Source organism: Callorhinchus milii, unplaced genomic scaffold (assembly GCF_018977255.1).
Source record: "Callorhinchus milii isolate IMCB2004 unplaced genomic scaffold, IMCB_Cmil_1.0 Scaffold4, whole genome shotgun sequence".
Taxonomy (NCBI): domain Eukaryota; kingdom Metazoa; phylum Chordata; class Chondrichthyes; order Chimaeriformes; family Callorhinchidae; genus Callorhinchus; species Callorhinchus milii.
In genome coordinates, this window is record NW_024704745.1 from 72753926 (window position 1) to 72898104 (window position 144179).

The following is a 144179-nucleotide window of genomic DNA, read 5'->3' on the forward strand; positions in this document are numbered from 1 at the left end:
TAGTACAAGTAAAAGTGAAGATTCCAATAATTAGAAATGTGAAACACATATTCACCGAATTTATTTCTGAGAACCATATAAATCACCAAACTATCGTGTTTGAAAGTGCTAATTAGTTATATTGCTTTAATGGACCAAACAGTTTTTTTTCAATAAATCAGTGTAATTACTGTGCCTTCGTACTACCCAAAAGTGATGTATTTTCCATATAGCCATTAATTCCAAGTAAGTGCCACACAATATGGGCATTGTTTATATGGTTAAAATATACTTTGCAGCCAAGAATATCCACTCTACAAATCTTCCAATCTCAGCCAGGTCACAGGTAGAGGTCAGAAACTTTCTCACAGGAACTAAGATAAAGTTGGAGAAATCAAAGGCAAGAATAGGAAACATTAAAGCAATACTAAACCTACTAAAGGGAATACACTACATTCATTTGTAGAACTGACCTTTTCCAATATGTCGTCTGGTGTTTTCAATGGTGGAGTTTCGGTTTATATTGGACAAAAGCCCAAGACAGAACCTATTGTTATTAGAGGGATCAGTAAATCCATCAATTAGTATGCTTGTCAATGATGCATGAAATGCTTCTCCAATTCTATTGTTTAATTCATAATAGACAATAGAGCACCAATGATCTGGTTCTTCATAGCAGACAGGCTGGAGATCTAGAAAGCAATCAGATGCAGGACAGGTGTCAAGATTTTAAATTCTCAGTTAAAATAGTCTCAAAAATAGTTGCAGCATTAAAGAAGTATAACTAAAATGTTTTTGTCCAAATCCAACGTATTTCTTTTTTTTAATGTCAAATCACTCATTTACTACAAACGATATTTGTCACCATTCCCAGAAAAACACAAAATTCGCTGCCCTTCCCTGTCCAAATAACGGATCAGACTCTTGACCTTCATTTTGAAAGTGTTCACTGAGAATCACAAGAGAGGTTTGAGTAAAGATGCCCTTTGGCCAATTGGTCTCATTCTAAAATGCCTATACAACAATTTTCATATTACACATCAAATGATCAGTTAAATGTCAGGCATTTATGATGCATTCCAGTAATTTGTCTATAACTGATGTTATAAACCTCATAGGCTTATAGTTATTTGATTTGCTCCTTGAACAATGACATCTCATTCATGTCAACCTTCTGCTATAATTCCTGAATCCAGAGAGCTTTGAAACATAACAACTAAATCACTTACATGTGGCGTTCAATGTGGCTTCAACAGCAGAATTACTGAGTAAATAATGCCACGATGTGTACCAGTGTTCAAATAGCTTCCGCATCTTTATTGACCACGGCTGTGTTGAGCTCACCTCTGCTGTCAGTCATTTCTGGAATTAATGAGCAGTCACCTGGAAGTTTCCATTGCGTGAACATGCCTATTCACGTGTTGCTCTGTAGGTGCGAATGCAGGAGGTGGTGCGTTGGCTGCAAACAGACAAGGCTGACATTAGGTGTGGAGAAGTTGTCACTCAAGTTATTCGCTAGATAATGTGAGTGTAATACACCAAAGTATGTAAAAAATATTTTTTATAGGTGAAAATAAGATACAGAAAGTCCAGCTGAACACAATTACAAAATCCTGCAAAGTATATTTTAATTAATAAAAGCTAACATCAGTAGCCAGAACTAATTTAATATATAGAGAAATTGGTTGAGGGGGAAAAAGAAAAATGCAAATAAAGGCAAAATTTTTATACAACAACAACTTGCATTTATATAGCACCCTTCACACAGGTAGAGTGTTGGAGCACTTAATATCTTCAAAAGAGTCAGTTATGGGGGGAGGCCAAGTAAATTAAATTGAGACGATTGCTCTCAAAGGAGCCGGCACAGACACAATGGGCCGAATGGCTTTCTTCTGTCCTTTAAATTTCTATGGTTTCTACTGCTGACTGGGCACCAAGCTGGCACAGTGTCTCCTGAATAAGCCTGGAGAGATTGTTTTCTATGCTTGTAAACAGCAATAGAAGCTTCGCTCAATTCTTCTGCCTCCATTCTCAATAAAGGGAGTTCTCCTGAGGGACCATTTTGTTGTCAAAGTTAATATCAGGTAGAATTGTGAAAAAATTAGAAAATCAGCCTTAATTTGGATATTGGTTTTCAACAGTTCTTAAAAAGAATTGGCTTCCAAATCGAAACTAAATAGATGCCTAGACAGTCATTGTTGAAATGTTTAGCACCATAGAGGTTGTGTGTGTTCAGTATTTTTCCCAAACTCATACTCAGTCACTACATAGAGTCATCACAGCGCATTCATGTACACAGTGCTGCTGAGAAATGTCTGTCTGCAATGCTTGAGAGATTGGAGCAAGTCAAATTTTTCTCCAAAGATTCATTTTAATTTTAAAGTGACATCATTTAAACTTTCTTTCTTCCCCTCCTTTGTTACAGAGAAAAGGGAGTATAGGGGGGAAAAAAACTTGGACTTGATGGGCCACAGGTTACAATGTAGGCATGCAGCAATTAAATATTTTCTTCACCAAATATTGGTGTGGTTCAGCAACAACAACAACAAGATTCCATTTATAGAGCGCCTTTCACGTCGGGAGGACGTCCCAAGGCGCTGGACAGTTGGGACAGGACCCGAGCAGGGGGGAAATGGTGAGGGTGAGGGGAGGGAAGGGAGGGAGCGAGGAAGGGGGAAATGGTCAGGGTAAGGGGAAGGAAGGGAGGGAGCGAGGAGGGGGAAGAGAGTCGAGAGGGGAGCTGAAGGCTCGGTCAAAGAGAAAGGTCTTGAGACCGGCCTTGAAGGAGGAAAGGGAGGAAGCGGCGAAGGCACTGGGGGATAGAGTTCCAGAGCCTCGGGGCTGAGAGGCTGAAGGCCCGGCCACTGATAGTAGGGGATGTGGAGCAGACCGGAGCCAGAGGAACGGAGGGTACGGGCAGGTAGGTAGGGGGATAGTAGGTCGGAAAGGTAGGAGGGAGCAAGGCCGTGAATGGCCTTGTAGGTGAGGATGAGGAAGCAGATATGAAAATAATCATTGCATTTTATCTGGCTCCTTTTACATCAGGGGGATGCCTCAAAGTTCTTCACTGTAGAAATCCACTGTAAAAGGGTAGTGACTGTGTAAGTACTTAAATAATAATAAGAATTTTTGCGTTTGATATAGCGCCTTATCACGTATTTTATATGTCTTAAAGCGCGTCACAGAATATACTGTAAAGTGAATTGACTATATTTTGTGGCAAAATAAGTAGGAAAACATGTGGTGCTGATTCAGGAGGAAGTATTCAATCAGTCCATCTTGCCTATCCAGCCAACTTTCAACAAGATTCTTTGGATTTATCTAATCAATATTTATTTTTACTTTAAGGGATTATTACCCACGAAAAGCGATCTGCCAATCGACTAACAACTGGGTTCCTACATACTATTAGGTAAGCAGAAGTGTGGAGAAAGGAAACTTGTCTAAGGTTTCGTCCTGCCCTGGAATCAAACCAGGGTCCTCTCGCTTGTGAGGTTAGTGCTCTAACTAATAAACTACATGACTCCTAGTTGTCCTTTGTATTGAAGATCTGACCCCTATTCTTGATTTCATACACCCCAGAATCCAAATTTTCTGAACCATTTATAATCTCTTATCAGATATCTAATGATGACTGTCCTTCTAGGAGTGGGGAGGTAAGGGAGGTCTTGTTAGAGCTGGGCTGGGTCCAAGGTAATGTTCCTGTCAATAGAATATGAGAATCGTCGGTCCTGGTTGTCTGACTTCTGAGCCAGTGGGTCTGCAGTGTAGGTACTCTGTTTAAGATAGAACAGTCATCGGCAGGACATAAAGGATCAGGGGCAGGGATAATTACTTTATTGCTCAATGCCTTACCAGAACATCTTATTTGAGAAACAAATACATTGAGTCCATGTTGTTGTTGAGTCAATTCTCTGAGAGAGTGGAAAGTGAAAGCATCCATACAATTTCATACAATGTGTTCAGTGATTTGCATGTTTCCCCAATGCAGAAAATACTTAAGAACATACAAATTGCTGGATGAGTGAAGATCAAGGTCCATCCAATTTACCTTCCACCATCCTGGCTGTTGCATACACATGTCATGTCCCAAACTAACTGTATCCCAAGATATTATTTCCTAAAATAAATCTATCTAATTTTCTTTTGAAATAATCAACACTTTCTGCCTCCACCATCTCCCGAAGGAGCCTGTTTACATACATTTACAGGCATACAGCTTGAATACAAATACAATTTGGATTCAATCCAATTTTAGTTGCTACTTACCAATAATAAGGTGCCTTTGAGATTAGATTAACTTCAAATTCACTTAGATCAGGGATTTATAGCTTTTTTTCAACACATCTTAACAGACAATAAATGACAAGGCATTAAACTGATTACAGTGACCTGTTGATGTCTTAACGCTGTTGTGGTCTTACTCCAAATAATAATAATAATAATAATAATCCTTGCATTTGATATAGCGCTTTTCACGTCGGAAGGACATCCCAAAGCGCTTCACAGAACACACTGTAAAGTGAATTGACTGTATATTTGTGGGCGAACGCGGCAGCCAATTGCGCACAGCAATGTCCCACAAACAGTCGTAGATTGAAAATGACCAATTTATTATTGTTTTTGGTTTTGGAGGGATTATTATTAGGCTCTGTGTGGAGTAAGGAAACTTGCCCAAGGTTTCGCCCTCTGCCTGGAATTGAACTCAGGTCTCTCGCTTGCAAAGTGAGTGCTCTAACCACTGAGCTACAGGACTCCATAGAATTGTAATTGTATTGTTTATACATTGTCATGGCAGAGACAATAAATACTGCGTTCTCCATTTGGGAGTAATCCACGAGGTATTTGATATATTTTCATGCATGATATAGCAGCTGTTGCAGTAGATAACGGAGTGTTATAGCGAGGGTTAGATTGTATTGATTGATGGACACCTTGCAGTTGCAATGCTGTAGTCCATTCAATGCATTCAGATTAAGTCATCCAATAATGCAGTTAGCTCCCTATCTGTCCTAACAGATATCCACTTGGAATAACTATTTGCTGTGTAACTTTTAGCATCTGACCAATTAGAGTATCATATGATATTATACACTGTACAGTTACCAGTAAAAATAATAATCCTTGTATTTGATATAGCACTGCATCAAATTGTTCAGATGTTTCAAAATGCTTCACAGAATTTTACTGTGAAGGCATAATGGCTGGAGGTAGACAAATGTGGTCGCTAATTTGTGCACAGCAATGCTCGACAAACAGCGAAGGAGACACTATTTTTTATTTTGGGGGATTGTTGACAAGGACACCGGGAGAAGCAAATTAGATAGATTTCTTTTAGGAAATAATATCTTGGGATACAATATATAGGTTGGTATGTGCATATGACTTCCAGGATGGTGGAAGGTGAATTGGATGGACCTTTGGTCTTTCATCCAGCAATACCTTCTTTTTTCATGTAGTGTCATGGGATCTTTAACATCCATGTGAACAGGCAGACGGGACCTTGGTTTAACTCTCATTCGAAGGATGGCACCTCTGACAATACATAACAGTACTGCACTGAAATGTTAGCCTGGACCATGAATTCAGTCATGATTTGGGGCTTGAACCTATAACCTTGTACCTCAAAGGACCGACAGAGTGTTTACCAACTGAGCCAAGCTGACAACAATATTCTGCAATAATTAATAGTATAAGCAGTCTAATATGTAGCAATTTCAAACACGATACCTTAATAAGGAAATAAGTACATAATAAGTACATGGCAACAACCCGTGAGATCTACCTTGGGTGTAGAGTGCTGAGCGGTAAGTGTGTTGTACCTCTAGGTAGCGACGGAAGTCCCCAGTCGGATTCAGCAAACTCTCCAGCAAGGACCTCCGGATATCAGTCAGTAGTTAGGAACTCTGACTGATATCTGCCTCCTGAACCCAGATGTGGTGCCCTCAATTCCAGTATCCCAAACGTGCTCTGGGTGAGATCAGCTACATCCACACACATGGGGATCCACACAGACTGCATCAATGTATAATGCCTTAATAATAATAATAATAATAATCCTTGCATTTGATATAGCGCTTTTCAAGTCTTCTAGACATCTCAAAGAGCTTCACAGAATATACTGTAAAGTGAATTGACTGTATATTTGTGGGTGAAATGTGGCAACAGGCAGTGATTGCCTTTCCTCTTTGGGAGGCATTATGTAAACAATTCTCAGCTCAATAAATTCACAGCTGAGTTGGTATTATTTATTCAACTCCCTTTATAAAAGCTGGGACACATGGACTTTGTACAATAAGCCACAGCTGTGGTTTTGCCTCTTTTAGAGCCAAATCCATGCTAGTGACTTTGCTCAATTAAACACATGAAATTTCGGTGGTAGAGCATTTCTGGCAGGACCAGATCTGGACAGATTAACTTACTTCTTTTCAACACAGCTTTTAGTTTGACTGATCTGTTTTTTTTTGATCACAGTATTTGCTGGCACATGTTGCCGATTATTGTTTTTTTATTGCGCTTTTATGAAGGGTTCCAATGTAATTGTCTCCCACATCCCTCTTAAGCAACAGAACACACGAGAGCTGTTGTCCTGCCTATCACATCACAACCACTTTTTAACCCAATGTAAGATGCCGAAGCCAAATAAAACCTCCTCAAAACTTCACCAACCCCTCCTTTGTTTCAGGTCAAGACACCTACCTACAAGGTTCCTGAAAATTATTATATGAATGCAGGTTGCTGTTGTTGTTGCCTGGATTGCAAGCGATTTCATAGAATCATAAAATATTTCTGCACAGAGGAGGCCATTCGACCCATCGTGCCTGTGCCGGCTCTTGGGAAGAGCTACCCAATCAGTCCCACTCCCCTGCTCTTTCTCAATATCCTTGCAATTTTTTCCTCTTCAAGTACCTATCGAATTCCCTTTTGAAAGTTGTTATTCAATCTGTTTCCACCAGCATTTCAGGCAGTGCATTCCAGACCGTAATTACTCTCTGTGTAAAAAGATTTCTCCTCATCTCCCCTCTGGTTCTTTGCCAATTATTTTGAACCAATGTCTTGTGGTTACCGACCCACCCACCAGAGGAAACAATTTCTCCCTATCTACTCTATCAAACCCCTAATAATTTTGAACTCCTCTATTAAATCTCCCCTTAACCTTATACGCCACATGTTAAGGGTATAAATCTGCCAAGCATATAACTCAAAGATGCATGGCAATGCAAATGCACTGCAGAATTGTATAACATCAATCAACCAGTTCAAAAATAATCCAGTATGTACCAAAATGTGATGACATAATCCCATCTATCACATCAGACACTTCCTTTATTCACTACTGATTACTACGAGAATTATATTTTGCTATCCACGTACATTCTTCCTCAGGGAAAAAGCATAAAGCTTAAAAACAATGAAGTAACAAGTTAGAGAGGAAGGGAATGTGGAATGTGCTGAAACTTGATGAAATTGAGCCTGTTCTCTCTTGATTCTGCTTTTGCTGCAGATTGTATTGAATTAGAATGTGTGTGTATGTGTGTGTGTGGTGGGGGGGGAAACGGACAGACACTCTGCTCTCTCTGTTCACGGTGAAGCTACAGCTGGATGTCATCAGCTGTAGTGGAGACTGAAAGTCTTCAGTGTCACAATCTGGAGAGGTTGACACACTGCAACCTTGGTGCAAATTTATACCATAATAAATCACCGGTAATTGGCTTAAACTTTAACAGCACAACTTCCACTCAGACAGAAAGAGGAAGATACAGCTGTGGGTTTGACATTTACAAGACAGAAAGTGATGGGACTAAATACAGTTTCAGGACCTAATCCCATGATCATCAAATTTCTATTGCAAAATACTGTATTGAACAAGTGATAAAGCCACTTCTTTTCCCAAAACAATGGTTGGAGTTTTGGTAGATCGCTGCTGCAGAAAATTAGAAATAGGGATTTTCTCCAGGGTGATATTTAGACACATATGCAGACTATAATAATAAACCTTGCATTTGATGGAGCGCCTTATCACTTCTTCGAGACATCTCAAAGCGCTACACAGAAGACAGTACTGTCAAGAGCTCCGGGACGCTACCCCACATGAAGGGGGTGAAACAGCAGCCAATTGCGCACAGCAGTGTCTCACATACAATCATGGATTGACTGACCAAGTTATTATTTTTTTTGAGGGATTATTACCCTTGGAAAAGTGATCCACCGATCGATTGACAACCGGGTTCCTACTTACTGCTAACAGAGGCGTGTGGAGTAATGAAACTTGTCCAGTGTTTCGCCCTGCCTGGGATTTGACTAATCCAGTATTGTATGCACATATGATATGAAAATGAGATAAGGTTTTTGCTGCACTATATAACTATCAGACTGTCACTCAGCGATGCCAAGAGAAGTGGAAGTCGATAAGATCTGCAATGAATGCGAGACCATTATTCACATACCTGTACAGTATTTGCACATTCATCATTCCTACTGCAATTTCAGCCCAATTTGTCCCATGGCTTTCTCATTACTGTACTCATTTCAGTTCCATCAGATTTATTCAAGACCCTTTACCATGCTGTCTTTAAATATCTCTATAATACGAAGGTTGTAAAACAAATAAAATGAGTCAGTTTCTTAAATATCAAATTTATTAAGCTTATACAGTATGTCTTTACCTCCTGGAGAATCAGGTACCAAGACGTGAAATTTATGAATCTATATCCAGTTTTGTAGAAAATCAAAGATAGGATTTCGAATACATCTGCAATTTGGTTTTCTTTTCTGATAGGTCCCTTTTCTTTTNAAAAAAAACACAAATAATCTCCACTTTACTAAACTGATATGAATTAAAACAATGTGGACTATTGGGCATTATGTAGTAGCCCGTAAAATTTGGCTTTCAAGTACCGTACAGTTGATCTAATTATTGGAAATCCACAATAGCTGCAAAATTAATGTAAGATCAACCCAAGAGGAGTCCTTGTGCTACATGGAAATTAAAAGCAAAATGAACATGATAAACCAATACCATTTATTTTGCCTCGCCCATTACAGTAAAGGTACAGCATTTTCCCTCAAAGTTTGGCATCCTCTTTGTAAGAAATGTTTGACATGTTTCCATAACAATGCACCGTGAATATGTGCAAGACTTTTGAAATATAATACTGCGTATATTTAGAATAAGGCCAACGGAAATCTTTGTCTATGATATAATACAATAAAACAAAAATCTCACAATAACTATTAATTGCTCCCTTTGGTCATTCATGGCATTTTGTGTTTTGATGCAGTCAAGGACAACAACAACAAGATTTCATTTATAGAGTGCCTTTCACGTTGGGAGGACGTCCCAAGGCACTGGACAGTTGGGTCAGGACCCGAGCAGGGGGGAAATGGTGAGGGGAGGGAAGGGAGGGAGGGAGCGAGGAGGGGGTAGAGAGTCGAGAGGGGAGCTGAAGGCACGGTCAAAGAGAAAGGTCTTGAGACCGGCCTTGAAGGAGGAGAGGAAGCAAGGCAAAGGCACTGGGGGATGGAGTTCCAGAGCCTCGGGGCTGAGAGGCAGAAGGCCCGGCCACCGATGTTAGGGTGGTTGGGGCGGGGGATGTGGAGCAGACCGGAGCCAGAGGTAGGTAGGGGGATAGTAGGTCAGAGAGGTAGGAGGGAGCAAGGCCGTGAATGGCCTTGTAGGTGAGGATGAGGATCTTGAATTCGACACAAGGACACAAACATATAATTTCCATTTTATTCATCATTACACAATCTATAAAACAGAAATAAGGGACTGTTGTGAATGCAGTGCAAAAAAGTTGCATCATCATTTACAGTAAACAACCCTCTCCATCACCAAGTTTATTGATTATATTTTAATGATCAATTTATCCAATGTATAGACACACTTTTGCAGGTCCTCAAACAGTTACAGTACAATGACTCAGGCAATTTTTTTAGGCATTTCAAGGCTCCAGGCACCAGTTAGGTAACGTAATCGGATAATGAGTAGATCTCTACCCATTTGCAGCCAACTCCAGAAGGGAACCAGCTTTGATCCTATGAAAGACAATGTAAAATTAAAGGAAGCACATTGGGCAGAGTATTTAGTGTTCACAAAGGCGCTTCTAGTTTGCCAAAATTCATTATGATCAGAATCCTGCTAACTCTACCAATTACAAAAGGCTGATTAGAATTAGAAGGCTGATAGTACAGTATCAAGCTTTTACTTGCAATAGATTAAACTTAATCCATTCGAAGTGTAAGAAATAGAATCTTACCATTTGGCCCATCGCGTCTGTGCCGGCTCTTTGAAAGAGCTACCTATCTAGTCCCATTCCCTGCTCTTTCCCCATAGCCCTGCAAACATTTCCTTTTCAAGTACCTATCCAATTCCATTTTCAAAGATATTATTGAATCTGCTTCCATCACCCTTTCAGGCAGATTGTAAAAATTCTCTGAGTAAAACAATATCTCCTCATCTTCCCTCTGGTTCTTTTGCCAATTCTCTTAAATCTGTGTCCTCTGGTTACCGATCTCTTGACAACTTTCTAAATTTTGATTTTGGTTTAATTTCTGTGGATTGAGGATAACTTAGATTTAAATGTCTTAGGAAAACACATGGGTTTTCTCTTGGTTATTGCTTCACTAATATAATGGATTAATTACCGTAGAAACTATTCACTACAATGGCCCGTCAATGTGACACCTTCACATAGTTATGAGGTCAACTTAAAAATAGCGGAGTCACTTTGACACTGGCATGACTGAAAGGTTTATGAGAGACTTTTCCATACAAGAATGATGAATCAAATGCTTATTGCAAAACTAATCCACTGCACATTGCAATGAATGGTAATCCAGGCCTCTAGCCTCCTGTGGACATGCTAGCGATGGTCACCTACTCCTTAATGGCGTACTTAGGGAGATAATCACTGGTACGTCAAAAAGGAGAACTATTTCTTTATTACCTTCAAAGAAATTACAGAAAAGGTCAGGACTATTTCGAAACATAAATTAGTTTCTTGTTAAACTGCTATTTCTTGAATGTTATGCAAGTAACCATGTTAGAGACAGTGGAGGTTCAATTTTCTCCTGCTATAAATACCAAGCCTCTTAGTACCAATTAGTATAAACTTGAAGCTTATCCCAAGTGAGATATAGTGGGGCTTGTTCATAAGTTGGTTGCTGGTGGGAAAGGGTTGTCCATAAAATTCCCAAACCATCTTAAATGAGGTTTATCTGCATACAAGCAGCCGGCCGCTAGAGATCCATGCGCGGCCAGACCAGTACGTGCTAAGAAAAGGTCAACTTCCAGGTTATCCAGTTGCACTGATATCACTTTCTATGTGCGGCATATGTACATCAATCAGGAAGTGATGTCAGCGGCAACATAACCTGGACGTCGGACATCATTAGTGTGGGAACTGGCTAGTGCGCAGGAACCAGGCTCAGTGAATGGGATTCAAAAGGTATTCACGTTTTAACAACTAAAGAAGTGCATTATAACAGGGCTGCACTGTAATTATGTCTTGTTCAAGTAAATCAACTTACCCTCGATCTCTGTCCATTTCACTGCAACTTCTGCAATTGGAATCTTTAAACACTGGGCAATGTAAAGAAGTTCCACATCAAAAGCCCTAAAATACAAGAAAAACGGCTTGTAAGATTTTACACAATTTCAAACAGGTGCTCTTTTTGTTAAGAACACAAGAGTCCACATAGCTCACTGTTGAATGGCGTTCAATACACTTTCTAACATATATCATCTCATTTATAATGAGGGCAAAGAAATACTTTTTGCCTCCTCTCTAGAAATACAGGTCTTTAAAGAGTAGCCAGTGAGCACACCAACAGATTACACTATGTAAATGTAAATACGTAGCTACAAAGGAATTACAAAGTGCGTAAATTAGACTTTGAGCCACTCCACCATAGACCATTCTATGGTGATACCAATTATCACCACTCCCATCCCCTCCCCATCCCTTTTCTAATTTCTTACTATATATTCCTTTAATATTTCTTCTCCCCAACTTGCTCGCTCTTCCTTTCTTGAATCTCTCAATTGAATTCTCCTCTATGGGGTATTGCATTCCAAAATGCTGTGCTTTGAAAGATATAAAGTGAAACACAGCCCCTTCATAATATGATTTATGAAGATGATACAAATTCTTAGCGTCCACCAAAGCAAGATAAATTAGGTGCATTTACTTACCGAGAATAGTAATATTAACTGGGGATGAGTGCAATGCATCAGTACAAAGCATTTCTAAGTTTCAAAATTCTAGTCCAGCTAGAATTGCCATAGTATTGCAGGAGATGTCCACATCTCCAAGTCACATTGATGAGTCAGACAGACTGGTCAACCATCAACAATGCCCAGGATTACTGCAGAGCTGCCTCTGTGCTTTCACATCCCCAGGGAAAATGTCACAAAGTCTCTGCCCAACTGCTTTTAATTTTAAAATACCTGATGGGAGAATATTTTAAAGCTATCTGAAAGGCAGAACTATGAAGAGGATATATTTAAAATAACAGTCCCAGTCGTTATCTTACAGGGACATGAGACATAGTGAGAGAAATGAAAGGCAGATCACCAATTTTTAAAATAAAGATGGTTTGGAATTTCTAACTCATTAGAAATTCCTGAGTGCAAAAATGTTTAACCCTAAGTATTCGAAAAGAGACAAAATCCTGTTATATCCAAGCGGATATGAATAACCGTGCAGACATTCACTTTCTCCAGATCCTTTGAGCCATGAAACATGCCAGTCAAAGCTGGAGTATTGCAGCTCTTAGCTAAGTTACAGCGAGAGATTTCCTTCCTTGGTGAATGCTGATCAGCTGAATGTTACTGCTTGACCTTCAGCTAAGCTGCTTCAGCTAAGGATGCAGAACAGGACTGCTTGGGTAAACTCTTAAGTAGCAGAAAGAAGATTTTCTTACAAATAACGTTCCCAAAAAAGGGAGGGGAGGTGTGGCATTCCATACTGTGACTTAGCCGAGTTGTAATGCTCTTATATAATGTGGCTTGACTTTCTGTATGGTGACATTTGAACATCTGATTTGGAACCTCATTTCTACACCTCGAGACTTTCACGAGATTGAAATTCATTCTTCAAAATGCGTGATGGGTTTGCAAAACTATTTGCTTAGGACACGATGCAGCACAGCGCAGTTGAACTTAGATGAACTTCTGGCAATCATTAAATATAATAATAATAATATGGAGAAAGCTTGGGATTTCCAAGCTCACGGACACATGTTTTCAACTGCACCTAGTTGTCTCCTTCATCTAAGGAGTGCAGTTGTGTCACTTGCACAAGCTGCAGGCAGCCTAATCAACACTGTACATCAAAATTAAGGTCAGCTTCAGTTTACACCGCAAGGTTGAGGGTGCCTCTTTGACCTTGACAAGAAAGAATAATAATCCTTACATTTGATATAGCACTTTTCTTATCAGGAGGACACCAAAAAGCGCTTCACAGGACATTCTGTAAAGTATAGCGACTGCATGTTTTGTGGGTGAACATCTCAGCCAATTGCGTACAGCAATGTCCCACAACCAACCATAGAATGAATGACTATTTTTATTTGGGGGATTGTTGGTCAGGCCACTGGGAGAAACTTCCTTCTCTTTTTCAACAGGACCATGGGATCTTTAATGTCCACCTGAACAGGTAGATAGGATCTCGGTTTAACATCTCATCCAAAGGACAGCACCTCCAGAGCTCCTCCATCATCATTTCCTGTCTGGTGCGTCTTTTGTCAGCTGGGGAGCTGTGTAGTGCACATGAAGACAGCTGGTGAGCTGCGTGTGTACCCAGTGAATGAGAAAGCAAAGTGATTGCTCCACATTCACGTTACAAGAAGCCAGCACTGTAACAAAGCACGTTATAACCGGGGCAGCACTATATTTATGCTGTTGTAGACATCATCAAAGGAAAATAACCTACCAGCGCTCCACGTGCAAGGTTGAAAAGGTCCGTAGTGCTGCCTGACGTGTTAGAAGCTTGAACCCACACTGCGTATCCCTTATTCCTCTCACACACAGGAACCACACCAGGAAGTGAAAGCCATACATGAGTATATTTCGAAAATAGGAACGCTAAGTAGAAGAGTGAAATACAAAAATCAATACCCAGCAACATTAAAATCAAGCGACTACAGTCATAGTTTTCTTACATCTCATTCCCTGCCCTTAAACTTCTCTCAGTTCCTGCTCTCCTGAAGGCATTTTGATTCGTTCTCTCCTTCTACTCAGTGGTAATACAGTCCTCACCCAAGTGCCTGTTTTTCTTTCATGTGTGAGCTTTTGCAGTGAGCGCAGCAGGTGGTTTTGACCACAGGGACAGAGCTCAGCATAGGACAAGGATCACTGGTGTAAACTTCAACTTTAGTTCAGGCGACACTGGCCTAACTCAATCAAACTTTAAGCCGTGTTCTGTCAATAAGCCCCATAAGGCAGTTTTCCCTCCCAAGCAGTGATGGAGAACCTTGCTGAAAGCTTACAATTATTTAAATACAATAACTTTACTCAATGCTTTCATATCTGCTAAGAGTAAATTACACAAGGTATCCAACTATACCTACTTGAGCTATAGCTTCCTTCTCCAAATGAGCTCGGGAGCCGCATGCAATGGTCATGTTGCCCTGTGGGGGGTGTGAGGAGGGGGAGAAAAAAATTGTTCCAAAATTAGTATTAAATTTCATTAACAGGTCAGGACTAAAAAGCAGCAATTATCTGTTGCTTTGTAGTTCTGAATCCATCTATAAACTTCAAGCCATATTATGATTGAGACAGTTTAGAGTCAGCACTCTCAGTCTCACAGTGACCGCCTGACACAAGAGAGAATCAAATTCTTATACAAGTTTTTTCAAAGTGGTTGGTGGTTAAGCACCTTTCTTGCTGAATCAATTTCGGCAGAAGTGCAGCAACAAAATAAATAAAGTCTTCTGTCTGACATAGCTCTGATAATGCCAAAATATCTCAAAGCAGTGACTGTGCTTTTGTAGAAAGACATGCACCCAATTTTCACGCAGCTATTTCTCACGAACAGCTATGAATAAATGACCAAATTTATTTGGAGGATTGCGGCCAAGACATTGTGTGAAATTCCCATCTCCTTTCGGACAGTGCCATGGAATCTTTAATATTCATCTGAACAGGCAGATGGGTTCTTGGTTTCTTGTCTCATCTGAAGAACATCGCAGACAATACAAGCTCTTCAACAGTGCTGAACTGGGGTGCACACTTAACTCTGAACTCAAAATCCCAATTTGGGGTTTGAACCCATAACCTTCTGCCTCAGAAGAAAACTGAGATGGATTTTAAAGGGCTACAAACAGCTTATCTCATTCTAATGGGTTGTCAAAAGCATTTGTTGCAGCTATATGATGTTTCTGGTTCTCTTTTTAGCTCCCATGTAAAAGCCAATTGGTCTCCGAAATTGTTAAATAAAGCAAAGCAGTTCATTTTCATGTAGCGCATTATCATGCTAAAATGTATCACGCAAGTTATTTTTAAAGTATAGTGACTTTTGCAGAAAAAGAGTGCACTCAAGCAACAACAACAAATTGCACTTGTACAGTGCCCTTCATGTCAGAAAGACATCCCAGGGCGTGAGTACGCTATTCTGCGTGAGGGGCGCTATATAATAGATTGTGTTGTTGAAAAATGCAGCATCAACAAACCAAATGCCTCAATGACCAACTGTCTTAGAGACAAAATTAGTTCAGTAGTTTACTTGGGATATGTTACTAGACCTCAACAGTTTATGCAAAATAATCCACTGCAAATTAATGCAGGAACCATCTATTACAAGACAATCTGTACATAGAGACAAAGAGGAAAAAAAATAGAAAATGCAGGTCGCACAACTGAAGTTATTCTCCCCCAGCTCTGGGTGGAGGACACAGTGAAGGGACTTCCTCATTACTGTTGGGAGGAATCACTTTTAATACACAGCACTCTGCTATTTTTTAAGCCTCCCACGTAAAATGGCTTAAAACTCTTTGCTGTACTCTTGTGTAGTCTCAACACGTCAGATCAGGAAGCTTGCAGATTACTACTTTGCTCGTGTTAGTCATGGAATTCAGTGGTGCGGGGGTGAGGATGATTGTTTGGCATTCCTTTTGTTACTGAATAATAATCCCAATCAATCACTATCCATTTCACTGTCAGATGAGCAGACAGAAGTTGAGAGAGAAGGTGATGCTATTTGGTAGTGGATTATGATATTGAAGTTAATAAACAAATGTCAGCCTCGCTCAGTTTGCAGCAATCAGGTCAGAAGGTTGTGGGTTCAGGCGCCATGTCCAGGCTGACATTCCAGTGCAGTGCTGGGGAGCAATGCAATGTCAAAGGTCCTTCAGCGATTTTGAACTGAGGTTCTGTCTGGAACTCCATTCACTCTCTGGAACTTCAACCCAGTGTCCCTTTGACTCACCACTTTCACCTGGCTCCTTCAAGCTCGTCCTCAAGACCTTCCTCTTTGACTGGACTTTCAGCAATCTTTCCCGCCTTAAATCCACCACCCTCCCTGGCCCCCTCTCCCAGCTCAGGTACAAACCTTTGATTGTCCAGTAGCTGGTGAAATGGTCTTTAAGTGATATAAACATATATATTTAAAAGCGCTACATAAATTGTAAAGTTGTTTTGTATTATCTGCCTGTTCAGGTGGATGTTAAAGATAGCATGGATGCTCTTCAAAAATAGTTTTTCGCCCTTAGTCTCCTGGCTTAGTCTCATAAGCACTCTGAGACTCTACCCTGCGTGGGGGCGTTATATAAGTGCAAATTGTTATTGTTGTTGCTGGCCAACAATCCCCTAGTTAAAATTGTTCATTCACTCCCTGGCTGTTTCTGGGACATTGCCGAGTGCAAATTGGCTGCTGTTTGCCTCCAAACACGGTCACTATACTTGACTGTAAATCCTGTGAAGTACTTTGAAACATCTTCCCAACGTTGATAAGATGTTATATCAAATGCAAAGATTATTATTAACGTGAAAAGCATTATATCAAACACAACGATTATCAATATTTCAGAAATGTAATTGATTCCATGTAACTGGTTCTCAATTTGCCCCCTTTACTAATGTCACTAATCAGTGTAAAGCAATGTTTAGTAAATAGCTTAGTTTACAGACACTTGGGACATTACACAATACTCACTGCCTGTGGTTCGAGACTTTTCAAGCCTGCATCCAACTTCTCAACATCAGAAAACTTAGTGGCTCCATCAGCATCAGCCATTAGAATGTACCGTCCTCGGGAGCTCAACACACCCTGAAAAGAAATAACATGTGTTGAAGTTGGCATTAGAAAATATACGGAGAGAGATCTGGAAATTAGGATTGTAAAAATGGGCACTTTAGTAATACAAGTAGCAGTGGAATGGACATAATGGGCTGAATGGCTGCTTCCCGTGCAGAAAATATCTTTTACTAATGAGTTACCTGAAGTACTCTAAATTACTAGGAATATTGATTGGTCTTTGCATAAATAATTTTCGTGGTTTTTTGAAGCTTTTTAGTAGTACTTAAGCTAAAGTTGGCTTCAGTATCCCTTGGCTAGGGAGTGTGGGCAAACCAAAATAGCCAAAGTTTCCACTCATCGTGACTAACAGTGGAAAGTGTAAGCACAAATATTGCGTAAGAACAGAATTGGGCTCGTCTATGATGACCCTCACAGTCAATACTAAGAATCAAGTATTCCTTAAACAAGAAAATTGGTAACTTGTCCCAAAATATTACATTAACTAACAAAGCGAACATAGTTTTGTGGAATAAAAAGACCTGGTTTCAAAACAATATCAAAAAGGGGTCCATCAGCAGAGTAGTTTAATACTCCAATAACAACAACAACTTGCGTTTATATAGTGCCCCTCACGCAGGGTAGTATTTCAGAGCGCTTAATAAGCTGTGCTGAAGGGTGACTGGGTATACAATGGAGCTCACAATACTGCACGACTGAGGAACACCAGGAGGAAAAGACAGAGACGAAGGATAGATGCCTCTATGAGGGCGAGGACCTGTGAGATTTAATTTTGGCACAACATTCAAAGTGTGACTCAAAGCATTATACATAAACATATCAGTGTGACCACAAACAGGTAATTGAATGTGAACGTTTGTTTTTGTGGAACTCAGTCTGGTTTGAACACTCTTAAGCACATCGATGGGTAAGCATACCCCACCCTCCATCCCACAGTCCCTCCGCCTTGCCCCCTCCCTTACCTTCTTCAAGACCCATCTCAAGCCCCTCCTCTGCGACCTTGCTTTGGATCACCCTTTCGATCACACTGCTTGCATGTTAGCCTCCTCAACTCCTCCCCCCATAGGCTGCAGATCATCCAGAACTCTGCAGCCCATGTCCTCTCCTGCACCAGGTTCTGGGACCCTAACATTCCCATCCTCGCTCGACTCCACTGGCTTCCCATCACACAGAGGATACAGTTGAAGATCCTGATCCGCACCTTCAAAGCCCTCTGTGGCCTTGCTTCCTCCCTACCTCTGCGACCTCCTAAACCCTTACCATCCTGCCTGCTTCCTCGGCTCAGCTGGCTCCGACCTGCTTTACATCCCCTGCCTCGCCCCCACCCTCCCAATCATTGGTGGGCGGGCCTTCTGCCACTCTCCCTCACCCTCTGTAACTCCATCCCCCAGTCCCTCCACCTCACCCCTTCCTTGCCTCCTTCAAGACTTTCCTCTTCGTCCGTGCTTTCAATCACCCTGCTTTCCCCCTTGCCCTCCACCCTCCTCAATCCCGACCTCCAGCTCAGGTCCGAAACACTGACTATCCACTGCCTTGGGACGTCCTCCTGATGTAAAAGGCGCTTTACAAATGTAATTTTTTTGTTGTAGTTTCTGCAGGTCAGACATCTGACCGACCACAAAGAAAATTAGTGGAAGGCAATAAGTGGATACTTACCATTCTGACAGCTCCACCTTTCCCACGATTTCTCACTAGTGTTAGCACTCGCACTTTATCAGTCCCATACTCCTTGGAATACTTCAGTGAAACCTGTGACGAATGGATTTAAACACTAAGATTTTTTGTGTATGGAGTGGAGGGGGGGGGGGTGGAGCAAGAAATTTAATATAAGATTTTAAATTATCTTTTAAAAACAGGCATGAGGTAATCATCAAAACCACCCAGGTAAATCTCAATCAGCCTTTTCCACAGTAGAATCAAATACGTGCAGCAAGTGTCTGCCTGGCTCAGTTGTTAGCACTCTGGCCCCTGAATCTGAAGGTTCTGGGTTCAAACTTAAAAATGTTGTAAATTCTCTGGTAGATTTATTTGTGAAATTCTTACCGCTGTTGTTTTATCACTGCTCCCATCATCTACCACAATCACTTCATAGGTAAACTCTGGGTCTTGCATCTATAAAAGGTTAGTTCAGTTGTTAGTTCTTACATTTGAATATGAAAATTGCTTCTTGATTCATTTTTGCGTGAAGAGACCATACCATTTTCAGTATAGGTTAAACCTCACATAAGTCTGATCTGTAGAAATCGTACAATCGCCCAAGACTACATCTGCCCAACTCCCATTCAAGAGTTTATATTCTATGTCTGTTTGATATAACTCATAATTTGTATCAATCATTAATTGTATGGTCCCAAATGATACGACTTATGTGAAATTTACTATGGTCTATTCATCCTCCATATACAATTTGGCATTCATTCTGGGGAACATCCAAGGAAGTATTTCCTTACAAAACAAATCACTACACGTTACAGTAAATCCTGTGAAGCGTTTTGAGTTGTCTTTCCAATGCGTAGGGTGCTAAATCAAATGCAAGGATTATTATTATGTACTCACAAAGAATGAGGTTTGACCTTACTGAAAGATCTTATTTATTTAACTGCTAAAGATAAATGAACACAGAAAATGCAGGTGCTAAACACATAAATCATATTTTGAGTTCCGATTAGAGAACAAAGCACCAAAAGCCAACAATTGCTAAGGTCACATTAAAATGAAAGCAGCAATGGAAGCAAGTTGATTACTACATGTGCAAATCAACAGCAAGTTGAGTACTCAATTTCCTCTTTGGATGATGTTTTGCTTTACTGTTGTGCCACCTTCTGGCCATAGCTTGCACATACCCTACATTATAGGATGGAAAATGGTGTGTTGTGAATGTGTAATAAAAAGATTACATTTGTATAGTGCCTTTCACGTCGGGAGGACGTCTCTTGCACGTGTTTTAAACCCGTATCAGACGTTAATCTGAGATTCCATCTGCCTGTGCAAGTGGATGTTAAACACCGCATTGCACTATTTGAAAAGAAGGGAATTGTCCTGGCCAACAATTCCCACAAATAGGTCACTCACCCCATAATTGTTTGTGAGACACTGCTGTGTGCAAATTGACTGTCACTTTCGTCCATAAAATACAATCACACCATCCCTCACTTTGAGATGTCTCAATGATGTGATAAGGTGCTATACCAATTGCAAGGATTATTATAGTATCGATTTTCAGCTTTTACCGTGCTTGATTTCTTATCTCTGTTGTTGCATCATTTATTAATAAAAGGAAGTGGACTGCAGATTTAAAAAATAAGACTAGTTTCGGGACATCCCTGTAGTCCTCATTTTCTGTCATGAATTGAAATTCCTGGAGCTACAGCTACATTTTACGGCCTTACAATAAACTTACACATTCACATATCACACCACTTCCCAGGCTCACACTTCAATGCAGTGATGGGGGGGGAGGGGGGGAGTGCCTCATTGTCGGAGGTGCCATCCTTTAAACTGAGGTACCATTTTAGGTGTTCTGGTGGACGTTAAAGATCCCATGGCAATATTCAAAAAGGGAAGGGTGTTTCTCCAAGTCTTCTGGTCAACCACCCTTTGGAGAATTGGTGATTCATTTCAAGCCTATTTGTGGGATGCTGATGTGTGCAAATTGTCTCTCATCTACAAGAGACAGTCACTACACTTTGCAGAAAATTCTGTGAAGCGATTTGAGACCGTTCTCCCATTGTGAAAGGCACTATATCAAATGTCAGGGTTATTATTTATCAACATGAAACTAGTGAATAACAAGCAACAATAATGTATGGGGGAGGGGAGAGGCGGTGGCAATCAATACCTGTTTATTTTCCAAATACTGCAAAGCCTCATCCATCATCAGTGGTACTGAAATTAGAAGGGAAAAAAATCATCAAAAACTAAACTCTCAAATCTTCTTGCAAATTGTCTATGTAAGATAACGGTCCATTAGATTTTAGTCTAATACATGTTGAAAACAATATAATAAAAAAAAGCACCTCATTTCAATATAAGACAAAATATGAACATTACGATTATCTAGAGGCAGCCTAGATTATGAGCTATTTTTGTGACTACAGTGTTAACAGAGTCAAGCTACCAATTTTGTGAGAGAGAAATGTGATGACATCACGGTGAATCTTTATGAGCGGAGACACAATAATGCAACAATGACTATGCAATTTTAAGAGACAGGAAGAATTAGCATAGAGGAGTGCTGCAATTTCATTTTTGAAAGTGGTTTCTGTAATGTCCACCCCTGAACAGTCATACACTGACCAACAATCCTCCAGATTAATTGGTTATTCACTCATGGCTGTTTGTGGGGCTTTAGTGCGTGCAAAATAGAGTCCTGTAGCTTAGTGGTTAGAGCAATCGCCTCGCAAGCGAGAGAACCTGGGTTTGATGCCTAAGCAGGTCGAAACATTGGGTAAGTTTCCATACTCCACATGCCTCTGTTTACCTAGCAGTAAATAGGAACCTGGTTGTTAGTCGATTGGTGGATCACTATTCTGGGGGTAATAATCCCTTCAAAATAATAATAATTTGGTCCCTCAATCCACATCTGTTTGTGGGTCATGGTTGTGCACAATTTGCTTCCGTGTTTCGCCCACAAAATACAGTCAATTCACTTTACAGTATATTCTGTGAAGCGCTTTGAGACGTCTTGAAGATGTGATAAGGAGCTACATCAAATGCAAGGACTATTGTTATAAAATGGCTGGTGTGTTTGTCTGCAAAAATAGTCACCAGTCTTGACAATAATTACTGAAGTGCTTTGAGATGTTGCAACATTATAATTGCTCCTGACGTGAAAGGCACTATTCAAATGTAATTTGTTGTTATTTGCTTCAAAATTACAACCTTTTGCTTTTAGGACCTGGATTCAAGCCTTGTCTATATTCCAGGACAACAATCCTTCTTTGCCACCTGTAATAACCGCACCAGGATCTCAATCCAGTTCCTGTATCTCAAGACTGACACATAACAATAATAATCATTTCATTTGACAGAGCACCTTTCATATCAGAAGGACGTCTCAAAATGTTTCACAGGATTCACTGTTAATACACTGGCTGCTGTGTATTTTGTAGGTGAACCAGCAGCCAACTTGCCCCCATTATCGTCCTACAAACAGCCATGAATTGAACCATCAATTTAATTTGAGAGATCGTTGGCCAGGACACCCTTTCTTACATACAAATCATAGAATCACTGAAATCACAGCACCGAGGCAAGCTATTTGTACCATTGTGCCTAAACTGGTGCTCGCTCGTTCAATGAAACCAGTTGCGCTAATCCCAGTTTCCACGTTCTTTCCTCATACCCTTTCATAGGCTGTCTTAAAACATTGATCCAATTCCCCTTTAAATGGTGTTATGCTCTCAGCCTCAACAGGAACTTGTAGCAATGTAATCCATGTTCTCAAAGCCCTCTGCTGGAAAAGGTCTCTTGACGTCTCTCCCGCTCAACTCTTTTAGTGGCTTACTTCCTCTAGTCAGTGTCGCTTCCACAAATCCTGCTCAAAGATGCATGACTGCTCTACGAAATCGAAGCATTTCGGCGATGGAGAAGGGGATGTATTTCTGAGTCTGGGGCTCTGTCACCATGGCAGCCACACCTTCTGGCACACAAGACCTTGTTTCTTTATAAAAGGAAGCATCAGTGATGTAATTAAAAACCAAAGCAATAAAAACGTACGTCTTTGCTCTTCATTGTAAGACGGGACCACAACAGACAGTTCTTTAGAGGAAGGGTCATGGATACTAGGGAAGAATTCCTTCTCTCCAGAAATTGGATTCAAGAAGAATTTCTCTTTGTCAAAACGGTTGAGGATTGGCATTTTTGTGGCCGTCAGGTGCGCAATAATCAGGAGCTGTAAAAAAGAGACAAGAAAATCTGGGTCAAGTTATACAATGTATCGTGGGTCCTATAACCATTAAGGTCTCTGATTTGAGGCATTTCCACTCTTTTGGTGAAAGAAAAGAAATGCACCATCAAAGAAACTGGTTCCATTAAAGATTGAGATAATAATCCTTGCATTTGATATAGGCCTTGTCACGTCGTTGAGATGTCTCAAAGCTCGTCACAGAATATACTGTAAAGTGAATTGATTGTATATTTTGCGGGCAAAACGTGGCTGCCAATTGCACACGACAGTGTCCCACAAACAGTCGTGGATTGAGTGACCTAATTATTATTAATTTTTTAAAAAGGGATTATTACCTCCGGAAAGCAATTCGCCAAATAACTATCAACCAGGTTCCTACTTACTTCTAGATAAAAAGAGACATACGGTGTAAGGAATCTTGCCTAAGGTTTAGCCCTGGCTGAGAATCAAACCCAAGTCCTCTGATGACAATGACCCTCTCGGAGGGTTTGAAACTTGTGCATTAACATTGGACGCAGTTAAGGAATACTGTGTGTTAAGGGCAATCTTAACCAAAAATCCCCTCCAGATACAAATTGGTCATTCAGTTCATGGCTGTTTGTGGGACATTGCTTCTATCACACAACTTGTTAGTCTCTGCCTAATGGGCACTAACAGATTTTTGTGTTGGGATCCTTCAGTTTCACCTTTAGAGGTTGTTGCACATGTGGAACCCATTCCAGTAGTTAATTTATAACATTAACATAATGAATAATTCATATGGTTCCATTTAAGACAGATATTATCACTGTACTGGGCCATTTCCAAGCAGGGGTTGGGTCCGGGAAGAAAATGATCTGAATGCTCTGCTCAAATCCTAACACTGCCAATTCAAATCCTGTACAAAGAGCTACATTATGTTAATGTCACTGTATGCATGGTCGGTGACAGTAGGAGGTGAACGATGACATAAACCTTTGCATCAAAGCCTGGCAAAGTATTCAGGACACAATTCTTTTTTCATGAAGTGCATCAGTATGTGTTAGTTAAGTGCTAAAGGTTCAGAGAACTGTGGGAATGCACTGATAAAAAATTGCATTTATATAGCTCTTTTCACAATGAGAGGCCATCCCAAGGTTTGGGAAGGGTTTGCACACGAGCTGGGAGTTGCAATCAAGTGGGATGGAAGGCAAGGGGAGTGGGAGGACCAGCACGGTCAAAGAGGAAAGTCTCGAGTCGGGCTTTGAAGGTGAGATCGGAGGGGCTCCAGGTTGAATTTCTAGAGTGTGGGAATAATTCAGAAGAGAGGATGTCAAGTCGGTAGCTTTGTTTGTGGAGCCATGGCCACAGAGGAGGGCAACATCAATCATTAAATAACTTGGTGAGGGGCTAGGATTCACTTGAAATACACTAAGACAGGATCACAAAGAAACTCCTCACAGACGGTTACAGTCCAATTGGTATTATGCAATCACCAGAAAGAATCCTAGAGTAAATATATCACATTTAAATCTCCATCTGCAAGCTATGCAAAATACTGCAGATGCTGGAAATATGAAACAAAAACAGAAGTTTATTATAATGCTGTATATTTGCCTACAAAATATACAAGTCAATTCACTTTACATATTCTGTGAAGCGTTTTGAGGTGTCTCGAAAACGTGATTAAGACGCTATGCTAAATGCAACGATTATTATTATTTATATGTTGAAAGTGCTGTTTGGAGGGTAAACTGGGACCAAACATTTTTCCAACCGCTCCTTTTATGTAAAGGAAGATATAACAGGTTAAGGAGAAAGAACAGGTACATATAATTGAATAAATTATATATAATATGTAAGAATTGAATAGATTGTTCCAATGGGCTGTTCACATAGCAAGTATGCTGAATTCCAATCTGAAATTTCTACGGTATCACACATTATAGAGCTCCTTTCCAGCGACATTTTGAATGGAGACAAAACCCATTTATTGACTGGGTACGATGGGCAAGTCCATTTCAATGATGTGTTCAATGGATGCGGGGGCTACTCTTAAACAAGAATGAGAACAATTTGTGTGCGCGCGCGTTGGGGGGGGGGGAGGGTTGGGTTGTAATTCCCAGTGGGCAGATGCGCTCTCCAAACAGGCAAGTAGGCACTTCACATTCGTAGAAAGGGAATGTGTAATTTCTATAGTCACTAATGTACTAACACTGACATCCCAGATTTGGTGACTGGGCACTTTCTCTCGTCTATCCCCACACTTTCCCCGCCTACAGCTAAGAGGAGTAGTTGACCCAAAGGCTCTCAGATTTTCCACCTTATCCGGGGAGAAGCCCATTGCCTCTACTCCGCCGCACCTCTTAACATTACAGTACAAAAATACAGGATACAGCAAAATCATGTCACCGAGAAGCCCAAAGCGCTTCACAGACGGGGGTGTACGGTGAAGTGGTGCGACGGCCGGCATTTTTGGAGGCGGACACGGCAGCTCTCAGCAAGACCGGGAGCCCGGAGGCGCGAACTCACGGCCCGGCTCGGCCCGGCTCGGCCCATCCAAGGCACCGCCGCACGTTTCCGGGGGACCGGTCGCTGGGGCCGGGCGGCGGAAGTGGACCCGCGCCGCCTGCGCTCGGCTCGTCCCGGGTCCGCTCGGGGCCGGGGCCGCAGCCCGGGCCTGTGAACCCGGGGCCGCAAGGCACCAGCAACAATAATAATAATAATAATAATAATAATAATAATAATCCTTGTATCGGGTGAGAGCGGTGGAGGGGGGGGTTGGGCCCGAATGGCCTCCTTCTGAGCTCTCCCTGAGAGCGGTACGGGGCGGGGCCTTGTCACGTGGCCGGGACGTCTCGAAGCGCTTCCCGGGATCCGCCGTCAGGTGTAGTGACTGTGCGACGGCGAAAATTCTGAAGGAAGAGGAGGACAGCGGTGGGGTGTTTCTCTCTCTCTCTCTGTGTCCACTCGCCGCACAGCGCGGGAAAGGCGACACTCACCAGCAGTAGGACTGCGGGCACCAGCGCGGCCACGACCACCACCAGCGGCGGCGCTCCCGCTCCCGCCCTCTCCTCCATCCTCCGCGCCTCGGCCGCTGACAGCGCCACGGTGACGGGGAACCGAGGAGGCAGCGGCAGGAGGGGCGTCGTCGGGGGGCGAGGCGGGCGAGCGAGCGGCTGCAGCGCCACCCGCGGCGCGGAGGGGTGACTGCAGCACCGCCCCGTTTGGTAAGGGGATGCACAGAGCAAGTGGAGCCCATCGTGGCCAAAGGCTCTGGGGGTTGAAGGGTCTGCACCCCAACTGGGGGACTGGCATCGAGAAGGGCTGGAGGGGGTTGGGGAGGGGGTTGGGGCTGGTGGGGGGGGGGGGGGGAAGGTGACTAAAGGCTCGGTTGAAGACGAAGGTCTCAAAACAGGCTCTGAAGGAGGCGAAGGAGGGGGCGCGGGGATCGGACTGTGGGGGGTGAGGTTACAGAGTGGGGGTGGGGGGGGGGGGGGGGGCAGGCAGCCTGACCGATGATGATGGAGCGGGCAAGGGCGGGGGGACGTGGCTTAGATGTCGGGAGGGGCAAGACCGGAGTGGAGGGCTTCAGAAGTGAGTTGGAGGATCTTGAACGCGATCCTCTGAGGGGGAGCCAGCGCGGCCGGGCAAGGACGGGGGGGGGGGGGGGGATCGGGCGGGACACCGGGCACCGGCTGCAAAATTCTGAATGATCTGGAGCCTGTGGAGGGAAGAATTGGGAAACCCGGCAAGCAGGGAGTTAAGCAATAGTCGAGGCTTGTGGTTTGCCTTTTGGTCGGTCCGGTACCTGTCACGATCTCCTGCCCGTTAGGGACACCGAAACAACCGTCACGTGCTTCCGTTTGTCTCCCCGGAGGGTCCAACGCCGCTCATCTATTGCTGCAAAGAATTAGGTGCAGGTTGGCGAGAGCTGAGGCTCGGAGGGGCCAGAGTGAGTCGGGGGCTTTGCAGGAGTTTAGTGACGACGGCTTGTCGTTGCCAACGCTGCCTTGACGAGCTTCCTGCTCATCGACCGGCTAACGTCACCCTGGCTTTGGCTCGCAAGGTTAGCAGGAGCCGCGTTGGCTTACAAATGGCTCACAGTCACTACGCTTCATAGTAAAATCCTGTGAAGCTATCTTTCCGATGTGATAAGGCGCTCTATCAAATGCCAGTGTCACTATGTTTTTATCGTACTGGAGGAATACAAGAAAACATCCTTGTGTTCTTCCAATATTCCTCCTCTTCCAACGCTTATTCAGTTCCCTTTTAAATGTTTGATCGTGGGCTCAATCGCCATTTCTGCCAAAGCATTTAATATTCTAATTTAAAAAGTCCTCACATTTGATGTCGGGAAAACATCTCAAAAGGGCTTCACGTGATCCTTAATGGCTATTTGTGGCCGAATGAGCTTTAAACCTACAATCGCCCAAAGCTGTTTTTTCGTGCACAGAACAGCAAAATTACACCGAATCACTAAAAATATTATGACATACAACAACAACAACCTTTGCATTTGAACATTTGATGCAGCGCCTTACCGCGCCGTTGTCGTCGAGAGGCGCCTCAAAGCGCTTCGCGGAAAATACATTGTAAGGTGTAGATTTTGGGGGCGAAATGTATAATAATTAAGTGTCATATTTTTATCATTATTAATAATATTAATTCTTTAAAAAAAAATGGCCGGTGTAAGTTAGAGCCTCTCCCCCTCCCCCTCCCCTCCCCTCTCTCCCCCCTCCCCCTCTCTCCCCTCCCCCTCTCTCCCCCCCCCTCTCCCCCTCTCTCCCTTCCCCCTCTCTCTCCCCCCCTCTCTCTCCCCTCCCTCTCTCTCCCCCCTCCCTCCCCCTCTCTCCCCCCTCCCCTCTCTCTCTCCCCTCCCCCTCTCTCCCCCCTCTCTCTCACTCCCCTCCTCTCTCTCTCCCCTCCCCCCTCCCCCTCTCTCCCCTCCCCCTCTCCCCTCCCCCCCCTCTCCCCCCCCCCTCTCTCCCCTCCCCCTCTCCCCTCTCTCTCCCCCCTCCCTCTCCCCCCTCTCTCCCCCCTCCCCTCCTCTCCCCTCCCCCTCTCTCCCCTCCCCCTCCCCTCTCTCCCCCCTCCCTCTCTCCCCCCCCTCTCTCCCCTCCCCCTCTCCCCCCCTCTCTCCCTCCCCCCCTCTCTCCCCCCTCCCCTCCTCCTCCTCCCCCCTCTCCCCCTCCTCCCCCCTCTCCCCCTCCCCCTCCTCCCCTCCCCCCCTCCCCCTCCCCTCCCCCCCTCCCCTCCTCTCTCTCCCCCCTCCCCCCCTCCCCCCCCCCCCCTCCCCCCTCTCCCCTCTCTCTCCCCTCCCCCCTCCCCCTCTCCCCTCCCCCTCTCTCTCTCCCCTCCCCTCTCCCCCCCCTCCCCCTCTCTCCCCTCTCTCTCCCCTCCCCCTCCCCCCCTCTCCCCCTCCCCCCTCTCCCCCTCCCCCCTCCCCCCCCCTCTCTCCCCTCCCCTCTCCCCCCCTCCCCCTCTCTCTTTCCCCTCCCCCTCTCTCCCCCCTCCCCCCTCTCTCTCTCTGTGCTGCAGCGCGTTTCCTGCCGGAGACAGACTGAGAGGCCGCGGGGATGGCGACGGGGTTCAAGTAAGTTTGAGCGGCCCAGAGAGAGGGGGAGGGAGAGAGGGAGATGGGGGGAAGGAGGGAGAGAGGGGGAGGGAGAGAGGGAGATGGGGGGAAGGAGGGAGAGAGGGGGAGGGAGAGAGGGGGAAGGAGAGAGGGAGATGGGGGGAAGGAGGGAGAGAGGGAGAGAGATAGGGATGGAGACAGTATCTGGAGGGAGAGGTTTGCTCAGGTTCAGCTTTACATGTGGCTCTTCCACAACCAACTGCTGACTGACTGCACGTGTGTGTGGCTGCACTGCAGCCCTGTGTGTGTCTGTGTGTGTGTGTCTGTATGTGTGTGTGTGTCTGTGTGTGTGTCTGTATGTGTGTGTGTGTGTGTGTGTGTGTCTGTGTGTGTGTGTCTGTATGTATGTGTGTGTTTGTGTGTATGTGTGTGTGTATGTTTGTGTGTGTGTGTATGTGTGTGTCTGTATGTATGTGTGTGTCTGTGTGTATGTTTGTATGTGTGTGTGTGTATGTGTGTGTCTGTGTGTGTATGTTTGTGTGTGTGTGTGTGTATGTGTGTGTGTATGTTTGCAAGTGAGAGACCTGAGTTCAATTCCAGGCAGAGGGCGAAACCTTGGGCAAGTTTCCTTACTCCACACAGAGCCTAATAATAATCCCTCCAAAACCACAAACAATAATAAATTGATCATTTTCAATCTACGACTGTTTGTGGGACATTGCTGTGCGCAATTGGCTGCCGCGTTCGCCCACAAATATACAGTCAATTCACTTTACAGTGTGTTCTGTGAAGCGCTTTGGGACGTCCTCCCGACGTGAAAAGCGCTATATCAAATGCAAGGATTATTATTATTATTATGTTTGTGTGTGTCTGTATGTCTGTATGTATGTGTGTGTGTCTGTATGTGTGTGTATGTATGTGTGTGTCTGTGTGTGTATGTGTGTGTGTCTGTATGTCTGTGTGTGTCTGTGTGTGTATGTTTGTGTGTATGTGTGTGTGTATGTTTGTGTGTGTATGTGTGTATGTCTGTATGTCTGTGTGTATGTATGTGTGTCTATGTATGTGTGTGTCTGTATGTCTGTGTGTGTATGTTTGTGTGTGTGTGTATGTGTGTGTCTGTATGTCTGTGTGTATGTATGTGTGTGTGTCTGTATGTCTGTGTGTGTATGTATGTGTGTGTGTCTGTATGTCTGTGTGTGTATGTATGTGTCTGTGTGTGTGTGTGTGTGTGTATTTCCTGCAGTACTGTAGAGTTTAAGGTTATCTGGATCGCTATTAGTCAGTGCTGCAAATAATCAATAGGTAAATCTGGAGAAATCTGAATTGCAAACAGGAAACGCACAGCATCTGCTCAGTCAGAGCCTGGAAGAGAAACAAACATTGGTTGAGGTTTTGCGTTGGCCCCAATGTTTTTTCTTGGGTCTGACACAAGCCATCGCCACTGTGCGTAAGAGCATTCCTGTTAAACTTGCAAGCTGAAGGCCCCAGTAAATAGGGTGTGTAGTGTGAAGCTTGCCAGGCACAGCCACACCAACGGATTATAATAATAATAATAATCCTTGCATTTGATATAGCGCTTTTCACGTCTTCTAGACTTCCCAAAGCGCTTCACAGAATATACTGTAAAGTGAATTGACTGTACATTTGTGAGCGAACGCGGCAGCCAATTTGCGCACAGCAAACAGTCATGGATTGAAAATGACCAATTTTATTATTGTTTTGTTTTGGAGGGATTATTATTAGGCTCTGTGTGGAGTAAGGAAACTTGCCCGAGGTTTCGCCCTCTGCCGGGAATTGAACTCAGGTCTCTCGCTTGCAAAGCGAGTGCTCTAACCACTGAGCTACAGGACTCCACAAGGACTCCACAGGATTACATTTGTTTAGCGCCTTTCACCTCGGGAGGATGTTCCTAAGGCGCTGGGCAGTCAAGGATTTGGACCCGACCTGGGGGTTGGGATTAGGAGGAGTGGAGGGCAGGGTGGTAGGGGTAGGAGAATGACCAAAGACACGGTCGAGAGGAGGGTCTTTTCAACGGCCTTGAAGGAGGCCAGAGAGAGACCGAGGTGAAGCGACTGTGGGATGGATTTCCAAAGGGTGGGGGCAGTTAGGCTGAAGGCCTGACCACCTGGTGGGGTGGGACATGGAGCAGGCCGGAGCCCACTGAGCGGAGGGAGCGTCCAGGTCCATAAGAGGTTAGCAAGTCACAGATGTAGGAAGGAGCAAAGCTGTGGAGGGCTTTGAAGGGAATCAGGAGATGCTCAGTCAGAGACTGGAAGAGAAACAAACATAGTTTGAGGTTTTGTGTTGGCCCCAAAAGTGTTTTGGTCTTGGAACACCGTTATCACTGTGCTTAAGTGTATCCTGTTAACCTGCAAGCTAAAGCAATGGGTAGGGTTGTCCATTGCTGGAGAAGCAGCCTGAAGCTCTCCTGGCAGCGCTCTCAATTGCAAACTATGTGGGTCTAGCAGGTTAAACTCCAGCAGTATCCAACACACGCTCTGCTCTTGCTCTTGTCAACCTGCACCTAATACTTTCTGGAATGAAGTAAGCGGGATGCTTACATTTCCCTTTAGGGAAAGAGTGCGCATTTCCATTCCAACAATCTATCTGAAATTTCCATGCGTGGGTGGGATGCATGGAATTGTCAGTTTGGTTTGGATACTCTTAAGCATAGTGATGGGTTTCCGCATAGTGTCAGACACCCGGCTGACCCCCCAAAAATCTTCTCTGTTCAAGAGGGAAAAGGCCCAGAAAATGTTTGTCTCTAATCAAATGTAAGGATTATTTTTATTGCACGTGCTATAATTATTAAATTATTACGAGGCAATTTCAGGTACTGGAAAACTTGGTTTGCTGTGGCTTTTCCTCTCTTGTTAAAAGGGTTTCCTTTAACCTTCTATTGCGGCTCTGACAAATGAGCCACGAATAAACATTAAACCATCTTCCCTTTTCAGGCACTGCCTGACCTGTTGCTTGTGTGTTGCATTTTATGTTCTTATTTAAACTTTAAGAAAGGGTACAAGTTAAAGATCGCGCTGTTTTCTTTTGCAGAATTTCTTTGCTGGTAGAAATATTATTAATTGCGTCTGTCTTCTATTTGACAGAACGGTGGAGCCCTTGGAATATTACAGAAAGTTTCTGGTAGGTTGTGTCTTGTTTTTTTTTAAAAAAAACTCTCGTCTCAAAGTGTGACATTTGTAGAAATCTTTGCAGGCTGAGTGCTTGGAATTGGGCAGACTGCAGTTGATGTGTCGTGTCCAGTTTTGAACACTCCACTTTAGAAATCCAAGATTGTAGAAAGCCAAGAAAACTCATGGCTGGCACTGAATTAAGGAACCACAGCTCACAGAGAGGATAAAGCAAAGATTCACAGATGGGGATGCCTAGGATAAAAGATTACATTCTAGTTCTGCCGAGAGACTTTAAACAGCCAATTTGCACGCAGGGTTATCCCACAAACAGCCATGAAACAAATGCCCAATTTTGTCTGGAGAACACCAGGGGAAACTCCTTTCTCTCTTCAAATACAACGATAGGATCTTTAATGTCCATCTGAACAGGCAGACGAGACATCAGTTTAACTCTCAAATCCGAGGGACAGAACCTTTGGCAATACTGCACTGAAATGTCACTGATAAAGTGAGCTCCAAGTTTAGATTTGATGCCTGAATGTGCAACCTTCTCATTCCGGTGACGAGTGTTCTCGCCCCAGGCTGACACTTCGTATTTGCAATATACTGTATATTTTGTGGGCGATATAGAGGGAGGGCTGTGGATATTTCTGTAATCACTGCAAAATCTAACTTGAGTCATAAATACCGCAATCTAAAGCCTGGGACGTGTGCTCTTACTTGCGTTAAAAGGCATTTAAATCAAACACTCACAATAATTCATTCTAAAGAGAATATCTCTACCTCTGCATGATATTTACATTGTCGCTGAATTGAAGGCACCAAAAACCCAGGGATTCAGAGGACGTGAGCCTGGAGTCTGAAGGTTGTGTAGTTTAATTAGTCACAGTGACTGATGTTATGTGTGGTGCTCTGCTGAATGTTTTTTTTATATATTTATATTTTTGGGTTTCGCCCACTATAGAGTCGATTCATTTTATAGTATATTCTGTGAAGCGCTTTGAGACGTCTAGAAGATGCAAATGCATGGATTATTAATATTATATTATTATGTTACTTATGTGTTTCTTAGAAAGAAAACTGCCGACCCGATGGAAGGGAGTTGGGTGAATTCCGAACGACTACTCTGAATATAGGTAAGATCTCTCGACCTGACCGCAGTTCCTTCATTCAGGAAATGTAGTTGTTGGCAGGTGTGCCCTACACATTAGAGTTGTAATGTGGACTGAACGTATCACAACAAAACAACTTATGTTTGTTTGTATGGCGCCCTTCACATGGGATAATATCTTGGTAACACCTCACAAGCAAGAGAGAAGGGGGAGGTGACCATAGATGCAATTGAAGAAATATGTTTTATGGTGGGATTTAAAGACAGATAGCGAGGGAACGAGGATAAGAGATAGAGACAAGGAGTTAGTGAAGGTTTGGGGACTGATGAGGGAGCGGTGGATATGCAGTAGATCTGTGTTAGTTGAAATCAACAGTTCTTTCCAAGTAATCTATACTAATAAAGATGAAGTGTCTGTCTGTCTGTGTATCCGCCAATCACGCAATAAATGATTGATGTGGAGACATGATTTATACCTCATCGGAAAGGTCTTGCATGGGGGAGTGTCAAGGGCATTTTTTTTCGAGGATCTTCTATCGTTGATGCGCTATATTTAAAAAAAATGCTTTAATTAAGCCCCAAAATATGAGGTATGAATGGTTTCTGCAACAAAGTAGCCACAGAGGAAAGCACACACCCTTCCAAAGAGACACATATGTACTAATATATTCTGTAACAAATGTATGGCAGTTTTTTTGCCTTGCAGTAACTCGACCTGCCAGATCACTCAGTAAAGCACTTTGGTTAGCGAAGCTTTGATAGGAGTCCTCCCACAGGAGTCCTCCCACAGGAGGCCTCCCACAGGAGTCCTCCCACAGGAGTCCAGATAAAGACGAAGTGTCTGTCAATCTGCATTCCATATTGGATCCTTTGGTTGCAAGTGAAGTTCTAGTTCCCCATCAGTTCAGTCTTATTCCTTCTCGTCTAGAACGAGTGTACTTTTAAATGTTTTGCGGTGTTCATACTGTGTTCATGCTTCTGGTTTTGATTTTACATTGAGATTTTAAAACCGAGGCTAAATTACAGGCTCTTAATTCAGGCTACAGTGCGATTGTAATAATAATAATAATCCTTGCATTTGCTATAGCGCTCTTCATGTCTTCGAGATGTCTCAAAGTGCTTCACAGAATACACTGTAAAGGGAATTGACTACAAATTTAGTGGGCGAAACTTTTGTAACTCTTACATCACAAACGTATTATAGTAAACAGCAGCAAATTACATTTGTATAGCGCCTTTCACGTCAGGAGGACGTCCCAAGGCGCTGAAAAACATATATAAGTCATATCAGTCGGAACCACATTCGAATCGGCATTGAATCACGGGAAATTAAGTTCATGGATCAAGACTCTGTTACCCGCAATTCAATATAGCCAGCTGGTAACTGCGCAATTGTCGATGAATGCATGTCATTTCCCCGCCTGCAAGTGCGGGAATAAAAGAGTATAGTGGAGCGGCGTTACATGTTAGATGATTAATACAACTCGTGCAAAGAAATCTTAAGTGATTGGAAACTGAATGGGACTCGGGTGCATGTACGACTTAGGCGATTTATAAAGATAAGACTTGTGCGAGTTTTACTATTTTGGTTAATCTTGGGCCACATAAAATGTAGAAGTGCACTTTGGGACAGCCTTGCTACGTGAAAAATGCAAACTAAATGCATATTGTACAGAAATGCTACTTATTTATTATGCATTGACTACTACTATAGCTTTGTTCTGCCCTCTCGTGTTACAAATTGGAATTGCTCGGACTGTAGTGGCAGGCAGTGGAATTACACAAGTTTGCACCAAATTGCTGCTGGTGATTACAGTGTAGTTTTTAAAAATATGTATATTTGAACAGAATTAGAGTCAAATGCAATCACAGTGGTGTAAAATGTTGCTCTTCTGGGGATATGATTTTCAGGTTCAATTACGACTGCAGATGGGTCTGCATTGGTGAAGCTGGGCAACACGACTGTTGTCTGTGGCATCAAAATGGTGAGAATATTTAAGCAATTTTACCAGTTACATATACACGTTGTACTTGAACTGTTTAACTCTTGTGTATCTGTAGAAATCTCCAGAATGTCCGCGGAGTGTGTTGTGTGTTTGTTGTGTTACTGATTACGGTGTTTTGGTCAATGATTTATTTAAAAAAAAAGACCTTTGCTTTGCTATAAAGTGTGGGAATTAATTTACATACGTGGCCTTTTGGGGGCTGCTTCTAATAGTCATCGGGGTCTATGGAAACTCTGTGTGGTTCTTCATCAGCTGTCTGGAAGAAAGGCAAAATAGGGTAACACAGTAAGAAAGGGGAAAATTCCCATGAGAGGCTCTGGATTTCTTGGTCGGAGAACTCGCTTTGAGACGTCTCGACGACGTGATAAAGCCCTATATCCAATGCAAGAATTATTATACCTCTAGTTGAATGTGCACAATGTCTGGCGACACTGATGCAAGTTCTTTTGTTTTATCATTTAATTTTTTTAATTGTGTTTAAGTGCAATGCAGGAAGGAGGATATTAACAAAAGGCTAAATTATTTCTTGTTTTGCAGGAATTTGCGGTACCAACGGTGGACGCACCGAATAAAGGCTACGTAGGTGCGTTTATTGGAAAAACAGTGAATTATTTTTGAATTAACTGTACGGTTGCAGCGTGTATTTTTTCCTTTGCATCTCTGAGGTACAATTCCACAGATATCTGTAGCGCTTCATTATCTTTCACTCAAGTGGCTATCTTGCTTGTGTGACCCTGGACAGATCTGTTCAGCTAGCAGGCTGTTCAACTGTGGAGGGTATCGGAGATGAGCCCAATTCTGGATCCTTGCACTTTTCAGCCAGGGCTCAGTTCAGCTCAGAGATGCTGAGGACAATTGGGGCATCCCATCTGCTTCCCTTACTGACCCAATGCCGAACAACAACAACAACAAATGACCTTTGTATAGCGTCCTTCACGTCAGGAGGACGTCTCAAGGTGCTGGACAGTCAGGGATTCGCACCCGAGCTGGTGGTTGGGATCAGGAGGGGTTGAGGGTGGAGAGGGTAGGGATAGGAGGGTGACTGAAGGCACGGTCGAAGTGGAGGGTCTCGAGATGGATCTTGAAGGAGGCAAGGGAGTGGGCGAGGCAGAGGGACTGTGGGATGAACAAAACCCAAAGCTGCTATCTTCTGGCCTGTATGGATCAGTGATGTACCTTGTAGTGCCGTGATGTACTGGGCCATTGAGGTAGCTTTATCGCTGGCTTTCCTTAACTAGCTGTGGGGACCATGTTGTCCAAGAATCTTTATAGACAATATTCGTCATTGGAAGATCCAAGTTTTCCCTTGACACGTTGGAGCTCCTGCACTGAAACTTTACACAAGTGAAATGTTGCCTTTAACTTTGAATACCCATCACCAGTGAATGTGCCTGTTGATCCCAGAGAAGTGATCATGAATGTGACTGGCTGTGATATCACAAATGGCATATGACCAGATCACCTTGGGTATCAGGGATGATTGGTTTTCTATTGCAGTCTGTACTCGTACTTTCGATCAAAGCAATGCAAGGAATTTACAATTTAACTGAAATTGGCACTGCTGTTTTACTCTTGTTAAAAATCTAATTTTAAATAAATCTTATTAAAAAAAATTACTCATTAAAAGTCAAATCTTATGAAAAATCAAAGGGTAATGGAAATCTGGAACTCTCTCCCCCAAAAGTTTGGATGATGGACCCATTCACATTTTCAAGACTGAGGTGGATAGACTTTTGTTAGGTCGATATTGAGGGATATGGGGATCAGGCAGGTAATTGGAGTTGATCAGCCATGATCTAATAGAATGGTGGAACAGGCTCGAGGGGCAGAACGGCCTACTCCTGTCCCGATGGTCCTATCAAACATTTTTTTTTAACTGTAGAAAATAGAAGCCCTGCGTTGTATTGAAGATGTGTCCTGGACACCCAATAAATGTGAATGTGCATGTGTAATGTTGTGATGGTTTAATGTATTCCAGTGCCAAATGTAGACCTACCACCGCTATGTTCTTCAAGGTTTCGACCTGGTCCCCCCGGGGAACAAGCACAAGCTGCCAGTCAGTTCATTGCAGATGTCATAGAAAAGTAAGAATCCTGCTTAAGAATGTAAGCACAGTTGGAGCCATGTGTGTGTGCCATGTGCATTGTGTGTGTGCTGGAGGTGGGTGTGTGTGTCTTCTTGTGTATTAACCTTTCCACTTTGATGACACGACTCAGTCTACGACTGTTTGTGGGACACTGCTGTGTGCAATTGGCTGCCACTTTTCACCCACAAAATATACAGTCAATTCACTTTACAGTATATTCTGTGAAGCGCATTGAGACGTCGCGAAGACATGATAAGGCGCTGTATCAAATGCAATGAATATTATTATGACATCTGATTGTATAGTAGAGCCTCGTTATAATACAATAGTTAGAATCTATAGAATCCCAGCCTTGCTATAGTTTGTTTCAGTTGTTGCACTCTTGCCTCTGAGTCAGAATACCAAGGTCAGGACTTGCTGATACCAGAATACCCAGGTCAGGACAGGCTGATGTTCTTATTCAGTGCCAGAATAGTGCTGCATTGTTGGAGGTACTGTCCTTCGGATGATATGTGAAACCAAATATCTCGTGACCCTGTTTCAAAAGAGAAGGAAGTTTCTCCCAGTGTCCTGGCAAACCCTCCCCCCCCCCACCTTGATCCCACAATAAAATTGATCATTCACTTCATGGCTGTTTTGGGGACGTTGCTGTGCTCAAATTGACTACTGTATTCACCCATGAATATACAGTCACTACACTTTACAGGAAATCCTGTCAAATAACAAATAGCGTTTATAACAGGCCTTTCAGGTTGGTGTCTAAGAGGGCCTTAAGATGTTTTGACTGTGATAAGATGCTGTATCAAATGCAGGGATTATTTTTAACAATGTTTATAGTGAGGCATGATAGCTAGTTTCACTGTGCATATGTGCAGCCAGCCAGCCACAACTCTTTTCCTCTGGGATCCAGAATAAGGGGTCAGTCTTATTGGTGGAGTAAAGTTCACGGGTAGGTTTTGAGTGGCTGGAAGCAGTGGGCTTGATGGGCCGAATGGCCTTTTCTCATTCTATCCTTTTTCATGAATATCCATAACACCATCACATGTTTGGTAAATAATAATAATCATCCTTAAATTTGATATAGCGCCTTTCATGTTGGGAGAAAGTGTTTCAAGGGATATACTGTAAAGTGGAGTGGAGTGACAGTGTATTTTGTAGGCAAATTGGTAAATTATTCTATACTTTTATCATCCATTTTTAATGATGCTAATCAATGTCCTTTGCTCTTCTGTTTCTTGGTGTACATTTGAGATTTCACTTTCAAAAGTACTTTTCTGTAACTGTAAAGCTAAGCTGTTTGTCTGCCAAAGGCAGTGTGGCAAATCTGACTGCAGAACGCTTCAAATTTGTCATTTTCTTTTATGTAAAAAAATTTAGTTCCCAGTTCCTACAGAAGGAGGATCTCTGCATTGAGAAGGGGAAGGTAAGATAGCTGTAAACCATCACTTGTAGTTTTATAGACACCAAAAGCCACCCTGCTAACACACGGTCAAAGGACATGAGCCTGAAGATAAACACTGTGGATCTCTCTCTCTCTTAACCACGTCTGAGAGTGAAGTGTGCGCACGTGGGGAGGGTGCGCGCGTGGCTGGGGGCGTGCGGGTGGGAAGTGATCCATATCCAGCTTTCTGTGATATGGCCCACAGATTTGACCTCAAAATGTGTTAGCAAGAAGCTAGACAAGAAGTACATTGAATATGTTCGGTGTCGATGAGTTTACGTTTGAGTATCTCTTGCTTGACGGGAGGGTTTTAATGAGATGTTAGTCAGACATCAGAGATCATTTCCCTTCCTGCTGCATATGAAGAGCATTTTGAGGAGTATCTTCTATGTTTACCCACAGATTATGTGGATCATTAGCCTTTGTCCTTTGGATATCCACCCAAAAGCCAGTTTTCCATTCATGTAATTTGCTGTTAATGTCATCAGCTATAATGTCCATTCATAGTTCCAGAGCAGATAAGAGGAATGGAATAACAACAACATGGATTTGCATAGCGATCTTCACGTGGCTGAGTGAAAGTATAGCCGTTGGCGCCTGGCAAGGACTCGGGTGATGGGGAATTTGGTATGGGTGAGATTATAGGCAGCGAAGTTTGGGATCAGTTGGATATTCTGCTACTTCTGCCCGGGAAGAGCCTATTTTCATTTGAGATTCAGATGAAGAAGGCCCTTTTGGCCATTTGATCTCATCCTACAATACCCACCCTAGCATCCCTCCATCACAGTCTGCTATCTTCATGGTAAACTATTCTGGTGTCTGCCTAACTTGGCCTTCACATCTATGAGACCTATGACATCTTGTTCTGTTGTCTTTGTGTATGTGAAGATATCACTGGAACAGAACCTTGCTTGGCTAGGTTTCCTTCAGGTTTTATAACTTTTGTGTAAAATTGCATTAGTCTAAAATCATATTTTTAAAAGTCAAGTTGTTTATAAATATTAGGAACTGCAAAAAGTTGTAGATAAATTTAAAGTGCTGAAAGGGAAATAGCAGTTTTGTTATTCTTTAATAGCTGTTTGAGCTCAGCTTCACTGAGATTTTAATTTTTTTTGTGCCTCGCAGACCACACGTGACATTTTATATAATAGTTATAGCAAATTTTGTTCTCAACATTTCAGCAAACCTCTTGTGTAAATTCTAACTCTTGTATTAATGCACCTGTTCTCTGTTTCAGCTTGTTTGGGTTGTATATTGCGACATGATGTGCTTAGATTACGATGGGAACTTATTGGATGCCTGTATAATTGCACTTTTGGCAGCACTAAAAAATGGTGGGTATGGCTATTTTTGTAGAGTATGAAATGCTATATTTTTTTCTCTGTAAATTTTTCATGGGGCTCACAGACCTCAGCCACTTCTGCTTCTCCCTAAGGCTTATGTCTCATATTAGGGATATTTTATCTTTTCATTCCAATAAGGACATTCTGAATAGAAGCCAATAGCCTCCCCACAGTGACTTGGCTGAGGCTATGAATTATATTCAGTATTTGGGAAATAAGGCTATAAAGAGATACAGAAAAGGTGAGGAACAACAACAAGATTACATTTGTATAGCGCCTTTCATGTTGGGAGGATGTTCCAAGGTACTGGACAGTGTACAGCATTTCAGACCCGAGCTGGGGTGATGGGGGGAGAAGGGAGGGGAGGGGAAGTGGGGTGGCTGATGGCATGGTCGAACAGGAGGTCTTGAGGTTGGACTTGAAGGAGGATAAGGAGGGTGAGGTGGAGTGACTGGGTGATGGAATTCCAGAGGGTGGGGGCAGAATGGCTAAATGCTCACCTGCCAAAGGTGGGGTGGGTAGGTCAGGGGACAAGCCAGAGCCGGCTGAGCGGAGGGAAAGGGCGGGCTGATAGGAGGTTAGGAGTTCGCAGAGGTAGGGTGGGGCGAGGCCATGGAGGGCTTTGTATGTGAGGACCAGGATCTTGAACTGGATCCTCTGAAGGATAGGGAGCCAATGGAGTCGGGCGAGAATGGGGGAGATGGGGTCATGAATTTGATGCGGGAGAGGACACGGGCTGCAGAGTTCTGGATTATCTGCAGCCTTTGGAGGGAGGATTTGGGAAGGCCGACAAGCAGGGCCTTTGCATAGTCGAGCCTGGAGGTGATGAAGGCACAAGTATTTCAGCGGCCTGAGGGGTGAGGTAGTGGCGGAGTCGGGCCATGTTACGGAGGTGAGGGAAGGCAGAGTGGGTCATGGCTTGAATGTGGGGAAGAAAAGACAGTTGAGAGTCGAACAAGACACCTAGGTTCCTGACTGGTTTGGTGAGGTGAAGTGTGCAACCATGGAGATTGATGCTGCCAGAGCCTGAGGTGCTGAGCCACTGGCGTGAGCCAAGTTGGGTGTCATCCGCATAAATGTAAAAGTTGACCCCATGTCTGTGGATGATGTCACCAACGGGAAGCATGTAGATATTAAATGAAAATATTAAAGGAAATGGAATTAGAAGATGCAGTGTAATCTGTGGGACAGACTGAATGTTCTCAGTCTTGCATCGAAATGGCAAAAGAACCAGAGGGGAAACTAGGAGAATATTTTTAAACCAAGTGAGTTGTTACGATCTGGAATGCACTCCCTGAAAGGGAAGCAGGTTCAATACTAACTTTCAAAAGGGATTTAGATATATACTTGAAAAGAAACGATTTGCAAGGCTTTGGGGAAAAAGCGGGGGTGAGGGAGTAATTGGACAGCTTTCAAAGAGCCAGGACTGGCACAATGGGCCAAATGGCCTCCTTGTGTGTTGTAGGATTCTGTGATTCTCCTGCTGTTTCCATACTCGTACCTCGAGTTTCCCCTTGGATGAACTGTCCTGTGGATCATAATGGGCTGTCTGTACAGCTGCGTGTATCATTTATAAAAACTTGAATAGTATATTTAGAACCATAGAAATATACAAATGTGAAGACCATTGCTTTCAACATATTATTTGCTTGTTGATGGTTTGCTGTTTACACGCTACAATTTTCCGCTAATACCGCAAGTTTTAGTACTGGATAATTATTTACATTCCAATTAAATGATGGCTGTTATGTGAGGAAATACTATTGATTGAAGTATGGTGATGTGGCTCAATACTGTATGATACTGTGATAATAGTGACCCCCAACTTTAAGGTGAAACCCATGGTTACATCAAACTGATGACAGTAAAGAGCTGATGATAGACACTAATTGGGACCAGCCCCATTGTGGATAAGGAGACAATGCAGATAGTGCAAATTGGCTACAGTGCAAAGTGAACATATTTTGTATTAGGAGGTATACAGTCACTATACTACCACATTGGCAGCCTATTCCCCCACCCCTTCAACTCTAACTTTCTCTTAACATTTGGCTCTCTAAATTTCATTCTCAGACTCTCCCCATTTCTAATTCTCGACTCTCTTCCCCCTCCTCGCTCCCTCCCTTCCCTCCCCTCACCCTGACCATTTCCCCCCTCCTCGCTCCCTCCCTTCCCTCCCCTCACCCTGACCATTTCCCCCTGCTCGGGTCCTGACCCAACTGTGCAGCGCCTTGGGACGTCCTCCTGACGTGAAAGGCGCTTTATAAATGGAATCTTGTTGTTGTTGTTCTGTACTACAGGTCGGCAAATACCTTTGTGTTGCTGCCTCACAGTTTTGCTGTGCAAGTAAATTACTTGTGTCCAACTGGATGAACCACGCATTCACTTCCACATTGGAGTCTGATGTGGATAAAAGGACATGATATATATGTGTGTATGTGTGTGTGGTGTTCCATTGTTTAGTTCTGCATTGAAACTGTTTTAACAACATTTGTTCTTTCACAGTCCAGTTACCATCAGTGTCAATTAGTGTAGAAACGGGTTTGGCTGAAGTTGATATGAACCAGAAGAATCAGTTGAACATCAGGAAGCATCCAGTCGCAACGTCTTTCGCTATATTTGATGAGTGAGTTTTGAATCTATTGACTCTTTACATGTCCATAGAATCATAGAATCGTATAATAATAATAATAATAATAATCCTTGCATTTGATATAGCGCTTTTCACGTCGGGAGGACGTCCCAAAGCGCTTGACAGAACACACTGTAAAGTGAATTGACTATATTTGTGGGCGAACGCGGCAGCCAATTGCGCACAGCAATGTATAGCACAAAAAGAGGCCATTCGGCCCATCGAGTCTGTGCCGGGTCTTTGAATAGAGCAATTAACGTCAATCCCACTCCCCAGCCCTTTCCCCATAATCCTGCAAACCAGTCCTCCTCAAATACCCGTCGACCGCGTTTTTAAAAGTTGTTATTGAATCGGCCTCGATCACCCTTTAAGGCAATGCGTTCCAGATTCGAACAACTCGCTGCGTGAAAAATTTCTTCTCACCTCCCCTCTGCTTCTTTTAGACATTATTTTGAATTTGTGACCTCGAGTCACCGACACACCCACCAGTGGAAACAGTTTTTCCCTTTCTAACCTATCAAATCCCCTCACGATTTTGAAGACCTCTATTAGGTCTCCTCGTAACCTTCTCTGCTCTAATGAGAATAATCCCAGCCTCTCCAGCCTTTCCTCATAATCAATGTCCCTCATTCCTGGTACCATCCTCGTAAATCTCCTCTGCGCCCTTTCCAATGCCTTAACATCTTTCCTATAGTGTGGTGCCCAGAACTGGGCGCAGTATTCTAACTGAGGCCTAACCGGTGTTTTATATAGGTTAATTATAACCTCCTGACTCCAGTACTCTATGCCCCTATTTATAAAGTCTAGTATCCCATTTGCCCTTTTTACAGCCTTATCTACCTGTCCTGCCACCTTCAAGGATTCATTTACCTGCACCCCCAGGTCTCTCTGTTCATTCACCCCCCTTAATATTGTATTACCAGTCTGTATTGCCTCCCCTCATTCTTTCTACCAAAATGCATTACTTCGCATTTCTCTGCATTGAAACTCATCTGCCATGTGTCTGCCCATTTTACCATTCTGTCTATGCCTTCCTGCAGTTGGTTACTATCTTTCTCACTGTTTACTACCCTACCTAACTTTGTGTCATCCGCAAACTTGGAAATGGTACTTGCTATACCCAAGTCCAGATCATTTATATATATTAAGAAGAGCAGTGGTCCTAATACCGATCCCTGGGGAACGCCACTGTACACTTCCCTCCAGTCAGAAAAGCAGCTGTTCACCACAACTCACTACTTTCTATCTCCCGGCCAGTTCTGGATCCACGCTGCCACTGTCCCTTTTATACCATGGGCTTCTATCTTTCTTACAAGTCTTTCATGTGGCACTTTCTCAAATGCCTTTTGAAAGTCCAAATAAACTACATCAACTGCACTACCTTTATTTATGAGAGCCGTTACCTCATCGAAAAATTCTATTAGATTGTACTGTTTGGGCATTGGATGATGTTCATCTATGCTAAAATTTCTCCAGCCACATAAATCCAAATTAAAATAATAATCCCTGTATTTGAATTATAGCACCTTATCATGTCATCAATGACTCAAAGCACTTCACAGGATTTGCTATAGGTTGTAGTCTTGGGACGTCGTCCTGATGTGAAATGCACGATACAAATGTAATATGTTGTTGTTGTATTTGACCAACATGGCAGAACAAATCTCACTAATCTGGCCTAAGGACCCTTTTCAACGTATTTCAAGCGGTTTTATTTTGATTAAAGTTCTGTAAATTATTTTAACACGCTTTGGGGATAGCTGGTAGCTTTGAGTCCACCCTGTACAGTTTAAAATGCTTGAACATGAATGAAATATTCCAAGGCAAATGCACTGTTGAGGGGATTAGGAGGGCTGGAGATTGTGTGGAGTGTAAACACTGGCATGGACTAGTTGGGCCAAATAGCCTGTTTCCACCCTACAGGATTCAAGCTTGATCCACTTCCTCCCTACCTCTGCGACTTCTTAACACCATACCAACCTTTCCGCTCGCTGTTCAGCAGGCACTGGCTACTCCATTCCCCCTGCCCTACTTACCCCACAATTGCCAGACTGGCCTTCAGCTTTTCTGCCCCTACTCTATGGAACTCATCCCCGAATCCCCCTGTCTCAAGACCTTCCTCTTTGACCGAGCCTTCAACCACACTCCCACCCCCACCTCTCCTATTCTCCAACCCTCTTGATTCTAACCTCCAGCTTAGGTGCAAACACATAACTGTTCAGTGACCTGGGATCTCCTTCTGATACGAAAGGCGCTATAGAAATGTAATTTGTTGTTATTAATTCTGTTATGTTACAACTATTTCCACTTTTATTTTAAACCTTAAGCACAATATTCATCGTAGATCCTACAGCTGAGGAGGAAACTTTAGCATCTGGGATGGCTACGATTGTAGTTGATGAAGAGGACAGGCTTTGTGCTGTGCATAAACCAGGTACATTGATGTCTCAGTTTAAACAATTGTATAAATCATCCAACTTGACAAAACTCACATCAGTTATTTTAGCCTAAGGCTTATGTAATATTCAAAATGTTCTGCCAGCAATTAGTAAAAACTTACATTTGATACATTGGCTTTCATGTTGGGAGGATTTCTCAAAGTGCTTAATGCTATTTGCTGCAAAGTAGTGACTGTATTGTGTAGGGAAACATATTGCCCATGTACACAAAATATTGTCAAGTTCAAGCGGAAGAAATTACACTTGATCTCGTAATGTAGCACAGGTCAGACAGGAACATTGCAGCCAACAATACTGACTAGCTCTGTCCAACTACAGACAACTGCTAGACTTGTATAATAATGAGTGGCAGAGTGAGAGACTAGTTGAATGTTAAAAGGTTATAAGCCTGACAGCTGAGTAGTTTCAGTCATGATTTAACAATATTCCATTGTTACAGATGCTAAGTATTATTGCCAATTCTAGTGTATGGAATGTAATGGGCTTCTCTGATGGGAACCATATAAACCCTTTGAGGAATGGAGCAGTCAATGGAAAAATCTAGCTGTAAACTGTTTTCAAAATTCATTAGACCTTTGATAACCCAATAATAATAACTAAGCACGCAGTAAATATAGCAAAAGTTCATGGAACATTTTTTTATTAATCCAGTTACATTGTATAACTTTGAATTCAGACAATCTATTTTCTTCACTGGTTAAATCATCTGTACAAGGGTTTGTTTAGTTCTTGTAATGGTTAAAGTTTTTTTTAAAAAAGGTCATGAGTCAAGTTTAGAAAACATTCAAAACTATCTGAGCCATTTATTGAAAAAATTGCACTTAAGCACAGACCGCTAATGCCTAGTTCAAATATTTAATCCAACTTTTCTAACGACATATACCTAATTTTTTGTTTTTTGGGGGATATTTTCCATATTACTCCAATGTTCAAATTGTGCAGCTGATTCGACTTTTCCTGTGTGTGTGTAGGAGGAAGTGGTGCCTCGGGTGAAAAACTCCAAGACTGCATTGTTCGTGCTCAAACGAGACACAGAGAAGTCTATAAGCTGCTCTCTGAAGTGATGAAGAGTGTGACTCCCTCGACAGACGGAAAACAAGAGGCGCCCAAAAAAGCTTCATTGTACAAATAATTCAGTTTACATGATTTTTTAAAAAAAATCCAATAAATACTTTTTTAAAAAAACTTCACACATAATGATGTTTTTAAAAAGTAAAATCAATAACACAATTTGCACTATGTACAATTGTTGGGTTATTATCAGTGTTTTGTCTTTTAAAAGAAAGGGATGATCAATTCACCAAGAAAGCACATATTCAAAGGGAAACGTCTTATCATTCTAACAAATGGGCGTTTTAAAGTTAAATAGAGAACGGTTGCTTCATGATTTTGGTGGAGTTGGGGTTCCTCTTTTTCTTTTATTTTTTGACTGGCTGCCTGAATGCTGCTGTTGGCGAAGCTGAACTGCTTGTGCTGCTGCCGCCATAGCCATTTGCTGCTGCAAGAATCGTAACTGCTGCCGGGAAAGGGAGGAAAAACAACAGAAGCAACAGTAAGACTCGGGAGTGAGGGAGAAGCACTCGAAATGAATCAGCGTTGTTGATAGTGAATAGATGAATCATGTTTTTAACATTTTTGAAAGTGTTTAAAGAATGGAGACAGGAAAGGAGAATTAAACCCACAAACTTAATGACTACAGTCAAGCAGCACCAGTGGCACAGGAGAGTTAAGGAAATTGACACGCAACGCTTGTTCTTGCAGAGCTAACTGCATGCTTGTTAGTCAATGTCTGATCTAAAAATGCTTTAGTATTTCCAGTTGGATGCAGATGTAGATGGTAACAGAACCGCAGCAAGTCAGCAACTTTCTAAAGAGGCGTCTGTGCTACGCTCTCAGCATTGTACTTGAGACAATTTCAGAATTGCACAATGGTGCAAGTTCTGGTTTAAACTTATTTGATTTGTAATTTTGTGACTTACTCAAATCCTCTTTTTTTTAAAAAAAGTGTACTGAAATGGTAGTAAGCATCAGCATCTTCTGAATAAAGCATCCCCCTAATGCACTCTGCATACACTAAGGAACAAAGATAATTTTAAAATAAGATTCCAACTGCAGATATACAAAAATATTCATGTATATTTTTTAGTGGGGGAGCAGGGAGAGGGGCAATCATGAGCAGTGTCTCTTTTACATCACGTTTTAATGTGCCACAAGCACTTCTTGAGCATAAATGCAAGAGAAAGGTGGATGGCTGGGATGTAATTCATGTAAATTCAATGCTCCAAAGTGATCAAATAATTTGTCCAATCGCCCCAAACCGTCTTTTTTTTTTGGAACTGTCGACCCTCCCCAGATTCGAATAAATATAAATACTTTTTATTTTGGGCAGGACCTCAAATAACGTTTCTCCATTGTTTATTTTGGAGCTGAGAATTTTTTTTAATTTCATGTAGCCAAGTTGCTGGATTACTTGTATCTGTTGCTGCTGCTGCAAGGCTTGTTGCTGTTGCTGCTGCAAGGCAGATGTGAGCTGGAGTCTCTGCTGAGGAAGGCTTTGCCCAGGTCTGTTCACAGCAGAGCCAAGCTGAGACAACACTACAGGGGAGGGAGGACAAGGTAAGGGGAAGGATAACAAGAGGGTTAAATGAGGGAAGGAATCAGGAAATAGGGAAAGATTGTAACAAAGGGGATCAGTAGAATTCACCTATTAGTGTAAATCAGAAACATAGCTAAATATTTTATGGAAATGTAGTAAGATTACAAGTATGTCATTTATTAAATATATTGAGGGTGCATTTTGTTACCTTACATTTGACAGAGGAACGAACGCAAGTTACTACGATTTCATAAGAGTCCAGATCTTAAGAGATTCCCCTTAACTGCGATGCCTTTTAACATCGATTTCTCATTGTAAAGTATACAATTAAATGGATCAATTTTGACAAATCCACAAAGCGTCAAATCCAATTTTTAAAGACCCACATTTTCTGTGCGGTTTTACAGAGTGGGATTCCTCCCCTCCCCTCGTTATTAAATCAGAATGAGCAAAGTGCAGTTCGATCTGAATTTGCTAATTCCGATTTACTGTACAGTTACTTAATGAACTGTGGATCCTGGGTATTTAATGTAATAGAACAATGCACACTCAGTTCTTAAGATGGTAAATGGTTGCATTTTGTCTGGAAATTCAAACATGCTGATCAACCGAAGCAAGACCTGTACACTTATCGGGTTTATTCTGGGGAACATTAGGCGATTGGAAATGAGTGGGGCATTCTCTCCTCGCCACCCTGAAGAGCTGCAATATACAAAGCTACGCAATATTCTGGGCAGAGGGAGAAGACAGCTTAAGGGCAAAGAGTTAAGAACAACAAAAGAAACTGCATGCATTCTAGCTTTTGAAAAGAGTTGGTGCAATCCCTTAATATGCATAGAGTAAAGCAATCTATCTGACTGGCAGACTACAAGGAAAAGCATTTGTTAGCAATCTATAGGTGCAAGGCTGCTAGACTAGTCAAGTGACATTTCTGAGAGAAAGTTGCTCAAGACAGGAATGAAAGAAAGAGCACGGGGGGGGGGGGGGGGGGGGAATAAAGGTCAGATTTTGAGAGTAATAGTATGTACCTGCAGCCTGCGGAGGGACAAAAGCTGCTGCTAGGTTGATGACTGCAGTCTGCTGAGCTGCCAAAGCCTGCTCCTGGCTAGTTGGAGCCTGGTCAGTGTTCTGCTGGACAGAAGAGAGTTCCTGCATCTCAGTTCTATTATGTGTTATCAAGCTGTAAAGTACTTACTATTCTGATATTTTAGCACTTTCTGGGCTATATTTTTGTTAACCCCCAAGTGACATTTTAGCAGGAAATGTTACATATGAACAAAAATATTAAGAAATACATGGCACGGGGGGTCCAGCCTTTCTGTATGAACAACTTTGTTTAATTGTAAATGAATCTTCCACCAATAATGGAACTAATTATTTTTTTTTTCTGGATTGACATTACTATTGATTCATCAACACACTATTTCTGCTGCAATCCTATTTATAGTCTCTTTCTAACAGATTTTCACAAACCAAATAAGATAGACAACAAAGAACCATAATGATGATTTACATAGACTATGGTCCAATCTGGTGCAATGATCTTAAATCCTGCGCTATAGAATACTACAATAAAAGGCTGGAATACTTTAAAAGCCTCTTTTTATTCTGATCTGGGCTATACCTGAGGCACAGAAACCCCATGCCAGTCCCCAAGTGTTCTAAATAGTGACTGGCAATTCCTTTTTCGTAACTAAGAGATGTGGCTCTTTAAGATTGCTCTCGTTCAAATTTCTGACTAATTTTCCCAAAGAAAATCCAACCTCCAACAAGGAATTTAACTTTCCATAAGAAAAGGTTGACCCAAGGATGGCAAACAACCTTATCGAGGATAAACTAAATGTAACAACCTACCTGCCTGTACTAAATGATCTAGCGGAAAAGTGTATGAAAATTCCATCCAGTATGAATAAAGATATTTAGAAGGAAACATGAAAGACAATCCTAGTTTAGTGCGACAATGAAGTTGCCAAAAAGGAAGCATCATGCATTTTAAAAAGCAATACTGTAACCCATCTTACCCAAGCCAACACAAACAAAGCAGCCCGATACATCTGCCTTGAAAGTATGCCATTGGTACTGCTGAAACTTTGTGGATTTAATGAGTGACACGATATAAAATACTGCTCATAAAAAATAACATTTACGGTAGGTTCCTGTACCCTGAACAAGTTAACCGTTGAAGCAAATCTGATAGCTTCTGCTTACTGGCTCAGGCAGACCTGCAACTGAAATTGTGGAGGATGGGGATGATGCACAAAGGGAAAGAGATAAAGATTATCTGGGAAACTGATCCGGCAAATTTGCTTTCAGGTTAACAGGTTGCTGGATACAAAACTGATCCATTATATAACAACTTTACACAAAGACCGATGGTGAATTTCAGTCGGCAGTCCTTCATGTGGTTCATCTTTCTCTGTTGTGTAGTAACATTTCTCTTCATTTTGAATCGGACTTCTCATTTTCATTCTGCTTTGGCTTTTGTTATTGTTTTAAGCAAATGTACAATGCTGTGTTTAAATAAAAATGCTAGCCGAAACCAATGCAGTTGTTGGTCAATGCAATAAAGTTGGCCAATGCAGTGCCAAGTGATTAATCTGCAGTGTACGTATAAATATACTTGTAGAGGGATGATACCCGCCGAGTAGCGCTAGATTGATCCAGTCGTCAGCTTTTAAAATCTGGTAAAGCTGAAAGAATGAGAGTCCATTCATGGTTATGGTACTGACTCTACCATTAGATTTTGCTTTGTAATACTGTATTGCTTAATGTAGGACTTACCAAAATGTTCCTTTGATTTCTTCAGTTAATAATAGGAATTATGTTTCAAAACATATTATTTGTGAAAATGATGTGTGTTAACATGGAGTGCAAACCACAAGCCAATATTTAAATGTTTAGAGTTCAGCTACTGAAGGCCAAAGAAAACATATTTCTGATTCGGGTCGACTCCATTTCAGACCATAATTCAAGCCATTTTGCTGACTCATCCTAACCATCACAGTGACAGATTGAAGCAAATAATAATAAAGACATTTGAATTCAGTTAGACTCCAAAATAATTAATTATTATTTAGGGATAATTAATATTGGTGATAATAGATACACCAAGTCACACAAGGTTTACAGATTTGAATGGATTTAAACTCTTATTAACTTTAAAATTTTAATTCATTTTCAGATGCAAAATACTCAATCTTGTGGAGTTAAGAATCCATATTATTTTCTAAACTTTTCCAGTTTAATAATCAGAGAAAAGGATACTCCCAGTTTCACTTTTTTTTCTAGCAACAGTTACAATTTTACGTTATTCAGTGCAAATCACAAATGAGGAACATGTGAAAAAAAAAACTGGTGTGGGGATGAAAGGAAATAAGAAGTAATTATACCAAAATATCATTGTAAAGTGAATGTGCTTGCAAATCTTGACTTTTCAGTGTTCAGCATCTATGTTGTCAACACAGAGAGCTCTGTGTTCTGCAGCTGTGCCGTGCAGTCTGTTCAGTGTCAATAACTCAGTTAGTTAGTGCTACTGTAACACGTAAAGAAAATGCACCTGTTCTCCCTGCTGCTGAGGGCTGGAAGCTGCAGGCTGCTGGGAAGACTGTTGCTGGGAAAACTGGGGGACTGGTTGCTGCTGAAGTGAATTGAAGATCACTGGTGGGCCATTCGACAACTGGGATAGGATTAAAAATGCAAAGTAAAGATAAAAGCATTTCCTAAATTTGGATTACACTGTAGTTATCTTTATAATCATATCACTCTCAAGTTGGGTAAAGAACATTGTTTTAGAACACTGAAGTGAATTTATTATGATTACTTTCCAACTTTATTATTTATTATGATCATTTTCCAACACTTGTCCGATAAAATATGGCACTTTGAGTGATGCAATAGATAGGCTGTTTCACAAGGCTAATGGAAACTAGGAGGCAGCAGGTATCTGATTTGCTCCTGTACCAATGTTGTTGTAGAATCAAGTAATTGCACTCATATTGTAATAATAACCTTGCATTTGATATAGCACTTTTCACATCTTCGAGACGTCTCAAAGTGCTTCACAGAATATACTGTGAAGTGAATTGACTGTACATTTTTATTATTATTATTATTTTGTGGTCGAAACGTAGCAGCCAATTGCATACAGCAGTGTCCGACAAACAGTCATGGTTTGAAGTGACCAAATGGTTATTGTTATTTTTTGAGATTATTATTATTAAGAACGCACATAATAATAATAATCCTTGCATTTGATATAGCGCTTTCCACGTCGGGAGGACATCCCAAAGCGCTTCACAGAACACACTGTAAAGTGAATTGACTGTATATTTGTGGGCGAACGCGGCAGCCAATTGCGCACAGCAATGTCCCACAAACAGTCGTGGATTGAAAATGAACAATTTATTATTGTTTTTGGTTTTGGAGGGATTATTATTAGGCTCTGTGTGGAGTAAGGAAACTTGCCCAAGGTTTCGCCCTCTGCCTGAAATTGAACTCAGGTCTCTCACTTGCAAAGCGAGTGCTCTAACCACTGAGCTACAGGACTCCACAACTTGTGTGTTAACTTGTGGAAAACAGCATTTGAACTATTTAAAATAACATTTGGTTTGGGAGTTTCACATCTTTATTTTCTCTCGTTTAATCTAAAGAAGTGATCAACAACCTCAGAACAAAGATAGAGCTTTTCACACTATACTTCATTTTCAATATTGAGAGTAGAAGAATATAATAATAATCCTTGCATTTGATGTCTTATCACATCTTCGAGATGTCTCAAAGCGCTTCACAGAATATACTGTAAAGTGAATTGACTGTATATTTTGTGGGCATAATATACTATATAATATACTGCACAATATAGGTATATCTGAGTCATTACTTGCTTTCATCTTTCCCTAATTTTACATTTTTTTTACAAGCTTATTTTATAAAAATCACAGAAATTATATCTTTGCAAATTTACTTGGAGAAAGCATAAAAAAGACTTAGTTTTAATGTGGCAGATAATTTGAGGTCCTGTTTAAGGGATTCCAGCACTATTTGTTCATAATAGATATTCTACGTTTCATATTAGCAATAGTGGATATAGGATTTCAAAGCAATGAGGTGCAGAGGATAAATTTAAATAATGAAATAGTTGAAAGCAGCAACAAACAACACATACATATTTACAATCGGTGATCAAAATACTAATTAAATGCCTACAATATTGGGTAAAGAATTACTTCCAGGCTGTAACACCAATGCCTACATTGTACCTCAATTTTAAAGTTTACATTATTTCTGATTTAGTGAGGCTTCACATTGAAAATGATTGGCACATCAATCAATTTTTGTACATTTTAGAGAGAAAACAAATCTTATGAACTATTGCAATTTATAGAATCAGTGTTTTAGTTTGGAACCCCAGTTTCTTTTCAAAAACAAAAACCTCCTGTTGGAACCACTAAGTAATAAATGAGCTATTAATTAGAATGATAAAAATAAAAAAGTGGGGACAATGCCTATCTACCACAGGAGGGCACTGTTTAACTTGGTAAATAGAGTACTATACTACGTCTATGTTACTGGACTGTATTTTCAAAACATGCTGAATTTCATGTGCCGGGAGAAACTCCCATCTCTTTTCGTATAATGCAATGAGATCTTTTGAGTCTTCATGAACAGGCAGAGATCTTGGTTTAACATCTCATGTGAAGGACTGCACCACTGACAGTGCCTTCCCCCACCTCCGCAACATTACCCGACTCCGCCACTGCCTCACCCCTCAGGCCACCAAAACCCTCATACACGCATTCATCACCTCAAGGCTCGGCTACGGAAACTCCCTCCTTGTCGGCCTCTTCCCTCCACAAGCTGTAGATCATCCAGAACTCTGCAGCTCGCGTCCTCTCCCGCACCAGGCTCCGTGACCCCATCACCCCACCCTCGCCCGGCTCCATTGGCTTCCCATCCCTCAGAGGATAGAATTCAAAATCCTCGTCCTCACTTTCAAGGCCCTCCATGGCCTTGCCCCCTCCTACCTCTCTGACCTGCTGAACCCTATCAACCTGCCCGCTCCCTCCGTTCAGCAGACTCTGGCCTGCTCCATGTCTACCGACCGACCCACCTACCATCGGTGGCCGGGCTTTCAGCCTCCCTGCCCCTACCCTTTGGAACTCCATCCCACAATCCCTTCGTCTTGCTCCCTCCCTTTCCTCCTTCAATGTATGTCTCAAGACCCTCCTTTTTGACCGTGCCTTTCGCCCTCCTATCTCTCTGCCCTCCCTCACCCTCACCCCAACCCTGTCCCCCCACCCTCGAATCCTGAGCCCCGACTGTTCAGCGCCTTGAGAAGTCCTTCCGACGTGAAAGGCGCTTTAATAATGTAATTTTGTTGTTGTTGTAGATTGTCGTATGTAAGAGAAGACTGGGACTGTTCGAGATTACATTGTAGTGAGGTAACTTGAGAATATATAACATACCTGTAGTAGATTCAGGGGTCCGAAACCAGGGGCATTTTTCAAGCCAACAAATGATCCTCCTGGCGAGAAAGAAAACTGTTATGTATCATGTCCGATACACTACCCCACTGTTCAAAAGCCCCGCGTTTCATGAATGCCTTTACACAATTTATTACAATCTGAACATATAATTTTAGTTTGGTTTTCAAACACTGAAAATTCAGTAGCTGAAGAATGCGTACACGAGGCGCAAATACTGATATTGCATTTCTTTTGGTTTAAATCAAAAAGCACTGGAATTAAATAAAGTAGGAGTGAAAATATTTACTCAACAACATTTGTCTTCTTGAGTACTAACCTGCCTGGGACGCAGACTGCATGGCAGCTGGCAGGGGGCTTGGCACCAGTCCTGCTGGTGGTATAATGCTGCTTAGATTTAGCCCTGTGGGGGTTATGGCACCAGCATTATTCCCCAGCATGGGGTTTGATCCACTCATCAACGTTGGGGCTCCGCTAAAATAAGGAAAAGAGAAAAGCACACTCACACATGGCTTCGATTTGTTTCAGAAATTAGGTCGCTTCCTGTACTCAGTTTTTACTACACCATGGGACAATAAAGCAGGCAGAAACTGTCCGTTTGGCCTTGGAGCTAAACTGAACTGTCCAAAACAACTGTTCACAAACAATTAATTTTGAGAGCACCTTGCTAAACACTAACAATGAGTCAGGAAAATGTTCTGCCAGTAGAACTAATCTAACAAGAGAAGTCCCACAGTACAGCCCAACTGTTGTGAAGGGAAGCAAACCATTGCTATGTGCGAATAGACTCATTAAATGCAAGCCCAAAAAGGAATATTGATATTCCACAAAGCATTAAAATGATGTGGAAAACCAGGTCCAATTCTGGTCACTGTGTTTACCATGAAGATCCTAGACACAGGTCAGAAATTAACACCAATCGTCCACCGTTTACAAAGAGAAATCAACAAGCCCAAATTCTGAGAGCAAATGCTGCACAACACAATTAAAGGTAATAATAATCCTTGCATTTTATATACAGCCTTATCACGGCTCCGAGATGTCTCAAAGCGCTTCACAGAATATTATGTAAAGTGAATTGACTGTACATTTTATGGGTGAAACGTGGCAGCCAATTGCGCACAGCAGTGTCCCACACAAACAGTCGTGGATCGAAGTAACCAATTTATTACTTTTTTTTTAGAGAAATTATTAGCCCCGGAAAAGCGATTCACCAATCAACTAACAAATGGGTTCCTACTTACTGCTTGGTAAACAGAGGTGTGTGGAGTAAGGAAACTTGTCCAACATTTCACCCTAACGGGAATAGAACCCAAGTCTCTCGCTTGCGAGGCGAGTGCTCTAATCACTGATATTCAATATCAAGATATTCAACACAAAAGCATAATTCCATGTAAGAATTAAAACATATTATACAGTAAAATCTCATTGCTACAAATTTGAAAGTCCTGACAATGCAGTTTATTCCTTCATACGATTGTATGAATTATAGGATCTTCATTCTTTCAATTTAAGCATCTTCACTTACAGAAAGAGTACACAATAGCTGTCCATCGATAAAATCAATCTAAACCTTAAAGATCATGGCAAAAACAATGCAAAATGCATTCAACTAGTCAGTTGGCACTCTTTGGAAATAGCAGATCCAAGTGTACACACCCACATGTTACACACTTTAAGAGTTGATCCAGCTAGATCAATTTGAGGTTCTTTTGACTGCAATAAACCAAAAGAACACTGGACTTCCAATTCATGAGATTGCTGAGAAAAATAGTTGATAATTTATAAACAATTCCAAAAGGTAGTTAGAATAGTAAAGGCAATGAGGGGTTGAACGCTCTCCTGTAATGACATTTCTTTGATTTCCAGCTGTGGATTTAATCGATTGCCTACCATGGAAAGTATGACAACAACATTCTGCCTTCTGCCAATTGAGAATACATAGATAACCTATCAGTTCAATAAGTACTCAACACCTTGGGACATCCTCCTGAAGTGAAAGGCGCTCTATAAATGTAATTTTTTTGTTGTTGTCACAGTACTCAGCTGGTTGGATTCATGTACAAAGTAACATACTCTAGCTGATAGGAGATTATTGTTCCAGAGAAAAGCACAATTGACTCAGCACCTCTTAATGTGAGAGACAAATAATCAATTTATGACCATTAAACAGGCCGCTGAGATCACTCATAATATCTACTTTTGAAAAAGCTTTGATAAACAGGAGTTGGGAGGGAAAGCAGATTACATGGAAAGATATGTTACAGAAACAGGCTATTTGGCCCAACTAGTCTGTGCCAGACCAGTTATCTATTCTTTCCTTATCTGCGTGGAAAAAAATATATCTTGCTTATAGATTTTGCCAAAACAATATAGTCAATCCACTTTACAATATATATTCTGTGAAGCAATTTGAGACGTCTCAATGATGTGATGAGGCGCTATATCAAATGCAATGATTATTATTTTTTCGATAAAATCATTTTCAGAGCAATACAGTAAAAGCTGATTTATTATGGGATGTCTGTAAAATAATTTCACACAGCTGGAATTCCAATAGAGTCATGAGATTATCCCGATAGAAGGAAGAACAGTGGTTCAACTGGAATCATAAAATTGGCCTAAGAGTTCACAAGAATGAAGATCCACTAAACTATACAGAAAACATACAACTTCCAATTCAAAATACATAGTACACGTTGACAATGATTTAGAAATATTCTTACCAAACAGAGCCCACTACATTGATGAAGTTAAGGCCCGCCGGGTTTGCCATCACCTGGGTGGATGAACTCCCTGTTGTCATGGAGGTCACCATGGTGGAAAGAGGAATGGTCATTACTGGTAGGGCCTGACTGAGAGCCATCTGCTGTTGGGCAAAAGGGGTTAAGAGACTCTGTGGATTGAGACCTGATTCCTGAGGAGTTGGGGTAGCTGAGGGGGTAGATGTTGGGGTTTGGACATCAGAAGGGTGTGGAGTTGATGAAGGGGTGTTGGTTGGTGTCGGGGTAGATGGCTTGGGTGTCCCAGATCCTGCTCATTGAGAAAACAAAAAGTGCCAAGTTGTTAGTTTAAAGTCATTTCAAATGTTTTCTTTCAACACCTTGAAACTCAGTCCAGTAAATTACCTTCTCATGTCAATACTGAGCATAAACAAGTATTGAGCAAATTCAAGTTAACAGAAATAGTGACAAATGATCATACACATCATAGTGATTCTTGATAAAAATACATTTCAAGCCAATTGTGAATTATAAATATCATTTGCATCCATACTTTCCTCCGAGCAATGAAATAATTGCATACAACATAAATCCATCTTATATTTCCTTGTCAACAAGATATAAATTAGAGTAACATTAAGTTTCACACACTGCAATTGTGAAATATTTAATAAGAACGCATGATATTATATGATGAGGAATTTAGGGTAATAATTCAGACATATTATAATGAATGGCCAGGGTGAACTTCATTTGTACAGTAAGTGAGTTTCATACTCCTAGACCTCATAGTCCAGTTGTAGGTATAGTCACGTTCAAGTCTAAAGCAACCAAAATAGTCTACAGAATACTGCACTTCACTGAAAAAATCTTGTCAAGTGCTTTGAGATGTTTCTGTGATCAGGAACCGTAACAAATACAAAGATTGTTATTATTACTATGCAGATATGAAATTAGTTGTACGCCATAAAACTAGAAGGTATTACTCTCATTAATAAACTTCACTTATTTGAGTTGATTACACAGCTTTCGTTTTGAAGAAAAAAAAGATTGCAGACAGGCAAAATTAGAGGTGAATAATCTCCATGTTATATAACAGACAGATACAAAATTCCCAGAAAGTAACATAATAAAATAATTTGCATAGACCATAAATCGCAGCCTGCGTCTTAATCAGATTTGAAATCAAATGCACCATAACGTAGGCGCAGAAAGGTTGAGGGGGGAGACTCTTATGTACTCTGGGTCTACATTGGCATTCAATCAGGTGTTTTCAAGCGTGAAGATGGTTAAAAAAAAGTGGTAAAAAGAATCTCCAAAGGTTAGTGGTCTGACGTGAAGGACGATATACAAATCTAACTTCTTGCTGTTTGTGACAAACAAATCAACCGGAATTACTGACAAAATAGGTGAAAGGTTAATGAGTCATTATCAGTGTTTCTGTTTTATAATTTACTTGGCAACAGACTGATTTGTTTTTAATAAATAATGGAGTTTCTGGTTGCCAAGACTTAATTTAAACGTGCATTTAAAAGACTGACATCTGGGATCTGGCTTGGGAAGAGAGATTTTGGAAATGTTGATTATATGTGTGTTAAGGATGATAGAGCTTTGTTCATTTTGTTATACATGAATAATTAGTCTATAAGGTTCAGGGCCTGGATCCTTAGTTGGATCCTGTACTTCGATTCTGTTCATTTTGTTTTCTACCTGGGTTTATATCTTACCTTCATATAAATAACTACAGTTTTCACATCAAGAAACTGCTGAGGCTAACCAGTTAAGATAACAATGTTAAGTTAACATTGTTAAGATAATGTTAACCAGTTAAGATAACTAACCAGTTAAGATAACAATGTTAAGTTAACATTGTTAAGATAATTAACAATGTTAAGATAACCAGTTAAGATAACAACTCAAGCACACAAATCTCAAATTAAGCAAGCTTTCAAAAAACATCACAAAATGTTTTTCTATTGATTTGATCTTATGCCAATACTTGTGAAAGGTTTAAACCTGTCAATTAGTTCAAGCACTCATTTATTGTCACTTTGCGATCATTTGCAGTACAAGTACAGATAAATGCGTAATACATTATATCAGAACTTAGTAATCAAACATTTGGGAATGGCATAAATTATCAACAGAAGAACCATGTTCTCAGAAAATTTACGTAGGTATTTGCTTGCTAAATGGATTCTTGGAAGCCCATGCACATTGTAAGCATATGAAACATATTCTGATATAATTTGCAAGTTATTCTGCTCAGATACAAGTTGCTAGTTATTCCACTCACTTTGTGATGACCCAATTGGAGACATGGCAGGTGGTGAGAGCATGCTCCCTTGATTTAGATCCATAGAATGTTTTCTGGACAGACTGCCACTTTTAGAAGGTGGAGGAGTCGTGGATTTCAAATAGATACTTGATTGCAGTGGACTAAAGACATTTCCTAAAATGTAGTACAAAAGCATTTTAATGTAGCATCATTTTTGGAGGAGCAAACAGGTGTCTGATGTACACAGAAATCAATCTCTGTCCTCAAGAGTATCCAAACCAAATGACTGAAAGTTCTACATATCCATGGACATTTCCCTTTGTCTGCAATGGAGTGCATACTTTCAACCCATAGGTTGCAAATTGATCACCTAATCCTGGAAAATATTTGGACAGGTTGGCAAAAGCCAAGGTTTAGGGACCTTGGAGTATGCGTTTGAGGTAAGAGGCTAAAATAATGTGTTTTGTCTCAGAGCATACACATTGCAAATAATGTCTTGAAAGTTTCCTGCTGATGGAAAACCCTAAATGTTCTAACATAATATTTTCCTGTTATTTAACTCGTAGATATTAATTATCAGTCAATAGATTAACACTGACAGAAGTCGCTGGGAACACTTAGCAGGTCAGGCAGCATCTATGGAGAAAGGAAAGTGAGTCAACGTTTCGGATCCATGACCCTTCATCAGAACGGGTCTGCTGAGCGTGCCCAGCGACTTCTATTTTTGTTTTCAGATTTCCAGCATCTGCAGTATTTTGCATTTAGATTAACACTGAGTTTTGGTTGAGGACATTTCAGTTCATGTTTTGAACTCCAATGTTCTTTTGTTGGGTTTATCTACATAAGTACAACTATTGGAAGGGAAGGCTAAAGTTGCTTCATAACCAATTTTATCATGAAAGGATTTACCTGAAGAACTGTTACTTGAGCCACTAGGGAGCTTAATGGGTGGAGGTCGGTGTTTCACACCTTTCCCCAGGACAGAAGATTGGATAGAGCCAGAAATGCCTTCTGACTGCTGCTGGAAAATCACAATAACTTTTCATTAATACAAAGTGGCTAATCAAACATTATTCTCTGAACTCATCTGAGGAAGCATTTCACCCAATGCATTTACAGCATTTTTTATTTTTATTGTAGAAGCAATTATTTTTGGTTCAAGTATTAACAATTTCTTAGCTTTTGGATGCTGAAAGGTACAAATCTAATGAGAAAAGTTGTCTAAAAAGAATGTCACATGCCTTTTGTATCAGAAGACATATCAGGGTACTTATTTTACTGCTGCAGATAATTGTTTTACACTGTGTAACAAATTATTCTCATCACATTTTGATAGACATCAGTTTAACATTTAAAACTGATAAAAAACATTTAACTGATATAACTACAAAAATGCTATAGAGCCTTGTCAATCTTTTGCAAACATTTAAAGTAGTTGTTCTTCCAAGATTAGCTTGAATTACTGATATCAATTCTGAATACACTTTACTAAAACATGCAACAACGTTCTTGTTCTTTTAAAAAGGCACCATCATTTGATGTTGTCCCAATAACAGGTGTGTGAACCAATTTGGAGAAGTAAGACTGTAAATCTTAACCACATAATCCCCTGGAAATCCACATTGGCATTGATGGCTCAGTACCACATTCATCCCTGCAAACAGAGGGATTAGAGTCTGGCAGCTGTTGGGATGGACAGTTAATTTACAACCAAAAATAAAGTGAGAAATTAAAGTGCGGACATACAGAGCAGCATTTCAATTCAAAATTTCAATCCAAAATTTAAATGCTCGAAATGAAGAGTAAACCCAATGCAAACGTGTAGACAATGCAATGATACATTTTATACCCACTGAAAACACACGTTTCTGACCCACCTCAATTTCTTTCCCTGGAGATAACTGACTGTGGCTCACTGAGCCGGCTGAGTTATGAGAAATCTTCACTGGACACTTGGTATCCTGCTGCAAAACTTCAATGTACTGCTTTACAAACCTGTGATTTAACAGAACGAGTTTTAAAAAGAAAGAGATATTGCAAATACTTTTTGTATCATATACAGCACATGTTGGGGAGGGGGAGGGAAAGAGAAAGTATAAAAGCACACACCTGTCAGCTTCTGCCTTTGTACCTATAGGGAACCTGGTACACAAAACAAATTGAAGGTGAGAGACACAGAAAACTATAAAAAATGCTGAATCTCATAAAGAGACATCTAAAACACAATATTTAACAAGCATAACATTTACAAAAGCTTACAACAGCAATGGTTTTCTGATAATTGTTTTCTGATATTTCAGTATATTTGCACAACTTAGATCTAAGGGTCATTTGCGAGGTTACTGTTTGAGTTATTCACACAAATATTTCCTTAAATGTTGGACTTACGGTACTTGAGTTACCAAGGGTTCATTTTCTTCCTCTGGTATGGGATCCTTCGTCATGTGTATCTTACCATAGAAGAGTGGGTCATCTGACGACTGGTAAACAGTCAGTTTAGAGGCATGAACTTGATCTGCCCCTTCCCATTCAAATACGTATTCATAATTTGCTTCCTGAAAAAATAAATCAAATTGTCAAAGGTTTTAATTCGGCTCCATTAACTGGTGATAGACCTCAGGACCAGCTTTGAATCACTCAACTCCAGAAAATGGAAGTGTCCCTTGTGGATAATTTGTTAAAGAGTAACCAATATTCTTATGATTAATATTCCAGTATTCCAGTTGAACATGGAAGGAAGGGGGCTTGGAGTAGTACTGAACAGAAAGTATTCTACCTGGACTTTTTCTTTACGAAAATCTAAGTTTAATTTTTACAGGCATTTAAATTCTGCATTTTTTCCATCAGCTGTTTAATAAACATCCTCCTCTTAAGTCTTCACACATAAAACAAGAAAACAATTGTAAATAATAATAATAATAACCCTTGCTTTTGCCTTACCACATTGTGGAGATGTCGCCAAACGCTTCACAAAATATACTGTAAAGTGTTTGTGGGTGAAACGCAGCAGTCAGTTTGCGTAAAGCAATGTCCCACAGACAACTATGGAGTGAGATTAATTTTCATCTTGGGGACCGTTTATCAGGAGACCGGAAGAAACCCCCCTCTCCTTGAATAGAACCATGCGATCCCCAACGTCCACCTGAACAGGCAGCCAGGACCTCAATTTGAAAACAATGCTGAGAGAACACAAGATCCATTTACAAACTTTCACATTGGGAGGTATCTCAGAGCAATTTCCACATCTGGCTGGACACCAGACAGGGGAAGAAGACTGAAAGCAGTCAAAGGATTAAATCGTAAAGCCGGCTTTAAAAGTGGGGAGGGAGGGGGATAGTCAGAAAGTCTGCAGGATTGAGTTCCCAAGAGCGGGGGCAGAATGGCTGAAAGCTCGCCGATCGATGGTGGGGGCAGAATGGGCGGGGACCATAAAGCAGGCGTTCACTGAGCGGAGGGAGTGGGTGCGTTCGTAGGTAGGGTGGGACGAGGCCATAAAGGGATTTGAATGCAAGGACAACTGGGGGATGGGAAGCCAGTGGAGTTCAGTAGGATTGGGGGACCAAATTTACAAAACGCAGCAAATATTGTTAATATCAAGGGATATTAAATGCTCTCCTGAATTTTTCAATGTTTTAATTTTCATTACCATTTGGACTTTTGAGCAACATTTCTAAAGTAAGTTACACTGGAACAGATGTAGTTCATTCAGTGAACTCTGCCATTTTATTAGTTCAAGACAATTTTTCTCTCCTCAAACCGTTCACCCTTTCATCCTGCAGATTCTGGTAATGTTAAATTGTTGAGGTGACACAGGGAGACAACACTCAACACTCTCTCTCAAAAAAAACTCTTGTCAATTGTGTATTTATGAAAGCAGAAAAAATTAATTAGCTAGTTACTGACATACTTACATTTGATATACCACCAATTGCTAATCCCAAATCACTAAAAAGCTGATTTTACATGTAAACTGCAGTCTCTAGTCACACACAGTATGAACTTCATATTGCTATCCAAATTTAATTTTAACATTTTATGGAAGCAGAAGAGATTCTAATTAATTCATCTTAATTTTATCTTTTTGAGTAATGGCAAATTTATAAATGCGGGATTCAATTCAGAGAGGAGTCTTTCAGTTTCCTTTACTGACCCTCAGAAATAAATCACTGTTGGATTATAGACCCCTTTTGCAATGTTAATATAAATAAGAATATCATAGATGAATGATTTCCTCTTTAGAAACACGCAACTGACTCAACATTTCCAAGAAATGGTAATACAATCCATGGATTTTAGATTTGGCTTGGGTCCTTATATGACTAAAACTTATTTTCCAATACTTTGCCAGATGGTTTTAAAAATCCACAATGATCAAAGTGTTTTGCACACAAAACACAGTCAATTTATATATTATATATATTCTGTGAAGCGCTTTGAGATGTCTTGAGGATGTGATAAGGAGCTATATCAAATGCAAGGATTATTATTATTCATTTAAGCACAACATAAAAATCGACATAAGCTTTATTTTCCAATGTGCACAAGAACTTCATTCTAAAAGTATCACATCCTTACATTGATCATGCCTGTGGTGTGCTAACAAATAGCAGCAATCTTAGAAATGTGGCTAATTATGCAGATCTTACCTCTCATTTTTCTATGTCGTTTTTAAATAAATAACAATTTTTTGAAAATACAGTACGTGAATGCATGCAGAAAAGCCCAGCCAAATCCCTACTATACTATATTAGTGTTAAACATTTTGTCAAGAGCCATATTCTCAACCAATGTCTTTTTTCAGGGCTACTCTCAGGAATGCTGCAGTATCGCACCACAGAACGATAAGATTCAGGTTTGTATGCAGACCTTTCCCTGCACAGCATGACTCTGATTTTAATCATTCTGCAATGGCCAGTTGCCAAGTTCATGCAAGGCTCTTCATGCAAGAAAAAAACATTTGACTAATAGTTCTATTATAAAACTTATCTTTGACTTTGTGAATTTTGGGCTACTTCAATCAAGCATTCTTAGACTGCAACATTGAATCACAGCTTGGTCAAGATCCTACCGCTAACAGACTATGATTTGAGGCACAGATACACAAAGAGCTGCAAATCTGCCGAAATTCACTTGTGGATATGATTCCAATGTCCACAGGCCGTATCATCAGTCACTGATGTCCTCGCTGCCTCTCGTCTCGGCGTGCGCATCGTGGCTGCCACCCCCGACCCGAGCTGGCCCTCCCTCAAAATGCCCCCTCCCTGCAACTCTCCCGCTCTGCCCTCTCTCCGCCCTTCCAGCCTCCTATCTTGACCATCCCCTCCACTGCCTCTCTCTGCTCCAGCCTGGGAATCCTCTGCTGGGCTCATCGTGGCACTCAGCGCTGGCTGTCCAGCAGCAGTCACACCAACTGCCCCATTCCCAATTACCACCTCAAGCCACCCCGGACCCAGACCCCGGGGGCTAACCTCTCCTCCCTCATCTGCATCCCCACCCTCCCTGCCAACCAATAGACTACCCCCTCCCATCTCACACATCCCCCTGCCAACTGTCCACTCCGCATTGGCCTTCAAAACATCTGCTCCATCTGCAATAAGACCCTGTCAATAATCTCATCCTCGATGAGAACACTGACATCATGGCCCTCATGGAAAACTGGATCACCCCAGGCGATACATTCCCCCCCTCGCTGAGGCCACACCACCCGACTACAACTACCACCATGCCCCACGCCCTAACCGGCGTGGTGGCAGGGTGGCCCTCAAATCCAGGGCATCACTTGCCCTATCCCCCTACTCTACCGGCTCATTCCCCTCTTTTGAACACCTTACTCTCTGCCATCCCTCCCACCTCTTACTAAAAATCCTCCTAATTTACAGCCCCACAAAATCCTTCCTCACCTTCATCTCTGACATCTCCACCCTCCTAGCTTCCCTCTGCCCCGACCGCCTCATCATCCTAGGCGACTTCACCCCCTCCTGCTCTACCTCCTCAGATCTCCTCTCTCCTCTCCTCTCTCAACCTCTCCCTCCACATCTGCTCTGCTACCCACACCCACGTTCATCCACTCGACCTGGTGATCAACTGGGACCTCAGCATCTCGGATGTCACCATCACTGACAAGGTAATTTCCGACCACCATTTCATCTCCCTCAACTCACATATCCCTCTCCCCACTGCCCCCAAACCTACCACCATCTTCTACCACCCGTGGAAGAAGATCTCCCCGCAGTCCCTCTCCGCTGCCCTGGAGTCCTCTGAACTCCTCCCCATCTGGCCCACCTCTCGCACCATCCCACCCAGTGCACTCAATCTTCTCCACAACACCTTCTCCACCACACTCGACTCCCTTGGCCCCCTCACCTCTCGAACTGCCTCCTATTCCCGATCCTCACCCTAGTTCACCAGCCACCTCCGCTCGCTTGAGGGCCAGATGGAGTCTGCCAAACGCACTTGGCTCAAATCCGGCCTAACGGTCCACCGGCACATTTGGCTGGACCTCATCAAGAACTACCGCTCCGCTCTCGCCTCAGCCAAATCATCCTTCTATTCCAGGTTAATCCTGGAGGTGAAGGGCAACCCCAGGCTCCTGTTCTCCATCACCAACCGGCTCCTCCACCCTCCCCGCCACACCTCACAGATTCTCTCCTATCACTGTGAGAAAATGCTGGACTTCCTCAAGTCCAAAATCGAGGGAATCGGCTCAGCTGCCACTGCCCCCCCAACTTCCACCTCCTCCCTACCCCCCGCCTCACACTCCAAAAATTATCCATCCCTCCTTCTACACCTTTGAACCTGTCAACCCCTCCTCTGTCTTCACCACCACATCCTCCATGAAGCCCACCACCTGCTCGCTGGACCCCCTCCCCATCTCTCTCCTTAAATCCCAGGTCTACCTCCTTGCCCCATTACTCGCCGATATCATCAATCTCTCCCTGTCATCTGACACTGTTCCTTCCCCCTTCAAAACAGCCACTATCACCCCCATCTTGAAGAAACCTTCCCTTGACCCATCACAGCTATCCAGCTACCGGCCCATCTCAAATTTCCCTTTCCTGTCCAAGGTCCTTGAGAGAGCCGTTGCCTCCCAGCTTCACTCTTTACTCTCCTCCCACTCCCTCCATGAACCCCTCCAATCGGGTTTCCGTGCTGCCCACAGCACTGAAACTGCTCTGGCCAAGGTCACAAACGACATCCTGACCATGTGCGACCAGGGCTCTGGCAGCATCAGTCTCCATGGCTGCACACTCAATCTCACCAAGCCAGTCAGGAACCTGGGTGTCTTGTTTGACCCTGAGCTGTCCTTTCTCCCCCACATCCACGCCATGACCGGCACTGCCTACCACCACCTCCGCAACATTGCCAGACTCCGCCACTGCCTCACCCCTCAGGCTACTGAAACCCTCACCCACGCATTCGTCACATCATGGCTCCAAGTCTCCTGCTCGACCTGCCCTACCATCGGTGGCCGGGCTTTCAGCCTCTCTGCCCCCACACTCTGGAACTCCATCCCATGGTCCCTTCACCTCGCTTCCTCCCTTGCCTCCTTCAAGGCGGTCTCAAGACCCTTTTCTTCGCTCGTGCTTTTGGTCACCCTCCCACCTCTCTGCCTTCCCTCACCCCTACACCACCCCTCCCCCATGCTCGGGTCCCGACACCTCACTGTTCAGCGCTTTGGGACGTTCTCCCGGCGTGAAAGGCGCTCTATAAATGTAATTTTGTTGTTGTTATTGTCCTAATTGATCAAATAATTCCAGAGACTTTACAACAACATCTTGACTTAATCTACAATGCTCTTTCTTTTAGATTGGAATTTCTTCCTATTCCAAGAATGGGATGAAACCTAAAGGTTTTTTTTTTAATGAAAAATCACTTCTTCTAAAACCCATGATTTACAGTGTTCGTATTACGTTTGAGATCACAAAGTAGGCAGAACTGAAATGGGACACAGTCCAAGCCAAAATGTAGCAGTTTGGTGCTTTAAAGTATTTCCAGATTGACTTCAGATTAGTTTCATAAACATGTGAAACCAACTACAGCTGGTGGAAAGATTTTCACAATTGTCAACTATCCCTGCAATTTACTGAATGGTGTAAAAATACAAATTCAGCTCAAGAAAAAAACATAGCTGAACCCCTAGCGGTTTGGGTCTAAAAATTAAAAATTGTTGTTCACCGATTTCACTTCCTGGTCGCTATGCCTATGCAAAGTAGGAAATGACGTCGTTGGCGACCTGTTTATTCCAGGGTCGGGGGGGGGNAAAAAATTTGAGCATGGGATTCTGCCGTCACTTTCCGCTTTTCACATGCAGAGCAAAGGAGGAAATGATATTGTGGTGGCAACCTAATAACCCAGTCATTGGATATTTTAGTGGAAAGGGCATAAGAGAGAGTGCTGGCTGCATGTATCCGTAGTGAATGGAGTCCATTGTGCATTAAAACCAAATTTGCTCTATAAAGAAGCACATCCTGTCAGGGCTTCACTGTAGAAAATGTAATTTTACGTAAGTTATTTAAAAATCAAAAAAATTATCTATTTATTTTGACGACATATTGTTGGCACAAAAAAAGCAAGTAATGTTTGTCAATCAAACAGGTCCTGTAGATTTTGAGAAACTGCACCTACTCATTAAGGAGAATATTCAGATTTATATGTGCAGTCCCATTCAATCAAACACACCATTACTATTAAACATAGAGCAAGTATTTATAGAACTGAACATTGAGCAGTATTTATATATACGTTTCACAGTGATTTGCAGGGAGGAAGTGGTTTGAGAAGTAGCACGTATAGCAATGAAATTATACTAAGTGCAACTCCCTTGTGGCCCAATGACTTGATTGCATGGCTGATTTATATCAAAAGACTCTTTAAACACAATTTCATATTCCGTGCATAAATAGAACTCCAAGATTACATGTTAATTTTGACCACTTTTCATCATAAAATGAAAAGTATAAATCTGTTTTTCCTTCCACATCGCTATAACAATAATAATCCTTTCATCTGATATAGCACTTTATCACATTGTCAAACTTTAGTGTTTAGTGATTGAGTATTCGGTAGTCCAATCTGGAACTAATTTGCACACACCAACATCCCCAAAACAGTCATGAAATGAATGACCTCTTTTTTTAAAGTTGGAGCTTTGGTCTGTTTATAAGATATAAATTTCAGAATTACTGAGATTTTTAAAGCTATTACAACAATTGGTGGCAGAGAGAGGAGAAGGAGGGGGGCAAAGTAACCTATAACCCATCCCACTGAGGAATATTGTTAAGACCAAATAATTCCTATGACTGAATTACAAGTAGAAGCATAACATTTTCAGCATTTCCAACATAATAAATCACTGTAATTAGAAGCAAACTTTGGTGTCTGAAAAAGTTTCTCGAGGCAATCAACTGAAAGCACAGAGGTACTTACATGCGCTGGCCAGACAGCTGCTTGCAAGTCATCAGATTTGCTCGGTTTTTCCACCTTCGCGTACTTTTCCACCTGGAACAAAACAAGTGCCAAATTTCAAACCACTAAAGCATAACAGAATATTTTTCACTTAGTAACATGAATGATTACTTGCATATTCTTATGTTACTTGAAATTCTTATGTTCTTATTCTTTCTCCCCTTGCGAAAGAATAAAATCAAAATTATTTGAGTATAATTTTCCAAACAAACATTCAGAGATGTTCAATATTCTAAGTGAGACAGGACATAAAGAATGGATATACACACATACCAGACCTGCTCCGAGCCCTGCTAATTTCGACCTCCAAAAAACATTTGAATTCCTGACCTCAAAAACTTAAAACATGAAAATCAACTAATTAAAAAACAAGTAAAAAACCACAGGAATGGAAGATGCCTCGTATGGAGTATAAACAGTGGCAGGGATTAGTTTTGCAGAGGGCTTGTTTCTGTGCTGTACATTCTGTGCAAACTTAACCAAGTTATAAATCATATTTCTAGGGTCGATTGCTGATGTGAACATTCTGTTACCTATTTCTCCGTTTACTCATAAATAATAATCCTTGCATTCGGTACAGCAACTTATCACTTCATTACGACGTCTCAAAGCGCTTCACAGGATATACTGTGAAGTGGATTGACTGTATATTTTGTGGGCAAAACACAGCAGCCAGTTGCGCAATGTCCCACAGACAGCCATGGAGTTGACACACAATACATGGTAAAATGGGGATTATATCCCCTCTAAATTTATGAAGTTGCCAGCTCAAATAATTCAAATTTCTTTAAAATGCTTTTCTATGGGCCATTCAATAAAATAAATTATTGAATTCCCCACTTCTCAAATTCTTCATCACTGGCGCTTGCTTCGTGCCTTCCCTTGGTAAATGGGGAGGCAGACTGCTGCTCCAACAGGTTTTCTGTCCACTCTCTTGACCCAGGAAAGGTACTTAACCAAGCAAGACCACAGCCATTGTGGGTGTAGCAAGGTGATCTTCAAATGCCTCTAATTGAGATGCTCAGTGACCTCTTGGTATATCGTCTTGTTCTTTTTCTTTATCATCCATTGATGACAATACAATATATATTCATATAGCAGTTTTCACGTGGGTAGGACGTCTCAAAGTGCTTCACATTGCTGGCTGAGCACATGATACAGGGGTGGATGGGAGGAGATATAATAATAATAATCCTTGCATTTGATATAGCGCTTTTCACGTCGGGAGGATGTCCCAAAGCGCTTCACAGAATACACTGTAAAGTGAATTGACTGTATATTTGTTGGCGAACGCGGCAGTCAATTGCGCACAGCAATGTCCGAAATGACCAAAAGTGAAAATAAAGAGATAAATCTTAAGATAGACTTTAAAAGTGGGGAGGGAGGGTTGAGGTGAAGAGACCCCGGGATAGATTTCCAGTGAGTAGGAACAGAATGGCTGAAAGCTCGCCCACTGATGGTGGAGTGGCTTTGTTTGGGTAGGGGAAGAGACATGAAGCCAGGTTTGCAGAAAGTTACAGTGGTAGGGAGACAGTAGAGTGATTTGAAATGGGGAACCATGAGAGTCAATATCAGTTCAAGTCCGTATAAGGCAATGCTCAACACTTTCATAAAAAAGATGCCTTATAACCATTTTGAACCTTAATTGTTTTGACTAGTGTAGCACTTCTTCCCTCCTCCTCATTTGTTTTCTCGATTGTTTTAATATTTCATTTAGTTTTTCCTCCTACCGAATCTCCTCTTATCCTATATTTCTAACCCTCTTTTAAAAAAATACATTTCAACCCTGGAAAAGTGATACGCTAAACTGGGTTCCTACTTACTGCTAAGTAATCAGAGGCGAGTGGAGTAAGGAAACTTGCCCAACGTTTCGCTCTGCCGGAAATCAAACCCAGGTCTCTTGCACGCGAGGTGACTGCTCTAACCACTGAGCTACAGGACTCCACAGGACTAATTTATGCTACAAGCAAGTCTAATCCATCCATTGGGGTCTCCAACACACCTGACCTCGAATGGAAAACTCATTTGACATTCCAAGGGCTAAACTGCCCACACACTTTGAAATTATTTATTGAAATCTGGTACATTTCAGAAGATTTGGTGATATCATCACTATTCTAATGTTCTATTTTATAACACTTAGAATTAGAAATTCACCTTTTTACAAGTGCCTGAAATCCCTCGGAAGACACCGAAGATCTCCGTAGATTTTAAAACGCATGCATGTTTTCGACACGAGAGGTTTTATATTCGGAAGACGCCAAAGTAAACTTACATCGATTTCTGATGGTACAGAGAGCTGGCAAGGGTTCTGCTTCCACATATCAACACACTGCCAATGAAGCGGGAAGAGAACAGTATTATGTTAGAAATCTTTACACCAGAAAACTAGACAACAAAAACAAATTATATATGTAAAGCGCCTTTCATGTAAGGAGGATGCCCCAAGGTGTGGGACAGTCAGGGATACGCACACAAGCTGGTGGTTGGGGTCAGGAGGGGAGGAGGGCAGGGAGGGTAGGGGAAGGAGGGTGGCTGAAAGCACGATCGAAGAGCAGGGGCTTAAGATGGGTCTTCAAGTAGACAAGAGAGGGGGGCGAGGTGGAGGGACTGTGGGGTGGAGTTCCAGAGGGTGGGGAAAGACAGGCTGAAGGTTGTCCCCCCAATGGTGGTGAGGGCAAGGCAGGGGACGTGAAGCAGGACGGAGCCCGCTGAGCGGACGGAGAGGACAGGTTGGTAGGGAATTAGGAGGTCAGAGGTAGACGCACAGTAATTGTGCACGTGTATTGTTTTTTAAAAAAAGACATACATTTCCAGTTCTGGAGATTTTAAGATCAATGGTGGTTGGCACAGGCTTCCGGTCCTTTCTCTTCTGAAGGTAGTCAAATAGTTTAAAATGAGACGGTGCTGTGAACTGGGTTATTTCCTGCTGCCTATTCAATGCTGGCCGAGAATACCGCTTCATACACCTAGAGAAGACAATGGGAAAGCACACTTACAATTAATTACCAGCCAAATAATAACCAGCGAACACCGAATATTAAATCTTAAACTGTGATAACTTTTCCCAGAGGAGTTGAAAGCGGGGTAAAGGTACCATAGCTGTGCTTTCTTTCTTTTGGGGTCATTTACGTTTTCAAGGAGCAAAAGTGAAATTTTTGATCTTAGAATTTGTCAGCACAGGAGGAGGCCATTTGGTCAATCAAGCGTGTGCCAGCTTTGTGAAAGAGTCAATTGTTCAGTCAAACTGCCCATTTTTTCTCAATGCCCTTTGTATTTCTCCTTTTCAAACATTGGTCCAATTGGCTTTCAACAACTATTTTGAATTCTGTTTCACCTACCATTTTGGTAGAACATTCCATGTCCTATTAACGCAATGTAAAAAGATTTCTCCTAAAGTCTCCCTTTATCTTGGCACACATCATTCACATGCTGCTGTTCAGCCATGGAGAAGACAGACTGTGATCTGCCACCTCCTCTTTCTGGCTGCAAGGAAATGCTTGATGGTAGGCAGCCTAAAAGCAAGCAATATTTGCCAGAGAAAACAGTGTATTTCATAATAATAACATTCTGTTAGATTAATGAATTTTTGCGGCAACTGAGTTATTCGCTTGACATATAAAACTACTGTAATTGTGTTCACAGTTTACAGTATGACCCATCAATTAACTGAAATAAAAGTAGAAATGCTGGCAATCCATATTAGGTCAGTCAGCATCAGCATTTCTATTATAGCTCTCCAAATAATAAAGGCAGGATGAGAATCCCACCAACATAATCACAAATTTAAAAAGACTTTTAAAATTACTCAAGCAAATATTTTCAGAAACGTTTTAATTTAATGGGCAGCGTGACTGAACAATTTAATTAATTCCCCTGAAGTAAAGGTATTGATGTTGAATTTAAATGAAGAAAGATAACAGAAGCAAGGCATTCAAAAAGGCCTGAACTATATGCAAACCATTCACCTTTTCATCGGCTTTGTGTTCATCTTCTGTTTATTATAAAGAAGTCTGTTTGTTGTACAGGTTACAGTGATGGAAGGATCCAGACAAAGGGGCTCTGCAGTATGAAGCACCAACTGGCTTTCAAGGACAAGTTTATCATCCTGAATTAAAAATAAAGTATCACTGTCTTAAACTTAGCAACAATAATCCTTATGAACAATTATCACATTGTCAAAGTATCTGGAAGGGCTTCACTGGATTTACTGTAAAGTGTAGCGATCTGTACAGTTTTAGGTGAATGCGGCAGCCAATATGTGCACACTAATGTCCCGCAGTCATTCAGTAAATATCCTTTCCTTTTAAATTGTGGATTGTCAGACAGGACCGGGAGAAACTCTCTTTTCGAGTAGTGTCATGGGCATATAACGTCCACCTGAACATTGAGACAGGACTTTGATTTAAGGTCTCAGAATAGACACTGGTTTATCTGTGCAACTTGTAAGAGATTAAATATGAATTTTAATAATCAAGTAGTCAGATATCAGCAACAGATAAAAATTAAATTGACCATGCATAAATGAAATTCAGAGATTTCATAGTTTGATCAATTCACAGTGTGAAATTTTAAGTAGAAAAATATTGTTTTAATTACTCATTTGAATTTGATTCCAGAGGTTTCAGCTAAATTTAGTCATGAAAAATACATATGTAATTTTATGCAATTAACATTTTATTTAACAAACACAGTAATGTCATTCAAAAGACATATAAGGGGACCCCATTATAATGCAACATCATCTTAGATAATCATGTTCTAATGCATCCATGAAGAAAATGGCTGCTGGTCCTGCTTCTTGGTCATTACATCATGAATTCCTGTGCATTGCAGACGACGTCACTTTCCGCATTTGCCTACGAATATGCAGTCACTACACCTTATTGTAAATTCTGTGAAATATTTTTAACCATTTCAACAATGTGATGAGGCGCTACGTAAAACAGCAGTGTTATTATAGTGCAAAGTGCAAGAAGTGTCAACACAGCTTTAGCACAGGATGCTGGCTAGCCTTTGTCGGAAGTTAGCTTCCGTTTAACCCTGCTATGAGCAAACCAGTGTTCAACTGAAGCACAACCGTGATATAACAATAATAATCCTTGCATTTGATAGCGCGTTATCACTTTGTCGAGGCATCTCAAAGTGCTTCACCGGATATACTATAAAGTGGTGCGACTGTGTATTTTGTCAGTGATAGAACAAAAGGTCCATAGAACATATTGTCAAGTTTACCTGCGTCCATTTGTGGTTGTCACTTGTTATTGCATGGACATCACAAATCAGAGTCTACAGGGGGAAAAAAATTGCATAAGCACTAAAAAAAACATAATAAAGCACCAAGTTAAGTCACAGAGATTCACGTTTAGCATCAGGTGGCTGGTTAAACACAAAAACTTTGGAAAATCACAAGCAAAACTTGAATGAAGAAGGGACATTTGATCTCCCCTCTTTCTGAATATCAACTCTTCCCATCTGCTATCTACCAAGTATCTACTTGATTCGTAAATAAGTCCAGCGCTTTTCAGCCTCACTCTATAATCTCTGCTCCATGTTTACATACCACTGTAATGTCCACCATGAGAAACCCCTTTTCAAGTCTGAGCCCTGCCATATCTAGTCATTCCAAATAGTTCATCCTTCTAACACTAGGAATCAGTTTCATTGCTCTCATTGATGGAAGTGAATTTGGGGTGCCGAATGGCTTTCTCATTCCCGACCTTTATCGCTATCATTTGCTCATCAACTTTCTTCTCATTCTCCCAAAGTGAGAAGGGAGAGGAAGGGAGAGCCTTGCCTCCACATTCTATTACCCCCGAAGGCTCTAAAATAACATCATTTTAGGAGGAAAATACAAAAGTACAATAAACCATAAAAGTTCATAAAGTAGCATCTTAGTACTGTAACATGCAGCATCTCACATTTAAGCAGTGTGATTATCTTGTCCAGATCATTTTTCTTTCTAAATTCACTTACATTTACTGCGGTCATTCATTAATCACTGCTTTATACATTTCCTGCTGAGGGTAAAAGTGGCTTTATCTGAACTGGCAAATGAAACACGGGCACATTTGCGTATTAAAACCATGGAATGCAGAGACCACAAACAATAATTGGGCAGACAAATCAGCATGACACAGGGATATAGATAGATATAGGGGAAAGGGGAGGAGGAGGAATTAATAATAATAAACCTTGCATTTGAAAGAGCATCTTTTTGTGTCATCAAGACATCAATGACTGTGTATTTTGTGAGTGAACTAGGCAGTCAATTTGTGCACAGAAATGTCTCACAAAGGGCTGAGGAGTGTGACTAAAGGAAGGAAGATAAGAATGAATTTTACTACACCACAATATTCAAAATCATGATTTTTAGTGAGTTACAGCAGCATAGCAAGTGCATTATATTATATATCGAGCCAATTCACTTGTTTGTTCTGATTTTGATTATTCCCACTGTGGCAACAACAAAACATAGATTGATACTGTTGTGGTGATCTCAGTTTATGAGGTAGGAGGAAGAGACAATGTAGGGTCTCATATGAATGGTCAGTTGGGAAAGGAACCAAAGGGTTGCTGGTATCCTCAGCTTATATGTCAACAAATAATAATGATTGCAGAAAGAAGAGGCAAGGAATACAAGCTTTAAAAATAAGCACAATCCACTTAAGTCCAACTAATACTATACCTGCATCGTGGGTCGAAGTAGTATATGCCGACTCTGGTACGTAGGAGCTTTCAAATGACTAGACTGACGAAAATCTCGCACTTCAGCAATAACGCACCCACAATGAAATATATTGACCTAAGAAGAGGATTAAATGTTTTTTACTACTATTTTTTTTTATCTGCTTCAACAACAATGTATACACACACATATATATATATATTTAGAACCCTTTTTGGGTAGTATCACGGAGCACTAAACACTGGGGGGGGAGGGAGGTGAGCGAACCCACAGCAGACGGAAGAGGAAAGGCTTCAGGTGTGATTTGAAGATAGGCAGAGAGGGGAGCAAGAATGGAAGGATTGGGGTAAGGAGTTCTAGAGATTCAGGCATAGTGCCTGAAAGCCTGGTTGAAAATTGTGGAACGGAGTGGATGAGGGACGTAGAGCAGACCTATGCCAGCTGAGCGAAGGTAGCGGGTACAGGAGTGGGGAGGGGTGTGAGCAGATCGGAGAGATGGGGACATGCCAGAGCATGAAAAGATCTGAAAGCGAATGAAAATCTTGAAATCAATCCAGGGAGCCAGTGGAGACTGGCAAGAATCATGGTGATGGGAATGCGCAGCCTGGTATGGTTGAGAACACAAGTGGCAGAGCTTTGAATCATTTGAACCTTGTTAATAGTGGAGCTGGGGAGACTGGTGAGGTGTGCGCTGGAAAAATTGAGGCAGGAGGTGACAAAAGCATGAATGAGAATTTTAGCAGCATTTGAAGTAGGATTGGGGAAGTAGATATTTTGTGAGTGAACTCGGCAATGTTCAGAAGCGCAAGTGAGAAGATGTTGACAGGAACCAAGGAGAATGCCTTCTGTCCTGTTCAGTTGCAGAAAGTTGGCGCTCATCCAGGCCTGTTGTCAGACAAGCAGCCAGTGAGAACATTGGTAGGGCTGGGATCACGTCAATTGGAGGAAAAATAGATTAGGGTATCATCTGCATATATGTGGAAGTTGACCCCTCCATCTGCAGATCATATCACCAAGAGGGAACATGTAAACGAGAAAAAGGAGGGAGCTGAGAATGCAGCCTTGCAGGTGACCTCGCAGGTGAGGGATGAGTCACTAGATATTCTTAAAAAACAAAATGTACTTTCCGATTTCAGTTCGACAATAAAAATCAATGAGGTCAGAACAACTGACACATTGGATTCTGTGACTTGCAATTTCCTGAGTGAACCAAACATTCTTGTGACATTTTTCACTAAAACCACTCTAACACTGTTCCAACAACATTTAGCTTAATCTGCGATGCATTAAACTAGAAGTGAATCTAAATTGTATATCATCCTGGTGTTCAGATACAATCCTGGCTTTTCTCCCCTCACATTAGAATACTTTTGGTTAAAATTCTGGTGGCTTTGATATCGTTCCTTTGACCATTCAATTGGGAATTCAATTTCAGTACAGTTTATAACTGGTATTCTGGAGAGGAAAATAAAAAAAGGAAACAGTATGAATTCAGAACAAAACCTGGGATGGAAGAATTTATGGATTAAATCAAGTTGCACATTGTTATTTGAATAACTCCCAGGTTAAAATTATAATCTAATTTTCCAGCATGCTCTGTCAATTTTGATCAAAATTACAAGGCTGAGTGAAACAGCCAGGAAGGCAACTTGCTTTCTGCAATACAATTGTCTGACAAGCGACAGTTCTCTTTTTTCCAGAAACAAAAGAACATAAGAGATGCTAGACGAAAAAGACTAGTTTGCCTTCCACCTTCCTGGTGGTTGCACGCACATATGTCCCAAACTAGCTATGTACTATATCCCATAATGTTATTTCCTAAAAGAATTGAATCTAATTTGTGGTTGAAAGAATCAACATTTCCTGCTTCAACCAACTCCCTAGGGAGCCTGTTCCACAAGTTCACTATTCGATCACTGAAATAGTATTGGCGTAGGTACGTTCCGAGTTTACCCCCCATTAACAACTTTACAGTTTTACCTGTAAGTTAGGTTTAAATGGATAAATCCACTAATTTAAATATGTTTTTGATCAGAAAGCAGCATAAAGATTTATGTAAGTTCTTTGAGATTTATGTGAGGTTTGTAAAAGTGGCAATTGAAACTAAAATGATGTAAGCTGTCAAAATCGATTCAATTTAGTCTCATACCTAAAATAATGTTCAGGCAGCTTGATATGAAAACCAGTCAGTCAGCCTGTCCTGATATTTAAAGCAAACCATTTATATTTCAAAAAATCCTGCATATGCTGAATTGGCCAAACAGAAGTCGCTGGGAACACTCAGTAGGTCAGGCATCATCTATGGAGAAAGGATGATTCCTTTCTCCATATGAAAGGATGCCTCCTTTCTCCATAGATGCTGCCTGACCTGCTGCGTCCTCCCAGCAACTTCTGTTTTTGTTTTCAGATTTCCAGCATCTGCAGTATTTTGTGTTTTGTAGAAACTTAAGCCTTTCTTTTGGTTAAAATCTTCAGTCAACGCCTGACTAACAATTGACCTTGCTGCTGGAATCAATCTTGCACAAAGTTCTTTCTTTGATGAAATCTTACAAAAGAAAGAATTACACCAAATAAAAATACTAGCCAAATCTTATTATTTTCATATTTGTCACCTTGTCAAGTGTTCATTCCAATGCAGCATTACATTTTCTAAGCAATGCTAACAAACAGAAATGATAACTGGTTTAACACTTTAAAGCAGAAGCTGACCAAAATGCCTCATAGGAAATTATTGTAAATCTAAATTCACCTGAGATTTTTCTAAAAGATCTACAAGAACTGGTGGCAACTCTTCTGCATCTAAGAACTCCAGCAATTCTCCCTCCTCATAAGGCAGACGGATTGTTTCAGAATCTAAATTTATTGCAATTAGATAAAAAAGTTACTTTCAATGTAGTGCATTCACAAAGATTCCTCAGAAACGTTTACACCATATAATTCAACATAGACACCCTTTTAGGTGTATTATTTCATGAATTGCACTTTGATACTGTATAATGCAAATAATTTTCTATATCTATAATAAAAATTAAATCTGCTTATTAAAAACTATTTATATCTTTAAAAATGAAATGTAACCACAGCAATTTACATTTATATAATAATAATAATCCTTGCATTTGATATAGCGCTTTTCACGTCGGGAGGACGTCCCAAAGCGCTTCACAGAACACACTGTAAAGTGAATTGACTGTATATTTGTGGGCGAACGCGGCAGCCAATTGCGCACAGCAATGTCCCACAAACAGCCATGGATTGAAAATGACCAATTTATTATTGTTTTTAGTTTTGGAGGGATTATTATTAGGCGTGTGGAGTAAGGAAACTTGCCCAAGGTTTCGCCCTGCCTGGAATTGAACTCAGGTGTCTCTCGCTTGCAAAGCGAGTGCTCTATCCACTGAGCTGCAGGACTCCAAAGTCTAGCAGTAGAAGCACTATAGCACTATAGAACTATAGCACCTTTCATGTAGGATTAATATCACAAAGCGCTTCACAATATCGATAAGAAAAGCACTGAGCAGGAAGGACGATGTTTGAAGGTGCTAAAAGGCATAGAGAAAAGAAAGATTTTAAGAAGATTTTGAATTTGGAAGGAATTTGGGGAGAGAGGTTAAGAATGTTATTAAAAGCTCAGCAACCAATGGCGGAAAGGGAGGGCAGAAAAAGGGAGTGAGGAACAAGTAGTAAACTCAAATCTATTAAAACTCAATGCAAAAACTCATTGTAAAAATCTATTAAAACTCATTATAAAACGTTGAATAATCTTACCTGATCCGTTTTTCCCCCTGAGCATCATAGAGTACCCTTCATTTCCAGGATACAGGTTTACCACCAGACATGATACTCTCTCCTGCATAACCAGCTTTTCTAACAGATTGACATTTCGCCTCAATTTCTGAGAAACAATCAAAAGATCCGTTTGGATGTTAAAGCGCGATGGGGAGGGTGTATTTTCCATTCAATCTGCCCACATGATGAATTACAGATCTGTTGAATAAATTCTGTATACCTTTAGTTCTGGTTCTTTTTCACATTCTTCCACATATATGTCATACAGTTTCTGATGTACAGATTTCCTAGAGCATAAAAACAAAACACCAAGTGAACAAAAAAAATTCCATTGTAACAAAAATACTTTTTTTTAACAAAACAACTAATGATAGAGAACAACCTTCCACTAGATGAATGCCTCCTTTTAGGTGGTCGCTGACGAGCACATCCAATAATGTACTACAAAGAATAAAATTGAACATGTATTATATACACTGAATAACTGAGCAACAGGTGTAATATGAGTAGCAGTGTAATATATTACACAGCAGAATGGATGAGTTGCTGTCTGACTCACCTCTGCACGGTCCAACGCATGTTCCAAAGCGTGATGCTGCAGTAAAAAAAATGGTTTTACTAAGAAGTTCTAAGGATATTGAGTAACCAGAAATCCATTCGTTCAGGATGTCCTCCTAAACTTTCCCAATTATTTCTAACATGTCGTGCAGAAATTCATTGGTTATGCAAACAATGGGAATGTTTCTTGGAAGAGAAACAAACCCAAAGTAAAATTAAAACATATTTACAGATCCTCATCTGGCACAGATATCATGGGGCAAATGGCCTTCTTCTGTGCCATCAATTTCTATGGCTCAGTTATCCTTAACATTAAACAAAATCTACCAACCCGTTGAATAGCTCTGAAGCTATGGAACTCCCTCCCTCAATCCCTTCACCTTGCCCTCTCTTTCCCAATTTTCAGGTTGCGCCTGAAGATCTTCCTCTTTGACCGTGCTTATGGTCACCTTCTCCCTACCCCTGCCTCGGGCTCCGCCATTGTCAAGGGCTCTGGGAAGCTGCCCGGCGTGGAGAGCGCTATATAAATGGAAGTTGTTGCTGTTTATTGAATAACAAATTAGATCGCCCCCCTCCCTTCATACCTACAAGCAATCCCCTCGGCTGCGAGCATCAAATTCCCAAAGGATTTGGTAGTGGTAGAGACAAATATATGATTTCCTGCCTGAATACATCAGCTTAAAACTGTTTTCAGCAGAACTAATTTACAGTGAACAATGCAACCCAAATATACATTTTAGAAATGCAATTTCAGGTTTGATTCATACACTGAAATACAATGTGGTACGATGCGATGCTAAAGTGTAGATTTGTTACAGAAAAGTAAAGGATGCAATCTCAAAAAGTAGTCTTGAAAAGTGCTGCCCAGAAAAATGCTTTAGAAAGATGACATAAAGATCATCTAATTGTGATGCCGGATGCATCAAAATGAATCAAAAGTGGTGAAGAGTGTCCATTGTTTTTCTATACATGGAATAACAGAAACGTTGTTTGCCACCTCACTATCCTCCTGGTTGGAGAGGTGCAGGGGCGGGGGTCTACTTCGAGCTGAAGTGGCTCCAAGGTGAATGTTGGAATCCAGCCATCCCTCTGTTGTGGTCTCGGTAAGCCGGTTCCTGAGCCAAGTGGATCCACAGTATTCCAGGCCACTGCTGATGACGGCACAGCCAGCCTAGCTCATCGGCAGGACCTCACACGGGGAGTGGCGGCAGGACCTCAGTGCGGGGAGGAGCCTGGGCCTACCTACTCAGGTATTTAAGCTCGCGGCGGCAGGGAGTGCAGCTAGGGGGTTTGGGGGGGTTGGGCTGTGGGTGTGGGGGCGGAGCGGGGGAACCGCTGACATCATAGTTTAGTTTTCAGGAGTGTGCGCGCGCAACAAAACAAAAAAAAAACCTCTGCGCCCCCCCCAGGGCTCGCATCAGAGCCCACCGTGGTCCTGTTGGGTTGGCTGCCCCAGCCCATGGTCTAATGCCATCCACCTGACCGCTCGCTCCCGGTCCCCGTGTGCGCACTATGGCTGCCGCTTTGACCCGAGCCCCCTCACCCCCTCCCTCCCTCCCTCCCTCCCCCCTCCTCTCTCAACCCCAAACCCTTCACCCTCTGCATCTCTCCTGCTCTGTCCTCCTCTATCTCCATCCCTCTCGCCTTCTATCCCCACTTGACCCTCCCACAGCCTCCCTCTGTTCCAGCCTGGGAATCCTCCGCCGGGCTCACCGCGGCACTCAGCGTTGGCTGTCCACGAGCAGCCACACCGACTGCCCCATTCCCCACCACACTCGCCAGTCAACCCGGACACAGACCCGGGGAGCCAACCTCTCCTCCCTTATCCCCATTCCCCCACCCCTGCCTCACAACCTGGAAACCCCTCCCTCCCCACACACCCGTCTGTCAACCGCTCCCTTCACATCGGACTACAAAACGTCCGTTCCCTCTGTAACAAGGCCCTGGTCATCAACGATCTCATGCTTGATGAGAACGTTGACATCATGGCCTTAATGGAAACCTGGCTCACCCCAGGCGACACCTTCCCCCTCACGGAGGCCACACCACCCGGCTACACCTCCCACCACATCCCTCGCCCCAACCGCCGTGGCGGTGGTGTTGCCCTTATCTCAAGGACACCACTTGCCCTATCCCCCTACTCCTCTGGCTCTTTCCCCTCTTTCGAGCACCTCACCCTCTCCCACCCCTCCTTCCTCTCACTCAAAATCCTCCTCCTCTACCGGCCCCCTAAAACCTCTCCCACCTTCATCTCCGATATTTCGACACTTCTTACATCTCTCTGCCTCTGCTCTGATCGCCTCATCATCCTGGGCGACTTTAATCTGCACTTCACCCCTTCCTGCTCCATCTCCTCGGACTTCTCTTCCCTGCTCTCCTCACTCAACCTCTCCCTCCACATCAACTCCCCCACTCACAGTCACGGCCACCCACTCGACTTGGTGATCACCCGGGGCCTCAGTGTCTCGGATGTCACCATTACCGACAAGGCCGTCTCCGATCACCACTTCATCTCCTTCACCACCTCCACCCCCCTCCCCACCTCCACCAGACCCACCACCATCTTCTACCGCCCCTGGAAGAAGTTACCCTCACAATCCCTAACCGCTGCCTTGGAGTCCTCTGAACTCCTCTCCCTCTGGCCTTCAACCCTCACTGACCCCTCTTCTCCTCTCACCCTCCTCCACAACACCCTCTCCTCCACACTTGACACTCTTGCCCCCATCACCTCCCGTACTGTCTCCTGCTCTCGCTCCTCCCCCTGGTACACCACCCACCTCCGCTCACTGAGGAGGTCCAGCCAGATATGTCGGTGGACCGTTAGGCCAGATTTGAGGTGCGGGCCGCTGAACGCACCTGCCTCAAATCTGGCCTAACGGTCCACCGACATATCTGGCTGGACCTCCTCAAAATCTACCGCTCCACTCTAGCCTCGGCCAAGTCGTCCTTCTACTCCAGGATAATCCTGGAGGCGAAGAACAACCCCAGGCTACTGTTTTCTACCACATCCCGACTCCTCCGTCCCCCCCGCCACCCCGCTCAGGTCATCTCCTCCAACCTTCGCTGTGAGGAGATGCAGGATTTCCTTGAATCCAAAATCAAGGGAATCCGCTCCGCGGTCACTTCCCCTCCAACCTCCACCCACCCCCTCCCTCCCACACTCCGACTCCTACCTCTCAAAGCCAGTCAGGAACCTCGGGGTTCTGTTCGACCCTGAGCTGTCCTTTCTCCCTCATATCCGCGCCACAACTGGCACCGCCTTCCATCACTTCCGGAACATCACCAGACTTCAGCACTACCTCACCCCTCACGCTGCTGAAACTCTGGTCCACGCCTTTATCACCTCAAGGCTGGACTATGGGAACTCTCTCCTCGCGGCCTTCCCGCCACCTCCCTCCACAAGCTGCAGGTCATTCAGAACTCTGCAGCTCGTGTACTGTCCCGCACCAGACACTGCGACCACATCACTCCCACCCTCGCTCCCCTCCACTGGCTCCCCATCCCCCAGAGGATTGAATTCAAGATCCTCATCCTCACCTACAAGGCCATTCACGGCCTTGCTCCCTCCTACCTCTCCGACCTACTATCCCCCTACCTACCTGCCCGTACCCTCCGTTCCTCTGGCTCTGGTCTGCTCCACACCCCCCGCCCTAACCACCCTACCATCGGTGGTCGGGCCTTCAGCCTCTCAGCCACCAGGCTCTGGAACTCCATCCCCCAGTGCCTTCGCCGCTTCCTCCCTTTCCTCCTTCAAGGCCGGTCTCAAGACCTTTCTCTTTGACCGAGCCTTCAGCTCCCCTCTCGACTCTCTACTCCCTCCTCGCTCCCTCCCTTCCCTCCCCTCACCCTGACCATTTCCCCCCTGCTCGGGTCCTGACCCAACTGTACAGTGCCTTGGGACGTCCTCCCGACGTGAAAGGCGCTCAATAAATGGAATCTTGTTGTTGTTGTTGTAATGGCAGACAGGTCACTGAGGGCAGGGAATCGTCCCACTCAGCTCCTGCTAACCCTGCAAGCCAAAGCCTTAGTGGGTAGAGTGGTCCTAGCTGGACAAGCAGAGGGAAAGCTTACCAAAGCAGCAATACCAATGGCAAGCTATGCGGTTTTAGCTGGTTAGACTCAAGCAGTACCCCAACAAATACTCTAGGGTCCCTAAGCCTTGGCTCTTGCCAACCTGTGTCTAATACTTTCTGGAATTAGGTAAGCAGGATGCATCCCTCCAGGGAGTGAGTGTGCATTCCATTCCGACAAAGACTATCTCTGGGATTTCCATTTGTATGTGGGATGCATAGAAATTTCAGTTCGGTTTGGATGGTGATGGGGTTCCACATGTGTCAGACCAAAATAAATCTTTCTTAACTCACCATTATGAAAGGAAACCAGGCTCAGACATCAGAGAAACCAAAGTACTGACAAATGTCATGGTTTTCCAGCAGTCTTCAAACACTGTTGAATATAAAAATTAGTCTGTTATTTTGCAGATTTACAAAATATCAAGGTACAAAGAAAGCTTAATGATTTAAGACAAAGCTTATACTTCACATATTTATATTCCCAAACAGTTGAATTAACTTGGTTGTTGCTTCATTCCTATACTATGTTTTCAAATAAAATCTTGCATTGTAAATATACCTTCCTTCTCCCTAGCTCAGTTAAAAAATATCACTTCCTAGTCAAATGCCCTGGCAAATACAATCTTAAGCCAATCCTTCGTAGGCATTGAAAAACAATGTAATTTTTGCTTCCAAACTAACCTTCCTGTGGGAAAGCATTTGCACTCCAGATTCTACCCCCTCCTTCATTGGTTCTTTCTCCTGACATGAAATGCACCACACAAATGTAATTTGTTGTTGTTGTTCTATCACTTCCAAATCACCATTCAGCATATTAGAGGCACAAACCAATTGTATAATGCAGAACCATTGGCATTTTATAATTGGTCAGACAATACCTTTTTCCCCACCAGGAACTACTATATATACTGTATATACTGTAACCCCCTCCCTTCTCCCTCCCTGACTCCAGCTTGGGTCTGAAATGCTGTACGCTGTCCAGCACCTTGGAACGTCCTCCCTATGTGAAAGTCGCTATACAAACGTAATCTTGTTGTTGTTGTAATCCCTTTAAACCAAGGTTTTGGTTGCAACATGTCCTAATAGTAAAACTGCTGAGGTTTAACTTTTGTATTTCACTGTAAGAGTGATCTGAGCCAGGTGTCATTGAGCAGCAAGCACCACTTATGAGGTAACCTATTCTCTGGTGACACTTGTGGTTTAATGTATAAAAATGGAGAAGAGAGAATAAAGAATAAAAGGGAAGACAACACTTACATTTGTGTAGCACCTTTCACATCGGGAGGAAGGAATTCAATAGGATTACCCAGCACTGGGATCAACTGGCAGAGTATTTTGAGTATTATATCATATATGTGTGCCAATTGACTTTGTTCCTGGCTCTGGCATAGTGGAACACCTTGACATCCTCTTTGACCTGGTGACAGAATACCGCCAACATGGGCAATGTTCAAGACGCCAGCCTGGCTCAGTTCTCACATCCTCACCACTGAGTCAGAAAGTTGTGGGTTCAGATTGCATGTCGGAACTCTGGCTGCCGTGTTCGCTTACAAAATATATTCACAGTATTTTCCTGTGAAGCACTTTTCCCCCGTCAACTTGGAAAAAGCACTTTAATATTATTATTGCAAGAATTATTATCGTAGAGGATTGTTTTTTTCACGTTTTGTCCCACTGGCTGACCCCAAAGGTACTCTACAAATGTAATTTTGTATTGTAGCCCTTGATTTTCCTCTTCATTTAAGTATTCATACAACAACAAGTTACACTTGTATAGCGACCTTCACGTCGGAAAGATGTCCCAGGGCGCTGGTAAATACACACACAGCCTTTTGCCAGTTTTGATACATTGGCTTACTCACACACGTTTTGTAATTAATAGGCCAGAAAATAACAAGGGAGATTTGGAAGAGGGCCCTTCGCGCCACCTGATTCGCTTCGTCCACAAAATACGCAGTCAGTTCACATTACAGTACATTCTGTAAAGCGCTTTGAGACGTCTCAACGACGTGATGAGGCGCAATATCAAATGCAAGGATTGTACTATTTGTTATGATCCCATCCTTCCTGGAAACATTTCCTTTTGTCCTCTCATTACAGCACTGAGCTGTTCAATAAAGTTTCAGCTCAGTGCCGTGGTCGCTATCAGCCTTCAGAGACTGTCTATCAGCCGTTGATTTCATAACTTTCTTGTCTGGGAACTGCACCTCCTCCTCCCGTTGTGAGAGTCTGTGTTTCTCGAGCACCAATGTTGTGTTCACAAGTAAATAACATGAGAAAAAAGTCCCGGAGTTGCTGTCGGGTTAAGAGTTAGACAATCACAATTACCCTGTCCCCCACCCAGGGCGGGGGGTGGGGGGTGGGGAGAGGGACCTGTCCCCCAGGATGTGGGGGGTGGGGAGAGGGTGGGACCTGTCCCCCAGGGGTGGGGAGAGGGTGGGACCTGTCCCCAGGGTGTGGGGGGTGGGGAGAGGGTGGGACCTGTCCCCCAGGGTGGGGAGAGGGTGGGACCTGTCCCCCAGGGTGTGGGGGGTGGGGAGAGGGACCTGTCCCCCAGGGTGTGGGGGGTGGGGACAGGGACCTGTCCCCCAGGGCGGGGGGTGGGGTTGGGGAGAGGGACCTGTGCCCCAGGGTGTGGGGGGTGGGGAGAGGGTGGGACCTGTCCCCCAGGGGGTGGGGAGAGGGTGGGACCTGTCCCCCAGGGGGTGGGGGTGGGGAGAGGGTGGGACCTGTCCCCCAGGGGGTGGGGGTGGGGAGAGGGTGGGACCTGTCCCCCAGGGTGGGGAGAGGGTGGGACCTGTCCCCCAGGGTGTGGGGGGTGGGGAGAGGGACCTGTCCCCCAGGGTGTGGGGGGTGGGGAGAGGGACCTGTCCCCCAGGGTGTGGGGGGTGGGGTTGGGGAGAGGGACCTGTGCCCCAGGGTGTGGGGGGTGGGAGAGGGTGGGACCTGTCCCCCAGGGGTGGGGGTGGGGAGAGGGTGGGACCTGTCCCCCAGGGTGGGGAGAGGGTGGGACCTGTCCCCCAGGGTGTGGGGGTGGGGAGAGGGACCTGTCCCCCAGGGTGTGGGGGGTGGGGAGAGGGACCTGTCCCCCAGGGCGGGGGGTGGGGTTGGGGAGAGGGACCTGTGCCCCAGGGTGTGGGGGGTGGGGAGAGGGACCTGTCCCCCAGGGTGTGGGGGGTGGGGAGAAGGACCTGTCCCCCAGGGCGGGGGGTGGGGTTGGGGAGAGGGACCTGTGCCCCAGGGTGGGGGGTGGGGAGAGGGTGGGACCTGTCCCCCAGGAGGTGGGGTGGGGAGAGGGACCTGTCCCCCAGGGTGTGGGGGGTGGGAGAGGGTGGGACCTGTCCCCCAGGGGGTGGGGGGTGGGGAGAGGGACCTGTCCCCCAGGGTGGGGGTGGGGTTGGGGAGAGGGACCTGTGCCCCAGGGTGGGTGGTGGGGAGAGGGTGGGACCTGTCCCCCAGGGGGTGGGGGGTGGGGAGAGGGTGGGACCTGTCCCCCAGGGGGTGGGGAGAGGGTGGGACCTGTCCCCCAGGGTGGGGTGGGGGGGTGTGGAAGCTGCTGCCTTGGGTGTCAGTGACTCGCGGGCCGCCACCAGCCCGCGGGCCGCCACCAGTGACAGTGACAGTGACCGGGAGCCCCTCCCCCCCCCCACCCGCCGAGGGGCCGCTCACAACCCGCCGACCCTCCCCCCCCCCCTCAGGCTGACCTGACTGCTGGGAGATGCTCGTCGGAGGGGGAACAGGGGGGCGGGTGGTCTTGTTTCCCCCCCGAAAGCCCCGAACTCCCGTCACCGACCGTCAAACACCGCCGCCGCCATTACCCCAACCGTCACCAGACAACTTCCGGTCCCCGGGGGGGCGGAGCTTCACACACACACACACACACACAGCACTCACACTGAGGTACACTCACAGTCACTACACTGTGATACACACACACACACAGCACTCACACTGAGGTACACTCACAGTCACTACACTGAGATACACACACAGCACTCACACTGAGGTACACTCACAGTCACTACACTGAGATACACACACACACACAGCACTCACACTGAGGTACACTCACAGTCACTACACTGTGATACACACACACACACAGCACTCACACTGAGGTACACTCACAGTCACTACACTGTGATACACACACAGCACTCACACTGAGGTACACTCACAGTCACTACACTGAGATACACACACAGCACTCACACTGAGGTACACTCACAGTCACTACACTGTGATACACACACACACACAGCACTCACACTGAGGTACACTCACAGTCACTACACTGAGATACACACACAGCACTCACACTGAGGTACACTCACAGTCACTACACTGTGATACACACACACACACAGCACTCACACTGAGGTACACTCACAGTCACTACACTGAGATACACACACAGCACTCACACTGAGATACACAGTCACTACACTGTGATACACTCACAGTCACTACACTGTGATACACACACACACACAGCACTCACACTGAGGTACACAGTCACTACACTGAGATACACACACACAGTCACTACACTGAGATACACACACAGCACTCACACTGAGGTACACAGTCACTACACTGAGATACACACACAGTCACTACACTGAGGTACACAGTCACTACACTGAGATACACACACACAGCACTCACACTGAGGTACACAGTCACTACACTGAGATACACACACAGCACTCACACTGAGGTACACTCACAGTCACTACACTGTGATACACACTCACAGTCACTGCACTGTGATACACACACAGCACTCACACTGAGGTACACTCACAGTCACTATAATAATAATAATAATAATCCTTGCATTTGATATAGCGCTTTTCACGTCGGGAGGACGTCCCAAAGCGCTTCACAGAACACACTGTAAAGTGAATTGACTGTATATTTATGGGCGAACGCGGCAGCCAATTGCGCACAGCAATGTCCCACAAACAGTCGTAGATTGAAATGACCAATTTATTATTGTTTTGGGTTTTGGAGGGATTATTATTAGGTGTGTGGAGTAAGGAAACTTGCCCAAGGTTTCGCCCTCTGCCTGGAATTGAACTCAGGTCTCTCACTTGCAAAGCGAGTGCTCTAACCACTGAGCTACAGGACTCCATGATACACACACACAGTCACTACACTGAGATACACAGTCACTACACTGTGAGATACACACACAGTCACTACACTGTGATACACACACACACAGTCACTACACTGAGATACACACACACCGTCACACACACTAAGATACACACACACAGTCACTACACTGAGATACACACACACAGTCACTACACTGAGATACACACACACAGTCACTACACTGTGAGATACACACACAGACACTATACTGTGAGATACACACACACAGTCACACACACTGAGATACACGCACACAGTCACACACACTGTGAGATACACACAGTCACTACACTGTGATACACACACACAGTCACTACACTGTGATACACACACACAGTCACTACACTGTGAGATACACACACACAGTCACTACACTGTGAGATACACACACACAGTCACTACACTGAGATACACACGCAGTCACTACACTGTGAGATACACACTCTAGAGAGTCATATACACTGAGATACACACTCTAGAGAGTCATATACACTGAGATATGCACAGAGTCACATACACTGAGATACACACAGAGAATCATATACACTGAGATACACACAGAAAGTCACATACACTGAGATACACACAGAGAGTCATATACACTGTGAGATAGACACAGAGAGTCATATACACTGTGACTGATACACACACAGAGTCATATACACTGTGAGATACACACAGAGAGTCACATACACTGTGAGATACACACAGAGAATCGTATACACTGAGATACACACAGAGAGTCATATACACTGTGAGATACACACAGAGTCATATACACTATGACTGATACACACAGAGAGTCATATACACTATGACTGATACACACAGAGAGTCATATACACTATGAGATATACACAGATAGTTGCATACACTGTGAGGTACACACAGATAATCATATACACTGTGAGATACACACAGAGCGTCACTTACACTGAGATACACACAGAGAGTCACATACACTGTGAGATACACACAGAGAATCATACACAGAGAGACTCACATACCCTATGACTGATACACAGAGAGTCGTATGCACTGTGAGATACACGCAGAGAGTTATATACACTATGACTGATGCACACACACAGTCATATACACTGTGACTGATACATACACACACAGGGTCACATACAACAACAACAACAAGATTCCATTTATAGAGCGTCTTTCACGTCGGGAGGACGTCCCAAGGCGCTGTACAGTTGGGTCAGGACCCCAAGCAGGGGGGAAATGGTCAGGGTGAGGGGAGGGAAGGGAGGGAGCGAGGAGGGGGGAAATGGTCAGGGTGAGGGGAGGGAAGGGAGGGAGCGAGGAGGGGGTAGAGAGTCGAGAGGGGAGCTGAAGGCACCGTCAAAGAGAAAGGTCTTGAGACCGACCTTGAAGGAGGAAAGGGAGGAGGCGGCGAAGGCACTGGGGGATAGAGTTCCAGAGATGAACTGTGAAATACATAGAGAGTCATATACACTGAGATACACACAGAGAGTCATATGCACTGTGAGATACATAGAGAGTCATATACACTGTGACTGATACACACGCAGAGTCACATACACTGTGAAATACATAGAGAGTCATATACACTATACACACAGAGATTCATATGCACTGTGAGATACACACTCTAGAGAGTCATATACACTGTGAGATACGCACAGAGTCACATACACTGAGATACACACAGAGAGTCACATACACTGTGACCGATACACACAGAGATCGTCACATACACTGTGACTGATACACACAGAGAGTCATAAACACTGACTGATACACACAGATAATCATATACACTGAGAAATACAGAGAGAGTCATATTCACTGTGAGAGTGATATACAATGAGAGATACACAGAGAGAGTCATATACTCTGTGAGAGATACACACAGGAGTGATACACCCAGTGAGACGCAAACAGTGAGTGAAACACACAGTGACTGAAACAGACAGTGCCTGGTACAGACAGTGACTGATACACACAGTGACTGATACACACGGTGAGTGATACACACGGTGAGTGGCACACACGGTGAGTGGTACACACGATGAGTGGTACACGCGGTGGGTGGTACACGCGGTGGGTGGTACACGCAGTGAGTGGTACAGGCGGTGAGTGGTACAGGCGGTGAGTGATACACACGGTGAGTGGTACACACGGTGTGTGATATACACAGTGACTAATATACACGATGACTGATATACACAATGACTGATATACACAGAGAGTGATATACTCATTGTGTGATATGCCCAGTGAGTGATATGCCCAGTGAGTGATATGCCCAGTGAGTGATATGCACAGTGAGTGATATGCACAGTGAGTGATATGCACAGTGAGTCATATACACAGTGTGGGATCTACACATTGAATTACATACAAAATGTATCATATACACAGTGAGTGATATACACAGTGAGTGATATACACAGTGTGCGTTACATATAGTATGTTATATATACACTATGTGGTATACACAGTGTTTAATGTATACAGTGTGATCCTTTCAATATTTATATTGTGAAACCAGTAATTTCTTCTTCACGGTGCTAACCTTGGGAAGCACACAGATGCTGAGGCTTGTGTAACAAATTAAGTAAAGAGGATGTTGGGTATCGGTCAGCTGGGTAGTATGACCAACACAAAAGGAATAAGGAATGGTCTGAATATAGTAAGAGTGTGTGTTATGATGGGACGAGTAAAAGAGCAGTGCTGGTGCTGAGCAGCTGACGATCAGCAATCTTAACAGGTAATAGAATGGGTTCCAGCTGGGAAGGTCAAATCCTGAATGGGGGAATGAAGAGGGACATCTAATGGGAAATTATTATGGCATTTATTGGCAGCCTTAATTTAATGATTGACTGACTGGTGAATAAGTCTCATTCAGTCCTTCTACATTTCTTTCTTCAGATTGCCCACAAAATATACAGTCAGTTCACTTCACAGTATTTTCTGTGAAGCGCTTTGAGACGTCTCAAAGACATGATAAGGCACTCTATCAAATGCAAGGATTATTATTATTATTATTTGGATTCATTCATGCACCCCCCTACCTCTCCGACCTACTATCCCCTCACATACCTGCCCGTACCCTCCGTTCCTCTGGCTCCGGTCTGCTCCACATCCCCCGCCCTAACCGCCCTACCATCAGTGGCCGGGCCTTCAGCCTCTCAGCCCCGAGGCTCTGGAACTCCATCCCCCAGTGCCTTCGCCGCCTCCTCCCTTTCCTCCTTCAAGGCCGATCTCAAGACCTTTCTCTTCAACCGTGTCTTCAGCTCCCCTCTCGACTCTCTACCCCCTCCTCGCTCCCTCCCTTCCCTCCCCTCACCCTGACCATTTCCCCCCTGTTCGGGTCCCGACCCAACTGTCCAGCGCCTTGGGACGTCCTCCTGATGTGAAAGGCGCTCTATAGATGAAATCTTGTTGTTGTTGTATTTTAATAATAATAATAATACTTACATTTGATATAATGCCTTATCAAATCCCTCCACTCCTCTGCACCCACTGACCTCTCTGACCTCCTCTCTCCTCACAACAGGGCCATTGCTTTCGCTCCACTGGGTCTGGCCTCCTCCTTGTCCCCCAAATCCTCTGCTCCACCATTGGCGGCCGTGCCTTCAGCCACTACACCCCGAGGCTCTGGAACTCCCTTCCTCACTCCCTTCCCCTCACCCCCTCTCTTCCTATTTTCAGGTTTCAGCTGAAGACCTTTCTTTTCGACAGTGCCTTTGGTCACCTTCCTCCCCTTCCCCCTGGCTCAGCCCCAGAATCCCTCACTGTGAAGCGCTCTGAGACACCGTCCGGGGTAGAGGGCGCTTTATAAATCCAAGTTGTTGTTGTTCATGCCTGCATCACCTCCAGGCTCGACTATGCAAACGCCCTGCTTGTTGGCCTTCCCAACTCCTCCCTCCACAGGCTGCAGATAATCCAGAACTCTGCAGCCCGTGTCCTCTCCCGCACCAAAATCCATGGCCCCATCTCCCTCACTCGCCCGATTCCATTGGCTCCTTATCCTTTAGAGGATCCAGTTCAAGATCCTGGTCCTCACCTACAAAGCCCTCCATGGCCTCACCCCACCCTACCTCTGCGACCTCCTAACCCCCTATCAACCCGCCCTTTCCCTCCGCTCAGCCGGCTCCGGGCTGCTCCATGTCCACCGACCCAACCGCCCCCCCATTGGCGGGAGAGCCTTCAGCCACTCTGCCCCCAACCTCTGGAATTCCATCCCCCAGTCACTCCGCCTCATCCCCTCCTTAGCCTCCTTCAAGTCGCGCCTCAAGACTCTCCTCTTCGACCATGCCATCGGCCACCCCCCTTCCCCTCTCCTCTCCCCCACCCTGACCCCAGCTCGGGTCTGAAATGCTATATTCTGTCCAGCGCCTTGGGATGTCCTCCCGACATATGTATATACAAATGTAATACAAATTGCTATACAAATGTAATGTTGTTGTTATCACATCATTGAGATATCCCAAAGCGCTTCATAGGATTGACTTTGTATTTTTGTGGGCGAAATGCAGCATCTAATTGCCACACATATGTGCCACAAACAGCCATGGAGTAAGTGACCATATTTTTTGGGGGGAGATTGTTGGCCAGGGCACCGGGAGAAACTCCCTTCTGTTTTAGAATAGTGCCAATGGGATCTTTTATGTCCATCTGGCGGTTTAATGTCTCATCTAAAGTACGGCACCTCCGACAATGTAACACACCCTCAAGAATGCATTAGAGTGTCAGCTTAGATTACGTGATTTCAAGTCCCAGTTCGCGGCTTGAACCCAGAATCTTCTGACTCAGAGGCGAGAGTGCTACCACTGAGCCAGGGTGACAAGCGAACAGCTGGCTACATGCCTCCTTGTAGGTAGCAACTCATCAGTTTGATGCATCTGCAAGTCACTTTAATGGATGGTCAGTCTATTATGTCTGCTGCCCATCCACTAATATAATAAAAATCTTTACATTTGTTATACATGTAGAAATGTCTCCAAGTGCTTCATAGAGTTTTCTGTAAAATGTAGTTACTGTATTTGCAGTTGAATGTGGCTGCCAATTTGCACTCGACAATGTCCCACAAACAGCCATGAGGTGCCCAAATAATTGGAGAATCGCTTTTATTTTCATATAGAAAATAGCCAAATCGTTGGCTGTGACTCCCTTCTATTTTCAAATAGTGCTATGAGATCTTTAGTGTCCACCTGAACAGGAGATGGGACCTTGGATAAGCCAGACAGCACCAGTTAAAAAAAACTGTTAAAATGCATTATATAATCCTTAGTGTTTAATTAACTTTCCTCCAGTCATATTATTGTTACACTAGCTATAAAAGGAAAGTGTTAACAGCCCAACAATTTCTGTGCTCCTCAATATATTTCAAATGGAGAAGGTTGTTTTGGCTGTTCTTTCGTAAAATCCTTTTTTTAAAAAAAAAGTCATCGTAAGACTATGAAACAATTTTTTGGTTTAATTGGGTTCATTAATATTTCATACTTCACTCTGCAGATGTAACTTACTGCAATATTGATTACTCTACGCCTTTCACAACTATTGACATTTCTCCCCTATTCGATATGAATATTGCTGTGACATTGCTGCTTCAATGTACCAGTTTAAATTCTATTCCTGAAATTTGTTGGTGTTTACCATCAAATTGCCGAGATTATTTGTTTTGTAACCTGAGGGTTTAAAGTAAAGGAAGCTGGCACTGTTCATAATTACTATGAGCGTAAACTTTGATGTTAAATAGGAACCAACTGGATATGAAACTTAAAAGAAAGTTTGAAACTAAGCATTACCAAATGGCTGATTCCTACAATTCAGGCGTAGCTGAGAATACTGAGGAGTCTTGTAGCTCAGTGGTTGGAGCACTCACCTCACAAATGAGAGACCTAGGTTCGATTCCCGGCAGGGCGAAACCTTTGGCAAGTTTCCTTACTCCACACGCCTGATAATAATCCCTCAAGAAAAAAAGTAATAAAATTGGTCACATCCATCCATAACTGTTTGTGGGTCACTGCTATGTGTAATTGACTGCTGCATTTCGCCCACAAATATACAGTCAATTCACTTTACAGTTTATTCTGTGAAGTACTTTGAGACGTGAAAAGCGCTGTATCAAATGTAAGGATTGTTATTATATTATTATTATATTTAACTTCCACAAGTCTCCCATGCAGTAAAGAAGGAACCTGCAATTTTATAGAACTTCATCATATCAAATTGTTGCAAAATTCTTCACAGAAGATCAGTATCAAGTTTTACTTAGCCTAAGTAAACGTTTCTTATCAAATGTGTCTCGGATGTTAGTAAGGTCCCACAAATAGCTCTGAGGTCATTGATCAATTAACCTGGAGGATTATTAATCTGAACACCAGGGGAATCTCCCTTCACTTTTCCAATAGTAATAGGATTGTTTTACATCCACCTGGAGAGACAGACAGAAGCTTAGTTTAGCTGATCATCCCAAAGAAAGTATTGTATCGCTAACAATCTCCAACTTAAGCGCTCCGAGCTGCCACCCAGGATGAAGGGCACTATATAAATGTAAATTGTTGTTGTTGAAGTATCATCCTAGAGTTCAAATCACTTTGTGGGGCTTGAACCCACAATTGTCTGACCCAGAGGCAAGTGTGTCATTAATTGGCAGTATTGCCAAAGACGCTGTTCTGTCTTCAAGAGTGAGGATTTGCATTCCAGTATTGCTGAGTCCCATTCTCTATGTGGAATTCTAAATTAAAAGCAGCTTTGATGCCTAGTTGCCTAGAACCCAACTCATATCTTGGTGTGTGCCTTCCACCAATGAAAATCTTGGAATCCATATCACTGAACAGGTCACTGAGACAGGGAAACCCATGGTGAGATGACAAAGTTGGCTCTAAGGGAGCAGGAACTGTCAGTGTGGCAGGTGATTCCCCCCTCACCCAATTTTTAATCCAGTATCTCATTAAGCAACCCTAAAACACTGTGTTCTGTGGTTAGCAACTGCTCTACAATTGATAACAACAAAGATGGTGATGATCCAAATTTTTGAATGGCTTCAGACTCAGAATCACGGTCAAACACCATGGTTGAAGCAGAAATCATTCATGCATTTATGAAAAAACTCAATGCATATATGAGGGAGAAGGAAATAGATGGCTATGGCAGGAGGCTAGGCTGTGGGGAATTAGGATGGGTGAAGGCTCATGTGTTTCAACCTGGCACGGACCAGTTGAGCCAAATGGCCTCAGTAATGCTGTAGAGTCATGGTTTCAAAGAAACTGTTTTAGAAAACTGCATCATTAATAGCTGTAATTTGGAAAAGAATGAATCATTTATTTAGCTACAATTAGCTTCTACAAATACAGCAGGTTACAAGTCTACAGCTTTACATCAAAGCTGAATGGATATCTTAATGTCATATCAAGTGAAACTTGAGATCTTAACAGTTTAATTTGTGGTGTTCTTTTCTTGGTATGTTCTCCATTGTGTTCTTTTCTTGGTAAGTTCTCCACTCTGCCCCCAACCTGTGGAATTCCATCCCCCAATCACTCTGCCCGCCTCCTGCTTCGCCTCCTTCAAGTCCTGCCTCAAAACTCTCCTCTTCGACCATGCCTTTGGTCACCCCCCTTCCCCTCCCCTCCCTTCTCCCCCCTGATCCCATTTGTTGGAAAATATGCAGAAAAGCCCTTTGGAAACATAGGAGAGCAATGATATGGGGATCATAACGGAAAAGTCTGATAATGATCTGATTTAAGTTAAGATAATGTTCCTCGAATCGGCTGGAATCTGTGTAATGGCTGGATCAAAGCTCCGTCTGACTAGCTGAGTTGCTGCAGTAAACAGTTCTTGAGTGTTAAACCATCTAAGTAAACTCAAGTGAAGGGGGATGGGTTGGTAAAATCCTATTAAATGCGTTGAGACATTTTGTTGACATGATAAGATGCTATATCAAATGCAAGGATTATTATTATTCAAGGGCTCTGGCTACCCTGCATGATGGGTGCTATACAAATGTAAGTTATTATTGCTCTTATTACCCTGCAGCAGTTATATTATCAATGGGGCTCCATCAGGATCGAAACAGTGATCATTTTCGAATGACCACCACATTTTGCACTCAATGAATGGATAATAATAATAATAAGCCTTGCATTTGATATAGCGCCTTATCACATCTTCCAGACTTCTCAAAGCGTTTCACAGAATATACTGCAAGTGAATTGACTGTATATTTTGTGGGTGAAGAGCAGCAGCCAATTTTGCACAGCAGTGTCCCACAAACAGGCGTGGATTATGGGACCACATTTTGGGGGGGAGGATTTAATGCAAAAAAGAGAAACCCAAATTGTAAGAAATTATTGACTCAGCGATAAAAAAATTAATAAATAACCAACACAAGCTCCGCTCCCAGCACAGAGCCCCTCCCCCTGACAGAGCCTCACCCCTGCCACAGGGTTCCTCTCTTGCTAACGCCCCACCCTGACACAGAGCCCCACCCCTGTCACAAGGCTTTGCCCCCAGCACAGAGCCTTGCCCCAGCAAAGAACTCCTTGGGATACTTGGGAAGGGAGGTAAGCAGGGTCTCCTTGGAGCTGAACTGGCTCCAATGTGACATGCTTAGCAATGGAATGTCGAAATCGAGCCAACTCTCTGAGGCGATCTTTAGTCCGGTTCCTGAGCCAGGTGGGTCTGCAGTATACCAGGGCACTGCGGATGATAGCACAGCCAGCCTGGCTCATCGGCAGGACTTGGAAGAGCAGACCAGTCAATCGGGGCAGCAAAGCATCCTATTCAGCTCCTGTTAACCCTGAAAACCAAGGCCCTAATGGGTAGGGTGGTCAAGCAAGCAGGAAAGCTTGCCAGACAGAAATATCAATGGCAAGCTACGCGGTTTTAGCTGGTTAGACACCAGCAGTACCCCAATACACATTCTGGAGTCCACAAGCCTTGGTTCTTGCCAACCTGCACCTAATACTTTATGGATTTCGGTAGCAGGATGTGTCCCTCTAGGGAGAGAATGCACGTTTCATTCCAACAATCTATCTCTGGGATTTCCATATGTAGGTGGGATGCACGGAATTCTCAGTTTGGTTTGGCTTCTCTGCCATGATCTCAGCAGCACACTATATCACAGGATAATTTTTTTGTGAGGCATATTGTGCGTCCGGTTCTTCTGTTAAGCCTCCAAAACAATAAGAACTTCTATCTACATTCTACAGGTGTAACCTTTGTACCCTATACTGAATCTCAAATAGAAGTATCAACAAAATGTTTTTTAAGAAGCGCAAGAATAATTGATGGCTGTTTTACAGTTCTTGTAGCTTTATACAAATGAAAGGTTGTGATCCATGTATTCCACCATATATGTCAAATAGTTAATGCCTGTGAGAGTTTTTGAGTAAACTATCTCAGCAAATTCCAGGACATTGAAGACATCTATTCAAGTAGATTGAGCTGGTGAAGTGGAGAAATAAAGCTAATAATTACGAGATTTTGATGGACGTGGCTACATCTGGTCGGTTGGCAGGAGGTAAATGTGATGTGGGGATACTTGATGCCTTTGACGGATCTTTTATTTAATGTTAGAGCACATTCCTGATTTGTGGTGCTTGTTTATTCAAGGCCCTGGTCATGTTTGCCACCTAGCTGTGTATATTGTAGTTTGCTTCATGCCTTACAGCCCACCAGTTTATAAAATATAACACACATTGGCATAACATGTCTCTGTTCACATACGTTGTGTGGATGACCACATACAGGCTTGAAAGAATTGGGCATTTCGGGATACTTTAGGAAAACACATCAATATATCTTAAGCTGGTCAAAGACTGCATCCATCATCATTTGGTGATTGAAGTCTTCTGTAATAGAAACAGATTTTGAAAAGCTGAGGAAGAGGTGGATGTGTTGTGAATTGAATTGAATGAGCTGGGTTACATGAACACAGTGTATTTACCAGGAAGACTACACTGTTGGTGAAAGCCAAGAGCTTTCCATAGCAGGTCACCTTTACAGACAACAAAATAATCATGTGTAGCCTTTGAAAAATATACCAGAGGTACTAGGGGAGATCTGTCATTGAGGTCAGGGAGGAGGGAATTTCCTCTTGACCTTGAGTGTAGGGGCTATAATGGGACTATCATCACCAGTAATCAATATTGCTATACGTAAAGTTCAGTTCACATTGAAGAAAATTTGTATCATGATAAGTGAAGAATAAATTTATGTAATATAATACAATTTACATTTATATAGCACCTTTCAGTTTGGGAGGCGACGGGATCACAAGATCTCATTCAGAAAGAATTTGACTTTGAGATTTGTCAAACCTTTATGTTTTTGTTTCATAACCAAACTGACTAATTACGAAACAAAATGACCATAGCTCTGCATCTCAGGCACCGTTTTTAATCAATCCTGATATTTTCCAAGGGGTTATTAAAATGTGAAAAATGCTTTCATGTGCTGGACTATGAATATTCCCCATGCTGAGCAATAAAAAAAGAATAATTAGAGACTATTCCAAGCACTCTATGCTTGGAATAGGATCATACATCTGATTCCTGGAATAAGAATTATGAACAATAGGAATGTCCCTCTGGCTTGGCATTGTGCTCTGCCACTGTCAAGTGTGTGAGGGGAGCTATATAAATGCAAGTTGTTATTGTCATTGAATGATACAATCAATTCATTCCATCATAATAATACATGAGTCAGGTATCTTTTCAGTGGGTGATTACCGTATTATTTGGGGGTAATTGAAGCCAGAAAATGGTATGATTGATTTATATTTAACAACAGCTTGCCCTTATATAGAGGCGATACGATGATACTTTCACATACAATGACATGTTACATGAACTGTGTAGGACACCAAGCAAGATGGGAGGGTGAGGTGGGTGAAGTGCCCAAAAACACCTAAAAAAGTAGGTGTTTTAGAAAAGTTTTAAAGGCAGTAGAAAAAGGTATGAGGTAAAAGGATTTAGGGGAGAGTTCCAGAGAGCAAAGTCTACTAGTGAAAGTTAAAGGGGCGAAATGCAGGCCTGAGTTTGTAGAGCAAAGGAAGAGAGTGAGAGGGTGATCTAATTGAGGTGTTTGGAATGATAACGGGATTTGAAAGGGTAGATATAGAGAAACTATTTCCTCTGGAGGGGGAATTCATAACAAGGGGGCATAATCTTAAAATTAGAGCTAGACCATTTAATAGTGAAATCAGGAAGCACGTTTTCACACAAAGAGTAGTGGAAATCTAGAACTCTCTCCCCCAAAAGGCTGTGGATGCTGAATCAATTCAAATTTCCAAGACTGAGGTCAATAGATTTTTGTTAGGTCAGGGTATTAAGAGATATGGAGCAAAGGCAGGTAAATTGAATTGAGGTACAATAGAATGAAGGAACAGGCTCGAGGGGCTGAATAGTCTACTTCTGGGGCTACATTTCTATGTAAGACAAAGGGATAAACTCCCTTCTCTTTTTGAATAGTGCCATAAGATCTTTAGTATCCACTTTAATAGTCAGACGGGACCTCAATTTAATGTCTCACCCAAAAGATGGCACCTCTGGTAATGCAGAATGGTCCTAAACCTTAAAAAACAAGTGTATTCCAGATCCCAGGATGAGTATCTGTGGCTGAATATATCCCTTTCTTAGTCTGGAGACACTGAGGCCAAATAGAATGCATACACCATGGTGTTGGCTGGGATAGCTAACCCTAAGATCGCTAACCAATACAACGATTGTATTGCACAATATAACACAAAAAGGGGCACATCCCTTACAGCCATGAAGGGAACCTGGTAAACTCCCTTTTTGAACTCAACATTTTGAAATATAGGAGTGTGAATAATTTTGATATCGATAAAATGAATTCACCGAATAATGAAACCCAATGAAGCGTTTCCAAATCAGTTCACCCTTTGTTGGATTGATTACTTTAATGTTTAACCTAATAAATTAAATTGATTTAATTGCAGAGAAAAGAATGTTTAAATGTGACTAATGTGATATAAATTGATCATGTTCATGAGGGAGAAGGAAATACAAGGGTGTTGGGGGAAGCTAAGAAGTCTAGATTATGATGGGTAGAGACTCATGTGAATCTAAACACCGGCATGGAATTGTTGGGCCAAATAGCTTGGATCGGATCTGTAAAATTCTATACAACATTTACGTGAAGCTGCTAATAAAAAAACAGGGGATAAACTTCAATCTTTGAAGATACTTTTACAATCTGGAAGCAAATAGTTTCATGGACGTTGGCATTGAGAACAATGTATGGAGGGTTAACTTCATCTTGGGCACATCTGGGTACATTTTCAATGAATACATTATGAATTTATAAATTTAAACCACACGTTAACAACAACAACAACAACAACAAGATTCCATTTATAAATTTAAACCACACGTTAAACCCCTGTAGGTACTTCAATCATATACCACTTCTTGACAACTGCAAAGTGTCAGACTGATTGATGCTGACGGCTTTCGGAGTATCTAAGAAACAGATTAAGTTTGAGTTTTATTAATGTCAGTGGGTAAGCTCTTCTGTGTATTTGGACAGATACCAAAACAGAACTTTAACCATCACTATTTTTTCCCATTTCTGCAAATAAATTTATTGTTTTGTTGAACCTGGGGAGAATGGAATATATTTTCTAAGCAGAAATGCATAATGGATTCTAAATTTAGCATCATTACGTACAATAAGACTGACATGAACGACAACAACTTGCACTTAAATAATGCCCTCCGCACAGGGTAGCGTCTCAGAGCTCTTAACAGTGGTGGAGCCTGACTCCGAGCCTGGGGGGGATGATGAGCACGGACGTAGAGGAAGGTTTTCAGGCAGGACCTGAAAAAGGGGAGAGAGGGGGCAAGGCGGAAGGATTGAGGGAGAGTGTTCCAGAGTTTCGGAGCGTAGTGGCTCAAAGTGCCTACCTCCAATGTTGAATGTATAAGGGACCAGCAGGAGACCGGTGCCAGTTGAGCGGAGGTGCTGGGTGATGGATTGGGGAGTGAGGAGGTAGGGAGATGCCAGGGAGTGAATAGATTTGAACACGAGTGTAAGGATCTTGAAGTTGATCTGTTCGGTGATGGGGAGACAGCGGAGCCTGGCCAGAACTGGTGAGATGGGGGTACAGAGTTTGGTCTGGATCAGTATGCGGGCAGCAGAGTTCTGTATGAGCAGGACTTTTTGAATAGTGGAGCTGGGGAGACAGACGAGGAGTGCGTTTGATTAATCTAGGCGGGAGGTGACAATATAATAATACAATATATAATAATATTATTATTAGACAAATGGATGCACAAGGGTTTCGGCTGCATTTGGGGTAAGGTCCGGTCAGAGGCGTGCAATGTGGCGGAGATGGAGGAAGGTGGTCCTGGTCAGGGACCAGATGTGGGGGAGCAAGGAATGCTGGAGGTCGAACCAGATGCCTAGATTGCGCACTGGTTTGGTGAGTCTGAGGGAGAGTCCAGGGAGGTTGAGGAGTTCAGGTCTGCAGGAGTGAAGACTTTGACGGGAGCCAAGGAGTATGAAGAACAAGTCATAGAATCACAGAATGTCTACAGTACAGAGAGGGGACATTCAGCCCATCAAGTCTCTGCTGGTACAGGTTCTTCTCTAATCCCTCCCCAATTCTTTCCCAATAACCTTTAATATTATTTTTCCTCGATCATTTATCTAATTCCCTTTTAAAAGCTGTTATGGCCTCAGCCTCAAAGACATTTTGTGGAGTCCCTCAGTGTAGTGGTTAACGAACTTGCTTCGCAAACGAAAGGACCTAGGTTCGATTCCCGCGTAGGACGAAACCTAAAGCAAATTTCTTTACTGCACATGTCTCTGTTTACATAGCATTAAGTAGCGAGACACCTGGGTTCAATTCCAGGCAGGGCGAAACCTTGGGCAAGTTTCCTTACTCCACATGCCTAATAATAATCCCTCCAAAACAAAACAATAATAAATTGGTCATTTTCAACCCACGACTGTTTGTAGGACACTGCTGTGTGCAATTGGCTGCCACGTTTCGCCCACAAATATACAATCAATTCACTTTACAGTCTATTTTGTGAAGCGCTTTGAGATGTCTAGACGTGAAAAGCGCTACATCAAATGCAAGGATTTTTTTTAGAAATCCAATTGTTAGTCGATTAGTGGCTTGCTTTCTGGTGGTAATAATCCCTCTAAAAATAAAAATGTGTTCATTCATTCTGTTTGGGGGACACTGCTATGTGCAATTGGCTGCTGCATTTCGCCCAGAAAATATGAAGTCAATCCACTTTACAATATATTCTGTGAAGCGCTTTGAGACGTCTCAACGATGTGATAAGGCACCATATCAAAAGCAAGGATTATTATAGGCATTCTGTGTAAAAATAACCTAATAATTCCTTTTACATATCCTGTAGATAGCTATTTGTGATCACTTAATTGTGTACTGAAATACTAGATTAGTTCTGAATTAACTAGCCATGTGAGTGATTAATTTTCCACCCTCTCTCTCTCTCTCATTCTGTCTCATACAGACACATCTGTAGCGCAGATTTCCGCTTTGGGCAAGTGGTTCCTTTACAAGCAAACGCTTTCTGTCTAGCCAGTGCTTACATCATTGCAGACTGTCGCGGTATAAAAAAATTGGGCTGGCTTGATTGATGTGTTCCGTGCCATTTGCAACATATGAAATCGGTAAAACAAAATTCTAGCTATTTAAAGCTAAACAAATGACAAAATCTTTCAGTGCTTCACTTTGCTAAGAGACATGAGTATAGATTGCAAATATGCAATGTAGTGTATTCAATTTGATAGGACCTCAATTTAACGTCTCATCCAAAAGGCCCTCTGTATTTACCAATTTACCTATGAATGTAATCATCGTTCAGATTTCAAGCACTTTGTAATACTACCTAGTAATCTAGTGAGTTTTTTTGACAACTGTTTCATTTTTGTGTGTTTTTTTAAAATCAAATGTATGCAGAGGTGTTTTTTCCCCCTAAAACGAATGGATTTCTATTAGGGTCACAATTAATCTGTGAATGCTTAAAGAAAATAATATGTTAGTCAAAGAAATTGGTGGAGTATCATATTGCCAGCAATATGGTGCAAAATGCTGAATGTTTGTCCAAAGCCAGTTTGAGTGGCTGCCTATCATTCTTACATTGAACTGGGAAATCCAAAGAATCATTATTGCAGCCCTTGTCCACAGTGGTTAAAGTGGATCACTATTTTTTCCAGGTTATTCTATGGTTTGTAGCTTACAAATATTTGAATGTTGGTTACTAATTGAAAATTCCTAGGACCCAATTTCTCCAGGGAATGGCTAGTTGCAATTTCATGTTGTTCAACTGTGTCAGCTTGGCCCAGTTGTTTACATATTTGCTTTTGGGTCTGTTGATTCCTTGCCCAGATAAAATTGGTAGTTCATTTCATTGCTGTATGCAAATTCGCTGCTGCATTTGACTGTTAATACACAGTCACTACACGTTACAGTAAATGCTGTGAAGCAGGTTGATAGATTTTGAGCATTATATAATGACATGATCAATTATTATATCAAATGTAAGGATAATTATTATTATTTTGTGCGTTCTGGCTCCAAGCTCCATTGATTCATGTAAATCGTTACCTCTCCAACCTGCTCACATCTCACCCCAATATCTTTCCCTTTCGCTTGGGCAGCTCGGGTCTTCTGCACATCCCTTGACTCCTCTGTTCCACGGTGCTTTGGCCGTAGCTGTGCTTTCCTACACTATGCCCCAACCCGCTGCAGCTCTCTGTCTCAATCCTTCCACCTTGCCCCCTCTTTACCTGAGTTCAGATCACACCGGAAAACTTTCCTCTTTGACCATGCCTATTGTCATTTCCCCTTTCTCCCTGGGTCGGTGTCAAACTGCACCATTGTTAAGAGCCCCAGGATACCACCCTGTGTGAAAGGTGCTATATAAATGCAAGTTGTTGTTACTGTTCCTAGTTGAGCTCATAGTCCAGGCAGACATTCCAATACAACAGTGGAATGGCTCAATAGCATTAATATTATCTTTCAAATTAAATCTTAAACTGATGTCCTGATGATCTGTGGGACTGCTTTGTGAAGTTTGGTGTTACAGTGCTCTGAAGATATGGTAACAAACTAAGTTTTGGGGAATATTTTGGAAATCTGGTCTCGGGAGCAGGGAGTAGTTAGCCTGGGATGGAAGAGTTAAACTTTAATGATATGTTACAAGTGTATTTTCTGGAGTTGAGAAAGCTGAGTGGTGATTTGATTATAATAATCCTTGCATTTGATATAGTGCCTTATCGTGTCATTGAGACCTCTCAAAGCGCTTCACAGAATATACTGTAAAGTGAATTGATTATATATTTTGTGGGCGAAAAGCAGCAGCCAATTGCGCACAGTAGTGTCCCACAATCAGTCATGGATTGAGAAACCAAATTATTTATTTATGTATTTGAAGGGATTTTACCTCCAGAAAGCAATCTGCTATTTGAATAACAACTGGGTTCCTACTTACTACAAGATAAACAGAGGCGTGTGGAGTAAGGGAACGTACCTAAGGTTTCCCCCTGCCTGCGAATCAAACCTGCAACCCCTCACTTGTGAGGCGAGTGCTCCAACCAATACTTTACAGGACTCCACAAGATTTGGACCTTTGGCTTGCAAAGTTAACAGGAGCTGAGTGAGAAGAATCCTTGCCCCAAATGACTAGTCTGCCCCTCCAAGTGGATAGAGGAATTAAGGATATGGGGATAAGGCGGGCAGATGGAGTTAGGTTAGAAGATCAGCCATGATCTTAATGAATGGCGGGGCAGGCTCGAGCGGCCGAATGGCCTACTCCTACTCCTAATTTCTATGTTCCTAAGTCCTAAAGATGAGTTTGTCTGATCTGTAATCAGCAGAGTTCTGGAGTACTATGAACTATGGCAATATAAGCTAAATAGCACAATCTTAAAGGGGATGAAGAAACAGGGGGAAGATAAAGCTTTTTAAAAAGCATACGGGACAGTAGGCTTTATAAATAGGGGCATAGAATACAAAAGTCAGGAAGTTATGATGAACCTTTATGAAACACTAGTTAGGCCTCAGCTAGAGACTGCATTCAGTTCTGGGCACCACACTTTAGGAAGGATGTCACAGCATTGGAGAGGGTGCAAAGGAGATTTACCCGGATGGTACCAGGATTGAGGCACTTCAGTTATCAGGAAAGGCTAGAGATGCTAGGAGTATTCTCCTTGGAGCAGACAAGGTTAAAAGGAGACTTAATAGAAGTTTTCAAAATTATGAGGGGATTCGATAGGATGAACAAGGAGAAACTATTTCCGCTGGCCGGTAGGTCAGTAACTCGAGGACACCAATATAAAATAGTTGTTAAAAGAAACAGAGAGAAGGTGAGGAGAAAGTTTTTCACACAGTGAGTTGTTCAGACCTGGAATACATTGCCTGAAAGGGTGGTGGAAGCTGATTCAATACAACTTTTAAGAGGGAAGTAGATAATTATTTGGGGAGGACAAGTTGCAGGGCTAAGGGGAGAATGCGGGGGAGTGGGATTGATTCGGATAGCTCTTTTCAAAGAGCCATCACAGATACAATGGGGTGAATGGCCTCCTTCTATGATTCTATGATTCTAAGAAATGGTGTTGACACGAGAGTGGATTAAAAGAAGGATTCTTCACATGAATCAAGAGTGATTTTAGAAATATTTTCTTGGAGGCCTAAGAGGGAAAGACTCAATGCGTTGAAAGTTATTCCATGCAGTTTCACTTTCTTAAATAGCTAACGCGGCAGTTTCACCATTAACAGATAAAAACAAACTTGGAAATGTAAGCGGATACATTTCCAGTACGCTTTATGCTTTCTAATGTTATGCTATTAGCTTTCAAATTAATTTTCACCTTGAAAGTTCACTAGTATTGTTTTTATCTTGCAATATTGTGTCACTGATGAACTTTGTGCCCATGTTACATACCTATGGAATTCTGTGGATCACTCTGGTGATCGATTTATAACCACCGATAAATATCTCTAAAGCTTTTGACAACTTCTGATACTGTGAAACTCTACTTCCAAACAAATCACTGTCTTCCACTTAGGTTAGGTTTGTGGCATCTAGTTTCCTGTCAAATCATTCTATTTGTGTGGTAATTGATGTTTAGTGTATGTTCCATCACTTTAATTATCTAGGGCTGTGTTTTTTTTTGCAATTTGTTCCCTCTCCATATCAATTGACTCCTCCATTCATCATCCAACCCTATCCATCCTCCACTCATTAGCTTCCTTCAGACCTTCCTTCAGGCCTCATTGCACACAACTTTCATTCTTCTTGCAATAAGAAGAGGAATGTTTGAAGCACTGACTCTTGATCTCATCCATGTCCTATGATGAGATACATTGTCCTACATCCTCAATAATGCTTAATATCTGTGCAACTTCGTATCTCCTTCCGTCTTCCTTTCCTCTGACACGCTAAGCCCAAACTTCGCACTCTTAGTGATTGATTGTTGATTCATCATGTCCTCCCAGTTAATTTTCTTAATTGTGGTTATGTCACATACTATAATGAGAGCCCCGAGAAATTATTTTATGTTTAATAAATTTTTATTTTATTTTCAGGGAATTTCGTATTATTTTGTATTATCCATTATAAATGTTGTTATATTTCTCCGCATCGACATTACTTCATTTCCAGCTGCTGTTCGTGCCACTCACGGAGCCTTCTAGAAACCGTGCCCCCAACAACCAACGTAACGCCACTCAACTCCAATCTACATGACAAGGTGAAGTCCTGTAGCGTATTGGTTAGAGCACTCACCTTGCAAGTGATCCGGGTTCGACTCCCAGGCAAGTTTCCTTACTCCACACGCCTCTGTTTACTCAGCAGGAAGTAGGAACCCGATTGTTAGTCGATTGGTGGATTGCTTTCCGGGGTTAATAATCTATTCAAAAGCATAAAAAATAATAATTTGGTCACTCAATCCACGACTGTTTGTGGGACACTGCTGTGTGCAATTAACTGACGTGTTTCGCGCACAAAACAGTCAATTCGCTTTACAATATATTATAATAATAATCATCCTTGCATTTGATATAGCGCTTTTCACATCTTCTCGACGTCTCAAAGCGTTTCACAGAATAGACTGTAAAGTGAATTGACCGTATATTTGTGGGTGAATTATAGAATAATATATTCTATGAAGAGCTTTGAGATGTCTCAATGACGTGATAAGGTGCTATATCGAAGGATTCTTCTTCTTAAAGTCTGCCATTACACAGCTTCTGGTTGGTCACAGCTCCGGGCAACAACCCATCTCTGATTGGGACGACCCCCATCCTGTAACCTCACTATAGAAGATCAATGAGATAGCAGGAGAGGGAAAGAGGTCAAGGGGTGGGGGAATGGGTGGACCAATTGGTTATGGTGTTGTTGCCCAGCGATGGGACCCCCCCAAGGCCACTTTATGGCAGACCAGTGGTGGGCATTGTTACAGTGGTTTTTTTTGGTTGGTTTGGGGGGTAGGGGGTGTAGTGGTGTGAGCAGCGCAGGTTGGTTAAATTTTTATTTCAGGTTTTATATGACATCTTGCATTTTATTTGCTTTATTTTGTATTTATGAAAAAATACGGGGTTCTAACTATAACCCTTGGCTGTGTCCCTAAGCTTCTCAACCACAATAAAATAAAAAATTTAATAACTTGAATGTAGACGCGTGGCCTATTTCCTAATTTTTATATGACTCATGACATTTTTATACTGCTCTAATAGCATTTCTGGCTACCATCTTTGGGGAAAAAAACTGTTTATCAGACTTGAACAAAGAAACACAGTCACTTATCCCTGAATTAATACGTTTTCCACCACTGAATCACAGAGCCAAAATAAGGTTCCAAATCCTCACATTCTGATTTTAAGGACAGTACTATAAAAAAAAGGCTTTATGGAGAGGTGGAACTAAATCCTCCTCAGATATTTGTGAGTCAGGGTTGTTATATGTGTTTTTATGGCTGAGATACTCCTAAAAAATTAATACTTAATTGATCCCAAAGGGAATTTTAATATTGTGTTTACTCACCACTGAACAAATGTAATGGAGCACTCACCAAGACCTATTGAGCAGTATTAAAGGAGCAGTTCTTTAATACTACAACAACAACAACTTGGATTTAAATAGCGCCCTCCACGCCGGAAGGCGTCTCAGAGTGCTTCACATTAACGGATGCTGGGGCCAAGCCAGGAGGAAGGGGAGGAAGGTGACCAAAGGTGCGGTCGAAAAGAAAGATCTTCAGAAGGGACCTGAAAATAGGAAGAGGCGAAGGGAGTGAGGAAGGGAATTCCAGAGTCTCGGGGCATAGTGGCTGAAGGCACGGCTGCCAAGGATGGAGCGGAGGACTCGGGGGACAAGGAGGAGGCCAGACCCAGAGGAATGAAGGCAACGGGTACTGTTTTGAGGAGAGAGGAAGTCAGAGAGGTAGGGGGGTGCAGAGGAGTGCAGGGACTTGAATACAAGGGTGAGGATCTTGAAGTCGATCCTCTGTGGGATAGGCAGCCAGTGCAGTGTGGCAAGGACTGCGGTGATCGTGGAGCGGACTTTGGTGCGGGTGAGAATGCGGGCGGCAGAGTTTTGAATGATCTGGATTTTATGGATGGAAGTGGATGAGAGACCGGCAAGGAGGGCGTTAGAATAGTCCAGCCGAGAGGTGACAAAGACATGGTAATGCTACACATTGTTTACCTAGCAGTAAGTGGAAATCTGGTTGTTAGTCGAGTGGCGGATCACTTTTCCAGGGGTGATAGTCCATTAAAAAAAACAATAATTTGGTCACTCAATCTACGACTGTTTGTGGGACACTGCTGTGAGAAATTGGTTGCCAGGTTTCTCCCACACAATATACAGTCAATTCACTTCACAGTATATTCCAGCTTTGAGATGTCTCGAAGACATGTTAAAATGTTATATTAAATCAAAGACAATAATTATTATTATATTATCGATATAGATGCAACATAATTGAAGTGTGCTCTGCATAATGAGGCTGTAAGATTGTGAGCAGGACACTCAGCAAGGATCTGGGGAAAACAGCTTTTTTAATGCAGAACTCTTAATCATACCTCAGATTTGACTTGTTCCATTGGAGATATTTCATGGAATATTCCATGTTTAGGATGTATGTGGATGTATGTGTCACAGACCTAACCTCAACGCCATTCTCAAAGGTGATGACACTGAAATGTTGGATTTCCCATTTACCTTTGGCTGGGGGTGAGCAGAATACCAACTATTTGAGTTTTCTCATATAATAGTAATAATCCTTATATTTGATATAATGCTTTTCACATTGGGAAGACATCTCAAAGTGCTTCACAGGATATACTGCAAAACATGGTCGTGCAGTGATGCGTATTTTGTAGGTGAATGCAGCAGCCAATTTGTGCACTTTTCACTGGAGAGCTCGTTTTCCATCCTAACCAGATTATTTCTACTGAGTCGGTAACCAATGGACACAAGTTCAAATATTTCCAAAGAGGAATTGTAGGGGAGGTTCGAAATAAAATCTCTGTACACTGACTAGTTGGAATGATCAATCCTCTGCCACTAACCATTGTTGAGGCAGAGTCCACAAATTCTGCTAAAAAGGAATTAGATAGAAACTTGAAAAGGAGGACTATTAAAGGATGTGAGGAGCAAGTAGGAAAGTTTGATTAGATGGTCTCACATGGAAAGGAACTCCAGCACAGACTTGATGGGCTATTTCTGTAATGCAGCCTTCTATTATTGTTCTTCGACATAAAGGAGAGCTGAACTAATGATATGCTCTTTCCTGAAACTGTGAGATCTAATTTGCAGGACTTCTTAATAGGATTTCTTAATAAGGAACAGAATCTCAAACCAGTCAATTTACCAAAAATATACTTTATTCCTTAAGATCGCAATTGGCGATGTTTACTTTCACAGGGGGTAGCTCAGAATTCTTCGTAAATCCTTTGTGCAAATAGTAGCAAGCTCAGACTTTTTAAACATAAGCAGCATCGGGCTCTAGTTTGTTTAAACAGTAGGCATCAGGCTTTGGTGTAAACAAATGATGCAGCACAGGTCTGGTGGTTAATGGTTTTACTTCTAACAACAACAAAAGTCCATCTGCGGAGCTAAAAAAAAGTGTTTTCTTTAGTTCTGTTTTTATAAAGGAAAAAGCAGATAAAAGTATTCCCCTGCTCCAGTCAGATCAGCAATTGTGGAACTGTGTCAATTCAAGGGATGTTGCAGTTACGTGCTCCTGCCCTTGTGCAGCTTGAGCTCATAAAACAACACTAGGATAATAATTATTCTTGCATATAGTGCCTTATCATGTCTTCAAGACATCTGAAAGCGCTTCATGGAATATATTATAAGGTGAATTTGATTGCATTTTATGAGCGAAACTCAGCAGCCAATTGTGCACAGCAGTGTCCCACAAACAGCTGTGAATTCATATAATAATAATAATCCGTGCATTTGATATAGCGCCTTATCACATTTTTGAGACGACCCAAAGCGCTTCACAGAATATACTATATATTTTGTGGGCGAAACCACAAAATTCAGTGACCAAATAATTCTTATTTAAAATTTTTTTTTGAAGGGTTTATTACCCCCAGAAAAGTGACAATGGATGACCAACTGGGTTCCTATTGATTGCGAGGTAAACAGAGGCATGTGCAGTAACGAAACTTGCCTAACATTTCGCCCAGCCCAGGAATCGAACCCAGGTCCTCCCGCTTGCAAGTTGAGTACTCCAACCAATACTCTACAGGACTCCACACTGTACAAATGTAGAACTCTCCAAATAAACTTTGCAACTCTGTAATCCTGATGTGCAAGGCTGATGATCTCCTGGAAATTATAATTTCTTTAGGAAATCCCAGCTTTATTAAAAAAAACTTCTGAATAATGATAATATTATAAAATAATCCTTGAATTTGATATAGCGCCTTATCACGTTGTTGAAACGTCTCAAAGCAGTTCATAGTTTGTGGAGTCCTGTGGCTCAGTGGTTAGAGCACTCGCTTTGCAAGCGAGAGACCTGAGTTCAATTCCAGGCAGAGGGCGAAACCTTGGGCAAGTTTCCTTACTCCACACAGAGCCTAATAATAATCCCTCCAAAAACAAAACAATAATAAATGGTCATTTTCAATCTACGACTGTTTGTGGGACATTGCTGTGCGCAATTGGCTGCCGCGTTCGCCCACAAATATACAGTCAATTCACTTTACAGTGTGTTCTGTGAAGCGCTTTGGGACGTCCTCCCGACGTGAAAAGCGCTATATCAAATGCAAGGATTATTATTATTATTATTATAGGAATTACAGTAAAATGTAGGCACTGTATTTTGTAGGCAAACACAGCAGGCAACCTAATTTGTGCACATCAATGTCCCACAAGCAGCCATGAAGTTAATGACCAATTCTATTTCAGAGATTGCTGGCTTGGACAACAGAAAAACTCCCTTTTTCTTTTGAATAGTGCCATAAGATCTTTAATGTCCGATGAACAGGCAGATGGTACTTTAATTACCTCATTTGAAGGATTACACCTCCAATGATGCAGCACTGCATTCCCAGGGTCAAACTGAAGCTATTGTTTGTGGTTTGTACTCACAAGTAAATGCTCCTTGGGTTTTTGTCAACTTACTGATAAAGGGGAAATGGCTGATTATAGCAACATCCCCTATTGTTGACTTGATGTTGAGCAACATGGCAAGTCCTCCTGGAGAATATGTTGTACAGTAATAGCTTCCTGTGTCAGCTTCCATCTCATACATTCTTCCTCCATGGACTATCAGGCCCTAAAGGGAGATATCTCAGATGGGACCTTATAGAATTGTATAAAATTTTAAATGGGATTGAAGAAGTAAACCCAGAACAATACCAAGACAGCAGAACAAGAGGACATAGGTTTAGGGCTGCAAAGGCAATTTCAGGACAGAAACCAGGAAACATTTCTTTACTTTTCTTTAAATCGTTAATTTAAGTCAATCCTCTATGACGGTCTCAAAAGTTTGGTTCCTGAGTTAGGAGCAGGAAGCTTGCCAGATAGTGCTTTCAATAGCAAGCTATTGTAATTTTGGTCCAACAGTACCTCTATGCACTCTCTGGGGTTCCCAAGTCTTGGTTTCTGCTAACCTGCACCTAAATACTCTCATGAATTAACCAAGCAGGATGTGTCCCTCTCGGGAGAGAGTGCGCACTCCATTCCAGACACAGAAATTTCTATGTGTGGCTGACAGTCATGGAACTCTCAGTCTGGTTTGTATACACTTAAGCAGGCGATAGGTTTCTGTATGTGTGAGACCCAGCTGGTCCCCAAAAAAGGTTAGCAAAATCAGTGGGTGTTTGTACAGAATGGCCAGCAGATGGAACCGGTGGGCTAAACATTTCCCATACATTCAAAAATCCTAAATGCTGCAGCAAAAAAATAACAGGGTGAACATCTATGTTGCTGTATTACTCAAGATGAATTTATAATTCTTTGCACCTATATTACTGTTGAATTATTGGATGTGTTACGGAGTACCTCACTGTACTTTTGGTACACAAATTTTACCAGCATGGATTTTCTGTTCATTGTCTTGTAAAAATGCTAGGTATTAAATTTAGGCCATGAAATAATTGAATATTGCTTCTTCTGCCGGCTGAATTCATTATAAAGAACTATTAAGGGTGATTTATACAAGAAGACAATTAACCCTTTGTGAGTGCATTTAACTGTTTTGACTGGAACGGATTTGTTGACTTGACCCACCCAACAAATTTTCTCCTGCAGTCAAACTTCCACCAGCAAACACTAACCATATCCTGCTAACATTCATTTATCAGGCTGGCTGACTTGGCATCACTTTCCCCTCTGGGTAGAGGTTGTTGGTCCAAGCCCCACATCGGGATTTGGAAATACATAATCTGCAATGCCATGCTACAAATGTGTGCAACATCACCTTATAATATAATAATACTAATCGTTAGATGTGATATAGCACTTTTCAAGTCTTCTAGATGCCTCAAAGCGCTTCACAGAATATACTGTAAATTTATGGGCGAAATACAACAGCCAATTGTGCACAGCAGTGTCCCCCAAACAGTTGTGGATTGAGTGACCAAGTTATTATTATTTTTTTTGAAGGGATTATTATCCCCAGAAAACCGATCGGCCGATCGACTAACAACCAGGTTCCTACTTAATGCTAGGTAAACAGAGGCGTGTGGAGTAAGGAAACTTACCCAACATTTCAACCTGCCAGGAATCGAACCCAGGTCTCTCAATTGCGAGGCGAGTGCTCTAACCACTGAGCTACAGGACTCCACCTTAATGTTTTTTTCACCACAAAACACACAGTCACTACACTTTACAGTGTATCCTGTGAAGCGCTTTGATCTAAAGCATCTCAACAACGTGATAAGGCACTATGTCAAATGCGATGATTATTATTATTAATACAACACAAATCCCTTACATCTACTCTGAATCATACTCATAATATAAACCAATGATATGGTCTATGCCTATGTTATGAACTAGAAGAAATCTCAGAATTATTGAACGTGCAGTGATCAGCAGCCCAATGCAACATGTGCCATGGGCCAGTTTTGGCCCCAACCACTGGAAAACCTGGAGGATGGGGCAGGCAATGCCTTTAGTTACTTTTATTGTTTGCGAACCTTTCAACAATGTGCCAAATAACACATTAACGTTGCGCCTCAGAGGAATTCTCAATATTTTATCTATCTATCTATCTATCTATCTATCTATCTATCTATCTATCTATCTATCTATCTATCTATCTATCTATCTATCTATCTATCTATCTATCTATCTATCTATCTATCTATCTATCTATCTATCTATCTATCTATCTATCTATCTATCTATCTATCTATCTATCTATCTATCTATCTATCTATCTATCTATCTATCTATCTATCAATCAATCAACTGGGTACAAACCTCAGTAATTTTGATTATAAGTGTGCTTACATGTCAATAGAGTAAATATAAGCTATTCCAGGTGGAATTTTACTCCCACAATCCCTCTCCTCTCGTTTAAACTGTCCTTTCAGTCATCTTTCCTCCTTGGCTCCCGCCCACAGCTCAGGTGTCCACCCATCATTGTTAAGCACTTAGAGAGGTCCTCTTCGCAAGAAAGGCACTAGATAAACGTATATTGCATTGTAACCCAGTAATCTGTCTATTTTGTTATTGAACCTTCAACTGAGTCTGTGATCACCCCTACTTACTACCTCTGACTGCACCACTGTATAAACGAGAATTGTCTCAACATCAAATTCAAGATCCGCAACCTCACGTTCGATCCTTCCAGGGCCTTGCCCTACCCTATTTCTGTAACCTGCTACAACCCTACTGCCCTGGTCTCCCTCTGAGCACCAGCCACTTCATGATCTGCCCCAAATGATTAGTCAGTCATTCTGCCCCTGCTCTCTGAAGCTCCATCCAGAGTTCCTGCTACCTATCTCCCCACCGTTAAAGCGCACTTTAAGGTTTATCTTTTTTGACTGTGCTTTCGTTAACGTTTCTACCCCACACACCTCAGCTTCTCTCCCCCAACCCTCACCCCTCAGCTTGGGCTCCCAGTCAGCTGTGTGAATCACCGTAAGACATGCCCCTGATGTGAAAGACAGACACTATGTAAGTGTAAACTTGTTGTTGATGTTGGTTCTGTAAGTTTCTAACCACATGTAATACCTGCTGACTGATTAAGTAATGTTTGGCTGAAAGTTTCCTTATATTGTAATTATATCTCAAAGCTCGCTATATTGCTTCAAGAGGAAGAACTTTAATATATCTATCCTACTGACTGTAAAAACTGGTTCTTCCGATAAACCCCTCAGCTTTCACTCCCACTCATTGACTGTTTGTGTTTTCCTTTTTGAACACTTTCCAACTTTTAATTAGTGTCATTTAGGATGAAGACATCATTAATTTTCTGTCATCACATCAGCTCCATATACATAAAACATTGACCTCAGTTTAAATTAGATGTACAAGATGTTTTTCATTACCCTATCCCCAAACCACTTTAGAGACTTCATAGCATGTTTTTATTGCGCTGAACTGATGGCATTAGAGTTTTATTTATGTTGATTTGCAACAGAAGCCACTAATATAGACTTTGAAAGCCAGAAATTCCACCCAGTCTTAGCCTGAAGACCTTTTGGTTGCAAAATTTAAGGTTGCACAGAATTGCACAAAATTCATTCCCAGTTTGGTGGATGATTTTTTTTCTAGATTGCAGATTAAGTTTGGACTCAAGACTTTTCCTATACTCTGCACCATGTTAATTTTTTAGATAATATGGTCCTTCAGGCTAAGGCTAGGTGGAATTTCAGGCCCTAAGTTGCCCTAAGGCCTTATTTATTATTATTATTATTATTAAACAGGAACTCTGGCGGTAACTGGAAGTGGGTCACGCCGATTACACAATCTATTCCTGGGTGGGATGGTGGGCTGTCCATGGGTCAGTGTGACATCATTCTGGTTTCCAGCAAAAGAGCCTATTTGTCACACAACAAGGACAATTTTACATTTACTGTATATAGCACTTCGGGAGGACGTCTCAACGCGCTTCACAAAGCTGACTGGGAACCCGAGCTGGCTGTGGGGAAGAGAGATGACCTAAAGAGTGGTCGAAAATAAAGGCCTTAATACGGGCTTTAAAGGTGGGGAGGGAGAGGGTGAGGTAGAGGGTCTCTGGGTTGATGTAGTGTGGGCACGAGGATTTTGAATTCAAAGTGACTACAGTATTAATGACAACTGTTACAAATTGCCAAAATTAGACCCTATTGTCCCGGTGATTCTATTTGTATTGTTTGTTGGTCCAGTTTTTGTAATGGTTTCAGATAACGTAGTGATAGATTGACTGCTACAGAATCCATCTGCACCCTCTACACCTGTGAAAACAGCCTACAAAGTACTTATGGAGTCTTGCAGGTATTTTTTAGAGTGCTCGCCTTGCAAGAGAGAAGACCTTGGTTCGATTCCTGGGTAGGGTAAAATGTTGGGCAATGTTTCCTTACTCCATACACCTCGGTTTACCTAGCATTAAGTAGGGACTTGGTTGTTAGTGAATTAGAGGATTGCTTTTCTGGGGTAATAATCCCATCAAAAAAAAATCTGGTCACTCAATCCATGACTGTTTGTGGATTGAGTGACCAGATTGTGCACAATTGGCTGCAGCGTTTCATCCACAAATATACAGTCAATTCACTTTACAGTATATTCTGTGAAGCGCTTTGAGACGTCTCAAAGACATGATAAGGCACTATGTCAAATTCAAGTATTACTATTATTAATGGACTGCTCTCTGTCAGCAGAATTATCTCGCTTCTTTTGCATGTCTTCTTAAATTCCCTCCCTGGTGATTTAATGTCAAAGCTTGTTCCAGCAGTTTGCTTTCATCTGTTACCGCAGCTCAGGTCAGATTTTTGTAGCACGTACTAACTGCAGCCTGGAGCTACCTAACGTATTTTCTGTTTGCCAGTAGTTTAGGTACATTCGTGCCTTACAATTAAGTTTGACATTGGATTGTTAACAGCTCCAGTCTTCAACTCAAAGGCAGTTTAAAAAGTCAAAATCTATGTGTTAAGGAATTGCAGTAAACCTATTGTCAGGTTCGTAATATTTTACTAACTGTAACCAGTTGTTGTAACAAGGAATTGGAATCAATAATAACAACAACATTACATTTGTATAGCACCTTTCACGTCGGGAGGACGTCCCAAGGCGTGAACTGTCTGTACCTCTTCCAAACTTATAATAATAATAATAATCCTTGCATTTGATGTAGCGCTTTTCACATCGGGAGGACGTCCCAAAGCGCTTCACAGAACACACTGTAAAGTGAATTGACTGTATATTTGTGGGTGAACGCGGCAGCCAATTGCGCACAGCAATGTCCCACAAACAGTCGTAGATTGAAAATGACCAATTTATTATTGGTTTTGGTTTTGGAGGGATTATTATTAGGCTCTGTGTGGAGTAAGGAAACTTGCCCAAGTTTTGCCCTCTGCCTGGAATTGAACTCAGGTCTCTCGCTTGCAAACTTGTGCATGCTAACTAAAATAGGTATTTATACAACCTTTTGTGATTAAAATGTGGATTGAATTCCATTCATTGATAACAACAACAACTTTCATTTATATAGTGCCCTCGTGGTGTATAGTGTATTCATTTATATAGTGCCATCCTGGAGCTCTTCAAAGTGGCGGAGTCTGGCAACGAGTCAAAGGGAGAGGGAGGGGAGGCTTGACCACAGGAAGCACGGTCAAAAAGGAAGTTCTTTAGGTGGGATTTGAAGGTGGGGAGGGAGGATAATGTCTTGACTCTAACATCAGTTCCCTTAAAGAAAGAGCCTTGCCATCAATGAAGATTTTGCTGACTGCACCGGTTATTGGATTTTGTACCTGGGTTGAAAGGGAGTGAGAGGACCTGAGTTTGATTCCTGAGCAGGGCGAAATCTTTGGCGAGTTTCCTTACTCCACACACCTCTGTTTACCTTGTAGTAAGTAGAAGCCCGGTTGTTAGTCGATTGACGTATTTTTTTGTGTGGGTAATGATCCTTCTAAATAAATAAATAAATAAATAAATAAATAAATGAATGAATGAATGAATGAATGAATGAATGAATGAATGAATGAATGAATGAATGAATGAATGAATGATTTGGTAACGCAATCCACAACTGTTTGTGGGACGCTGCTGTGCGTAATTAGCTGCCGCATTTCGCCCACAAAATACACAGTTACTACACTTCACATTATATTCTATGAAGCGTTTTGAGACATCTCAATGACGATGACTGGGAATTGAACCCGGGTCCTCTCACTTGCGAAGCGAGTGCTCCAATGTTCAGGATTCCCAGGATTCCGACTGGGATGAGCCTGAGTGGGGGATAGAAAAGGCATGGCACAATGTGTGGGAGAGAGACTTACCTTACACTGCAACCGTATAACTCCTGAATGTAGATGTATTGATTGGTATTGTACATTGCATTTCATGCGATGACCTGATATGCACACTTTTTTCATATCGACAATGTTTCCAATTAGTGTGCTCCTTGAGTGACTGAGCTTCCCAGGATGGATATAATAATGGTAACAGATCATTGGTCTAGCAGACTGCAGATCTGCCAGGCTGTGACAGACACATTTCATCTGAGCCAATTCAGCTCCAGGTTATTTCCACCCCCAAAGAGAATATTATTAAATTTAGTACTTATTGTTTGTCTCATCCATGAGCTGCAGGACTCCACAAAACTCCATTTGAGAATTTAAGACAAGAAAACACAAAACCAATGCTCAGATTCAACTTCAGATGAAAATAATGGGATCATTTAGATCACAGTGAATGCTCTTCCCCTCTGAATAAGAACTTAAGAACATGAGAAATGCTAGACGAAAAAAAGACCAACATCCATCTAGTTCGCCTTCCATCTTCCAAGCAGTCGCATGCACACGTTTCCTGAACTATCTATGTACTATATCCCATAATTTTATTTCCAGAAGGAAACTATCTACAGTAACAACAACAAAATTACATTTGTATAGCGCCTTTCACGTCAGGAGGGAGTGGGCACGATGGTAGGGGGTTAGGAGGTTGCAGAGGTAGGGGAGAGCAAGGCCATGGAGGACTTTAAAGGTGAGGACCAGCTCTTGAACTGTATCCTCTGTGTGATGGGAAGCCAGTGTATTCGGGCGATAAGGTCACGGAGCCTAGTGCGGGAGAGGACACGGGCTGCAGAGTTCTGATGATCTGCAGCCTATGGAGGGAAGAGTTGGGGAGACCGACAAGCCGGGAGTTTGCCTAGTCAAGCCTGGATGTTATGAACAAAACTCAAAATACTGCAAATGCTGGATATCTGAAACAAAAGCAGAAGTCACTGGGAACACTCAGCAGGTCAGGCAGCATCTATGGAGAAAGAAAAGTGACTCAACGTTTCGGGTCCACGACCCTTCATCAGAACACAGTCGGCTTATTATTCACTCACTGAAATAGTGTTTCTGTCGATTGGTTCTGAATTTACCTCCTTTAATCACAGGCCATCTCCTCTGCTTTTACTATTCTGGAATAGTTGAAACAGCCTTTCATAATCTACATTGTCTAGCCTCTTTACAATCTTAAAGACAGCAATCATATCGCCTCTCAATCATCTCTTTTCCAGCGTGAACATGCCTAATTTACTTTGTCACTTCTCATAGTCCAGTACTTCCATTCTCTCAATCATTCTGGTTGCCCTCCTTTGTATCTTTGTATCTGAGGGCCACCAAGATATATTATCAGTCAGGTCAGCCTCACATCTGGAAATGCTATCAATCCAATATGTAGACCCAGAACAGCAGCATTGGAGCATTATACACCTCTTTTCCTGCCCCTATAACTCTTTCCCTGCATCAGTTCCTGTGAGCCTTATTTTGACATTGTTGAGTCAACTGGCACTTTAGAGAGTTTTTAGAAACTGAAAACCATTGAACTTTTAATACCTCACTTTAGAGACCACTAACAGTACTGCATTATGTAGTCGTTTGTTGAAATATTTGCCCACTCAGTAAATGTAAATGAGGCGGAAAAACTATGTTTATGAAGATGAATTATTAAGGTAGCTATTTCATTGGTTCCAAAGGGAGAAAATAACCCTTGGAGAGAAAACACAATGAAGGCATTGTAGCAGAATTAATTGTATTAGCCAATACATACAAAATGTTAATTAATGAACTTGTGTCTTCACTGTGAGCCATAGAGAGCTGCCAAATGGATTGACATAAGTCTGACCCCACTCCTCCTGCTCAGTTTCTGATTTGTCTCTGTAAAACTCTCCAAGTTGTCACTCCATGTGATGGCACCATATAATAATACTAATCCTTGCATTTGATATAGCGCTTTTTCACGCCGTTGAGACGTCTCAAAGTGCTTCACAGAATATATTGTAAAATAAATTGACTGTATATTTTGTGATCTAAATACGGCAGCCATTTGCTCACAGCAGTGTCCCACAAACAGTCATGGAGTGAGTGACCAAATTATAAATTTTTAACAATTGTTTTGGAGGGATTATTACCCCTGGAAAACTGACCTGTCAATCGACTAACAATTGGGTTACTACTTTTAGGTAGACAGAGGTGTGTGGAGTAAGGAAACTTGCCCAAGGATTTGCCCTGCGCGGGAATTGAACCCAGGTCTTCTTGCTTGTGGGGCGAGTGCTCTAACCAATATGCTACAGGACTCCATATAAAAGCAAGTTGTTGTAAACACAACCCTAGAAGGTCCAGTGAACTGTAGGAAGTGGATAAATGATCTGAAAGATGTTCCAAAAAAATGGACAAGAAGAAAAATGTTGTACGTGCTGTAAAATGGCTGTGACTCAGTTACCAGATGTGTCCTCTCAGGGACAGAATAAGTTATAGCTGTTTATTAACCTTCTTGGCAAGGATTACAACATCACTTATCTTCTTGAGTCAGCTGCTGTTTCTCGTAAGTGATGAATGCTGCTTTTTAAAGTTACTAATATCTAACATTATAACAAAGTGGGTGAAAAAAACGATGTCTCATAATAGATAATTATCACATAAAGTAATAATATAAAACGTCACATGTTTCACTCCCATGTTCATTGAAGGATTGCCAGGGATATGCCGTTGACTCTACCTCACTGCTATTACTCTTGATTTGTAGAGTCCTGTAGCTCAGTGGTTAGAGCCATCATCTTGCAAACGAGAGACCCGGGTTCGATTCCTGGCAGGGCGAAATGTTTGCCAAGTTCCCTTAGTCCACATGCCTGATAATAATCCTTCAAGAAAAGAAAAAAACAATAATAAATTGGCCATTTCAATCCACGACTGTTGGTGGGACACTGCTGTGTTTCGCCCACAAATATACGATCAATTTACTTTACAGTATATTCTGTGAGACGTCTAGAAGACATGAAAAATGCCATATCAAATGCAAGGATTATTATTATTAGTAGTAGTAGATTACAGCTATTGTGCCTACCTGTTAGACATCAGCAACAGCAGCTTGTGTTTCTAAAGTGCCCTTCAAGTTGCCTAACATCTTTAAGAGGTTCATCTTGAAAATGGGGGTCAGACGCAGAATAAGGGAGGAGGAGAGGTGACTGTAGCTACTAGTGAAGAGGTAAGTTTTTATGTGAAATAACAAATAGAGAGGTGGAGGGTGGGGGGTGGGGGGTGGGGGTGGTTGTGTAGGGGGGGCGATGGGAAGGGGGTGCAAGGTGGAGGGTAGAGAGAATGAGTTTGAGAAGTCTGGGGTGTAATTGCTGAAGTCTCAGCCACTGCTGGTGGCACAGAAGAACAAGTGGTGTGCAATATGCCCAGGTTTAATGCTATTATTATTTTCATAAGGTTCTAAATCACCTTTCAGTACTTAGTGTGAGTGGTCATTCTTCAATTGAAAGCATAGGCAGTGAATCTTGTTATAGCCATGTCCTGATCTCACCCAACATTTGCACGCATGCACTTTTTATTTCTTTCTCTTTTATGTGAAATTTTGTCAAAAGCGTTTTGAAATCCTAATTGAAATACGTCACATGGAGTACCACTAAGTTATTTGTAATATTTAATAAAGGAAATCTCATAACCTATGTAAGAACTACTTCTGAAAGCAGTCATTGAGTTTATTACGTAACAGATAACATATGATTTTTCATGGACATTGTCATAACAATTGCATTACATGGTGTAATCATCAGTGAAGGTACCAAGAGCAAACATTTATAAACTGAATCATACTGAGCGCATCGGATAAATATATTGCAATAATAAAGATGATATACCATTGTTCTGAGAATCTAGCAATCATTCTGATAAAGCATTGCTGTATGGAAAACCACATACTTGCCAAATGCCAATGTCTGTTGGGGTGTGGCTTCTGTGCCTTATTACGTAGTCGAGACGTCGTAAAGTGCTTGACAGGATTTACTGTACAGTGTTTTTTTAAACCATGTGTTTTGTGGATGAAATGTGGTAGCCAGTTGTGCACAGCAGTGTCCCACAAGCAGCCATGGAGTGAGTAACCGTTTTTTTATTTGGAGGATTTTCTTTTCGAATAGTGCCATGGGATCTTTAACATCCACCCGAACAGGCAGACGGGACCTCAGTTTATCTCATCTGAAGAACGCATCTCCAAAAATGCAGCACACACCCAGACACGTTGGAGTGTAAGCTTCGACTATGTGATTCCATGTCCCAAGGTGGAACCTGAAACCACAACTTTTTAACTCAGTGGCAAGAGTGCTACCACTGAGCCCAGCTGACACACGTCCAAAATCTTGTGTGGTTTGAATGCTCTTAAGCACAGCGATGGGTTTCTGCATATGTCAGGCAATTGGCTGACCAAAAACAGCAAATTAAAACTGAATTGAAAACATTCTCAAAATTCTGTACGATTTTAAGTTTAAAGAAATTTTGGGCACCAACATCAATTAACATAATCCATTTATTTTTCTCACTGCAGTTGTGCAGTGGATTGTGAATTGAAATACTGTATGTGTAAAAATTGTTGCAATGTTCACCCTAATATCTAGTTACTCTGTGCTGTGCAGAAAACATTTTCTAAGTCATTCTGCTAAATAACAAACATTTAATTTGTTATAATACTTACCAGAAATGGAATATTACATTTGGCCCATCAACTCTGCATTGCTGCTTATTTCCACATAAACTGGCAATATATTTGCACTCTCTGACCAGCTTTCCAGATCATTTAATAATCTGCTGTTTCAAACATTGATATAATTCCACTCTAAAAGAATTTATGGCCTCTACCTCATCACTTGAATGTGAAGGATACTTTGTATTTTTATTATTTATCTCACTTTTCCTTTCCGTTTCTCATGGCTCCTCAGCTCCAGCCATCTGTTTCGAGTTAGAAGTAACTTGAGCTTGGATTTCTCCAAGGTTCCTGATGCCAAACCAGTTCCCCCAAATGCAGTCACCACAACATTGACTGAAGCCTTTGATATTCACACTTCCACTGTAGCAGTAAGCACGGGTTGTTTCTTCAGAGAACGAAGAGTTGCTTGGGGGGATTGATGCACAAGGCATAAGATTCTGCTGAAGTAGAAGATGATTGGTTTTTAATAATAAGAATCTTTGCATTTGATATAACGCGTTATCACGTCTTTGAGATGTCTCAAAGCGCTTCATAGAATATACTATAAAGTGTAGTCAAATACGCACAGCAGTGCCCCACAAATAGTCATGGATTGAGTGACCAAATTATCAACGTATATATATATTTTTGAAGGGATTATTACCCCCTAGTGCTAGATAAACAGAGGCATGTGGAGTAAGGAAACTTGTCTAAAGTTTTGCCCCGCCCAGGAATCAAACTCGGATCCTCTCGCTTGTGAGGTGAGTGCTCGAACCAATACGCTACAGGACTCCACCTTGCTAAAAAAAATCCATCGCTTAAAAAAAGTAAACAGAATCATAAGCTCCGTTTGGTTTTATAATTCTCTGAAGGGCAATAGTCACATTGGACACAATGTAGTAATTTCATGCTGTTCCTTGCAGGATTTACATTTGATGGAAAACATCTTACTGCTTTCGTAGGTGAATTGAAACAGATTTGGCATAATTAAAGGAGAAAAAAAGCAATTTTGAATCTGGGGACATCAAATGAACAGGCTGGTCCATGGGACACAATGGTGACACTAACCATTGGCACTAATTTCTTCTAACTTGGGAGGTAAAGCAAAGAAACAATGACATTAAGGAGGGCCACCCAGTTAACTTAGTTACAGCAAACATCCTTCACTTTAGAAACGGTAAAGCTCTGAAGAGTTCAAGTCACGCAAAGTTACCCACTGCTGTTGTCAGCTGACGAGTTCCACATTGCTCTCTATTAAAGGCAACCTTGGTGTCAGAATAGACTGAGACAAGTTACATTTTCTGTAACTTAATTGTTATAGCACTCGTCTCGCACGCGAGAAACCTGGGTTCGATTCCCGGCAGGGTGAAATGTTGGCCAAGTTTCCTTACTCCACATGCCTGCTTCTGTTTACCGAACAGTAAGTAGGAATCCGGTTGTTAGTCGATTTGCAGGGGGGTAATAATTCCTTCCAAAATTATTTTTTAAAATAATTTGTCACTGAATCGACAATTGTTTGTGGGATATTGCTGTGCCCAATTGGCTGCTGCGTTTCGCCCACAAAATATGTAGTCAATTCACTTTACAATATATTCCATGGAGCGCTTTGAGACGTCTGAAAAAGAAGGGTGTTCCACTTGCTGCAACTGTGACAATCAAAAGTCTTGGACCTGAACAAATATTTTCTGCAAACATGATAAAAAGAAAACTTACAGTATTTGTTTCATTCTGAAAAGGTTGAAAGAATGAACAATTAGATCCATGTAGTCACAGACAAGCTCTAATTGTACTGAAAGATATCAGCTGAATTATTGTGGGATGTTGAATTATGTGCTTGTATCAGACATGTGCTCTTACCATACAGTTTAAGCTTTACCATACTCTATAGATTATACAATGGAGATTACTTGAATACTTGGCATGAAAGTGGTGTATAACAGGAAAACCAAATAAGATGAAAAAAGCAACTTAATCTGAACTGAATCAAGTTTCCATATATTGGCGAATTTGTGTCAACTGAGGGCTGTTTGAGACAATCCAGATTTGTTTCACATCAGCATTTTATCCCATGGGTCTTGCGTAGCTTCAAACCCAATGTCTTGAGGTGAAAGCAGAAGGTTATTTCTATTCTCTGCACCCCCCTCCCTCCCTGCCCTTAGTCTCCCTCTAAAAGTTACATAAAGGAAACTCAAAAAGAATTACACCAACTATTAGTGGGTTCGATTCCCTGGCAGGGCAAAACATTAGGCAACTTTCCTTATTCCCCACGGCACTGTTTACCTAAGAGTAAGAAGGTTTTTAGTCGATTGGTGGATTGCTTTTCCGGGAGTAATATCTCTTAAAAAATAGATTTAAAAATATATATATTAATTTGGTCACGCAATCCATGACTGGTGCTGTATCAAATGCAAGGATTATTATTTATTTTTATTAACTCTTGCAAACTGTACAGTTCCCATGGCATGGTGCGTTTAAATAAAATTATCCTGGAAGGAGAAGTAAGTGACGCTACTCACTCTTTGCAACTAGTGTAGTCCTGTAGCTCAGTGGTTAGAGCACTCGCCTCGCAAGCGAGAGACCTGGGTTTGATTCCCGGCAGGGCAAAATGTTGGGCAAGTTTCCTTACTCCACACACATCTGTTTACCTAGCAGTAAGTAGGAACCAAGTTGTTAGTCGATTGGTACATCGCTTTTCTGGGAGTAATAATTCCTTCCAAAAGATAATAATAATAAATGTGTTACTTCAATCCCTGACTGTTTGTGGGGACATAGCTATGCGCAATTGGCTGCTGCGTTTTGCCCACAAAATATAGCCAATTCACTTTACAGTATATTCTGTGAAGTGCTTTGAGACGTCTCAAAGATGTATTAAGATTCTATATGAAATGCAAGGATTATTATTAATATTATTATTATTAAACTGGATTTGATTTGCCATGCCTGGACAAGTCTTGTAATCAAAGACACATCTGGAGGGGCAGCCAGTTAAAATACTGGAAGCCAAAGGTCTAACATGTATAGGGTAAGCTATTTGAACAATTGTTCCTAATTTATTTTCCAAAAGTTTCTTTAAATTTCTGCTCCCTAAATTTCTTGTTTCCATTGCCAAACAACCTTATTGACAAGCTGCGACCTTTATTTTTGCCTTCCAGCAGTGCTTTTAAACCTTTCTGAAGTGTATGTTGGGGTCCCGGAGTGCTTAAATGTTACAAAACACTTGTAGAACGAAATTCCTAAATCCATTGCCTATCTGTTCTGCTTGCCCAAATTAATGCATCCAGGAATAATAGTAAGAGTTCACAACTTGCTTTTTTCAAATGAGTTTCCATCACGGGTGTAATAATCATACCCTAGCCTGTACACAGCTTGCTTGGTTCAATAGTCAGATTGACACTTGCAATGGAAAGGTTTCAGCAAATGGTAGCATCTTTTTGCATTGCATTTCCCATTAGAACACTGTGTGCATCATCACAGCTGTATTGCTGTAACTCTTCTCAATTTCTGGTAGAAGCAATTCCCATTTCCCAGAGCACTTGACTATCTTGGATAGAGTAGCCAACAAACGCTTTCGGTCTATGCGGCTGAGATAAACAAGACATAGACATGGTGTTGCATAGATTGGAGACTAGTGACTCTTGCGAAAGGAAGACAATCTTTGGCAGTCTTTGATAATCTTTTGGCGGTGTAAAAATGCAGAAGTTAAGTGAGTTATGGTTTTAATAATGCTGGGAACTATCATATGGTCAGCTCAGAGAGATTTACATAATTTCCTGTAAAGTACAGCGACACTATGTGTTGATGAATGTGAGAGCCAATTTATGCACAGCAAAATCCCACAAATAGATGTGATCTGAATGACCAATTTTATCTGAAGTATTGTTGGCCAGGATACAGGGACAGACTCCCTTCTCATTTTGAATAGAGCCATGGGATCTTTACCATCCACCTGAATAAGTGGAGGGGACCTTGGTTTAAAATTTCATCTGAAGGGCGGCACCTCCATCAATGCTCCCTGTTGCACATCATCTATTTGTACTGAGTGTGTACATAATGAAGAACGCTTGCATGTTAGATTCATGCTGTGTTTAAACCGAGGATTTAGTGGTGAAACACGCAGCATAAACCGACGTTGAGCCAATACAATTCATGTAGGAGGTTCCGCTACTAATCCTCAATGCACCTGCTGTAGTGTAAACACATAAGGTGTGAATCTGAAGAGGTTTGCTACCCTGTGGAGTGGTGAAAGCTCTCAGCTGTCCATTGAGCGAGCAGGCAATTCTCACAGTCTGCTTTTGGACCTTGTTAAAACCAGCAATTGTACACATAGCTCTTTAAGGAAATTAAGAAGTTTAACACCCAGGGAATGGATGAACACTTAGAGAAAAAAATAAGGAGCAGGGAAATGGGATTAGAGTACTTACCTTGCAAGCGAGAGGACCTGGGTTTGATTCCCGGGGAGGGCTAAATGTAGGCAAGTTTCCTTACTCCATATACTTCTGTTTATCTTGCAGTAAGTAGGAACCTGGTTGTTAGGTGATTGGTGGATCATTTTTACAGGGGTAATAATCCCTTCAAAAAAATAAATAATAAATTGGACACTCAATCCACGACTGTTTGGGGGACATGGCTTATCACATCATTGAGGCATCTCAAAGTGCTTCAGAGGATATACTGTAAAATGGATTGATTGTATTTTGTGGGTGACATGTGCCAATCAGTTGGACTGTTCCACAAACAGCGATGGAGTGGCCAATTTTATTTCGGGGGATTGTTGGCCAGGACACCGGGAGAAACTCTTTTTTCTTTTCAAAAATGCCATGGAATCTTCAACATCCACCTGAACAGGCAGACAGGTTAATGTCTCATCCAAAGGACGGCACCTCTGACAATGCAACACCCCCCCCAGCACTGCATTGGAGAGTTATCTTAGACTATGTGATTCCAAGTCCCGAGGTGGGACTTGGACCAAGAACCTTCTGACTCAGACGCAACAGTGCTACTACTGAGCCAGGCTGATACACATACATCACTTGCAATGTGTGCCTGTGAGACATTTTGTGGTTGCCTATTGTTTGAAATGCAAACAGGGTTAACACATAATTAATTCAATACCCTTAAATGTTTACAATGGCAATTTAGCATCTCATGCAGGCTGACATCTGGAAGCTGGTAGCCTGACTAGTGGATGGGAGAGACCCAATGAGAGATGTCTATGGACTCAGCTGCAGGCCATATGGAGTACAAAGGCTTGTGGGCCTTTGATGAATCAATGGACAAATGAAAGAAATGTAACTGAGGTAAGAATATGGATCATTTGTTCGTCCCTGAAATAGAATGGTATTCCAGGCAAGTAAGTAAATACAATATGCTCCGGCTGAGCAAATGACTTCTTGGTTCTACTAACAATGCACATTAACAATTGGTATTATCTGTATCACTCTGAATAGCTTCTTCTTCCTGAGTAATCCTTGAAGTGTTCGAGTTACTGGGAACTGGAGTTGATTGTATCCCTATTGTAAACAGTAATGCAAATGATTCATTTTTGAAGCAGCAAATATCGTTAGATCTGGAGACAAGCAGGAAACAAGACTATAAAAAAAGCCCTACTGGTCCTGATGAGAAAGACTAAGTGGAACTACACATTACACGACTAACTGTTGGTGTAGAACAATACAATACCATTTCATACAGTGCCTTTCACATCGGGAGGATGTCCCAAGGCACATTCACAATGCTGAGCCGAGAGGGGTGGGGAGGAGAAAACTGACCGAAAGCATAGTCAAATAGGTACATTTTGAGACATAATAGTTGCAGAATGTACTAGAAATTGACTTGCTATTTAATTACTAGTCATTCGTTTGCAGAATACACCGTCACTGCACATTACAGTAAATCCTGTGAAACGCTTTGAGACTTCCTCCTGAAATGCAAATATCAGATGCAGGGATTGTCTTTTTATTTGTAATGATAAAATAACGAACAGTACTTTCTCCTGACTTGCCTGATATCATCACCACTTGAGTACTTTAAATGAATGAAACTGTCTGTTCCACAGTTACACTGAGTATTATAGGTGTCAGTTGTTACTCCTTCACTTGATTTGTTTGAACCTTTGGGGTTTCAAGGGGTAACCTATAATAATAATAATCATAATCCTTGCATTTGATATAGCACCTTATCGCATCTTCGAAACGTCTCAAAGGCCGTTCACAGAATATACTGTAAAATGAATTGACTGTATATTTTGTGGGCGAAATGCAGCGTCCCACAAACAGTTGTGAATGGAATGACCAAATTATTATTATTTTTTTGGAGGGATTATTACCCCCGGAAAGCAATCTGCCAATTGAATAACAACTGGGTTCCTACTTACTGCTAGGTAAACAGAGGCGAATGGAGTAAGGAAACTTCCCCAACGTTTTGGTACTAATGGAAAAAAATTAATTCGTAAATTCTATTAAGAGTGTAGACAAACATAAACTGTGCCATGTTAATATTTAGCATGTACAGGAGAAGGAAAATGTTGCAAATTATCAGGTAAGTGAGGAAACATTATGGACAAACACTCCCCTCTTTTCTCCCCCTGTTTCATGCCTCCCTTCTCCGACCCCCTTATGCCTTCCTCTGCCTTCCCATTCAGGGCCTCCTCTCACTGCTCCTCCTACCTGATGCCTTCCCAAGGCCATGGATCTTGCCCTCGAATCCCACAGACATTGTTGGTCGCTGCTCCTGTTGTACTCCTCATGTGGCCTCTTCCTCATCTGTTCTTCTCCTCACCTGTCTTCCTCAATAGAGGCTGCATCTTCCCAGATCTTCCCCTGAGCCTGAGTTCTTCCCGTGCTTTACCATTTTGTGCATCGGGAACATCCCTTCCCTTTGCAGCAGACCACAACAATCTTCACCCCTTTATTGTGGTGGGACTCTAAAACACCACATGAGTGGTCCAAACTTGAGTGATTCAAGACCTCAAAAATGTTCTCAGTAACCACCCATGAGAGTGAACAGCATATAATAATTCTTTCATTTGATATAAGGCCTTATCACATCTTCAATATGTCTCAAAATGCTTCACAGAATACACTGTAAAGCAAATTGACTGTATAGTTTGTGGGTGAAATGCTGCAGTCAATTGCAAACAGCAGTGTCCCACTTCGTGGATTGATTGACCAAAATTTTTTTTTGAAGGGATTATTACACCCAGAAAAGCGATCCGCCAATTAACAAACAACCAAATTCCTACTTACTGCTCGGTAAACATAGACGTGTGGAGTAAGGAAACTTTTCTAAGGTTTCTCTCTGACCCGCCTGGGAATCAAACCTAGGCTTGTGTGGCAAATGCTCTAACCTCTACACTACGGGACTTTGCATGGTACCATTCATTTCGGGACTTGAACTCACATGGTCTACGCCAGGGTGGTCCAACCTTTTGGCTGCTGAGGGGCTGGATGCCCGATTTGAGGAACATCTGCAGGCCGCATAAGCAATAATTTTGTGTTTCCCTTCCAGAAACATAACATAACATTTACTGGTTATGGAGGGAGCAGGTGGGCCAGATGACATGGAGGCAGGGGGTGGGGGGGCCTGATGAAATAATCCTGCGAGCTGCTAGTTGGGCCAGGCTGGTCTTGGCTGATTCTCCAATGCAGAGCTGGGGTGAACTGTGTTGCATTGTCAGAGATGCTGTCCTTCGGATCAGATGTTAAATCAAGGTCCTGTCTACCTGTTCAGATGGATGTTAAATATCCCATGGCACTATTCAAAAAGAGAAGAGTGTTTCTCCCGGTGTCCTGGCTAACAATTCTCTAAATAAAATTGGTTACTCACTTCATGGCAGATTGTGGGACATTGCTATGTGCAATTGTGCTGCTGTATTATCTGTGGCAATTATGCCATGTCCCCTCCCACCCCAAACTCCGTGACCCAATCTCCCCTCTACAATAAGTAGAGGCATATGGAATAAGGCCTAACGTTTCGCCCTGCCCAGGTCCTCTTGCTTGTGAGGTGAGTGTTCTAACCTATACGCTGTAGGACTCCACAAATGTGCTTTCTCTCCTCTTCAGTCTCTGTCCTGTCCTTCAGCAGTTTGCAAACAGCCATGAAGTGAGTGATCAATAATGGGAGTGAATGGAAACAGATACTTCCTGTCAGTAGCACTGGACCCTCATAAACCAGTTTGTGCACTTTAGTACAATTTAGCTAATGCTAAATTCTTTATTGATGTACTCAGCTCTTTGATCATACTTCACCCTGAAAGTAATTCACACCACTGAGTAATTGCAAGACATGTTTGAAAACCCAAATAATTTTGCTGCTTGGCAACTGCAATTGAAGCCTTTCAAAAAATTGCTCCTGTAGAATCTCAAAGCACTTTTAGTGATTCATGTTGAAGAATAAGATTAAACATATTTTGCCAGGAATGAGCTTGTACAGGTGGAAAAGATTATTGTATCTGGCTTGTAAAATGAGGTAGCTGGTGTATCAAAGGGTTGTGGTGGAATGTGTTGTGGTTTGAATCTAAGCCTGTGATTCCCTACTTGTTCTTAGTATCTCCCACAAATATACAGTCAATTCACTTCGCTCTGAGACGTCTAGAAGATGTCAAATGCAAGGATTATTATTATTATTGTGTAAGCCCATTGGAATGTTCACATGGAGATATTATTGAAGTCTTTACGTTTCTAAACGGAAGAGATAAGTAGAATCCAAAGAATGTTTTGCTTGATACAATAACAATGCAATTTTATATTTATACAGTGCCTATAGGGGGACGGGGAAAGGGAAGATAAATGATACTGAAAGGTTTGCTCTTAAAGCAGTCCATATAACAACAGACTGAATAGTCTTCTTCTGTGCTGTAATTTTTCTTGTTCTATGGTTTATGTTGGAAGGATGTCTCAAAGCATTTTCTATAGGTGGCTGAGCATCCAAGCCTAGGGATGGGAGCTAAAGAGGATGGGGGAGGGAAGATGGCCAAAAGTATGGTCAAAGAGGTAAGTCTTGAGGCAGTCACTGAAAGTGTGGAGGGAGAGGTGAGTTCAGAGGGATGAATTGTAATCTTTGCACAAGCACAAACAACACAAACAGCGGGCACAGACTCAAACTCAGAAGAGGGAAGCTGAAGAGAATTGTATTTTGAAAGAACTGTTCATATTACACATTTGTTTTGTTGAAAATAATCTGGAATGCCAACTGTAAGGATCAGGATACCATCAATCCATTGCCTAACATTGCAAATAGGAGTCCAACTCTAAAAGAAAGAAATTGCATATTTATATTACTTTATTGCATTGAAATATCTCAAATACTTTAGAATAATTATGTCAAGTGCAGTGCCTATTTTAAGGCAAATGTGGCAGCCATTTTGCACATAACAAGGTCCTACAAACAGCCATGATGTAGAACCATTGAAAATGACTGCACAGGTAAAGGCCATTTGGCCGATTGACTAAATGGTGAATGATCTCTACCTCTGTGACTTCCTAACGGCCTACCAACCTGCCTGTTCCCTCCGCTCAGCGGGCTCCGGCCTGCATCACTTCCTCCGCCTTACCCGCCTCACCATTGGCGGGTGGGCCTTCAGCCTCACCCTCTGGAAGTCCATCCTACAATCCCTCTGCCTCGCCCCCTCCCTTGCTTCCTTCAAGACCTGTCTCAAGACTCTCCTCTTTGATCATACCTTCGGTCATCGTCTTACCCCTACCGTCCCTAAAGAAGATTTCCACTTGAGTCCTTAATCGGACCCACCCTACCTTTGACTAACCTTTTACTCTTAATGTGCTTCTAAAATAGCTTAGAGTTCCCTTTTATGTTTCCTGCTAATCTTTTCTCATACAATCTCTTCACCCCTCTTAAATCCCTTTTCACTTCTCTGTACTTCCTATATTCAAGTTGATGTAGGTATTTTGGGGCTCAAGTGGCAAAGGCTTTTTTTTAAAAAAAATCCCACTCGAACCATTACACTGCATGAAAATAATTTTGTTGCATTAATATGTTAACCTTGGAATGTTGCATTTGCAAGAGTCAAATGTTAGGCTGTGCCCACATAATAATAATAATAATAATAATCCTTGCATTTGATATAGCGCTTTTCACGTCGGGAGGACGTCCCAAAGCGCTTCACAAAACACACTGTAAAGTGAATTGACTGTATATTTGTGGGCGAACGCGGCAGCCAATTGCGCACAGCAATGTCCCACAAACAGTCGTAGATTGAAAATGACCAATTTATTATTGTTTTTGGTTTTGGAGGGATTATTATCAGGCGTGTGGAGTAAGGAAACTTGCCCAAGGTTTCGCCCTCTGCCTGGAATTGAACTCAGGTCTCTCGCTTGCAAAGCGAGTGCTCTAACCACTGAGCTACAGGACTCCACAAACATATTCAATTGAGAATACCATCAATTTCAATAAAGGCTTTGAGGAGGCAATTCTTTAGATCTACATATTTTTAAGAAACAGCCTAAGATTATTCAGGGACACTTTATCTTTTTTTAAAAAAAAAGCCAATTCGCATTTAACTCATTATGGTAATACTGGAAAATGTATACATCTGTAGATTTCAAATTAAGTTTATGGCCAATAAATGCCAATGGATGTCCTCCCGACGTGAAAGGTGCTATATAAATGCAATTTGTTGTATTTGTTGTTGTTTTGGCTATGAAGGTAATTTCTTTTCATTGAATTAGCCAACATAAGAGTTCCCAAGACTTTAAATTTTGTGCAGATAGACCGCTCTGGAAGAGAACTGGCACAATAGCCAACTAACTAACCAGCAACTAACCAGCATTATCTGGTCAATGCAAACTGAGAGAACTGTGTTCAATCTGTTACCTGTCATTAGTCCGTGCCTTTGGTCACCTTCTTCCCCCTCCCCCTGGCTTGGCCCTAGAATCTGTTACTGTGAAGCGCTCTGAGACGCCGTCCGGCGTGGAGGACGCTATATAAATCCAAGATGTTGTTGTTGTTGTATTTCTCCAATAACAGAAACTCGAGGAGATGCGGATGTTTAGTAAGTCAATGAGGGCAAACACCTTTTTCAACGTTCTATTATAGCAGTTAAGAAAACCGCAGGAATCCTCTGGTGTGTTCTTCCCATGCAATCATTTTACTGTCCTCAGGAGGAACACAGACAGTTCTGGTCATTAGAACGGGCCTTTTGTAGGTTAGCTGCACCTGTATAAACAACCAAACTGCACAACGCATGTGTGGTCTCTGTACAAAAGGAGATTATAGCCAGGGTCAGAAGGGTAGAATAATTCAGGCTGTAGACATCTCCATGGACACTGTCAACCTATTGCTTTGTTGACTTGCTGGCCCGGGAAGCACACTTGAGCAGTGCAATCCAGTGCTGTCTCATCAACATGACCTGACTGGCTGAGGCCATGAAACTGGTTCGGCAATAATAATAATAATATAGTGCCTTATCACACTGTTGAGATGTTTTAAAACGCTTCACGGAATATACTGTAAAGTGAATTGATTGTATATTTTGTGGGCAAAATGCGGCAGCCAATTGTGTATGACATTGTCCCACAAACAATCATGGATTGAGTGAAAACATTTTTTTAAGGGGATTATTATCCCTGGAAAGCAATCTGCCAATCGACTAACAACCAGGTTCCTACTTACTGCTAGGTAAACAGAAGCGTGTGGAGTAAGAAAACTTGCCTAAGGTTTTGCCCTACCTGGGAATCAAACTCGGGTACTCTCGCTTGCGAGGCGAGTGGTTTAACTAATACGCTACAGGATTCCAGTAAGGGAAATCTCACCATGAATGGAGCTAAACTTCATGCTTGGGTGCATCAGTTGAGTTCAACACTGCAAAGGTTCTCATTACCAGGCCAATTTGAGAATAATATATATTAAATTACTATCCACAAAACATATTAACTGCCATTTCAGGCCATCTCCTTTACTGTTTTGAAACAATTTTCACAAATAAATTTGTGATGCTGCTTTTGGAATTTAGTGAGTGTTTTTAGCCAGCGTATTTTCAAAATGATATTCATGGAAAATAGCACAAGGATGAAAACACAAATTGAAGACTCAGTTATTAAATGATACTCATAACTCAATTATGAAATGACGCTTAGAGCTGAATTTATAATAGCTTCCTGCTGTACATTTCTACAGTGCATCTTTGAAAAGCAATCTTGCAGAGCAGCAGAGGTGAGGACATCAAGAGATATGTAAAGTTTACACAGATATTTGTGTGTCAGATTGGCTCAGTTGGTAGCACTTTTAAAGCCTTCCGCAGTCTTGCTCCTTCCTACTTCTGTGACCTTTTAACATCATACCAACCTGTCCACTCACTCCGCTCAGTGGGAACTAGGCTGCTCCGTAAACCCCGCTCTACCCGCCCCACCATTGGAGTTCGGGTATTTCAGCTTTTCTGCCCCCACCCGCTGGAACTCCATCCCGGAATCCCTCCACCACACCCTCTCCCTTGCCTTCTTCAAGGCCCATCACAAGACCTCCAGCCCAGCCCTCTACTCTCCACTCTCTCGATTCCAACCCCCAGCTCGGGTGCAAACCATTAACTCTCCAGTGCCTTGGAATGTTCTTCTGATGTGAAAGGCAGTATATAATGTTTTGTTGCTGTTGCCTCTGAATAGGAAGGTAGGGGGTTCATGCCCAATGTGGGGACTTTGAACTCACTTAGTCTAGTCTGACAGTGGAGGATCTTAAAATTGGTTTGGATGAAGAAGGCCATCCATCCTTCCAGAACACCCACCCTACTATACCATCATCACAGCATCAAACCATTTTTAAATGAGCCTTGTGTCCTGATCTCTCCTACCTTGGAAACCTGTTCTAAACACTTGTTAATCACCTTCTGCATAACAAGCTGCACAGAAACCTCTCTGGTCAAAGTGACAAATGACATTCTCCTCTTCTTCCTTGTCCTTTCTGCTGCCTTCAATATTGTTGACCACACTATTCTTCTCCACCATCTCTCCTCTCACCTCAACCATCTTGGTTCTGTCCTTGAATGGTTCAGATCCTACTTCTCACACCATCTCCACTTTATGTCCACAAACGGCTTCTCCTTTAGCCCCCATACCGTCTTGTGTGGCATTCCTCAGGGCTCTGTCCTTGGTCCCCCTCCTCTTCGATATCTGTATGCTCCCTCTTGGTGACATCATCTGCAGACATGGGGTCAACTTCCACATGTATGCGGATGACACCCAATTGTATCTGTCTGCCTCGACCCTTGACTCCAGGACCATTACGTTTCTGATAGAATGTCTATCAGACATCAAGTCCTGGTTGAGAGCTAACTTTTTTCAGTTGAATGTCAACAAGAGCGAGGCCCTCCTAATTGGCTCCCGTCAACACCTCCACACCTTAGGCGCTGACAACAACAACAACAAGATTCCATTTATAAAGCGCCTTTCACGTCAGGAGGACGTCCCAAGGCGCTGCACAGTTGGGTCAGGACCCGAGCATTGGGGGGAAATGGTCAGGGTGAGGGGAGGGAAGGGAGGGAGCGAGGAGGGGGAAGAGAGTCGAGAGGGGAGCTGAAGGCTCGGTCAAAGAGAAAGGTTTTGAGACCGGCCTTGAAGGAGGAGAGGGAGGAAGCAAGGCGAAGGCACTGGGGAATGGAGTTCCAGAGCCTAGGGGCTGAGAGGCTGAAGGCCCGACCACCGATGGTAGGGCGATTGGGGCGGGGGACGTGAGCAGACCGGAGCCGGAGGAACGGAGGGTACGGGCAGGTAGGTAGGGGATAGTAGGTCAGAGAGGTAGGAGGGAGCAAGGCCATGGATGGCCTTATAGGTGAGGATGAGGATCTTGAAATCAATCCCCTGGGGGATGGGGAGCCAGTGGAGGCGAGCGAGGGTGGGTGTGATGTGGTCCCGAAGCCTGGTGCGGGACAGTACACGAGCTGCAGAGTTCTGAATGACAGCCTCACCATCTATGGATACACACTCCACCTTGCTAAGCCAGTCCGGAACCTTGGCATCTTGTTTGAACCTCAACTACCCTTTCTATTCCACATCTGTGCCATGACCCGCTCTGCCTTCCCCCACCTCCGTAACATTGCCTGCCTCCACCACTGTCTCACACCGCAGCTGCCAAAACCCTTATACGCACATTCATTACATCCAGGCTTGACTATGCAAACTCCCTGCTTTTCGGCCTCCCCAACTCCACCCTCCATAGGCTGCAGATCATCCAGAACTATTCAGCCCGAGTCCTCTCCTGCACCAGGCTCTGTGACCCTAACAACCCCATCCTCGCCCGACTCCACTGGCTTCCCATCACACAAAGGATACAGTTTAAAATCCTGGTCCTCACCATCAAAGCCCTCCATGGCCTCGCTTCCCCCTACCTCTGTGTCCTCCTAACCCCCTACCAACCTGCCCGCTCCTTCCACTCAGTGGGCTCCGGCCTGCTTCACGTCCCCCGCATTGCCTGCACCACCATTGACAGGCGGGCCTTCAGCTACTCTGCCCCCACTCTCTGGAGCTTCATCCCCAGTCCCTCTGCCTCACCTCCTCTCTTGCTTCCTTTAAGACCCATCTCAAGACCCTCTTCTTCAACCGTGCTTTCGATTACCCTCCTTCCCCACCGCTCACCCCCCCCCCCCCCCCCACCCTTCACCCTTTCCACTCCTGACCTCCAGATCGGGTCCGAAACACTCACTGTCTATCACCTTGGGATGTTCTCCTGATGTAAAAGGTGCTATGGAAAATGTACAGCATGTATCTGGCCTAAAATTGCCCTTTGCACCTCTATGTCCTTCTGTTTTGATAGATTCTGATGTATTGATCTGGGTTTACTTTTCCAATTCCATTTAAAATTCTGTACACGTCTATGAGGTCCCATCTGAGTTGTCTTCTGCCAAGACTGAAGATCTCTATCTTGTCTAATTGTAGACAATGTGGTTCATCCTAGATGCTCTCCTCTGAACTGCCTCCAGGGTAGTTCAGAGGAGTTGTGGCCAGTATTATATACAGTATTTGAGGAATGGTCTGACCAGAGCACTATACAGTCTAAGTATGAAGTCTGGGGATCTAAACTCAGTGCTAGGGGTGTGTTACATTGTTGGAGCTGCCGTCCTTCGGATGAGATGTTAAACTATGATTTTGTTCAGATGCCAGTTCAGGTGTATGTCAAAAAATAGAGTTTCTTTGAGGTTTCTAGTCAACAATCACCCAAATAAAATTAGTTATCCACTTCATGGCTGTTTGCAGAACATTGCTGTGTGAAAATTGACTGCCATATTCGCCTACAAAAATATTGTCATTACACATTACATTATATCCTAGAAGTGCTTTGAGACATCCCCCTGACGTGAAATGTAAAGGTTATTATCAAGTAATACTTATTGTCCCTCACAACCCAAATGACAAGTAATCGTGTCCTTGATTCTTGAAGGGTTAATGCAATACATATCCAGTAGAGTATTGGTTACTGACGATTGTGTTACAAAGCTGTAACACAGCTCAGTAAGTCAGAAGACAAAATTAACACTGTAATAAATCCCTTAGAACCTAATAAACATCAACCAATTCCAGACATTGAAGTTTTGAACTTCTTCCCTGGTGTTTGTTATTTTTATGTATAAACATCAAACCAACCCAAAATGTGTGGTGAGCAGATTTCTTGTGTTTTGAAGCTTAGTGTTGGTTTGTTCGGATTTCTAATTTCTTTCCTAAAAAAAGTCACTGTAACATGTGCAGCTGTGATTTCCTCCTTAAAACTGCACTGCATTCCACAAAAGGGGTGAAACCTTAAGCAAGTTTCCTTACTCCACACACACGCCTCTGTTTATCTAGCAGTAAGTAGGAACCCGCTTGCTAGTCGATTGGTGGATCACTTTTCCAGGGGTAATAATCCGTTAAAAAAATAAATAATTATTTGGTCACCCAATCCACGACTGTTTGTGGGACACTGCTGTGGTTGCCGCAATTGGCTGCCATGTTTTGCCCACAAAACACAGTCACTACACCTTACAGTATAGCCTGTGAAGCGATTTGAGTTGTCTGGATGACGTGATTTTTGACCGTGTCTCTTTGACCGTGCCTTCAGCTTCCCTCTCGACTCTCTACCCCCTCCTCGCTCCCTCCCTTCCCTCCCCTCACCCTGACCATATCCCCCCTGCTCGGGTCCTGACCCAACTGTACAGCGCCTTGGGACGTCCTTTTGACGTGAAAGGCGCTCTATAAATGGAACGTTGTTGTTGTTGTTGTTGTAGGTGCAATATCAAATACAAGGATTATTATATTATAAACTGCAGAAGTATAGCCTTTTGGAATTATTGCAATTCTATTGAAACTGCAAGCACACATGAAATGTCTGCCTTCATTCATTATCAGTAATAATATTCTGCCACTAGAAGCCTCTCAATATTCTCCTTTACACAAGCCTTTGGCTGGTGGTTAAGATTCCATGCTCTGGTCCATGTATTTATATCAGTGAGGAAACCATTAGTAACTTATTTTGCTCTGCAACTTGTAAATGCTCTAAAAACCTCAAAAATTAGGCTTTTACATGGAGATTTTTGGAGATTTTACATGTAGATGGCAAATGACCTTTCAGGAGGGTTAGATTTGCAGTAAAGATTTGTGTTCTTTAGGTGATTTTATATCCTCCAGTGATTTTCTTTGGTGCTTATTTAACCCTGAAAATCCTATCCCGAAAATATCCTGCAGACTGACTTGCAGAGATCTGTATTGTTTAGGGATTTAGAATTTTCTCAGCATAACAGCTGTGCATTAGTAGGTCTTTTGATTGTTTTGATGTTTTGACCATCTGCAAATATTTCACTTGGTCTGGGCTTGATATTGAAATAAAATCGTTATCTAGTTTAAATGGACTGAACAGTTGAATGGGATTTTGTTTCTATGTCCCTAGTTGCTTCACATAATACGTATGGTTTTGAGTTTTTTTTATAACAATAATAATCCTTGCATTTGATATAGCCCTTTTCATGTCTTCTAGACGTCTCAAAGCGCTTCACAGAATATACTGTAAAGTGAATTGACTGTATATTTGTGGGCGAAACGCGGCAGCAATTGTGCACAGCAGTGTCCCACAAACAGTCGTGGATTGAAAATAACCAATTTATTATTGTTTTGTTTGGCAGGTTTATTATTAGGCGTGTGGAGTAGAGAAACTTGCCCAAGGTTTCACCCTGCCTGGAATTGAACCCAGGTGTCTCGCTTGCAAGATGAGTGTTCTGACCACTGAGCCAGGACTGCAAAGGAGTCCAAAAGAACTCCTTTTTATATGAGAAAGGATATTTTTTCATTCTTAATCATTGTTGAGAGCCCTTCAATATGTCATTCCTGTGAAGATCCCACAATGATGCTAACCTCCTTCCTCAAGGACATCCTCAATATAAAATTACTAGCACAGGGTCTGCAGCAGATTACAGGAAATTTACGTTCCTGTACTGTATTCATTACAATTTCATTCCTGCATGTTTAAGTATCTTTTTGCGCAAAGCAAAAAAAAGGAAATTTCTTTAACAATACATATGTTTGCGTTTAACTTCCCTTCAGTAATAAATATAGTTCTTCCATGCTGTTAAGAATGACTGCTCCATGCTGTGTTTTAAGGAGCGGGAACATTTTTCTTGCGATCAAAAATTCTGCTGTGACTTCAAATTGGAATAAAGTATACACAACATTTAACTTCTTGTAATTAAAGATTATAAGGCTGTTGCCTAGATATTTTGTGATACCAAAAGCGCTCTTTTCCTTTTTGCCTCAGAGATCTCGATACAGGGTAATTTGCAGCCAGTGACAGCTTCAACCTAACATACAAGACATACATGTAAATATAGATGGATGGGCCATTTAATTCACCCTAATTGTCACCCAGATAGACTCCGTCGTGAGTCAATTTCCTGAGGTTTCTAAAATTATGAAGGTCATCACCATATTTTCAACTTCCTTGCTTCTTTTCAATCCATTTACATCTTGAATCCTTCACTCGAAACGAATAGCAAATGGATCAGATTGCTTTACCTTCTCTTATCTCCCTCATAGGAAGATAGGAAAATAGCAATAGGAGAGGGTCATTTGCTACAGACAATTCCTTGGGTCTCATGCTGCAAAGTTACCCGAATCCCACCTCCCCCTCCATATCCTTAATAGTTTTACTCCCCAAATAGCAATTAGTGAAGCAATACATTGTTTGGTCCTGACATGCCATTCTCTTTCTGAGGCTGTAAAAAGTGTTAGATGGTAAATCCTCTATGCATTGAACCTGGTCAGTTGTGTCATTCTGGCTCAGTTGGTAGCAGTTTCACCGCTGAGTTAGAAGGTTGTGGGTTCACTGCCATGTTGGGACTTGATATCCATGCAGTCCATGTCAATGCAGTGCTGGGGGTGTGCTGCATTGTCAGAGTACAAGTCCTTTGGTTGAGACTTTAAACTGAGTTCCCATCTGTCTGTTCAGGTGGACATTAAAGGGAACTATTCAAAAAGAAAATAGAGTTTCTCCGCTGTCCTGGTTAACAATCCCCCAAATAAAATTGGTCACTCACTCACATGACTGTTTGTGGGACATTGCTGCGTCCAACTGCTGCTGTGTTTTGCCCACAAAATACACAGTCAATCACTTTTACAGTATATTCTGTGAATCGCTTTGAGACTTCTCAATGGGGTTATAAGACACTATATCAAATGCAAGAATTATTACTGTTGTTTCACTAAAACTCCTTGTGACATTAGGGTTAAGTTTAATCCTAACCCTCAACTGCATTTTTTGCAGGGGACTCCCTGTAAATCACATTGACATGAGATCTTAGGGTTGACCCGAGATCACTTCAGAACTGATATCCTACGTGTTGGTGTGACAGAGCAATTCCTGCGAAGACACAAGGGGACATTCTAGATTTACACAATATTCTTAGTGGTTCCGAGCACCTAGAATTTGGGGGAATTGTTGAATTCAGCTTCAACCTTGAAACTGTTTTTTTCTGTAGTTCTGCAGCACTCACAGAAAACTGGCTTCAAAATTTAAAGCTGAATTTGCCAAATGGTCTGAAATGCTACATATTCAATCTAGATCCAGGTGGAATTTCTCTCCAGCAGTTTGCATTGTCAAATGCTTTTTCCAGCAAAAAAACTCCAGTGATGCAGAGGTTTTGTCATTTCAGCACTTTTGTTAACTCTATCTTGTGCTCGACATGTGTTTCTGATGTTCCTGAGCTTTTCCATTTCTCAGCATCTCTACTCAAATTCATCTTTCCCACAACCTCAAGACTATATGTCTGCTTCCTCCCTGTGGTTTTCCCTTTGTTTTAAACTCTAGAGGCTGTTGAAACTCAAACCATTATGTCTTGACTTATTGTGCACCCTTTTGTTTCCAACTTTCTCATCAGGAAGGATCTTCAAATATCTCCGGAATAAAATAAAAAAAATATGGGAAGTTCTGCACGTAAAGAAAATTGTATAACACGAAAACACAAAGGTTTTAAAAAAATTGGAAATGTCAACTGAAAGGATAGCAACAATAATTCACATTTATGTGCAGTACTGTGCAGTATTGTTTATGGAAAGAGTGGGCTTTAATAATTAAATTTAATAAATGTAATTAATTAATAATTTTAATTAATTAATATGCTTTTAATAATTTTAATATGCTTGGGTTAAACATGGTACAAAAGCCTTGCCTTAATGTTACCAGCCAATACCTTACTTGTGTACTGTAATTGTTATGCGTTAGTCATATAAAATCTGACTTATACATAACTTTACATAAGTCATATATATTATTTCTGCAAGTTTGACATAACTCATACTTTGTATAAGTCATATTAAATGTATGGTCTCAGCCGATACGATTTATGTTAGGTTTAGTATATCCAAACTTTCACATTTGTGGAAGATGTCGTAAAGTGTATCTGACAGCTGACTGAGAGCCTGAGCTCAGGGAGAACTGAGAAAGGGATAAGGTAAAAAGTGCAGTTGAAGTGGTAGATCCTGAGCTGGGTTTTAAAGGTGGGGTGGGAAGGGTGGAGGGATCAAGAGTGAGGGCAGAATGGTTGAAGGTCTGCATGCCGAAGGTGGGGCAGAAACGGCGAGGGATATGAAGCAGGGACATTATCCTACTGAGCTGTTAACCCACACTATATAAATACAAGTTATTGTTGTTGGTTGAATGGTGGGAGCAGGCCGGGGCAGTAGGGTTGCAGGAGGTCACAGAGGTAAGGTGAGTCAAGGCATAGAGAGGTTTGGAAATGAGGACAAAGATTCTGAGTTTGAGCCACTGAGTAATAGGAGGATTTGGGGTTTTTAAAATGAAATATGACTACATTGAAGAGATGTTGTGGGAAATTGGAATGGTAGACTAGATGGACTGTTATCTAAATGTATTACTGTACCAACTTTTTAGTTTGCTTACTTATATTAAGCACCTAAATCAAAAATTGTTGATTTATCCTGCAGTCATGTTAAATCTTCTGCTACTTTTTTATTTAAAAAAAACCCTTAGCAGATGCTTCCTTCTATAGTGATGATACTGGCTTGCTTCACAATCATCACAATAATAATCATTTAATTTGATATAGCGTGCTTCACATCAGGAGGATGTCTCAAAGCGCCTCACAGGGTATTCTGTGTATTTTATAGGTGATCCAGGTCAGTGAGTGACCAATTTTATTTGGGGGATTGTTGGCCAGGACACTGGGAGAAACTCTTCTTTTTTCGAATAGTCACATGGGAACTGTAATGTCTGCCTGAATGAATAAGCAGGACATTGGTTTAGTGACTCATCCAAAGGACACACCTCCAACGATGCAGCACATTCCCAAGCACTGCGACACACATAATAGAATCATAGAAATTTACAGCACATAAAAGGCTATTCAGCTTACATTTACCAACCTTTTCCCCTTTTTGTGCATC

At 42.3% G+C, this 144179-nt stretch overlaps 3 protein-coding genes across 10 annotated transcripts; 1 reads left to right on the top strand and 2 right to left on the bottom strand.

Moving 5' to 3' along the window:
* Positions 1 to 9701: 9701 nt before the first annotated feature.
* Positions 9702 to 26202, bottom strand: alg5 (ALG5 dolichyl-phosphate beta-glucosyltransferase). The gene is given in 10 exon segments (NM_001292950.1): positions 9702 to 10017; positions 11512 to 11597; positions 13917 to 14068; positions 14554 to 14613; positions 17136 to 17249; positions 18894 to 18986; positions 19281 to 19349; positions 21076 to 21122; positions 22956 to 23130; positions 26106 to 26202. Coding segments are annotated over 10 exon segments (990 nt in total). The 5' UTR covers positions 26184 to 26202; the 3' UTR covers positions 9702 to 9901.
* Positions 26203 to 28656: 2454 nt separating this feature from the next.
* On the top strand, positions 28657 to 46067 carry exosc8 (exosome component 8). Its single transcript, NM_001292940.1, is given in 11 exon segments — positions 28657 to 28699; positions 31786 to 31822; positions 32885 to 32948; positions 34835 to 34908; positions 35467 to 35512; positions 36908 to 37013; positions 38393 to 38438; positions 39694 to 39790; positions 42305 to 42425; positions 44759 to 44865; positions 45862 to 46067. Coding segments are annotated over 11 exon segments (876 nt in total). The 5' UTR covers positions 28657 to 28682; the 3' UTR covers positions 46023 to 46067.
* supt20 (SPT20 homolog, SAGA complex component) lies at positions 45503 to 87371 on the bottom strand. 8 transcript variants are annotated; one of them, XM_042333841.1, is made up of 25 exons: positions 87247 to 87371; positions 83834 to 83915; positions 79471 to 79506; positions 79294 to 79352; positions 79132 to 79198; positions 78891 to 79017; positions 77872 to 77975; positions 75123 to 75239; positions 73670 to 73723; positions 72403 to 72542; positions 71244 to 71403; positions 70710 to 70766; positions 68396 to 68467; positions 61358 to 61524; positions 61079 to 61111; positions 60847 to 60964; positions 59879 to 59987; positions 58988 to 59143; positions 56695 to 57001; positions 54288 to 54442; positions 53951 to 54009; positions 51043 to 51162; positions 48515 to 48614; positions 47361 to 47485; positions 45503 to 46406 (listed from the first exon to the last, which is right to left on the bottom strand). In XM_042333841.1, the coding sequence occupies exons 2-25, from the start codon at positions 83834 to 83836 to the stop codon at positions 46272 to 46274; spliced, it is 2580 nt and encodes an 859-aa protein (XP_042189775.1). In that variant the 5' UTR covers positions 83837 to 83915; positions 87247 to 87371; the 3' UTR covers positions 45503 to 46271. The 8 variants fall into 8 exon arrangements, with proteins under 8 accessions (XP_042189775.1, XP_042189774.1, XP_042189781.1 ...); XM_042333840.1 differs by having other exon boundaries at positions 59879 to 59990; XM_042333847.1 differs by lacking the exon at positions 47361 to 47485.
* Positions 87372 to 144179: the final 56808 nt, after the last annotated feature.

What these genes read in the sequence shown, in the direction of transcription:
- supt20 (XM_042333840.1), bottom strand. An exon ending in ATGCGTTGGACCGTGCAGAG is followed by an intron (nt 79,353 to 79,470) that starts GTGAGTCAGACA and finishes TATTCTTTGTAG; the next exon opens with TACATTATTGGATGTGCTCG. An exon ending in AGGCATTCATCTAGTGGAAG is followed by an intron (nt 79,199 to 79,293) that starts GTTGTTCTCTAT and finishes TTTATGCTCTAG; the next exon opens with GAAATCTGTACATCAGAAAC.